The 138,505-nt window shown below is 51.7% G+C and overlaps 8 protein-coding genes and 1 long non-coding RNA gene across 11 annotated transcripts in view; 5 read left to right on the forward strand and 4 right to left on the reverse strand.

The window, feature by feature from the left end:
* The window catches only part of KCNC4 (potassium voltage-gated channel subfamily C member 4), a 24,361-nt gene extending 17,421 nt beyond the window's left edge, over positions 1–6,940 (forward strand). Inside the window, exon 5 of the mRNA XM_074850344.1 lies at positions 5,745–6,940. Coding sequence (XP_074706445.1) covers positions 5,745–5,806 — 62 coding nt within the window. The 3' untranslated portion in view covers positions 5,807–6,940. The remainder of the gene's footprint in view (positions 1–5,744) is intronic.
* Positions 6,941–33,536: 26,596 nt separating this feature from the next.
* On the forward strand, positions 33,537–36,727 carry RBM15 (RNA binding motif protein 15). Its single transcript, XM_074850017.1, has one exon. The coding sequence runs from the start codon at positions 33,566–33,568 to the stop codon at positions 36,443–36,445; it is 2,880 nt and encodes a 959-aa protein (XP_074706118.1). The 5' UTR covers positions 33,537–33,565; the 3' UTR covers positions 36,446–36,727.
* Positions 36,728–42,161: 5,434 nt separating this feature from the next.
* LOC141934515 (uncharacterized) lies at positions 42,162–50,980 on the forward strand. The gene is made up of 3 exons (XR_012626356.1): positions 42,162–42,586; positions 48,733–48,836; positions 50,647–50,980. It is a non-coding gene; the product is annotated as an uncharacterized LOC141934515 (long non-coding RNA).
* A 124-nt stretch (positions 50,981–51,104) lies between these two features.
* SLC16A4 (solute carrier family 16 member 4) lies at positions 51,105–64,532 on the reverse strand. Its single transcript, XM_074850018.1, is given in 12 exon segments — positions 51,105–51,314; positions 51,316–51,455; positions 55,559–55,652; positions 56,935–57,146; positions 58,438–58,986; positions 59,509–59,670; positions 60,147–60,290; positions 60,853–60,985; positions 62,538–62,644; positions 63,162–63,448; positions 64,294–64,378; positions 64,502–64,532. Coding segments are annotated over 10 exon segments (1,596 nt in total). The 5' UTR covers positions 63,178–63,448; positions 64,294–64,378; positions 64,502–64,532; the 3' UTR covers positions 51,105–51,275.
* Positions 64,533–65,248: 716 nt separating this feature from the next.
* LAMTOR5 (late endosomal/lysosomal adaptor, MAPK and MTOR activator 5) lies at positions 65,249–67,044 on the reverse strand. Its single transcript, XM_074850119.1, has 4 exons — positions 66,957–67,044; positions 66,733–66,794; positions 66,135–66,252; positions 65,249–65,614 (listed from the first exon to the last, which is right to left on the reverse strand). Exons 1-4 carry the CDS (start codon positions 66,989–66,991, stop codon positions 65,554–65,556), a joined length of 276 nt encoding a protein of 91 aa, XP_074706220.1. The 5' UTR covers positions 66,992–67,044; the 3' UTR covers positions 65,249–65,553.
* Positions 67,045–70,593: 3,549 nt separating this feature from the next.
* PROK1 (prokineticin 1) lies at positions 70,594–73,783 on the forward strand. The gene is made up of 3 exons (XM_074850162.1): positions 70,594–70,665; positions 72,626–72,751; positions 73,664–73,783. Exons 1-3 carry the CDS (start codon positions 70,594–70,596, stop codon positions 73,781–73,783), a joined length of 318 nt encoding a protein of 105 aa, XP_074706263.1.
* Positions 73,784–77,495: 3,712 nt separating this feature from the next.
* On the forward strand, positions 77,496–81,280 carry LOC141934586 (embryonic pepsinogen-like). Its single transcript, XM_074850161.1, has 9 exons — positions 77,496–77,551; positions 77,888–78,050; positions 78,361–78,478; positions 78,968–79,086; positions 79,194–79,393; positions 79,830–79,943; positions 80,443–80,587; positions 80,849–80,947; positions 81,143–81,280. Exons 1-9 carry the CDS (start codon positions 77,496–77,498, stop codon positions 81,278–81,280), a joined length of 1,152 nt encoding a protein of 383 aa, XP_074706262.1.
* Positions 81,281–85,955: 4,675 nt separating this feature from the next.
* KCNA10 (potassium voltage-gated channel subfamily A member 10) lies at positions 85,956–96,923 on the reverse strand. 2 transcript variants are annotated; one of them, XM_074850038.1, is made up of 2 exons: positions 96,786–96,923; positions 85,956–87,770 (listed from the first exon to the last, which is right to left on the reverse strand). In XM_074850038.1, exon 2 carries the CDS (start codon positions 87,695–87,697, stop codon positions 86,147–86,149), a length of 1,551 nt encoding a protein of 516 aa, XP_074706139.1. In that variant the 5' UTR covers positions 87,698–87,770; positions 96,786–96,923; the 3' UTR covers positions 85,956–86,146. The 2 variants fall into 2 exon arrangements, with proteins under 2 accessions (XP_074706139.1, XP_074706140.1); XM_074850039.1 differs by lacking the exon at positions 96,786–96,923 and adding an exon at positions 91,393–91,451.
* A 27,507-nt stretch (positions 96,924–124,430) lies between these two features.
* On the reverse strand, positions 124,431–134,212 carry KCNA2 (potassium voltage-gated channel subfamily A member 2). 2 transcript variants are annotated; one of them, XM_074850338.1, is made up of 3 exons: positions 134,066–134,212; positions 132,851–133,238; positions 124,431–132,054 (listed from the first exon to the last, which is right to left on the reverse strand). In XM_074850338.1, the coding sequence occupies exon 3, from the start codon at positions 131,971–131,973 to the stop codon at positions 130,474–130,476; it is 1,500 nt and encodes a 499-aa protein (XP_074706439.1). In that variant the 5' UTR covers positions 131,974–132,054; positions 132,851–133,238; positions 134,066–134,212; the 3' UTR covers positions 124,431–130,473. The 2 variants fall into 2 exon arrangements, with proteins under 2 accessions (XP_074706439.1, XP_074706440.1); XM_074850339.1 differs by lacking the exon at positions 134,066–134,212 and having other exon boundaries at positions 132,851–133,368.
* Between the last annotated feature and the right edge of the window lie 4,293 nt (positions 134,213–138,505).

Consider the following 138,505-nt stretch of genomic DNA (forward strand, 5'->3'; position numbering starts at 1 on the left):
AAAATGATGCCTAAATGGGTGGGGGGATGAATCCTCATTTGAGATGGATGCAGGGTGGTGGGGCAGAGCATCCCCATGGGGAGCTGGGTTTGAACTGGGTCCTCCCGCATCCTTGGGAGGACAAGGTTGGAGTGTCAAACTCCCTGACGCTCTGCTGGTTTTTGCTCGCATGTATTAATTTTGGGGATGATTTTGAATGATCTCAGGTGTCTTCCTGAACTGGAACAAAACCTTCGGTCCCATAACTTCTGGCTTGTTTCTAGCCCTGGCTCTGCCTCCCTGGAGGCGTCTGGGTCTTGGGTGGCTGGAAAGGGCTGGTTTGGTGGGTGCAGTCCAGGTCTCGACTCTCATCCCAGTGCTCTCTCGGCCTCTTTCCTTTGAGCAAGTCCAGCTCAGTGGGGCTGGAGCCTGGGGACTCTCAGCTGGAGGAGGGGGAGCAGAGCTTAGCCTTGGGTATGTTTAAATAAAAAAAAGCCCCAAGAGCTTTTTGGGGGTCAGGCCCTTCCCCTCCATCACAGCCAAACCAGACCAGGTGCTCAGGGGATGATGCAGAGTGAGGACCCCCCTTGGTGCAAGGCTGGTTCCTGCACCCCGAAGGAACCGGGCTGGATTTTGGCAGATCCCACAGTCAGGACCCTCCTGCTCCTTCCCAGGCTCCCTGTGCCTCAGTTTCCCTCTGTGTAGAGAAGGGTTAATGCTGAGAGCCTCCTGCAGTAAAACTCCTTTCTGCCCCGGTGGAAGAGATGCTATGCAAGGAAGAAGCATTAAATGCTCCATCCAACTTATTTTTTTACCTCCCCACTGAGCTGAAGGAGCTGCCAGAAGGAGCCCAGTCACCACATCTCTAAAACAACCCCCCTCCAAGTCCTCCATGGGGCCAACAAGAAGCCCTTGCCTTTTATTTTGCTTTTCTTCTTTCCTTCCTGCCTTCCCCTGCCCCAGCTGTGTGAGCAGAGCAGTGAGAGTCAAAGGGAAGCAGAAAAGAGGGGAAAAAACTTGGTGCCATCAGCACCGGGGCTTGATGGCAGGAGCTGAGCACTGCATAGACCTGGTGCTGGAGCTGGAATTTCTCTGAATTTGAGGAGAAATTAGGATGAGCTGCATCTGTCCTCTGCCCAGGATGTCCTGTAGCGGTTTTCAACCCCCGTGCCACGGCGGTGATTCACTCCTTGCCGGCAGCATGAGTTTGCCGTGTGTAGCTGCACTCCTTGGATTTCTTTAATTAAAGTGTATTCCCACACCAAACGGTCGGAGTAACTCGGCAGGTTCATGAATCACCCCAAAACCCTGTGAGCTGGGTGAAGGGGAGCATACGGCGGCACCATACCAGTGCTTCTCTGGCACATCCTTCCCTTTGGAGCGGGCTCCTCTCGAAGCAGGAGGAGCTGGAATATCCCCAGCCTGTGCGAGAGGGAAGGTCACCCTCCATGATTTCAGTGGTCTCTGAATCATAAATGATTAAACCAAGGTCATGCGCTGACTTTGGGGATGAGCCAGGCATGAAAAACCAGCTCTGCAGCCCTGTCTCTTGCAGAAGAAGCAGATCAAGAGACTCAGACTTTGGGGTTTGAGTCTCTTGAAAGCAGAGGATTAACCCCGGAACAGACGCAGCCACAGGTCCCAAGAGATCCCGTCCTCTCCTTTCCCCCCACCAGGCTCCCAGATCAGCTCATCCAAACACTGGAGCCAGTTGCCTGGTGTGGAAAACCCTTGGTGGACCCCCCAAAAAATCTCATCCCCATCAGAGCAACGAGGGTTGAGTATGAGAGCTGACATGGAGCCGGTAGGATGCAATTTTTAGCAGTGGCGTTATGCAACTCGGGAGAAGGGATGACTAATGTGCAAAAAGCTCCTCTAAAACAACCGAGCCCCGAATGGGAGACGGAGGGATTTCAGTGGGAGGCACCAAACTGTTGAAAAACCCATCGCATCTTCTCCCTCTTCCTCCCCGCCTTCTTCTGAACAAGTGATTTGGGGGATGCAGGAGGGGGAAAACAGCATGTTGTTATTTTTAGGTGGGGTCTGGGTTGGTTTGGGGGGCGAGTTAGCAGGGGTTAATCCCCTGGATAAGATTATAAGAGGAGCTGTAGAGGATCAGAAGAGCAGAGCACTAAATATCTCTCTAGCCCAGGGTTTTATCTCAAACAGTGGCCAAAATTGGCTGCCTAGAGAATAGGATAAGAATAGAGCAAGAATATACGATACTTCCCCCGAATATCCTCCCAGCCGCTTATCTATGTTTAGGGATCTGGCTCGGAGCGCACGTTCCAGCTAAGGCGAAAAGCAGCGGGAGAAAGCAAGGTTGTTTGATTTATTCTTGATGAACTGAATAAATCAATAGGAGTCCGGCTGCCTCTGCCCAAGCCCTAAAAAGGCATTTAAAAAAAAAAAAAAAAATCAACTGGTGTGCAGCGACTGTCAGGGCAGGGAGCTCGCTGCCGGTATCCCAGCCTGGAAAGGAGAGTTTCCTGTGGGATGGGGTGAGCGTGTTGGGTTCCCAGCAGGATGCTGGGATTGAGCAGGAACATATAGATAAAGGACTGTGTGTATCATATATACGTGCCCCTCGCCTATGTAGAGCGTGATGCCCGGCAGCGTGGTACCCAGGGGGCTGTAGGGCCCGGTGCCTCTCGCCCCATCGCAGCTGCAGGTGCACGTGATGCTCGACAGCAGGAATGGGCTCAGAGATGCTGCGCAGCGTCGGGCTGCCCCGATGCTGTTGGGAGTCCTTGCAGCTGCCTGTCGGTGTGTCTGTCTGCTGAGACCGGCAGCACTTTGGGATGGGGATCAAACCCCTGTAACCACCCGCGCCCAGTGCAGAAAGCAGCCGCGCAAGGGGAAAAGCCGAGCAGCCTCATCCTTTGGATGTCAGGGGGGCGGGTTGGGGGCAGTTCCCCCCTCCATCATCCAGCAGCAGCTTCTTCCTTCTCTCTTCATCCTGGGAGACTCAGACTTCAGTGCTGCGTGGAGACTGCGCTGCCATCCCGGGTTGCGTGCAAAGTATTAATTGTTATTGTTGCAACAACTGCTCTGTTTCTCGGGAGATGCCTGAAAGAGCTGAGAAAATAGAAAGGCCTGTCAGGCAGCTGGGCAGGAGGTTAAGATGTCAAGAGAGTAATTGCTCTACCCAGAAGCAGCCTGTTTCTGGCTTCCCCAGCACTGCCAGGAAAAATCCTCAGTGCTTATTTGATGACAATAAAAAAAAAAAAAAATAGCAACCCCATCCCTTGCCCATGCTGACGAGGAACGGGGAGAGCAGAGGCAGATGCAAAATAAGATGCAGTTAAGCTTATAAATAGGTGCCTCCCAGCTCCCAGTCTGTTACTTCATTACCTCCGCCTGGGCAATCGATCCTTACGCTTTTCCCCCATGAAAAGGTAAATGGAGGCTCAGAAAGTATTTTGCAAACTGCTGGGGAGCAGGTCACACTCTTCCTCTGGGGCAAGGAATATGTCCTGTGAAAAAAAATAAATCCTTTGGCTTTGGAGAGGGAGAGGGGAGTCAGCTGGATGGCAGCCCCACGCCGGCACCAGGCTCGGGACCAGCTCTCCGGATTGTGCGGAGGATGCCCAAGGCGAGAGGTGGCTTTGCAGATGTGCAGCCCCCCCCCGGGCAGCATCTCTGGTCCTCAGCAGCACGGGAGATGCAGGTGGACGCTGGTTTTTGCTCCATCGTCATCAAATCCCCCCGTCTTTACCTGGTCCATGGAGATGGGCGTTGCGGGAGATGCAGGTGTTGGTTGGGAGGTGTTTTAAGTCCAACATCTGGGGAGCACGGCGGGGTGCTCTGCCCCGTGGGACACTGCCGGCTCTTCAAACCCCTCCTGCTGCAGTGGTGAAAAGAAAAGGGACCTGCAAAGTGTCCTGGGGTGGCCCGGGGAAGCCTTCGAGGGGTGGCCGGGGGGTTGCGAGGAGCCGTCTCTGCAGGAGTGTTTTGGCTTTTGGTGATTTCTCTTTCAGCACCTCCTGAGCCTCTTGTCTGCAAATAAAGCTTTCAGTGGGGGAAAAAATGAAGGAAAAAAACCAAAAGCAAGTGCACGGGCAGCCCAAAGCAGAGTTAGTGTAGGACCTACCAAACATTGTGCTGGAGCAGCTGGAGGCTGGCAGCCCACGGAGGCAGCGCTTAAGGGTGTTTGGGGAGATGCTTGTAGGGGAAAAGTGGGACTGTGTGAACTCACCATCCCTGGAAATTTGGGGGGGGAGGGTAGCCCTGGCAGCACCACAGCAAACCCTGGGGATTTGGGGGGCTGGGTCACTGCCAGGCTGTGCCAAACCTCTTGCCTTGCCCAAGGAGGGGGTGGCAGAGCATCATCCCACTGTTGTTGGGCAGCAGATCCGCACCCAAGAAGAGGTGGAGGAAGGAGCTACACCTGCAGAGGGGCTGCGAGGGCGAGAGGGGCTGGGACCCGTCGGTGGTGGGGAATCGAGCCGGTAACGATAAGCCGAGACAGGAGGGCAGTTTTCTCGTGGTGGCTTTGTCTGGGGGACAGTGATTAAACACACACAAAAATCTCAGCTGTTGTTATTTATTTTTAGTTGTGCTAATTTTTTCCAAGGCTGGGAAGCTGCTTTCCAAGCAGGTCCCTGGAGGATGCGGGCAGCAGGTCTTGAGCTAGCACACAAAATGGCTTTGAACGGGGAGGAGGAGATCGGAGTTAAAAGCCGAGTCGTGTCCCTGGTAAATCAATCGACCTGACGGGGAATGTTTCTAGCAGGCCACGAGCCCTGCCGAGAGCTTTTAGCTGCTTGCAGGAGTGATTGAACCAGGAGCGGTGATATTTTTCAGCAGCCACTTCGTGCATGGCCAGCGCTGGTCCCCAAATTGCTGCTGGGGGATGATGCTGGGTGCCCCAAACCAGTCCGTCGTGCCAGTTTGGGAGGTTGGGACCTCTCCTGCAAGCCCTGGCATTTAGGGAATTTAATCCCGAGGGCTTTTCTGGGATGCGGGGCTTTGAAAAACCTCCGCGTCTGGGCACTGCTCGCCCAAGCTGTGCAGTGATGCTCTATGGAGGATGAGACCTTTATTTTGGGGAAAATGAGATGCTTTTGGAGCTGCGTGTGGTCTGCAGGGGGAAAGCTGGGTCAGGAGTTGGTGGTGGGTTTTGCAGCAAAATCTGTGGGCGGAAAGGGCATCTCCGTGGCTTATCGGGCGGATCAGGCGCTGTCTCCCTGTCTGACAGCCCCTCGCCTGGAAACCAGGTCCTGGCACATGGGTAGAGGCGGTGGTGTGACTCAGAGCTCCAATCAATGTTCATTAATTCAATGATAATGAATGAGAGGGAGAGAGAGAGAGAGAGAGACAAGAAAAAACACTGCGGGATATTAATGCACCAGGCTTGGCTTTGGGACATCTGGCTTGGGGTTGGCTTGGGAAGTTTTGGTCAGGAGCAGCTTTCTGGGAGGAGAGTGCTGCAGCAGGGATGACTTCTTTCCTCTGCTCTTCATTTTTACTCTCAAAATTGCTCCAACTCCATGTCTGGTTTCTCTCAGAGAATTGTTTCTCAGGTCTCCATCTCTGGGTTCATTCTGAGGCTTTTTAAATTTTTTTTTTCCTGATTTACTGACAGAATAGCAGCGTTTTATCCCTACGGAGAAGGCCGTTTCACTCTGTAGTTACTCTGTTTTCTGCACCCTGCAAACTTTGGGTCCCCTGGAAGCTTAGTCTCTCCCTCTCCTATCTCTCCACCAACAGCCGATGAAAGCGGTATCTAACAGCGTGTTTAATACTTGTGTCTTTAATTGCAGACACCTGCCAAGACGTCCTCTCTTCCAGTTACCCCCAGGGTGAGGTTGTTACCTTCTCCTGAGCCCTGGCTGGATGCAGGCAGCGCCCCGGTGAGGGATGCCTTCCCCGAGGGATGCTCTCCCCGAGGGATGCCTTCCCCGAGGGATGCTCGCCCCAAGGGATGCCTTCTTGGAGGCAGAGGGATGTGTGCCCCGAGGGATGCTTTCCCCAAGGTGGAGGGATGCTGTCCCTGAGGCTAAGGGATGCTTTCCCCAAGGGATGCGTTCCCCAAGGCTCAGGGATGCTCTCCCTGAGGCCAAGGGATGCTCTTCCTAAGGCTGAGCGATGCATTCCCCCAGGGGTGCTCTCCCCACAGCGCAGGGGGGCTCTCCCCGAGGCCAAGGGATGCATTTCCCAAGGGAGATGCTCTCTCCGAGGCCGAGGGATGCTCTCCCCAAAGCAGAGGGATGCTCTCCCCGAGGCTGGGACACGCATTCCCCCCGAGGCCAAGGGATGCTCCCCCAAGGAGCTTTGCTTGCCCACCGCAGCAGCCCAAAGCTCCAGCTCCCAGCTCCGCGGCCGGGGGGGGGGAGTTGGCAGCCGGGTCCCCCCAAGAGAGGTGCCACAGAGCAGCGGGGCCGGGAGGGGATGTCGGGGTGCCAGGGGCGGCCCCGCTCCCCTGCCTGCTGCCAGCCCTGCCGCGTACACGCTGCCTGTCTCCCCAGCGCACCCCTGGGCTGCCCCCCTCCCCTCGCCCATGCTTTCGGATGCACCTCGCCCCTCCGCCTCCGGAGACTCGCCAGCTGCTCACCGAGACATCGCCGCCCGCGGCTCCATCCGTGCTCTGACCCCCTCCATCGTCAAACGGCCGCTGGGAACCCTTCTCCGGGGTTTCGAAGGCTCCATTCGAGGTGCCATGAGCGGGTTGCTGCACCGTCACCCCCCTCTCATGGGCGCTTACCCCGGGGTGCAGACCCTGAGAGGACGGGGGGGCACGAGCGGGTCGGTTTGGGCGCAGGGACGGGGATGGGAAGCAATAGGTGAAGGAGGTGGGGTGGACCCAGCTGGCCTGGAAGGGTCAGTGTCTTTCTAACGCTGTTACATATCTCTGTGATCAAGGCAATACTACTCCCATTTCCGTCTGTCCTGTACGCATGCCTCTACCTGTCCAACCGTACTAGAGTTCGAATAAAGACATGAGCTGAGTCAGCTCCCGTACCCCTCCTGCCTCCGTGTTTCCTTGCTGCCAGCTCCCTGTGTGCCCACAAAGCTCTGTCCCCACCCTGGGTGTCCCTGGCAGCGGGGATGGTGATTTCAGCAGCGACGTTGTCTGGATGTTGTGGCCGAGCTCCTTGGTTTCTCGCACAGCTTGGAGCAGAGCCCACTGGAAAGCCCACGGCAGACTGGCTTCAACGTCCACGCAATATTCATTTGTTGAAGGAAAGGCACTGCAGAGCTGACAAATGCATTGGCTGTGCCTGCTCTGACTACCAACGATGAAATAATCAGCATTATGGCCACGCTGGTGCCATCCTTAGGTTTCAGAGTGAACACCACATTGAGGTGAATGGGTTGGTCCTCCCCGAGCTGTCTGGGCAGCCTGGCCGCAGAGATGAGCAGAAGGCATTGAGCTGATTCATGGGTTTAGGGCTCAATATATCACACCCTTTTGGGGCTGGAGTGCTCCTGGTGTTGCCTTTTGACCGGCTCTGAAGGAGTTTAAAACCCCCTGCACCCCCCAAGGCGCAGCGTGAGCCCCCAGAGAGACGAAGAGACCTGACACGACTCTGATCACTGCTGCAGGGAGTTGGAGGGGCCTCAGCTGACACCTCCAGGATGGAGATTTTGGGGCTCTACCTGTTGTCAACCCGCCCTGGGGCCACGAGGTCTTTTATTTGAGGCTGGCAGCACAGGGAGAGGATGGGATGGTTCAAACCCGGGGGGGGGGCAAACCAAAAAAGCTGCCACAAAACTGAAAAGAAAGCAGTCACAAATGTGAGCAATCACTGGCTGGGGGCCAAAGAGCAATTAAAGCAAGAGCCATCCTCCGAGGCTGGGAGCGAGCTGCTCCGCTTCCCGCTGCGGCTGCAGAGAGCCCTTGCGAGAGCGCCGCCGTGCTGCCGAACATGCCGTGGCCCTTCTCCGACATGGCCGTGGTCACGAATTGCTCATCGGATCGATGCCGAGTGCTTGGGTTGGCTCATCAAGATGCTCCAGTGATGTTGGGCACCTGCGTCCCGCTGGGGTCCTGCTCAGGCAGCGCTTGGGGACCCACGAGTGCTTGGAGCATCTCGGCGGTGTTCAGGACCTGCCAGGCTGCTTAAGGGTGACCTCAAGGGGACTGGGGGACAGCCTGGCTCTTTGGGAGGTGGGTTTAGGGACAGGGTGGTCACGTTGTGGGTGGTAGGTACAAAGCTGCTGGAGATGTCCCCTGGAGTGTCCCCCAGCAGCAGGACAAGGTCCCTGTAGCACATTCTGCACCACATTGGCCATTTACAACCTGTTCCCCACTGATCCCTGTGCAAAAAATCAATCAGGAGGAACAACGTGGTGGCTCAGGGAGCAAGAGCGTCCCCAGGGATCCCCCGGCTCTCCAGGGTGCCCCTCTCCTTCCTCCTCCCTCTTTGGGGCTCAGGGAGAGAGATGAGTCCCTCTACGCCCGACCCTGGGGCTCTAGGATGAGAGTATTATGGCCCCGGCCTAGATTCGGGGCAGGAGGGTGGGTGTGAAGCGTTGTCAAGCCTTCCTGAAGCTGCACGAAGGTGGACGTGAGCCATCAGCCAGGTAAGGTCCTTCACCCCAGGACACCCGGGGGGGTGTTCAAGTGCAGGAGCGGGGTGAAGCCCCCATCCCAAACCCCCAGCTGGTGCAGGGCTTCCTTAGCTCTTGCTCTGGATGCTCCCTCACACGGGGCTGGGGCTGTGCATGAGGCTGCTGGGCATGGCCATGGGCACTCCAACTTCCTGACGGACCACGGAGATGCAGGAGGATTGGGGGGCGCGGGGGGGAGATGGAGATAGGAGAGGCTGAAGCCCTGGGGGGGCAAAACCCTCTTGGGGGAGCACCCAGGACCAGGCATGGAGGACCTTGATTACTGTGTTCAGTTTTGGGCCCCTCGCTCCAAAAAGGCCATTGAATGACTTGAGTGTGTCCAGAGAAGGGCAACGGAGCTGGTGCAGGGTCTGGAGCACAGGTCTGATGGGGAGCGGCTGAGGGAACTGGGGGGGTTTAGTGTGGAGAAGAGGAGGCTGAGGGGAGACCTCATGGCCCTCTGCAACTCCCTGAAAGGAGGGTGCAGAGAGGGGGGAGGAGTCTCTTGAGCCAAGGAACCAGCGCCAGGCCAAGAGGGAATGGCCTCAAGCTGCGCCGGGGAAGGTTTAGACTAGATATTAGGAAGTATTTCTTTACAGAACAGGTTGTTGGGCATTGGAATGGGCTGTCCAGGGAGGTGGTGGAGTCCCCATCCCTGGAGGTGTTCAAGAGGCGGGTTGACCCAGCGCTGAGGGATCTGGTGGAGTTGGGATCTGTCAGTGCTGGGTTAACGGTTCGACTAGATGATCTTCAAGGTCCCTTCCAACCTAGACAATTCTGTGATTCTGTGATTCTGTGAGCAACAGCTCCTGGAGGGAGCAGAAAGCCCAAAGGGGAGCAGGAAGGTCAGTCTATTGATGCTTTGGTTGTCCCCACGAGGAAGTCAAAACATTTTTGGACCCAGGTATCCAGCTCCCCAGCAGGCAGTGGGATGCTCCCAGTGTTCCCCATAACCCCACGGTGGGCGATCCCGGCAGGTGAGTCCGACTCCAGCAGCCCCAGCCCGGGGCTGGTGGGGATTTCGTTAGTGCCACTGCTCATTTGGAGCCGCAAGGCTTGGATTTGGGTGCTTTTGGCACGACTCCCCTCCTGGCCTGTGCTTCTTGGCTCTGCATCCCTCTGGGTATAAATCCAGCACCAGCCAAGTGAGATAAGAGGGATAAGGGATGGGGACAGAGTCTGGCACACCCTGACACCAGCCCTTCTTTTCCCATATAAAAATTACCCTTTCCCCCATCTCCAGGAGCATTTTTGACTCTTTACCATTATTTTTGAAGCCAAGGAAAGGCCAAGTGAGGAGAGAGGCAGACACAGCACCCAGGGACAGGCAGTAGAAAACGAACATGGGGAGAAAGACCCGATATAACGGGGCGGGGGAGGGGGGGGGTAGTGACAGCATCTCTGGCCTCGGGGCTGGGATTAGCCATCGGGTGCACTTAAAGGAATTTTAATCAGCAAAGATGGTGCTGTCAATAAAAACAAGCGAGAGGCTCCGTGGCGTTGCGCCAAGGAGATGAGCGCATGATTTTTAATCTAGGAAAGTAGCTGTCGGGAGGGGAACGGCACAGGGCTGGGCAGCATCTCCCAGGGAACTGCGTACATGCCAGGGATAACCAAGGGGCTGGATCTGAGCTGGGAGAGGGGCTTCCCCCCCCCAGAGCCAGGCCACCCTTTGGGGTGCTGTTGCAGTGGGAGGTGGTGGGGAAAGGGATGGGGGGTCTGGTGATTGCATGGGGATGTTGGGTTCCTCTGCAGCTGGTTTGCTTGGGGATGGTTCTCCCATGCCTCAGTTTCCCCTTTCCTAAGTGAAGATGCTTAATCACCCCTTTAAGACAGGCAGATTTGCTGGGTGGGGGTATAAAAAGAGGGACTGCTTGCAGGGTGCTGGGTGAATGCAGCAAGGGGCTGTGGGACAAACCTGGAGCAAAGCCCAGGGGAAGGGTAGCAGGAGCCGAGCATCCCTGCCGTGAGCAGACACCAGGGCTGAGCCAGCTCCAGGTGAGGATGGGTTTCCAGAGCCTTGTGCTGCATTCCCATCCCGTGGCTGCCGCACTGAGCATCGGTCTGCCCGTCAGGCCCGTCTGAACCAGGCAATTGCTGTAATCTGTAAGGGATTCTGAGCGGGGAGACAGCTCGATGTGAGCAGATCTGCGTGTGCTTCTCAGCCGTCTGGAAGTCGCCGGCTAAACTCAGCCTTACTCTGAGCCCAGAGGGGGAAGAGCTCTCCCCACTGCCCCTGCGCTTCTCTTGCAGGGACCTGAGCAGGGTGACAGCTCTCTGATGGCCACGTAGGCACTGAGATACAGGAAACCCCAAAACACTGGGCCCAGCTCACATCCCCATCAGGTGCACACAAGCCCAGCAGTGGTGCTCGCTCTATTGCCTCTCTTAAACCCCCAGAAGCAGCAGGCACCTTCCCTTGCATTGCCCTGGTTGACTTGGCCCCACACCACACTCATCTCTGGGGCTGTGGTAGGAGGTTGTGGCATCACCTGGGGGTATTTCGGAAGGGGGAGGCTCCCTGGCAGGCAGGTGTAACTCCTCTTTCCTACTGAATACCTGTGGAAAGATGAGGAGGTTGTTTGCCTGCCCTAATCCCAGCTCTTAATAGAGGATACCTGTGCTTGCCACTGCCTGGAGGAGCCTGTGGGCTGCAGGAAGTGGAGCTGGGAGCACTGGAGAGATTATAATCCCACCTCAGAGCAGCCTGGGGGCTGTCCAAGTCTCTGGCAGTTGGCATCACTGATCATGGCCTTGGAGCAGGAGTGATGATAGTAAGAAAAGTGAGCACTTTGTTCCATTTGGGACTGGGGGGACCCTACGAAGCCCCCTCCTCCTGCTGAGCCCTGCTGCAGCACAATGGAGCCCCAACCTCATGGGCTGGGTGAACATCGACATCGGGTGGAAAACCCCCCCCAGAAGCTCTGTGCAATTGCTCTCCAGTTTCCCAGCAGCTTTATTCCCACCATTCCTACTTCTACCAGAGCATCTCCCCAACTCCAAAGCAACTGGAACCAGTTTGCTGCTGGGAAGAAGCGCTCAGAATTTCTCCCAAGTGGCATTTCAGTGCCCAATGAGCTCACCGGGGTCTGTCCCAGCACCTCTGGCATGGCTCTGCCTGGCAAACTGCTGCTGTATGCACAGGGTGCTGAGCCAAAGACGGGGCTGGGGTGGATGAACCCCGCCTCTTCCCACCCACACAGAGATTTACAGCTGCTGAACTCGGCGGTGGTCCACGGCTGCTGCATCTCGGCATGTCCCCTCCTCGTTAGTGATGCTTCAGGCTCTTAGTTTAATAGGGCTGGTGCTGAGGATTTTGGCATGGAGGGCTAAGGACGGTGGTGTTGAATGTGTCCAGTTCCCACTCATTTAATGTGATGAAATCTAATAAATAACTCAAGCCCAGAATGGTGTTTCTTTACCACCGAGGAATGAATGAGACTTGCAGCTCATTTCTGGCTGGGCCATGTGAGCCTTGTGTGGATTTATTTTACCTTTCTGGTTATTCAGAACCAGTGGCTTTAATCCTACTAGTGCTGGAGGAAGCCTCTAGAAACCACAAAAAGTGACATAAAATGTTCTTTTTTTTCCCCATCCCTACTTTGCACTATTGTAACATGTGCTGAGAAAACCAGATAAGCAGGGGAGAGGCTTAGGAGGGGATGCCAGGGATGGCTGAGCCAGCAGCAAGAAACCCTGGAGCAAGGGCTCCTCTCCCCAAAAGCAGCTGCCTGGAAAAATTCACCTGAAATGGTTTTTACTGGGAAACTGACTTTTTCTTCTTTGGGCAGGGGGTGGAATTTTCCACTGCAAAACCTCATTTATCACCCACCCTGAATCCTCTGACTGTGAGCTGGGGATGCCATTTCTCCTGCTTCTCTGGTTCCCAATGGAAGTAAAGGTTTTTAAAGCAGCTTCCTGGGAATGTCGGCTGTTCCCCTGCAGCCGGGACAAAAGCAAATGTGTAAATGCAAAGTTTCCCCAGAAAAATCAACCCCAACTCTCCAGCCAGCTGCTGGGTTGGATGAGCATCCATGCAGCAGTTTGGATGTGGGTTCATCCCCCTGCCCTGTGGTTTTGAAAGCCTTCTAATTAGGAGGCAGTGCTAATTAGGGGTAGGAGGGCTGCAGTGATGGGTGCAGAGGTGTTGCAGGCTGCAAGGTTTTGGGGGGAGCTGGGGGGAGCTGGGAAACTTGGATTTGCTCCCAGCTTGCAGACAGGTCTGCAGCAAGCAGGTTTGTGCCTCAGTTTCCCCATCTGGGTGTTCCTTCCCAGGGAAGGGTGTGCTGCTGAGAGAAAGCCTTTAAAAAAAAAAAAAGGTGTTTGTGTATTCTGCAAAAAGAAGCTCTGGGAGTCAGCTGAGGACAGTCCTGGCTAATTGGAGAGAGGAGAGCACAATCTTATTTGCCTATTACGGTCCCAGTAACGCTGGGCTGACACATGGCTGTGAGCACAGCGAGGGGACTGGCAGCGTAGCCGGCCCTGATGTCCCGCATCCGGGAGGTAACCATTTGCTGGACCTCGGCATCTTTTTCTCAAAGAGATGATATGACTGAGAAAGGAAAGCACTGTGCCAGGTCACGGCTTGTCACTGGGCAGCCAAGTTCACCCCTCCCCAGATTGTCCCCAAACTCCTTGCTGGGGACAGTTGGCTCCTTCCCCCAGCCTGTGTTAGTGCTACGTGTTGAGCTTGGCATGCCAATGAATACACCGCTCCTCCCGGCTGGCTGGGGACACAGAAAAACCTCATTTTCTTGCTTTTACACCTGGAGAAGGGCATCTTGGAGAGGTGAAACAAGCCCCCAGGGACCCGTGTGGCGCACATCTCCACTTGCTCCTTCTCCTCCATCCCTGGAGTGGGGATATGCTCTTCCCCACCGAGCTGGTGCTCCCTATGCCATGACAAGGGCTGAGACCCCACCATTACCTCCCCCACCCCTTTTTTTTTTTTTTTTAGCTGATTCATGAAATTTCTGCTCTGGCAGCGCTGTGTTGCTTTAAGCTGTTTACGCGAGTTCAGGAGGCGACAGCGCGTGGGGTATTTTTAGCTCGCCGGGTAGCGGAGCGGGATTAAAATGCAGTCAGTGTTACAGACGCTGGGGCTGAATCAGTATTCCTGCACAAGCCTCTCCGTGCCAGCGTTTTCCATTGAGTGTCTGAAAAACCCAAGTTTCCATGGAGACCCAGCTCCAGGGCAACCCGTTTTCCTTGCAAAAAAAAAAAAAAAAAAAAAAAAGCAGCAGGTAGGGAGCGGGCGCAAGAGATGGCCAAGCTCTGGCTCCAGAAGGAGAATGGTGACTATAAATCCTGGTGATTTCTCAGGAATGCAGGTGTGGAAGCAGAGATGTGGGCGTTAGGCTGTGAAATGCTGTTAAAAGGTTGCTTGGGTGCAAGCTCAGTTGTTCATCCCATCCCAAACCCCTTTGGTGGGTTTTTTGGGTGATGGGTTTGCTAAGCTGGTGGTGGAGGCTGGCGGGAGGTCTTGGTGTCTTGCTGCAGCGAAAAGGAGTCGATGTGGTGCTGAGGAGAAGGTGGGTTTGGGTTTGCTCTCCTGGAATGGTGGAAGCAGGAATTTGCCCCCCATCTCCAGGAATTAAATGAGTTAAATCAGCAGATCCTCTTACCCATGTGTTCTCTTCTGCCTTGAGGCACTTCTGAAGGGGCTTTGCCAGGGGCAGGTTGTCTCCAGTCCACAGTGGGCATGGAAACACTCTAAGAGGACGTGAGGATGAAGACAATTTCTTAGGATCTCACTGCAGAACCGTCCTGTCTTGGTTTGTCAGTTGGCTAATGTAGACACGTCAGCCACAAGAGTCCTCCATGGAGAAGAAACTGAAACACTGCTGTTCTCTTTCATTTCCTAGCTCTGCAGATCTCCTCTTCCTGCTCTATCTATCTTGAAAATTGGAGGAAAAAAAAAAAATTAGTTCTTGCTAGATATTTATATAATTTCTCCTGCCTGTGCCCAGCACTGTGGTTAGGACTCATCTCAGCTGGTGCAGTGACAATGCTGGGTGGCAAAGCGGGTCAGTGCGCAGAAAACTCAGTGCTCCCGGTTTGGCACTGGAGAAGATTTGACAAGAGAGACCCAGGGCTGGCTGGTCTGCAGCAATGAGATGATCACTGGCTTGTCCTAATAACCGCAAGATGGTTGGTCTGTGAACTCAGTCGGTGGCACCCTTGGAGATATTGTTTTGATGGGGATGTGGACACAGGTTGTATGTTGAACCCCAGGAGCTGGTCTCTGCTCGTAGGGCCCCCAGCAGTGGGGTCCTGCCTTGGCCATGAGTTTTCCAAGCAAGCTCCATCCTTGAACCCACTGAGATCCAAGCTGCAGCCAAGGCATTTCCTCCCAGTTGCTTTCTCTTTACTATGATGGGATTTTTCCATGTCGTGATCCAGCATGTAGAAACCTAGAAAACCCAGCCTGGGACTGCTTGTGGCTGCCCCAGCGGAGGCTGAAGCCAAGTAGTAGAGCACGATGACATGAAGCACAAAGCAAAGGCCAGCTCTTGGAGTGGTCAGCCCCATCGCTGCCTCCTTGCATGGTGCTGCTGGATCTGCAGGGACAGATCCATGGGTGATGTGTAACATGGCACAACTTCTGGGCAGGGTTGGGACAGATCATCTCGGAATCACAGAATCATCTCGGTTGGAAAAGCCCTTGAAGCTCCTCCAGTCCAACCATGAACCTCACCCTGACCGTTCCCAACTCCACCAGATCCCTCAGCGCTGGGTCAACCCGACTCTTCAACCCCTCCAGGGATGGGGACTCCCCCCCTGCCCTGGGCAGCCCATTCCAACACCCAACAACCCCTTCTGCAAAGAAATCCTTCCTAAGAGCCAGTCTGACCCTGCCCTGGCGCAGCTTGAGGCCATTCCCTCTTGTCCTGGCGCTGGTTCCTTGGCTCAAGAGACTCCTCCCCCCTCTCTGCACCCTCCTTTCAGGGAGTTGCAGAGGGCCATGAGGTCTCCCCTCAGCCTCCTCCAGACTAAACAACCCCAGCGGGATGAGCTGCCTCTGGGAGCAGAAGGGCTCCCCAAATCCAGAGATCCTGGTGAGATCCCGTCCTTCAGCAGGATCTGAGGGTAGGTGGGCTTCACAGGGGGATGGAGCGGAGATTTTGCAAGAAGGGCACTGACAGACAAGAGCCACCAAACCTTCAATGCGGTCAAGTACCTCGAGGTCACGTTCTCTGCAATGTGGTTTGGTATTTTGATTTTTCAAACCAGTCAAGAGCAGCCATGGTTGAACAAATCTACTCAGTTTTCAAAGCAGAGTTTGTGCTTTCCCGTCCTTTACCTAGGGAAAAAAATGAAATCCCATCTGAAGAAAAACTTCTTCAGTTTCTCAAAGGTGTTTTCATTAAAAGAGAAATGGATGTTTAAAACCCCAAGTCCTCCAAGCAAAATCCAAGTTGAGAACTTGTACCAAACAAAATTATTTTTACTGCAGCATTTTTCAGTCTGATTGATTAATATTTTTGCCCAAGCAGAATACTTTCTGTGAAAAGGCTTCTTTTGATCTAAAAACTGTTGTCATTGGCTTTTTTTAATTGAAAACCACTTCCACTTTCATTAATAGCTGTTCTCCCATCCCTGGCCTGCACTCAGCATGCCTGAAACAGCTCCTATCCAACGGGTTGTTTTCCAGGATTGGAAACAGCAGACACGATGGGCTTTTATCTATGTTCAGAGCAAATTTAGGCAGACTTGTTCCTATTCAGGCTGCATTCAGAAAATGGTCTGTTTTCCTTGTTCTGGGTAATAAAAGGGGAAAAAAGTAATATTTCAGCCCAGCTCCTTGTTCTTGTGTTGTCTTGGAAACTGTGTCTCCCCATGGAGTCAAGGGGGTGCTACTAGAGGGACTTTGGTGTCTGAGGTTCATGGTTCAGCTCTTGGATCTTGGCTTTGGCCAACGCTTGGCATGGATTAGTAGAGGACTAACACCCAGCACTCGTGATGCTGCTGGGTTTGGGGCCAGGCACTCAGCTGGGATGCAAGATGTGACCCGGCTGGGTACCTGGGTATGGTGTCACACCATGGCTGGAGTGTCCCAGGGAGTCCCCAGTGTCCCTGGGCTTGGGGACCGTGTGCTGAGGCCATACTCTTAACCCTGCCAGATGCTCAGTGGTAACAGGGGCTTTTTTCACATGTGTCCTGGAGGCTGCATGAGGCACATGCAAATGAATTGCCTCTTATCGCTGCCGGCTGCCTGGGCTGCTTCATCATCAGCCTTTTGTTTTTTCCTGAGGTGAGCTAGTCTTCATCTTTGCTTTCTGCTCACAGAAAATTATATTTGTGGAACAGCCTGCAGCAAAGAAAAAAAAACAAACAACAATAAACAAAAACAAAACCCAAACTAAATTGCAGGACTCCAGATATCCATTGACTTTATTTCGGTAACCTGGCTAAATTCTCTGTGGGACCCTGTGGCCCTCCTTTGGGAGAGGATGACTTGTGCAGCTTCTTTCCCAGCACCGATGGGAATCAGGGATGGTTGAGCAGGAGTGGGAAGTGCATGGAGTGGGAAACATCGCCCTGTTTGTGCGTGGAGGTTGCAGGAGGCTTGGCTGGGGGAAGAAGGGAGAAGCCCTAAGAGCAGCTTGCAGTAAGGATGCTCTGGTTGCTTCCAGCTGGAGTAAATACCATCTCCTTCCAGACTGCAAAAAAAAAAAAAAAGGGAAGGTCAACCGTGTCGGAGCAGCTTTGCCAGGCTGCGGTGGCACCTCGCAGGGTCAGCGCCAGCATCCTCCACTTTGAACGTGTTCCCCTTCTCGCTGCAAACCCCGTGGTTCCTCCCTGCGGGACCTCCACACTCCAGCCTCTGCTTTGCATTTATAGCTGCCATTTGCAGCTCTTTTGTTATTTTCTGCTGTTCATTTAAAAAAAGCAGCTGACACCATCTCACTGTTTGTAGAAGGAAACTATTTAGGGACACAACTAGTGGGTTTTGGAAAACTTACCATAACAAGAGAGCTGTGGTTCCTTCCAGCTTTGCATCTGCCCAGCTCCCTGCCAGCCAGCTCTGTTTAACGGGATGCTTTTAATGGGATGTTAACGACTCAAAAAAAAAAAAAAATGAAATACCACAAAGCAATTTCTGAGCAGAATAATTGGGAGTCAGCTGGAGCTGGGGGTTCTTCGTGCTTCCTGAGTGCTTGTCCCTCTTGCTGAAGGGTGTCACATTCCTGTAACTGGCTTAAACCATGTCCTCGGTGCTGACTGGCACATCAAAAGCCAGTGTGAGCTGAGGATCCTGGCAGGGCTGGGTTTTGTGGGGAGAAATGGCCTTTGAAGAGGCTGGGGCTGAACTGAAACAACCCCTCCAGGGCAGCGCTTGGGAAGCGATGAGGGAGAAGCTGGGAGAGGTGCACGTTCTCCTGTCTGGTCTTGGTGGTGGCTGTGATGGTGGGGAAAACGTGTTGGCTCTGCAGCAGAACAAGGGCTCCTGAATCCCAGTAAATGATGGGTATAAATTGGGGGTGAATAGTGAGGACCCCCCCTCAGTGTCCCCCATAGTCTGCTAAAACTCATCAGGAGACACCGTGGGCTAAATGCGCCTGGTCATGGGGCTGCTGCTCTGCTCTCAGGCAGCATCCACTGCCCCTTACTTGCAATTCATGGGGTTTTTTGCTTCTAAATTTAGTCCTTTTGGGGCAGGAGGGGTATGGAGGAGGGTGGATGGGGGAAACGGAGTAGGGGAAGCATTTATCTCTCTGGGTCCATTGTCTAATCAAAGGGAGCCCGACTTTAAAGGCTTCCCGTTCGGTGCGGAGCTGACAGGGAACATGCATCATTAAAAATGTTCAAGTGCTTCTGTTCGCCAGCACCTCTTTGAAATCGCTGGCGACTGCATGGCCTCAGCGTGGCAGGGGGAGCCGTCGGCCACCCCACAGAGCCATGCTGTGCCCTCCCCTCCACGCCAGCCCCTAGGTACAGCAACGGGGACCCGGCTTCTATGAAAAGCAATTTAAATGCAGGAGCTCTCTGGGCTGCAGACATCTCCCCATCCTGAAATGTAGCACATGCGCGAGGAATTGTCTTGTTTGCATGTTCACCCCCTCTCCCCATTTCCCTCTGGAGTTGCACAGATGTTAACCAGAGCCAGTGAGCCATTTGGGGATAAAACAGCCCCCTTTGGTCCTAGGGATGATTTTCTCTCTTATATAAGAAAACAGCTTCGTCCTACAATAGTCATACCCAAAAAACCAAGCTAGCAGGAGGGAGGTGATGCACACATCGGAGCTCAGCTCTCAAAGCTGAGTGGTATATTTGGGTTAAGACCCACTTTTTTACTCTTTGATGGGCAGCGTTTGGGGCAATGTGGGGCCAAGGCACTGCAGAAAGATCTACTGGTGGCTGGGTGGGGAGAAGAGGTGTGGGTATGGTGGATATGGAGGCTGGGAGGGAGCCACGGGGGTGGTGGGTGCTCTCGGCTGCTCAGGGAAGCACACGGAGCCCGTGCTGAGGATGCTGCTCCCAGCAAATCGATGCTAATCCCGTTGTCTCTGCTGCAGAGACGGCACCGCCCCGGCAGGCTGAGGGCGATGGGCTGGGCAGGAGCGAAGGGGGTGCAGGGGAGAGCTGAAGTGCTGGCGTAAATCACGATGGCTCACGTGTCTCTGAGGCACTTCGGTCCCTCATTGTTGCTGGGTGATCCTCGAAGAGGTGCAACGGGGGATCCCGAACTTCCACAGTGGGCAAAGAGCTGCCCGTGCTGTTGAGGGAAGGTCTCCTGCCTCTCATGGTCAGGGTCTGTGCCCAACCTTCTCAAAACCTCACCAGGAGGAAGGAAAAAGAGAGAAGTTTCTTAGTGAGCCCATCACCTTTGCTCCTGGCTCCTCTCCCCATGTTTCCTTGCTGCTTTTACCCTCTGGGTTTCCAGCCTCCAGAACAAAACCATCCCCTCCGCAGCTGCCTCCCACCCTGCCGCCCCAGCAGGCACCCACACCCCGTCCCACCTTGACACCCCATTGCTGACTGCGTTTCCATAGGATCAGGATCTTCCCAAGATGTAGGAAGAAGCATCTTCTGGGCTTCTCCTCCCCAAATTTCTCCTGTGGAGGATGCAGGTGGATGGATTTTGCTTGGCCTGATTGAAATTCGGATCAGGGTGTCCTGGCTGGCTATCAGCCCTGTTAATCACCACCCTGAGCCGCTGCAAAGCAGCTGCTTCATGCTGATACAGCACCGAGCAGCTCCCCAAGACCCCCCGGCATCAGTGGAGCCACGCAATCAGGCTGGCAACAAGGGCAACCCGCTGTGGCTGGGGGGGGTCTAATTAGTCTAATGGGGGAGAAAATTGCTGGGGGGAGATGGGAATGATCGAGCCACATTTGGCATAAGCCCATTGCACCTGAGGCAGGCTCGTGGACACGGGTGAGAGAGGAGCAAATCGCCAGCCATGGGTTCTGCCACCGGTGCACTTTTTAGCCTCGGGCACATCGCTTAACTCCCAGACTCGGCTTTGATATTCCAAATCAAGGCTGCCAGCGTGCTCTGCTGCTTCCAAAAGGTTGCTTTGTCGTTTTTCTTGGATTATGCTTATTTTTGTGGCTAGAAGAGACCATTGTGTTCAGTAACTTTGACTTCCTGCATTAGACAGGCCATAAAATGCTGCGTGGTACTAAGCCTTATTATTAGCGTTTATTACTGCGGAGGGAACAGGCATGGCAAGCGCAGCTCCATGGGTGGGGAGCTTTTTAAAGCAATCACCTACGGCCATGCAACCTGTTATGAAAACTCTCTGCATAACCAGGATGGATTTGTTATGTGCATAGGGGATGTGGGTAATTATAGGAAAATCACCGTCTCTTGACAGATAACAGCCTGCCGTGTTTGTTCTGGAAATGAGGGGGGTCGGCGCAGTTGTTGAAGGTGTTTTCCCCCCCACCTCAGGGTTGTTTTGCTTGTGCAGGCGGGGATGGTGGTGGTTGGCAACCCAAGGTGCTGGGTTTGCTTCTGCGATGCCTGCCCGGACCAGGGCTGGCTGCCTGGCTCTCCTCGTGAGCGCAGGGAGCCGTGCTGGGTTAATTCCTGGGTAGGAAACTAGTGCTGAACGCTTGATCGTACCTTTGCCTGATCATCCTCTGTGTTCACCACCGGGCTCTGCTGATGGTTTCAGCTCAGATCTGCCTCCTCTGCCCCTGCTGACCGGCATGTCCAAGAGGGTGCTGGTGGTTTTTAGCACTGGAAGCTCCAGCCTGGGCAGGACCTTGCTGTGCAAGGGGCTTGATGGGCATAAAATGGGACCTGTGTGGCTAAAGCCTGAGCAGGCTTTGGTTTTGGGTGGAAGACAAGAGCCAGGAGGTGCCCTGAGATGGGGAAACACCTTGAGATATGGAAGAGCTGGAAGTGTGATGAGGTCTTGTGGGGAGGCACAGTCTGGGAGCACAACTTGGATGGGAGTTTAAGAAGGCACCATGATCGCTGGGATGTCCCCAAGGTACAGAATAGGAGGAGGAAGGAATTTAGCTGAGTACAGATTAGGAGCCACAGTCCCTTTGGTCTTTATCCCGCCCTTCTGCTCAGCAGCTTCCCTGCACCCACATTCCACCCCAGCAGGTTTCCCCTTAACTCTGCCCACCTCAGCCCCTCTCTCTCTGTCACTGGCCTCTGCACCTACAGCCCCTGGGACACAGCACCACTGGGTGACTGTGCCACCACCTCTAACTGTGCAAATACCTGTCATCAGTCAACCCAACCCCCAGGGCAAAGATCTCAAGAGCTTCTGTAGACCAAACCGAGTGGCAAAGGAGCTTGGGGGAGTTTCGCATTTTTGCTGCACCTGGATATTTTTTTGCCTCCTTCCAAGTGAAGCTTGGGGAGGAGAAAGGATGACAGGACCTGAGGAGCCTTTGGGGCTGGATCCAGTCCTGCGTTGGGGTGCTGCCATGCCCTGGGCAGCATGGGGACCTTACCTGCTGCTGGGGAAGGGCAGTGCAGGGATGGGGAGAGACGGGAGAACAGGCTGAATTCATCAAGACATTCACAGACTGGCTTCCCTCCCCTCTGATTTTGTTTAAATTAAGCCATCTGCCCACATTAAATGGTAAATTATCTTAGCTGCTGCCTGTCTCCCTGTGGGGACAGTGGCCAGAGGAGTGGGGGGAGAGGGTGAGTGCTGCAGGGCTGCACCCCTGGCCTTGGACCTGGGGAAAACGTGGCTCCTGTGGAGGTGGGTGTCACCTCCCCTTCTGTGTACTGGAGATCAGCCCCAGGCAAACTGGAGCCGGTCACTTGGGAAGATCACAGCCCTGCTCCACTGCCCATGGAGGAGGGTTAGGAACTGGTCTCTAATCCATCTAATCAAGCTGAGCGTGGTGTGACCTTCCTTGGCTCGTGTCCTTGGGAGTCCTTTTCTGGGCAGCAGCGCCTGCTCGAGCGGTAAGAGCTCTCTCCATGATGCTGTGGCTTGGAGGAAGGAAGGGGTGCAGTGTACCAGGACAGGGGGTCTGGAGCCGCCACGGGGAAGGGCAACACGGGGCTGAGGCAGGACCCGGATTAACTCGGGGTGGGCTCTTGCTTGACTTCTGCCTTTGCAAGCAATGCCTGCAAAGAGGGGAGATGTGTGTTGGTCTGGCGGCAGAGGGAGGACCTTATCCACTTCCTGGTCCCTCAGGGATGTGTTCAGAGGTGAAGCCTCCTCTGGGTGAGCACCCGCAGTCAAGGTGGGGGGACCCTCTTGCCTTTGGGCACCATGGAGCCAGTCTCAAACCCTGCTGTGGGTCCCAGGCAGGACCCTCACCATGGGCTGCCAGCCTCTGGCAGTGGATTCTGCTTCACTTGGACCCTTCCACTCCTGCCACGATGGATGTTCTCCTCTGGCAGTGTCACCACTTTAGTAGCACACGCAACTGCCACCTCGCCCTCCATGCAGCACCCAATGCTGTGCCAGCACCCCGAAAATAGCCACTCTCCCTATATGGCTCCGGGGAGGACACGGGCTCTTGGTGCTCATTGCCAGCTCCTCGCTGAGACCTGGCTCTTGTCATTGCTGCAATGAGTTGTGTGGTCTCTATTTGCCTTTGAATGTGTTCCCAGGATTGGGATGAAAGTATTGGGTGAGAAAAAAAGACAGCAGGAGGTAGAGGGGGCATTAGGTACTCCAAAGCACCCTGTTGTCTGGTCACTGGCAAAACCCCAGCCCATGTGCTCGGGCTCCCATGCCGATCTGGGGAAGGGTTGGCATGGGTGCTGGTACTCAAGGGAAGAATCTCCCCGCTCCACAGTGTCCCAGCTGAGTCTGCGTCTCCGTCTCTCTGAGTCTGCTCTTGGAGAGCGTCTCTGGCCCGCTGTGCAACGCAGCCACCAGCTCTGAGCACTCTGGATCTGAAGTGCAGAGGATGACTGCGCTCCCTCAATTAAAACTGACTAAATAGTGAACGAGACTGTTTCTCTGGCTGTTTTTCTCCCTCTGCCTTGCCATCGCTTGGCCTCTTGCATCCCTCTTGCATCTGCACCACTTTAAGTGCAGTGGGAGCCAGGAGCAGGCAGCCTGGGTCTGCTCTGCGCTGCATGCCCGGGTCTGCCTTGCAGCAGCTTGGGGTGTCCTGGACCTGCACCAAGAGCATCTGTGAGCAATTCGTCTTTGCAGAAGCTGCTGGCAGCCAGCCTGGCTGGTCCAAGGGCACGGTCCGGGGCTGTCCCAGCCCCAGCAGGAGTGCCGAGGGCTTTGGCCATCCATGTGATGGTGAGGAAGGTGGTTAGATTGGTGTGTGGGTTGCAGCATTTAAGCTTTCTCGCTTAGTATAATGTTTTCTGAAGCTCTAGGGTCTCCTCTCCAAGTCTCGGTGGTTTCCTGGGGTCAGGTTCCCCCTGTTAGAGGCATTTCAGAGCATCTCGCTCCCCCTGTACTTGGTCTCGGTGTGTCAGGCTGTAGCACATGGGTGCTGCTGAGCTCCTAAGAGAGAAGGATCCCGGATCTGTCCTGTGCTGAAACACAGATGCAGGAGTTGATGGAGCATCTCCAGGACTGATTGTGCAAAAGGACTTTCAAAGGACCTTGGCTGAGAAGTTTTACAGTGAGCCACGCAGTTTCCTCTGTCCTATCTCCCAGCCAGAATTTGGGGAGATTTTTTTTCCAACAAGCAAATATTCACAGCAGCTCCAGCCTGCATTTGCCTGAGGTGTGAGAAACAACCTCAGTGCCAAACCCTGAGCGTGAAGCAGGCGCTCAGGGAGGAGCGGGCTGCACCAGCTCATGCAATTTAGTTTGCTGTGAAAGCACAGAGAGTGTTGGTGGTGGTTATTGCGTCTCAGCGGAGCGATGGTAACCTGATTACCAGCAGCCTCTACCTTGGGGTCATTAAGCACCAAGACAGAGCAACTAGAGTGTCTTAAAGCTTTCTGGAGAGATTTGTAGCAAAACTGAAGCTCTGAGTGTCCTCAGGCGATGTTTGCTCCTGTATCTGTGCTCCTCCACCTGCCCTGTGGGACAGTTTGGAGGAGTCTGAGTTGGAAATCCAGGCTGGACCCTGATGGTTAAATCTCACTTGTGAAATGCTGGGACTGCTCACCCAGGATGGTGAAGGCACAGGTTAAAATCCTGCCCTGGGGCAGAGGGGCTGGAGGAGCTCCATGGGAGGCAGGACCTCTGCAGGGATCCATTCCCTCACTGGGATCCCCATTTTCTGGTTTACTACATGCTCTTGTCTGTATTTCCTGAGGGATTCTGGAGAGTCAGCACTTCGCAAGTGCTGGAGGTGTCTGAGCAGCCGGGGAAGTACCAAAAAAAGCTAAAGGTGGGTTGCAGGTGAGGAAATTTGGGAGGGAAGTCAGGGATGGAAAGCCACAGAGAAGCAGCCAGGAGCATTTTCCCCTTTTCTGCTGGAAGCCAACAGGGAATCCTGCTGCTTCCCACTCAACCCACCCAAAGGAGCCAGACAAAATCCCCACAACCACCAAAGAAATGCCCAAACCAAAGCAGTCAGGATGAGGGGGAGTCTACTTCGGGGGGAGATGGACATTGGTGGGCAGGATGGAGCTTAGTGCTGGGAGTTAATCGCCTGTGAAAAGGAGGGATGGTAAGGGTGAGGGGCAGAGCCTGAAGGGCAAATCACACCTGCAGGGAAGATGAATGAGCCGATGGCCCAAGATGAATGATGGTGGCTTCTCAAGGGCATCAGTGGGAAAAGGATGGGGCAGGAGACTGGTGGACATGAAAGGGTTAACCTAACGAAGAGGTTTCTCATCAGCAGCAAAGACTTGGGTTTTCCACTCATTTGTATTTCTCTCCTGGCAGTGTTTAGGTGCAATAAACCCACATGTGTGTACGCGCGCGCACACACACACATTGCCCTTCCCCTGAGGGCTGCCTTGGAAAATAACCTCTTCCAGCTGCGGGGTCTGTGCGTGGCTCGTGGCCAGGAGGCACCGGGGCCTTATTAGCTCCAGGGATGGGTGATTATCCACAGGTGTCAGATGGGAAAATTGAGATGTAAAGCAGCGAAAGCATTCTATGATTCGATGATGAAATGGCTGGACCCAAGGTGGAAAGTAAATTGGTTTTGGGGCTATGGATGGACCTGCTGTTTTCTTGCAGCAGGCTGAGTGTAGTGGGGATGTGCCTTTGCTTTTGAGCAGGGACTAAAGGTTGGCCCAAAGCATCAGGACCACGAGCAGATCTTGTCCTGACTGCGTAGGTTTAATCTAAGGCTACAGAGGGGCTAAAAGCCCTGTTGGGTGCCTGGGTAGGGCTGCAGAGGGGAATATTTCACCCTGGTTGCTCTTGGCTGGGGATTAGCAGCACCCTGAAGCAGGAGGGGGGATGGACCCCGCCGTGCTCTGCCCGGGGCCAGCCCTGGCTGCTATTCTCGCTCAGCCGTGTCTGCTTTTTTTTTTTGGACTGTTTTTTGTCTTCAGCCAGCCAGGCACCCCATCTCCCAGACAGGAGAGATGAAAATGAGCTCTCGTCCTCTGTGGAGGAGAAGATGAGGGAGAGACACGGAGGAAAAGTGAGGGAAATTAAGCAGAAATAGCTTCAGGGGTCATTTAAAAATATCCCCACGACTCCCTTAAATATATATTTAGCAAGAATTCATAGTCCATGGCTGACAGAGCTCCAGGCACCAAATGTACAGAGTGGTTTTTGATAAAGACCCACGGGATCTAGCACAGCTTAGAGGGGAAGGAGGTCTGTGGGATGGAGATGGGGAGATCCAAGGGCAGGAGCAGGAGGCTGCAGGGTTGCTCTGAGCCACCCTCCTGTGCCCATGAACTGCCCCCACACTGCATAAAGCCTCATGTTGAGCCTTTTGGGTCTCTAAAACAAGGTCCTTTTCCATCAGGGTCTACCAGCAGGCCTAATGCAGGGCTTCTGCTGGTGGGGTAGGGCTGGCAACACAACCCTTGGAGACCCCGTGCGCTCTCACCAGCCTGCGTGTGGCAGGTTCGTGGTGCCACCACCCCGTCCATCGTAGTTTTCCTCCTTTGGGATTAACCTGTGCTGGTTCCTCTGCCTGAGTGACAGCCTGGCTTGGGTTCTTGTCCCCATGAAGGCTGGGAGCAGATGAGGAGGTGTTGGACTGAGCCCAGCCCTTCTGGAGAAGGGAGCTGCTGACGGACCAGCCAGAGGGTTGGAAAGGCGTGGGATTGAATCAGTAATGAAACACCCGCGAGGAGACATGAGTGGCAGGTACAGTCCCGTGGGAGGAAGAGTACGAAGCCACTGTGGGGCTGACGCTCAGCAGGTTTAAAGCACCAGGGTGGCTGGGAGCAGCACTACACCCCTCGCACCAGCTGGCCCATTGGCATTGAGATCCCAAAGTGTTTTCCAGCTCCAAGTGCCTTAAAAGTAAGAAGATCCCCTTGTTCCTAGGAGCAGCCCAGGCTAAAGACCCTGTCCCAGAGCAGCCCTCACTGCCCGGCTCCCAGATCCGCCCCAGGAGCTGCAAGATCAGCCAGAGTCCATGAATTATTCATTGCTCCTTCGTGGTGCACAGGATTCTGTTACACCGTGGAGAAGGGTCTCCTTGAGCAACAAAGTCTTGCCCAGGGCTGTCGGCTTGGAAACCCAAGAGCTAGAGGGAATTCAGCTCGCACGTTCCTTCCTCAGGTCCAGCATTGCTCTGACAGTAAAGTCAGGCGGGTTTTTGACTTTGGGGCCCTGACTGAAGGTTGGTGGGTGTCTCCTTACAGACCTGCGGGCTTTATTGATTGTCTCCTGCCTGAATTCCCACCCCGTCCAGATTGTAACTGTTCCCCTCAAGATGACAAATGGAGCTGCCAGCCTCTGATTTATTTTAATTGCCATTTTTCCCTCCTGCTAGCAACATAAAGACATGATGAAAGCATGCTGGAGTACCCAAGCTGGGAGATGCTGGGCTGGAGGGTGTTTGGTGCTTGGTGGGGGCATTGTCCGTCTCCACCTTCCTGGCACAGAAAAACCCCTCTCTGAAAACCCCCAGTGTGGGGAAACTGAGGCAACAGAGCTGGTTAGGAGGAGGTGGGAATTTGCGCATGGGTGATGGGGAAGAGAAAACAGCATCAGGCTGCCTGTGCATGGCAGGGGGTGGTAGGATTGGAAGGGGGATAGCTAGTTAAAAAAGGCATGTGTATCCGCAGGGCAGAGGGGTTCCAGGTACCTTCTGGGCTCCTTGCCTGCCGATGTGTTTCACCACGACGCCTTTATTGCTTGGGGAGGTGTCGGAAGGAAGATGTTGTGAAGACTTGGTCTTTTCTCCTCTAGGGCTGCAGGCAAAAATGCCCTGACGGGACAGGAGAGGACGTGCTGTTTGGCATGATGCTCCCCGCTCCCACCGCGGCTGGAGCATGTCACAGGGAAGAGCTGTGAGACATGACACACACCACCCTGAAGACTAAAGGGAGGTGGGGGACTTCTGCATTTTTGTGACAGCGTCTGGCACAGCAGGAACAAGGTGCCGATCCTTAGCGGGGTGGAAGAGAGGCGCGAGGTGCCTGGGAGCTGGCCGGCACATGGCGCCATCTCCTTGGTCCCCTCGTGTGAGCGCTGGGCTCCCTGCAGGCTTCTGCCCAGCTTCTCCTTTCCCAGCTGCTTGTGCAAATGGTTGAGAAATGTCTTTTGCTGCAGGCTGTGTCCTTGCTTTCCTCCCCGCTGGGACACGGGGAAAGGGCGCAGGTCTCAGCTGTGGGGAGCAGGGCACTGGTGCCGCCGGCTGGCTTTTCACAGCATCCCTTAGCACTGCCTCTCCCCTCCGGAGCCAGTGCCACTCATCCTGCAAACACGTCACACTCGACGGTGACGTTATAGCTAGTGCAGGGATGGGGGGGGTCTCCCCCCCATATTCCCCCTCTCTCCATATCCAAGGAGAATCCTCCTCCACCAAAGGCACTCAAGAGCCCTGGCTGAGACCAAGCCACATCGTGGGTGTTTGGGTCATTTTGGGGCCCCGTGGTTATGTGAGGTCCCCCTCCTCCAGAGCTGCCACCTGTTTGCCGTCTGCCCAGCAAGACCCAGCTCGTGCGAGGCTGCTGCGGCGCTCGTTCGTCATGTCCCGGCCGTGGCAGCGTGTCACCATGCGGTGACATGGCAATGGCTCGAGCGGAGGCTCCAGTGTTTAAAGGCGCCGGCCTGCCGGGATCGTGGCGGGTCTCGGCTCTGCTCGGTGTGAGCACAGACGGGCCAAGTCCTTCTGGGCTGTGCTGCTCCTCGCTGAGAGGACAGCTTCGTTTTCCTCCTGAGGAGGGAGAGGAACCGAGACACAGCGTGATGATGGACCAGATCGCTGCCTCTCGGTGAAAGGGTCTCTGAGCGGAGTGGGATGTAAAACGGGGCTCCTCTGAGCACAGGCAGCGATTGGAAGGCAAAGGCACCAGCTTGCAGGGGGCAGATGGACCGGAGGCAGACATGAGCCAAACCACCTGAAGCCCAGTGGCTTCCCAGGGCGCTGCTTGGCTTCCTCGGGCTGCATCCCCACAGGAGGAACCAGGTGGGCACCCAAAATCAGGCGTCTCCATCCCGTACAGACATCGCTGTCCTGAGCGGGGCCATCCCAGGGAGGGCAGCTGGGGACTGGAAAGGGCAGGAGGCCAAGGGCAAGGAGGGTCCCTGGGTGTACAAATCTTTGTAATTACAGATTCACGTCCGTGCACCAGCTATCCTCAGGACACAGGGCTTTGGTGAAGGATGTGACCCCGCAATGTGATCCTGGATCCCCGATCCTGCCTTAATTCTCTCTGTACTTTGGGGGTTTATTTTTCCCTCTCCATTAATCTCTGAATATTAGGTGGAAAGCGAACAATTACTGTGCTAATGGCTCCATAAATTCCTTCATTACTTATTAAACTCGATCACTCCCCATGCAGCAGAGGAAAAGAGATGAAATGGAGAAGAAAAGGGAGCGGAGGGGGGGTTAGGAGGGGCTGCGCCAGGGCAGAGGGCCCAGCTCCTGCGGCCGGCCCCGGGCAGGGCTGCGGCAGCGGGGCCGGATCAGGCCCCGGTAATTCCTGGGCTGCCGTTGCCCTCTGCCGGCAGCGGGACAGGCAGGGGCTGCCTGCTCTGCCCGCCGGGCAGGAGGGGACAGAACCCCGGGGCTGGGGGGGTCCCCGGGGGGCAGGAGGCTGGGGAGCACCGGGGTGTCTGGGGCTGCTCGTTGTGAGGATGCTCCGAGGAGGTTGACGGGCAGGATGGGGCGCAGGGACCCCCCCCTGCTTGCAAAAGCTGTCCCCAAACCCGCAGGGACGGTGCTGAGCAGAGCTGAACCAGGGCAGGTTGAGGAGCCTGGCTTTAGGCTGCGCTTAACCTGAGGAGAGGCCCAGGGCAGGTTGAGGAGTCTCGAACCACAGCCCATCTTCAGGCCGCCGGCGAGCGCCGGACACCGTTTTCCCGGTTGCAGGAAGAAATCCGCTCTCTCCCGGCTTTCCTCGAGGTGCTGGGAGCTGCCTTGCGGTTTGCTGCCAAACCTCACCGGCATCCCACAGGGTGGATGTTCTCCAGTTTGGTTTGTTTGTTTTGTTTTTTTTTTTTTTTTCTGCTGGCGAAGGCGAGGTCTGGGTCGCTGCGGAGATCGTCGCAAGGATTGCAGCGACGGTTCGAGGGAAGCTTTCACCTCCTCTCCGGGTCAGAGTCCACGACAGCTCACTTCTGGGCTGGCAGCTCTGCTCCCGGGAGGGCTCTTGTGGCCTCGCCTAAGTGAAGCTAATGTATTTCGACGTCTCTAATGGCCAGCTGGGATCCAAGCGCATCTCCAGGAAGAAAGGCAGCTCGTCTGAATGCAAAACTGCAAACAAGCAAACGCCTCCCCAGCCGAGATGCTCGCAAGTCTTCTGCCTGTGTCGATCAGCAGGGCTCAGAGCGGGGGCTTTGGGATCCTGCCAGGGAGCCTTCTTCGCTTCTCCTCCTCCATCAGGCTGACCTGTTCCTCTGCAGTCATCTCCAGCCAGGTTTTGAAAGGAAGAGGCGCAGTTAAAGTCCTAGAGAATGGGTTTTGCAGGAAAACGGCAAGTTTCTATGGTTCTGCAACACCCAAATATCGTCTGGGATGAGCCCAGCTCCGCAGAGGGACCTGGATGCCCAACTCCCATGGACACCAAATGTAATTAGACATTTCTATCTAGGCCAGGGGCTCAAGGGCCATCTGGCACCTTAATTATTCATACACATATATAAGCACAGACAGAGCGCTCTTTATCTAGCCTGGGCCTGGGGGGAGATTCCTGCTTACGCCGGGTCGTTTCTCATGGCCTGACACAGCGTGCTCTGCTCCGGGGCTGGTTTCAGGTGCTGCGTTGCCTTTTCCTGGTGCCAAAACCAGCTCCAAAACGCACCAGCGCCGCTGAACTGGGCACTGCAGAGATCCACGTCGATGGTGGCTGACGCAGAGATGGAAAAATCCAGGAGGAGAAGAGTTCCCCCTTGGAAGGAGCGGGTCAGGAGGACTGAAATCAGATTAAATGTCTGTCAGGAGGGCCTGTCCCTGTGGTGATGTGGCCCAGCGCTCCCCCAAGGTGTCTTTTACGCTGTGACTCATCAGCTGAGGAATTTCAATTTCTGTCTTTCTCTCCCAACCCGAGGCACCACGAGGAAGCGGTTAGGACCTTGGCAGATAGAAGTCTCTATCACTAGCTGTTTAAAGTGATGCATTTCCTCTCAAGCCAGTGGAGCTGTGCCAGGTTTTACCAGATGTAACCTCAAAGATGAAGCTGAAATATGGTAAAATAGGTTTTTCCCCACAGTTTCATCTTACCCAGCTGAGGAGTGATTCCTCAGCTCCTCTGCGATGCTCTGACAGACACCATGGGACAGGCAGGAGGGGAGCTGGCGGGGAGGGGTTCTGCATGGGATGTGGGTACATCTGATCCAGACTGAAATGATGGGTTTTTTTAAATTGTAAACTGGGATATTCTGGTCCCCAAAGCATGCCGTGGGCTGGGCCTCCTTCCTCGGTCATTTCCCTCCCAGCCTCCAGAAACCTTTCTAGCAACCCTGGCCTTGGAAGCAAGGAATTTCTGTAAAATGGTAACACCTTGACAAAACAGCATTTTTTTCTAGGGGGAAACAATAACGCCTGAGCTTTATCCTTTAGTTGTGTCTCCCCAGGAAAGCGGCTCGACCTGGACAAGAGCAGCGGTTGCGATAAGCCTGTCTGACAGACTCCATGTCTCGCTCAGCCGAGGCTCCTCTGCGCCGGTGATGCCGCCCCTCCCGCACATACCTTTGTATCACTTCATCTGGATGATCCACATCCACCTAATTGTATCTGTCTTCCATATACTTTATGATAATTATATCCACATGAGCCAAGCTCCCATATCATTGCAGGTCTGTCTCCGATACGCCTGTTGGGTTAACTCAGTGTTGTTGCATAGGAGGATCTCATTTTCAGAAGCTCAACATATATTTCAACCACAATTTCTATCACTCCTAGGTCTATATTTAGACATCAGCTATTTACCCACCACTGAAAACCCACCCACAATTTCAGGAGCCTCTGTGTACCATCTCTGTCAGAAGATGATATGACAGGGAGAAACGCGGTCTAATGGACCGCTATTAAAAAATCTGATTCAATTCTCCCTCGGTTGGATTAAGACGTTTCTGGGGACCGATCCTATTTCCATGGGGTGACACAGAGATGCGAGGACATTTCACTCAGAGGCCCAGCGAGGGAACATTGTGCTTTCTGCTCTCCTTATTTTCAAACCACTTAGGCTGTGATTATAAAACATGGCTCAGGGGGGCCGTAGCATCGCTGGGTTAGAGGAAGTTCTTCCTACTGCAGTGTGGTTGCAGGTTTTTGTTTTTTTTTTTTCTCCTCAGGTACTGCTGGATTTCAATGTTTTCATGGCAGCCAAGAAGAACGAAGGGATAATTCTCCAGCATAACCCTGAGGGTGTGAAATTACGGTTTGGGGAGGGTGATTTATGGGATAGTAGGATGCAGGGGCAGCACTTCCATCAGGGACAGCAGCTTTCTCACCCTTTGAACCTTTTTTTTTTTTCCCTTCTACACTACGCACAGGCAGAGTAGGGAGGAAAGAGGAGCAAAGTAGGACAGGGGCCCATGTGGCAGCGCTCGGGGGAGTGGGATCCTCACAAGATACACAGATTAGAGCTGCTTTTGTTCGATGAGGACTGGGTTTCCCTGTTCTGGAGGTCGCTGCAGCTCCAAACCTCAGAGGAAGGCCCAAAATAAAGCTCTTTCCTAACCACCTCAACCTTCAGCTCCCAAAAGGTAACACTGGCAAAAGTGAAAATGTATCAGCGTAACTAACGTTTTCTATGAAGCTTTAAACAGGGAATACTGCCCGGGGTTTGATTGCCTCGAGCGAGGCAGTAACAGGGCGAGGTGTGACCGTGACCTGCGGTCAGTCCCCTCCTCCCTGCCGCTCCTCCTCAGGCTCCAGCACCCAGGAGGGGAGGGCCGGGTCCCGGGGCTGAGCCCGGTGCTGGCGGCCCAGAGGCCTGCGGGGCTCTGGTGTGTATTTCCCGGGGTGGACACGGAGAGGGCACCAGGCACAGGGCGGAACAGGCACTGACTGCAGGCCGAGCTTTCGCTCCCTGCTCGAACGCTCTCTCCTTTCCCCCTCCGGTGAAGTTGAGCCCCAGCCCGCCCCGCTGGCGCTTATCCCCCGGCCGTTCGCGCGTCCCTGCGGGCTGAGGAGACGGGCGTAGACCACGCACCCGCCCACGCCCCCTCCCCGCCGCAGCCCGGCGCGCTCTGAGCCCTCAGCCGCGGCCGCACGGCAAACTCCGCCGGGGAACCGCCCTCTTCCCCTTTGCGACCAATCAGAGTCAGAGAAAGCGTGACTGATCGCCACTGTAGCCTATCTGCAAGCTACCTGACTGCACTCAATCAGATGCCTGGGGAGATTTTTCTCGCCCAATGATAAACGAAGAGTGGAGCTTGGGTAGCAGCCCGCGCTTCTTCGGGAGCGGCGTAGACTTCAGCCAATCAGAGCAGCGCAGGGAAGGTTACCCCTGACCAATGAGGAAAGGGGGCGGGGAAAGAGGGGCTCGCGAGAATTTGAGAGGGACGATGGGAACCCGCGTCTAAGCTAGCGGGCCAATGGGAAAGGGCAGGGCGGGGCCGCAGCAGGACCATTATAACTGGCAGGTAAGAGAGCCAATCAGAAGAAGGAGGTACGTTCGGCCCAATGGTCAATGAGCAGGGGAAGTCCTCCCAGCGTTGAACTGCTACGATTGACAGGGATGCCCCCAATCAGAAGGCCGCGCCCTTTCTAACCGTCCAATGACCGAGCGAGGCGGGGAGGAGTGTGGCGAGGGGAGGCTCTTCCCGCCCCCTCCTCGCTGGCGCTCGAGGCCGGCCGGTGGAAGGACAGCCTGCTGAGCCAATTGAAAACGGCAAAGAGGGGGAGTGGGCGGGCCTTCCGCCCGGCGGGGGCGAGGGGGTGGGGGCGCCTCGCTCGGCGGCCAACGAGGGCGTCGGGCCGGCGCCGAGCGCCCAATGGGCGCTGAGGGGGCGGGGCTCGCTGCCGCCGCGGCTTCCAAGATGGCGGCGGGTGCGTGAGCGCGGCGGTCAGTCAGTCGGTGAGGCCGCCGGCGGGAGCAGGGCCGGGGGCGGGTGGGGGCCCCGCCGCCCGCCGCCATGAAGGGCAAGGAGCGCTCGCCGGCCAAAGCCAAGCGTTCGCGGGGCGGCGGGGGCGGCGAGGACTCGGCGTCGTCCTCATCGTCGGCGCGGGGCGAGCGGAGCAGCAAGAAGCCGAGCGGCTCCGGCGGCTCCAACGGCAGCGGCGGGAAAGCGGCGGCAGCGGCGGCCTCCACCGAGAGCAACAGCGGGAGCAGCCGGCGCGGCCCCCACCCGGAGAAGGCCGGCCGCGCCGGCAGCCGCGAGTACGAGGCCGGGGCGGCGGCGGCGGGCGGCGGGGGCAGCCGGCACGGCTACGGCGGCGGCAGCGGCAAAACCGCGGAGGCGTCGCGGAGCAGCAGCAGCCGCGGCGGCGGGGGTGAGTCCCGGGCGCCGGCAGCGGCCCCGTCCTCCTCCTCCTCCGAGTCGGGCGGCGGCGGGGAGTACAAGACGCTGAAGATCAGCGAGCTGGGCTCGGCGCTGAGCGACGAGGCGGTGGAGGACGGGCTCTTCCACGAGTTCAAGCGCTTCGGCGACGTGAGCGTCAAAATCAGCCGCCTCCCGCCCGGTACCGGCGCCGCCGACGAGCGCGTGGCCTTTGTCAACTTCCGCCGGCCCGAGGACGCCCGCGCCGCCAAGCACGCCCGCGGCCGCCTCGTGCTCTACGACCGCCCGCTGAAAATTGAGGCCGTCTACGTCGGAGGCGGTGGAGGGAGCAGCCGGCGACGCAGCAGCCGTTCCCCGGCGCTGCTGGACAAGGAGTCTCCCTACGGCACGGCAGCCGTCGGGGTGGCGGCCGCGGCGGCAGCGGCTGTGCGGCACCCTCCGGCTGGGGCGACGCAACGGGCCTTGTCACCCGCTGGGAGCGGCGGGGCCCTGGGTTATCGAGACTACCGGCTGCAGCAGCTCGCCCTGGGCCGCTTGCCGCCTCCGCCCCCTCTGCCCAGGGAGTTGGAGAGGGAGAGGGACTACGGGGGTTTCTACGAAGCGCGAGTGCGGCCGGCCTACGGGCTGGAGCGGGTGGCTGGTGTGGCAGCTGCCGGGGGCTTTCGTGGAGGAGGAGGGGGTGCTGGAGCTGCCGGTGAGGAGGAGATCAGCCCGGAGGATGACCAGAGGGCCAACCGCACGTTGTTCCTGGGCAACCTGGACATCACCGTGAGCGAGTCAGATCTACGCCGAGCTTTTGACCGTTTTGGGGTCATTACTGAGGTGGACATCAAAAGGCCGGGGCGCGGGCAGACCAGCACGTATGGTTTTCTTAAATTTGAAAATCTGGACATGGCGCACCGGGCCAAGTTGGCCATGTCAGGAAAGGTGCTTCTGCGCAACCCCATCAAGATTGGGTATGGTAAAGCCACTCCAACTACCAGGCTCTGGGTGGGTGGCCTTGGGCCCTGGGTGCCCCTCGCTGCCCTGGCCAGGGAGTTTGATCGGTTTGGCACCATTCGCACTATCGATTACCGCAAAGGTGATTCGTGGGCCTATATCCAGTATGAGAGCTTGGACGCGGCGCAGGCAGCATGCACCCACATGCGTGGTTTTCCCTTGGGTGGGCCCGATCGCCGGCTCCGCGTAGACTTTGCTGACACTGAGCATCGGTACCAGCAGCCCTACCTGCAGCCTCTGCCCTTGCCACCCCCTGCTCATTATGAGCTCGTGGCGGAGGCGGCTGCTTTTGGGGCTCACCGGGGAGCCCCACCTGATCCTCTTCGGGGGGCCCGGGACAGGACGCCACCGTTACTTTATAGAGACCGCGACAGAGACCTTTATCCTGAGACAGAGTGGGTGCCCCCCCCACCCCCTGTTCGGGACAGGAGTAATCGGGCAGCTGCCTATGACCCACTGGAAAGCCTCGAGCGACGCCGGGACGGCTGGTCCTTGGAGCGGGACCGAGGGGAGAGGGAATTGGGCAGTAGTAGTAGGGATCAGCCTAGGAAACGGAGACTGGCAGAGGACGGAGGCCGGCACTTGGACCGCTCTCCAGACAGCGAGCGCTCTTCTTCCTCCCGTAAGCGTCACTGTTTAGCCACAACCTCTCCACCGGACCGCAGCCCCGAGCTCCTTGGAGGGAGGGAGCGTTACAGCAGTGACCCCGAGCGCTCATCCTCCCGCTTGCTCCTGTTGGAGCGGCCCTCGCCTGTACGGGAATCGCGCCGGGGCAGCCTGGAGCGGGGTCAGAACGAAAAACGCGACCGCAAGAATTCCGCCGAACGGGAGCGGAAACATCGCGCTTCCACGGCAGCCGCTGCGCAGGAGTGCAAAAGTCCAGCCAAAAAGGATGAGCGCGCTGTGGAAGGAGGCGGCGGAGGCTCCCGCCTCAAACCTCCTCCTCAGAAACAGCAGCAGGATGGAGTGTCACAGGCCGGGGGAGCCCCCAAGCTGTGCTTGGCTTGGCAGGGGATGCTTCTGCTGAAGAACAGCAACTTCCCGTCCAATATGCATCTGCTTCAGGGGGACCTCGGTGTTGCCAGCAGTCTCCTCGTGGAGGGAGCGACTGGTGGGAAAGTAGCTCAGCTCAAGATCACCCAACGTCTTCGTCTGGACCAGCCCAAGCTAGATGAGGTCAATCGTCGCATCAAAGTGGCGGGTCCCAATGGCTACGCCATCCTTTTGGCTGTGCCTGGCGCATCAGACAACCGCTCCGCAGCCGGAGCTAGCGAGGCCGCCACCACCTCCACCCAGAGGCCACTCAGGAATCTGGTGTCCTATCTAAAGCAAAAGCAGGCTGCTGGGGTGATCAGCCTCCCTGTGGGGGGTAACAAAGACAAGGAGAACAGCGGGGTCCTGCACGCCTTTCCACCCTGTGATTTCTCCCAGCAGTTCCTGGACTCCACGGCCAAGGCGCTGGCCAAATCAGAGGACGACTATCTGGTCATGATCATTGTCCGTGGGGCGTCCTAAGGCCCTCGTGTCCTCTGTACCCACCCCTGCCTACTCCTCCACACAGCCCCTCCAGCGTGTGCCAGGTGCTATGGGATACAGCCTTAGCCAGCCCTGTTATTATTTTAAATTAGATCTTTGTTTGTAGGTGACTTTCCCTGCCCGTTTTTCTGTTACTACATTTTTCTATAAAGTTAGAAGCCAGAAAGGTTGGTTAGCCATTAGTGTGAATAGGATATTTTGAGATTTCCCTATCAGTGGGAATAGCAGGGAGGCTAGGCCTGCTTTGATTTACGAAAAAAAAAAAAAGAGAAAAAAAACTGGGGGGGTGGGGGGGGAGGGAAGAGCAAACTCCCGTCTTCTTAATTTCGATTCGTGTCCTTTTTTCATTTCATGTATTTTAAAGCAAGTTTAATAGCTCATCCTCGATAGAGTTACAAACCGAAAAGACCAGATTTAAAGCACTCAGTAGTTTAAATGGAAAACCACATACCTACTAGCGGACTGGTGTCAGCTCATTTTTTGAGTCCTTGAAATTCTGTGATGGCCTCAGGCCAGCGGCCCTTTGGCACGCCTGGTCCCTTTCCTCAGGAGCCTGAACGGTTTCCCTTTGAGTTGCATGGCTCAAGGTTGATGTCTTTCAGGTGACCAGCACCTGCTCTCGGGTACACTGCAGAACATTTAATTCCTTTATTGGGTGTCTGATAATTTCATCCAGCCCCTCAAAATGCATGCACTGAAAGTATGCTTTTTTTAACAGGTGTATTTCTCCTATTTCTCTGAGTTCTGTTGTATCCCATATATGCACTTTGGGTTTGTAGCAGTGACAATGTTTGGTATAATAGCTGAGGACTTTGTTACAAACCATGAATGTCTTGTGCTTACTCTGGTATGCAAGAAACAAGGAGGTGCTTTAAGAATAACTTCAGTTATATTGTGGTTTTTTGTTTTTACTGCCTTTTTTCAAAGAGTTGCAGGTACAGTGGGGTCTGGTTCCACAGTGCAAACTCTGAGCAAGTGTGCTTCTCTCCAGAGATGGTTTTAATTCTGTGATAATTTAATTACATAAAAGTTCTCATTAACATTTTACCTCTTTGTTAATAGCAAGGAACTGCTGTCTGCTAGGGACTTTTCAGGTACAGTACAGTGGGCATTACATGAGGTTTATCATTTTATAGGCATCTGGAGTAAAGTGTTTTTAGCATCTTGGAGAAGTAGTAAAAGTACTCCGAGATGCTGAGGTATGAGCTCTTGTTCCTGTGATTCTAGGAGGACACAGTTTGCTTTTTTGCAAAGAACTTAGTTCATTTTCTCTCGTGTTTTTTTCCCCACTCATTGGGCACTTTTCTCCAGCTGTCTTGGCCACCTTGCTAATACAGGCATTTAGGAGGAAAGAAGGGATCTAAATCCCTGTTGTTTTGTTTAACAACCGAAAGGATGTTGCAGCTAGCTTCTAAACTGAAGTGTAAATCTGACTGTCTCTATTTACAGGCCCCAAAATTGTAATCTTGCACTTAAACCCAGAATGTAGTCTTGCACTTAGCCATGTTTTCAGAGACTTAGGCAATGTAAAAGCGATGCTGCTTCACTCGGTCAGTCCTCCGATGTAATCCTTGGGCAACTGATAGTGGGACAAGTTGATTTCTATTTCAGCTTGCGTGACGCAAAAATCAAGTTCAAAATGCAGAATAGTAGATGAAGGAGGAAATGTCTTGAATGTATTTTATGGGCGCAACAGTTCTGAAGTGTGACTGTGGTTGCGTGAGATTCACTGTCACAAAAATACGAATTTCTGTAATACCACTTTATGGACCCACTCGTCAGAGAGTGCTTTGTTTTAATCAAAATCAAAGTGGGCTTTGATTTCCTTTATCCGACTGGTATGAACAGACGTAGTATCCCAGGCATCGTGGTGAACTGAGAGCTTGAATGTGGCAGCATATCTTGAAAATGGATTTTGGTTTTGTAGCTACTTTTCTTTCTAAATGGAAACGTACAAGCCTCATTTAATGCTCTTAAATGTTTGAGGGTACAATCCAGGACTTCTGGGTTGTCGTCCTTCAACGTGAATGTAATAGATGGCAGAATTCAGCTGTTCATCTTACTATTAACAATGAGAATTTTTCAGAATGACACCGATAACGCAAATAACTATGTTTTAGATGATCCAGCATATTTACCACTTATTGCAAAGAATGTCTGTTTTAATTCTAGCAGGTGTCTGTTGTGTGTCAGCAGGTAACCAACACTGCTGCTAACTGACTTGAAGTGCTGCTTGCATCTAGAGTGAATTTTCTCATTGCACCTGACATGAGTCACTTGCAAGTGCGGAGTTTTAAAGGAAAGAAACTTGAACCGCTGGGAATTCAAATCTGCTCAAAACCAAAAAAAAAAAAAAGAGAAGCACTAACATTGTTTGTGTTCAACACTTAAACTTGCTGAGAACAGTGTTTGTTATGCTGATATGCAGTAGGCACCTGTTAAAACCCATGAAACTTGGGGTCAACATGGCTTGTCAAAGCAAATTCAGCGTGGAAACCCTTTTGGAAAGAGCATTCTAGGTGCAATTCCCTTTTTCCTTGTAAAATAGCAGTGGTGATACCTGCCACAGGCTTGTAGGAGTCAAAATTGTGCTGCGCTGGAGGGTAACAAGGAACAGGCGAGGCTGCATTTGACTCCAGGTTTTCTGGTTCCTTATTTAATGGAGTACCTGCTTCTTTAAATCTGGTTTATTTGTGGTTGCTGCTCTGTTGTGTAAGCAAGGATTTTAACACCCTTTGCGGGTTCTTAATGTCAAAACATAGCTGACTGGCAACATTTTTTTTGCCAGCACTTAAGTTCACGTGCTGCCATCAAGGCTGGTACAGCTTGGTTGGCTGTGCTGTTCTCTTAGGCTCTGAAGTGTGCACCATTGGAGTAACTGTCCACTAAAAGTTGTCTTGGCCAGGGCTGAACATGAGTCGAAGTCCGTGTGTAATACCACTTCTGTATAGAGCAAAACAGATGTAGCAGACTTGAGGGCTCTCGTTGTGTTTGGCATTCCGTTGCTCGAGCGAGAGCTCCGTATTTCTTCTAACGTTGTGTGCAGCTCCTACTCCTGTATTTCATTAGTTTGTTGAATTAGCACGGTGAAAGGATGTCCTTTTCCTGAATCATTTCATGGTTGTGCTTTATGCTTTGGGGAAAGAACCTCAAATGACTCATACTTTTGTTGTAACATTTTAGTTTTTTTTTTTTTTTAATTGGAAACTTTGTGCAACTTCCTTGGCTGCCGGCCAGTGGCTTTGTTTGCTCCCGTCTAGGGTACGGTCTGCTGTTCACTGGTGCGAACACTGAGGTTACCCTCAACTCCAGAGGTTTCAGGCTCCTGGTTACAAATACCAACACATCCTTGTAAGCATGGTAGAGAGAGACGGGCGTTACGTTTTTTTCTTTTTTTTTCCCACAAGGATGTTAAAAGATTGAAATGTTTCGGTGACAACTTGCTCAGCCCCTGTGGAGGGCGGAGAAGAAAGTTTTAGATTGCTTGCATTGCTTGGGGAACCATCTGGTTGATGGTAACTGAGGTGAAAGGCCTTAAGTGTTAATGGCGAGGAGGAGTGAATCAAAATTGTGAAGACAGGTTCAAAAACTCTGAGGACTCAGGGAAAAATGGCTTGGAAAATTGTAGTTCCTGGCTTTACGAAAAACAGTGTTGCGGGCAGTGCTCCTGGGGAGTCTGCTGAATGCCTGTTGAACAGAAACGAGAGTGGAAGAAATTATTGCCTTGTGACTATAGAGCTTTTGGGTTTCTTTCCCCTTTGTCTCCCCCTTTATTACTTTCTGCAGATAGCACTGAAGGACAGATATTCCAATGATTCGTAAACTGAATGATGAGATGATTTTTTTGTGTTAGGCTTAAAGCAGACCGTATGGTTCAGAGAATGGTTAATTGAATATTCAACTTCATGCAGTTTTGATTGTGTGAAAATGATGAATGAGAAATATTACTTGAATAGAAACAATTATAAATTATATTAGCTGTGTCTTTGATTTGACCTTTTCTTTAATATTGGAGTTGTCTGCTGTTAGAATTATGCAGCAAAGTGAGAACAAAAGAGAAACATGTAACACTACATTTCATACTTTTGTTGATAAGTTGCCTTCAGGAAATAGTACTTGAGGAAAGTCAACCGAATTATCAATAATTCGATTGGTTTTTCTCATGGTTAATTATTTTGATGTGTCCCATTAACTGTTACTGAAAGCTGAATACAGTACTGTAAGCCTAGTTTAACCTTGGTCCAAAAAGAAGCCCTGCACTACTTGTTATGCATCTATACATAGAAGGTGACTTCATTTCAAGGTTTCGTGCCCGTGGGTGATATTGGTGCTTTTTGAAGTCCAGGTAGAATATTCAGAAAGGCCTTGTAGCTCTATATGTTCATCTGTATAATATAGGGAGGGGAAAAAAAAAAAAATCTGTTGTATACATTTGTATTGAAATAACATTTTCTTTCCTCCTGCAAGCAAAGCTGGTGGACTGCAGAAGACAACCGCATGGGATACCAAGCTCTAATGGACCTTTGGGAAGAGAAGCTGTGGCTTATGTGGAATTTACATGGGCCTCTTGATGGAAGAAAGCTTATCTGTTTAGTATTTGTGCATTTTACTAAAATGGCAGCTTTAAAAAAAAAAAAAAGTTGTGTATCTGCTATTGTGATGCCAATGCCCGTGTTTTAAGTGGAAAAAAAAAAATGACCTCTTTGCTTTGTGCTGTGTACACAAGATTGCTGGAAAAGTAAAGGAATACCCTTTTTATGGCTCACACAGCTTAAAAGTAGCTGTCACTCAAACATGCGCTCACAGTTGAGCTGATTTTGTTTCATTCTAAATAAATTGTTTCTTTTGAGGAAAATGGTTTTTCTGCCTGGAAGTGAATTGACGACAAACGTTTGACCCCTTTGTTTGCAGCGGAGGGGTTACTTGCTGCTGCTGCTCAATGTTTGATCTGATAGTTGTGGGTCTTGAGCAAGAAGCAGGGAGAACCGACACTTTCGCGTTGACCAGCCTGTTGTACCAAATCTGAAGAAATCTAGTTGATTGTCTTGCTGTGGCACCCCCTTTGTTTGCAGTGAAAAAGGGGGTCACTTGCTGCTTTACTCCTCACCTTGACGAGGAAGCGGTGCTGATGCTGGCATGCAAGAAGCAGGGAAGCACCACCCTGCGTCTCAGAACGGTGTACAAGTCTGGGGCTTCGCTGGTTTGAAGAGCTGGAGTTCCTGAATTTTAAGTTTCTGATTTATTTTGTTCACCCAACTCGTTTGGCTTTAGTTTTGATTATTTTTTTTTTTAATTTTGAAGAAAAAGTTTGAAATTGCTTTGAATCTTGCACGTAAACCTTTGCACCAAATTGCCAAAAGAAAAAGAGAAATGAGCCCTTAAAGGTGTTTAAATGCTGTTAATAAAGCCTTTCCTGACATACGTGAGGCGCTCCTCCATCTCCAGGGGCTTTTCAGCAGTTATGCAGTGATGGGTTTAGTGCTGAATGGATGAAGAGTTCCTGAGAGCTAGAGTCGGTAATTTAAAACCTTTGCGTTGGTGTCTCAGTGCCTTATTTTGACCGGTTTTGAAGCAAATGGTTCCACACGCCTCGGATGTGCATGCACCCTGATCGCGTCCCAGGTACGACTGCATGTTTGCTTGCAGTCGCCTCACTGTGTAGTACAGATGGTGAGAGGAAAAAATGGAGGCGGCCTGAAAATGTTGTGTGCTGTAGTTGCTGCGTTCTCCTGTATTGGGGGCTCCTGAGCTGTGGAAGGCTGTTCCAGTGCAGGAGTACAACTCCATGTTTGCTGCAGGAGACTTCGGGGCACATTTGACAACCGCAGACATCAAGAGGAAGCTAACACTGCTGCATCGTTGGCTTCAGAAACCTCTCGTGTTATGCTTGCCGGTCTGTTAGAATTAATGTGACATGCAGATGAAGACACCTTGAAATGCCAGCTTGCCCTGATTGCCTTGACATACTTTAACCTCCTGTGGATAACGAACCTAGTGCTCTCCTGCAGCCATGCAGGATCATTGCTAGGCTGCAGGTGCCTTTCAACCAAAGGATGCCATGGTTGTGCTCTGCAAGGTGTCTGTTCCTGGGGCAAAGAGCTGTGTAAATCCCTAAAACAGGTAAGGGGGTTTAAGAGGTTGAACTGAATTGTAATGTAAAAGAAGATGGTTTTGTTGTTCGCCTTTTTTTTTCTTGATTCTCCAGTCTACTAACTTTTACTAACGTGTTTGCTTCGGTCGACGTGCTGCTCCCATCCGCTCTGGGGATGGGAACAAAGGAGGAAACTCTTCGATGTAACTTCTGTGTTTGCTTTGGGGGCTCCTGTTAATGAACATGAAGTTTCTCTGCCTACCTGGGGGAAGATGCCGCGCGGGTAAAACGACGAGTTTCCCGCTTGGCAAGCTAGAGCTGTTATTTTGACTTCATGAACTGCTTGAATTAACACTGCTTTAACCCAGAATAGTATTTATGATTTGTGTATGTTGATATGGAAAGCCAAGCCGATGATTAGGCAGAGATATCTATGTGTTTATGGGATGCTGGTGTAAGCATTTAAATTAAGCTGTTGATTGTAAATGGGGGCAATTGTAGATATTGCTGGTAATGAGGGGAGGGGAGGCTCGTGGGATGCCTTTTCTTCTCGAAGTTGGTGTTTGTAGTGAAAATCAATATTTTTTGCAATGTATTTCATGTTCTGTTGAGATATGACTTCTGAATCTGGTGTAATTTGAAGTGTTGTACAAAAGGTTTGGGGCTGTCAGTAATAACGGGAAGCATGTTTCAACCTCTTTGGGTGGTTGATGCCAACAGGAGCTGAGTGATCCCTTAGTGTAACGCAAATAAAGGAGGTGGTTTTGACAAGCTGGCTAGCCGCTCGGGTAACCGGGCGTGTGTTTCCCAGCTTGGGTGCTCTCCCACTTTTTGGGTATGCTTTGACTTGTGTTATGGCAAACGGGGCCGTTGGTGGCTGTTCCAGAAGAGGTCTGCCTCTCTGACTCAGATTTCACTGTGTATTTAACAAAGAGGTTGTTCCTTCTCTCCTTTACATTACGTATTTATTCCAGAGACTTGGAGGTATCGTGGGATGTGGTGTGGGATGATTCTCCTATGGTTGCTTTGTAATAGCGAGTTGTTTTTCATGTGCTGGGTCTGTCCCTCTGCCTTCTGAATTGGTTAAAGGGATGCTTCAGCTGCCAGGTAAAGCCAGGCTTTTGTTAAAACTATTCTCTTGGAAGGGTTAAGTGCTCCATATGCATCATATTAATTTGGCTAATGAGACTTCTGGGGAAAGTGGATATATAAAGAGAACCATTTAATTAACTGCGCTGCAGTAGAAAGTGATGCAAGTGGATTAGACAGGGAACCACTTATTTGAATTCACACGTTTTTTTAGAATTGTGCTTTTACCAGCCGCAGATGAATTAATAAGTAAGTTTAAACCATCAGATGGCCCAGATTCTGCTCTTTGCTAATAACAAGCTTATGTTTGCCTTGTGCTGCTAGTTTACTATGAAATGGCAAATGCTCTTTGAGGATACACTCTTGCTGTGTGTCCTGGTTTCTGGTGCAAGCCGATCGGGCAAGGTGTCTGCAGAAAGGCCATGGAGAGGAGTGGAAAGTCTCTTGGGCTGATGGTTTTGTGATTCCTATTGTGTTTCCTTCAGTTATTGTCTAGTAGCTGCGCGCCTGAGTTTAATTATAGCTGGCTTGAGAACTGGGTGAAGTAAACTCTTTAAGGCAGAGTAAGCTGCTGAAGGACTCGGTCAGCTGCACTTGGTGTGATGGGTTACTCGGGGCTGATTAACAAGAGCCTGCTAGTGTTCGTCCTGTTTGTTCATGTGTCGATGGAGTAGAGATGCTTCTAGCAGGAGCAGAGAATGTGTACGTGGCGGCACAAAGGTCTGTTTTGTCAGTCCTTTGAATCCTGCTCCAGGGATGTAGTAATAAATGTGGTTGAAAAATCAAGGTGTGAATGCTGGCAGACATGCTGGGTTGCTGTGGGTTAACAAGTTGCCACCTCCCAGCCCAGCTCCCGTGCCCATGCTTTTGGGTTTGAGCTCATGTTTGTTGTCCCAGGATCAGGATGGGTTGTGTGTGCCTGTGGTCGGCTTCCACAGATGAGTGGATGAGCCGTAGGTTAATTGTGGGTATTTCATCTACTTATCACCCTGCCTTGACCTTCACACTTAGTTCTGCAATCGGAGCTGAAGATTGGTCTGTAGATTTTTAGCTGTCTTCAGTATTTCCTGTCCCCAGATCCAGTGATAGGTCAGGCTGACTTTTAGCAACGCGTACAACTTAATCCTGCGTCCTGCCCCAAACTGGCAGTTTTCCCTGTGATTTCTGCCACTTGTAGCAAGTGAACACTTAGATCCTTCAGTCTGTATCTCCTTTCATATGCAAGTGCTGCGTTTCAAGCCTGTAAAATTAGACATTCTAGGTATGCCTTGAGGACACTCGTAGGGTGTAGAAGGATTTCAAGTTGAGGGAAGCCAGCGAGGTCTCACGAGGGTGGTTGTTAAGCTCCTGTTGTCATTCGAGGGGAGTTGTCCTGAGGACCATGGTGGTGTTTGCATCCCACTTGGCCAAGGGATTGCCCTTGGTCGTTGCCTGCCGCGTCGGCAGACCAGCCTTGGGTGCTTCAGCTCTGAACCCAGCGCCGTTGCCAGCCTGGGTGGAGGTTTGGTGCAGGATGAACTCTTGAACCACCCGAGCTGCTGTCGTTGAGGCTTGCGGGGAGGGCATGGCGAGGAAAGGGGACGTCATTGTTCCTCATGCTGTTCCTCACGCTGCTGCTCTTGGGTGGATGAACACAAGACTTCATGTTTCACATCTGCCAGCACAGCTTTCTCCTCTTGCACTAAAGCATACTGGCATAGACTTATTCCTGGCTGTCAGATACCTGTTAACAAACGCCTTTGCTTTTCCTCATTGCACGCAGACTTGCGTCCCAGCAGCAGGTTGAGGCTGGGAGAGCCCGGTCCTGGATAGCCCAGCCCTGTGACCACCCTTCCCTCGGCCAGTGTGGCCATAGCTCCTTTCCCTTCTTGACTGAAGGCTGGAGGGGTTGGAGATCAATTTATTGGCATTATGTTAGTCACCTCTCCCGAGCCAGGGTGCAATCCTTGCCCTATCTTGCCCACGTGAGAAATATCTGTAAGGGGAAAGTTTTGCAAAGCTCAGTGGTGACTTAGAGGCAAAGTCTGTATCGCTTTGGAAATAGAGACTTTGACCCGTGAATTACTTCTGAAATTGTCTGTGGCCATGAGCAAGCGCTTCCATCTCCTTTGCTGTTACTGCAGGCTTGAAAGCTTTTCCATGAGGATCTCTTGGCTAAAGCTAAAACTTCTGGGTTAACATCTGGTTTAATGTTTTTTCATTAGGGTAGCTGACAAATTCCCATCAACCTCAATGAAAATTGTTATGCTACCTTTAAAGGTGCTTTTTTAATTAAAAAAAAAACCAAACCCAAACCCAAGCACAACAACTCCCCACCTCCTGTGGAGGCTTTCATCTCCTTGGAAGTGAAACTTTTTAATTCAGGCTTTGCTGAATTTCAGCCTAATAATGTTCTGCATTGCAAACGCAGCTGATCTGAGAGACCCAGCTGCGGGATGTGTTCCAGGCAGAGAGGGGAAACAAGCACCAAAAAAAAAAAAAAAAAAGTCAAGCGTTCCTGTTATCAGCGTGTGTAAGGGCAAGTAAACAGTCGAAACCGCACACAGTATCTGCCAAACAAGCGGGTGAAGGAAGAACAGCCTTGTTTCCTGTTGCTGGAAGGCCGTGTTGTCATATCCTTACCCAGCTATTTTAAATCGCTTTGTGTTTTCTTCCTGAGGCTTAAGGTAAAAGCAGAAACCTCAGGAGGGTTGGTAGCTGGAGCACCTCATTTGGGGTGTGTTGTGTACCTCTGCCCAAAACCCAACCCTGTGCCTGCCGCAGCCGTGAAAAAGCTTCTTGTTCTCTTTTAAAATTTGAATTAATGTAGATTTCCCCCCCCCCCCCGCACCCCCGTGGTTAATGAGTGTCCTGCAAAACTGGTGTTTCTCGCAGTATTGCCGTAGGCGACAAGTCTTGCTGGTTTTGTGCGTAAAGCAGCCAAGGTGCCAAGAAAGGGTCAACGTGAGATCCCAAAACTTCTTGCCCCTCACCTGGTCTCAGGCCTCCGAGTGGCTGCGTGATTCCTGGTCGGCTCTCTGAGCTCATGCAGAGCTCGTGCATGTCGGAGAAACGACTGAAATGATTCCAGCCCAGCCCTTGGAGGGGATTTTATTGCAAAATAAAGATCATAGTTTATTATGTGATAAATGTCAGGATCAACTTTCTCTGTATTTAATGCCTAGGTTTATCTGTTGTCGTCATCTGAGAGGAGTGGTAGGAAAGTCCCAGCTTTGGTTGTTACTAGATTTTTTTTTTTTTTTTTTGACAGGAGAAGCTGACCATGGAAAGCGTGAGGCAGGGAGAGAGGTTTATTTTGTGTACTGAGGAATGGCTAAATCCGTGCTATAAAATCTCTACCCTGACTTTCAGTGACCCAGAGCAGGTTTTCACAAATACAAGTCAAGGAAGGGGAACCTGCAGCTGATAGCAAGGGCCCTCAGAGGTGTACGATGACCATGTAAAATAATAATATAAAATAATTCCAGTGTGAGTTAAGGACTTATGCAGCGTGCTGCTTGATGTGATCTCCGATTGCGCTGAGTTCTGTAGGTTTGATAGACCCAAGCTGAGTTTTAGCAGCTTTTTATCCTGGCTTATGTAAAATCAGTGGAAGCAGGTGTTAAGATCCAGCAGGTGCCCACCCTGTAAATCAGTCCCTGGCACGGGCGCTGGGAGCGGGTCCCAACGGGTGACGGAGGATGACTGGGCTCTTCTGGGAGGGCTGAGGTGGCAGCAAAGTCCCAGTGCTCTTGTGTTACTGCTGGCTCTGCTTTTGGTGAGAGCTCTAGCTCCCAGAGCTGCCTTGCAGGATTATACCTGGGAATAAATCACTGAATAACGACAGAAAAACATTTTTCCTCCCTCTAACTCCCGGGAAGGATGGTAGCCTTGCAGCCAAGTTGTTTGGATTAAACAAACCCAGGAGTAACTAATCCTTACCTGCAGCAACGTGTGCTGCAATGTCTTGTTGGAGAAACCAATTCCATGTTTTCTTCTTGTTTTCTTAATCTCGAGGTGCTAAAATTAATCAGGATTCAGAGTAACAGTCCCCTGTCCATCAGTACTCAGAAAACTTTTTATCTAAATGAAGTTGTTTCGTTTTTGTTTTTTTTTTTTTTTTTCCAAAGTCACATGGGGTGTTGTGACAGGTTTCTGTTGGGATACAGTGAAAATTGGAGGCTGTTTTCTTGGGCTTCTTGTAAAAAGCCTTTTGTCACCCGGATGCTTTGCCAGCGAGCTCTGGTAGCCTGCATGTCACAGGATCTTTTGGAGAGACCTTTAGCGTTCGCTTTCTCTGCACCATCTTCCTGGCATGAGTTTTAGAAGGTTTTTAAACCAATGAATCTTTGTTAAAATGCTTCCAAATCAGGTTTCTCATCAGGATACAAGTTGCGTGCAGCTTCCCATAGCACGTTACCCCAGGCATCACACGTGCAAAAGATGAATTTGGGACAGGAAATGTTACACCAAGTGACTCAAGACAGAGTGCCGAGGTTGTCATTAGTTTTACAAGGGTTATTTTATTCACTGCAAGTTAAATTATTTTCTTGGAAAGATCTCTAGGAGGTTGTTAGCAATTTCTTTCCAATACAAAGTGCAGAGTTGATGCTTGAGGGCTACACGTGGGCTGGAAAGCACAAGGGAATCCCATCCTCTGCTGTGGGGCCACTGCTTTCCCAGGACTGGGAGGGCACTGCATTTAAGCAAAGCATTTTTCACGCTGAAGATCATTATTAAGCCGTTGCTGCTTGTTTTCTCTACCCTGTATTCTGCGGTTGAGTAAGGGAGCAGGCACGACGGGGATTTGCTAGTCAGCCTAAGAGATTACAGCCCTTAAACTCATTTGTGTCCCAGCAAACCCTGCTCTTGCATTTATCCAAACAACATGTGATGCTCTTTACTATGCAAAACTGGCTTTATGAAGTTATTTGCAAGATGACTTCAATGGGATGGAAAAATCTTCCTCCGGGCAGATGTTCCCATCGTCATTGCTGTTTGTTTCTCTTAATGCATGTGTTGTGTGTATTTTGCAAGTAAATAAATGGCTTTAGTCTTTAGAGCTGCGAGGAGAACTAAAACATCTGTTCTGTGCTTGCCTTCTCAGCAAAAGGTGTGAGAGCAGAGCAGCGTGTCTGACCACCAGATGTTATCCTGAGCCTGCTTGGTTGCAAAGGCTTGAAGACTCTTCTCCCAGCTCCCAGCCTGATGGTAGGACTGTGCAGGGCAGCTGGGAAGAGTTTCTCATTATGTGGACTGGTTTCTTCAACCTCTTTTCATGGATAAGAGGTGATTAGGGCTAGAGAAAGGTACTTTGCCTGTGCAGAATTATTTTTCGGGCCGATAAAGACTGTTGGTGCCCATCTGTGGGGTAAGTTGCTGCGGTAAATGGAAGCTACTGAGCTCTTTGCTCCTTTGCAGAAGGAAACAGAGGGTACAAGCACTTGGGAGACCCATTTTTCTAAATAAGGATAAGGAATTGATGGCATATATTTGTCAGATGGAGAGGACAGGGGAGGACTCTCCTCCTTAAAAACCTGGAGCTTTTAAAGGGAGCCCATTTGTTGGAGCAGATGGGATGGGAGGTGTGGACACCGCATCCCACTGCAAGTTGTTTCTTGGTGGCAAAAGAGGTGAAAATGTAGCAGGGCTTACGTTGAAAGGAGGACGGTGTTGAGCAGAGTGGCTTTATTTACGGGGAGAGGAAGAGATTAGAGCATGGGGATAGGCGCTATAAATTGCGTAGAGTGAGAGCAGCGTGGTGAGGATGTGGTGTGTTGTCTCTTCTTTGTCCCCGTGTTGCTTTGGTTGCTGGGTCTCTGTTAATAGCGAAAAGCACTACTGAGCTCAAGTACGTGTTAGGGAGATGCAGAATAAGGGGGCTTTTTTTAAGCTTTTGGATTGGAAAACCTGAAGCCATAGTTTCTATTACAGCAGCAAAGCAATGCTGCTGGTAGTCGTTAATTTGTTCAGTAGGAGAGCGACGAAGGGTAAGGTTTCAAGAGGTGAAAACTCAAATTTACAAATGAAAGCTTCATCCCTGCTATGGAAGGTCTCAGCTGTAGGCTTAGTGCAGGACTGGCTTCAGCCAAATTACACGGTCCCACTTGCCCCTCTTAAACTCCCAGTGCCTTAAATGCTTTTAAATAGTCATCCTTAAACCCTGGTTGCTCAGAAAACAACCCACTGGAGATCCTCTGGTGGATATTAACTGGTACACCTGAATCATGTCCTGTGTTTGAGGCAGTGGTTAAGGTGTAAAAGGACAATTTCTGAAGCGCTTGTTGCCTGCAGATTCCTGCAAGGGTTAGGAGAAGCTGTGAATCAACATATGAAAAATTAACTACTTAGTAGCACTGATATTTCCCATCTACTGCAAATTCAAGGCTAAATATTTGCCGCATTTAAGCACGCTGAGTTTCTTTGGCGTCGTGTAGTTGTGTAACTGCTGAATTTGCCCCATTATCTGCGAGGGAGCTTTCTTGCCTGTGGCGATGTTTTAGCTCCTTAATACCATTGTAATGTCCTGTAGCTTTTTATTAAATATAGACCACTTACCTCTGTGCTTGAAATAACCCGTTTGACAGCTTAAAGGAGTGTTTCTATAGGGGAAACAACTCTCTTGTTGGTTTAATATTAAAAAAAAAGGGGGGGGGGGAAGGTTAATGCCAGTGGTTGGGATGGTTGCATGTAAAACCCTTATGATATCCCAGATACACGTAATAATTTCAAATATCTGATGATAATGCAAAAAATTGCAACCTCACTACCAGAAAGAAAGTCAAAGCAGCTGTCTTACATCTTGCCCATCCAAATTAAATCTATAGGATGCTGGTTGAATATAGACTCAACAGTGCTGCCTGGCTCTGGGAGGTGCCTTCATGGGTTTGCTGAAGCCCAGGGAGTCACTGGATGATTGGGAGGGTGGGGAGAAGGGGAGAGGAGTCAGAGAGATGGGTATGATCTTTTAAGTTTGCTGTATTGTGGTACTGCTTTTAATTAGAATTGGTTTTGCTTCCAGGTCCTCTGTGCTGTGACAAATAACACCGTGCCTGGGAGAGCGAGTGGCCACGGGGCAGCATCCTTCTCGCAGAAAAAGAGTTTTTTGTGGAACGGCTGTTCTGTGTATCCTCATGGAAGTTTAATCCTTCTCTCTCTGTACCATCTCTGTCCTTGCTCCCCGGGGCTAATTATTCGTATCTGAATAGAATAAGCTAAAATCTCCTGCTGTGCTTTGGCACTTTTGAGGTCCTTGGCTGCCTCATCCCAAGAGGTGAGTCAGCTTTGTGCTCTGGCGGTGGCTAGGAAGGCTGGAGGGGCGGCTCTGCGGCTCTGAGACCGAGCTGTCGGGCTGAACGCAGCGGGGTTAAATCTGAGGTACAGAAAGACACGGCTCAGGAGCGATGTCAACGTGAGGCCTGTGTCTATTTGGGCCGTGGGTCTTATTTTTTCCCATCAAATAATGCTTTGCACTACGTATTTCTCAGATGGCTTTAATCACACATGCAGGGGAAATATCTAGATGTACAAACTGTGAATCTGTCATCTAAAAATCCCTCGTTTCATTTTTGCTGCTGTTCATATTTCTCGGTACAGAAGGTCTGTGCTGGCGACCGCTTTCCCATCGTGGATGCAATCAAAGACCATCCTTTAAAATTTCCACTGTAGAATGGCTTCAGCCAAGGCTGGGGCCGGTGTTCAGGTTGGCTTTTTTTAGCTTCCATTTCTGGGCCGAGGGCTCGAAGAAGAAAGAAATAGGTGAGATGAGAGCACAGGCTCCAGCAAAGAGGAAAGAGCAGACATATGTCTGGGTGTAGTCATACAGCCACCCTGCAGGAGAAAAGATTGTTATTAAAGCTGTTGGATTTTTCTCACTGAAAAAATCATTTTGGGAGGTGGGCGGGAAGCAAAGGATGTGTGTTCTCATTTAAGAATTCCTCAGATATTTTCTTTAAATTATCTTAACTCTTCATATGCCTGCGGCTGTGCAGCATTTACATGGACAGTTAGGACTATTGCTGTTGGTATAACAGGCAAACTTGCAGGTCATTCTTCCCAGAGCTAACTTTTCCTGATCCTTGTAGTGGACGTGGGGTTTAATTTCATTGAATTTAATCCCTGACTTTTTTTCCTGCTTAAGTAAGTGGGCCAAAAGTAGCTCCTGCAGCAGATGGAAGATCCCACTGGACTAATGAGATGACCGGCATGTGCTGGTGTTTGCAACATCTGGGCTGCAAACTCCAGATCCTCCAGCCTTGCCTTCTTGTGAGCAGACCCAATTTAATACAACCTGTCCAATATGAGAGACCCCAGGCCAGGAGCTTGAAGTGAACTTGCTTAAAAGTAGCTTTGCGAGCACTTAAAAGGAAAACATAAATTCCATAAAGGCTCGGGAATCTGCGAGGAGACAGGTCGTCTTTTAAAATGACCCTGAAGTGTTTTGTTTAATTATGGCATGTGATCTGGTGTCTAGGCACTCATTTTAAAGGTGGCTAAGTCCTCTGTTTGAATCTAAAATATACAAAGTGACGGGAGTTGCTGCTGCATGTAATTAAAACCGTAATATACTCCCAAATCTGGCATGGGATGGTTGGGTGTCCGAGGTGGGTGAGCAGCTGAGCCAGATCTGCTGCTGGTGTAAAATGCAATTCCTCCGGTGACATCCGTGGACTTGAGTGATTTACACAAACGGCAGATCTGGCCCAAATCTGGGGTTCTTAAAACCAGTTCTGGTTAGGAAGGGAAATAATATAATCCCCAGAGAGGTCGGTTTGAGCTGCTCAGAAGCATTGCTGTCACTGTTATCTGAGTGCCGTGGCTCTGAGCAGGGAAGGAAACAGTGCTGGTAAAATTTGGGGATCTGTGACAAACCAGAGGTGCTGACATTTTCCCTACTGTAGATTTACACAGCTGCAGGAAGGTTTTGTGAAACAGAGGAAAGACTGCAGGCTGCTTTGCTCTACCCCGGTTTCAGTTTCTGTTGGCTTGTGCCTTTCTCAGGAGGAGTTTCAGCTCTGGGATTTTTCTCAGGGATATCGTGTGAGCCACGGCACGGGCGAAGACGGAGCTTGCTGTCGGAAATGAGGATCCCGTGGTGATGGACTTGGTGATGTGTGTGGCTCTCCCGTGACCCCGGTGTTTTTGTGGAGTGGTTTGTTCTCGAAGGTGGGATCTGGTTTTGCTGTTTGAAAGTTTCTGGGATTTGGACAGGAGAAGGGATGCTAATGTAGTCGTTTGTAAGACGCACAGGACGGAGTGCTCCAGTTGAGCTCTGATTTATTGCAATTATTTTTTAAATATCCTTCAGGATATTTTTTAATTTTTCTGGGGGTTTTTTGGCACTGCAAGACCGGCATTGCCTCCTTGCCGGCAGCACAGTGATCACCCCAGCCTTTTAAAACACATATAGCATCTGTGCCCCTGCTCCCCATCCAGGAAAAAATTTTTCCTGCTGCAGAAAGCTAAATTAGAAGCTCAGTGTGCAAACTTCAGCAAAGCAGCAGTTTTGTAAGCAGTGCAGGTAAATCCCTGGCACTTAAGTGGCCCAGACTAAACATCCATGGCACATGCTCATGCTGCAGGCTGTGGTCAGGCTGTTTAAATTGTGCTGCTGATCTGTAATCAGAAGTTTTGTTTATTCCTGATGCCTGAAGTAGCAATGCCTAGTGTGAAGATGCAGGTAAAACTTAGATGAGAGCACGTGCCAGCACAGCTTTCAGATGACTCCATCCTCTCTCCTTTCACTACCTAAATTTGCTGAGGCTGGTGTTTGTGTGCTGGTTGCTGGAATCTCTTTTCTAATTTTGGATTACGTGGTTTGATTTATTTCTTTTGCAGTTTGAGTTACTGACTTGTACTGCTTAGGGAAATAAAATCTACTCTTCTCCCCTTAGCTTGCTTGCAGCTTGCCAAAATAATGTTTGTTCTGTCTTGTTCTGTTTTGGGTTTTTTTTCAGCGTGGCAGAAGCACCCAGCAGTGCTGGCAGTTGAGGAGCTGTGAAGGAGCCTTCAAACTTTTCACCCCGGGCTTTCAGTCGGGCTGTCTGCCTCTGGATTTAGGGGCTTTTAGTTAAACAGATTTGCAGGTAAGTCACCTTTTCATTGCGTTGTGATCAGGCTTTGTTCTAGTATGCAAAATAAACATTTTTAACCTTTGCAGTTCTCATTATGCTTTGGGCTTCACTGTGTAAAAATACTTGAGTTTTATAAAATTGTAATTCTAAAGTCAAGGTTTTAAGGTGGTCAGGAACACTAAACCCCAGAGTCTCACGTAGCCTTTAAATCCTGTTCTGTATTCTGCAAAGAGCAAGTGCTTTTGGACACTTAGAGTTAACTGAATATGACCAGGAGCTACGGATTTTCACACTTAATACAGCTATATTGGAAGAGAAAATGGCAGAATTTATCTTGGATCACAAATCTAGATCCTGAACTCTGAATTGTTTCCCCCTCGCTCTGCCTACAGTGAGACGGATCAGTGAGAGTTTTGCTTCTTGGCTTTATTTGGCCTTTACTTATCCCAGCAGTATTAAGAAGACTGATTTCTGTGGAAGGCTTTTTGCAGGAAACCTGCTTGCTTTACAAAATCCAGAAGTGTTCAGATGGGGAGTGGTTGGCACTTTCAGAAAGCAAAAGGCTTCCAATTAGTGAAAATATATTGGAAGTGGATGGAAGTGTAACTGCTATCTTAGCACGTATGATGCATGGATAAGAGATAGCCAAGTTATTTAGCTCTTTTCATCCTGTATGTTACTGTGTCGGGGAATTTACTGCGATGCTTGTACAGGAATTGCTTTCTGGTGGACATACATCTTGTATCAGCCGAAGAGATCTTGTCCAATGTAGGCTATGTATCACCGTGACAGTGTAAAGCATGCTGTCAATGAAATGCTTTAGTTGCTTGAAATTGCATCCATATACAGAGTTTTACCAACCTAGAAATATTGATTAGGGAAATCAATTTTTTCACATACTCGCAGCACAGCAGCATTGCTGAAACTTTGCATGGAGCTGATACCTACAGAATCCTTGGCAGCTTCGAGCAAAGGGCCTCTGCAGGCATGGGGCAGCTGATAATGGAGGGCAGGAAGCAATAAATGAAGATCAAGTTGCCAGGTTTTATTCAGGATATGTTTGCTCGGTGAGTGACGGGACATTGTTCACGCTGATATTTGACCTTGCAGCTTTTTCTAGTTTGTTTGCCTCATGAGGACCTAGGAAGAGCTCAGATCCTGTTTCCAGCTATGAGATATGGCTACAGGGTCATCAGGGAAAGGAAGAGCTTTGTCCTGGCCAAGATGTTTGGAGGAGAACAAGTCCCTTGCTCGTAAGCAGAGACTGGAGACTCACTTCTAAGCACTTGAAATCTGCCAGATACTCAAAAGTGCCTTGGTTTGCTGGCAGAGGGAGTAGAGGAAAGGCTTTTCATCCTCCTTATCTTTGGGCCCAGGAACTCTTGTGGCTGAGCTGTGTAATCTTCTTCAAAACAAGAGATTACTGAGACTTCTCCTTATGTTTCCGTGCCTCTTCTTGGTGGGACTGCTGCTGAGCTTTACCTTCCTCTCCTTGTCTCCCCTCCGGTCCCCCTGTCCCAAGTTCAGTGTTATAATGCTCTGTTGAGGGTAAAATCCACAGTAATGTGGTAGTTGCTCTTCTGCTGTGGTCAGGGTTAAAATGTGCACGTGGGCTTTAGCCTCCTTTTATCCATGCAGCTATTTTCCAAAGTGCTAGTTGGGTTTTGCAAATTCACGAGCAAAATATTGGCTGTGTATAAAGATAAATTTCTGAAATATAGTTGTGGGTTTTTTTTTTTTTCCTCCACTTGGACAGAAAAACCATCCTTGGATGCATATGGGTTAGGAGAGTGAAGCAGCAGCATGTTTTATCACGGGATGTCTGCAGTGGGTATATATTATCCATAAGATAAGAGTTACCTGCTAGAGGAGGTCCGCCGATGGCTGCTATCCCAGCAAAGAAGGCAGCAAACCCCAAGTAGCTGTGGAGTTTTTCCACACCCACTAGATCCACCTGTTTGTAAAACAAAATGGATAATTATTGACTGAGTTCATGTGAATGCGCAAGCACAAGATGTTTCTTTTCTTTTTTTTTTTTTTTCTGGGGAGTTTCCTCTTCAGCTGCAGTTTTGAAAGGACTTTGCACCTCTAGGTCTGATCCAGCCTGGAATCCGCTCGCCTCCTTAAGGCCAGCACGGAAATTACTGGGATGCAAGATGCTTTTCTGCCTTCCAGCTGCTTGGGCATCTCCCAAAACTAAACGCTGCTAAGACTTTGAGGAGGCCACACCTCGATTACTGTGTTCAGTTTTGGGCCCCTCACTCCAAAAAGGCCATTGAATGACTCGAGCGTGTCCAGAGAAGGGCAACGGAGCTGGTGCAGGGTCTGGAGCACAGGTCTGATGGGGAGCGGCTGAGGGAACTGGGGGGGTTTAGTGTGGAGAAGAGGAGGCTGAGGGGAGACCTCCTGGCCCTCTGCAACTCCCTGAAAGGAGGGTGCAGAGAGGGGGGAGGAGTCTCCTGAACCAAGGAACAAGCGCCAGGACAAGAGGGAATGGCCTCAAGCTGCGCCAGGGCAGGGTCAGACTGGCTCTTAGGAAGGATTTCTTTGCAGAAGGGGCTGTTGGGCGTTGGAATGGGCTGCCCAGGGCAGGGGGGGAGTCCCCATCCCTGGAGGGGTTGAAGAGTCGGGTTGAGCCAGCGCTGAGGGATCTGGTGGAGTTGGGAACGGTCAGGGTGAGGTTCATGGTTGGGCTGGAGGAGCTTCAAGGGCTTTTCCAACCCAGACGATTCTGTGATTCTGTGTTTTAAACTCTGAATTCCTTCCCAGAAAGAAATGCCAGATTCTAACGATGCCTCCCTGTCCGGATCCTGCCGTAACTGGTCTGTGTGTTACGGATAATTCTGGGACTGGGAGCAGATATACACAACCCTCCGTCGTAGCCTTAGTGAGGTGGGGACCAGGATGAATCCATTCGCTTCCTTTGAGCTGGAGCAATCTCCTTCAGAAAGAAGGATGTGGAAGGCAATTAGCAGGGCAAGATCATTAAAAATCTACAATAAATTCCCAGTGCTTCTGTTGCATTGGGGCTGTGGATACCAGTAGGTGGGTTGGAGAGGAGATTTGGGGCTCTCCAGTGGCTCGGACTGGGAAGGCTGGAGGGGAGACCCGCTCATCAGGTCTGCAACAACCCAGGGTAATTCAGCTTTATGAAAGGATTTTTGGATAATTTTAGAAAGCTGTTGGAAATGCCAAATACTACATTTTTTTTTTTTTTAATGAAATATCCTACTCACCAGCACAGGGAGGACCAGAGCCATGAACCCACCACAGAAAATGGCGAAGGCCACTGCGTAGGTCATGAGTAACGGGAAGGTGGTGGCCAGAGGACAGAGCAGGTTAGTGATGCCGCCGAGGACAAGGTAAGCCACGTGGTAGTGATACTTCTTGGTCCAGTTCTGGTCGGCGACCCAGCCCGAGAGCAGCTGGCTGACTGTCTCCGTGATGCCTGGGGAGAAGAAGAGGTCACGGAAGCCTCAAAGCTGACTTTTAATTTTTTTTTTTTTTTTGCTATTTTGCACTGCGTTGCTCTGAAACGCGTCTCAATTCCACCTGCTGCTCACTGTAAAAACATGATCACAAAGGGCTGAAATGCCGGGAAGTTACAGGAAGGCATTTTTAAGCTGTTGTAAAATTCATGCTTTTTTTTTTTTTTTCCCTTTACCTTGGTGCCTGCTATTGCCAAGTGCCTGTGGGTGCACCAAAGTGGTCTTTAAAAATTCAATTAAGGGCTGTGCACTTGGCAGAAGACTCTGAAATGCCCTTCAGTAAAAATTGGAAAGATAAGCTTGTTGTTTGATCTTTTTTTTCAAGATAGAGAAAAAGCAGCATATTAAGAAATATGCTTATGAGATTTTAATTTTTATAAAGAAACAAAGAAGGACAGAAGCCCAGCATTTTTGAAAGGCTCAGCAAACTTTCGATACTCAGTTTTTACATTTCTCAATATGTTCTTATGAACTAAAGATCAGAGGAGTGCTCAGTGTCAGCTAGTAGCTTGCTGACCACTGTGTCCCTCCTACTCTTAATTCAAAATGTCAGATTAATTGCTGTGCTCTCCTTCTGGATGCCTTGACAGCGTACATGATTTCTAAATATTATACAGCAGTGTAGAAGTAAAATTTATTTTTGTACAATAAAATATTTTATGATGACTGAGGTTGGAGCTGCTTTCTTAACCCAATGCGACTTTAGCGTTAATCTCTGCTTATAATCAGGCATGTTCTTGTTTTTTGGAAGGGTTGTGGGTTGGTTTTTGCCCCCCTGGATGTGAATGTGCCAAATCCAAATGGCTAGATCCAAGTTAATGTGGGTTTTTTTTAAATTTTTCTCTCTCTGCACACATTCCTGGGTCAAACTGGAGGTCTTTGAATGCTGAGTGACTCTGGATTTCTGTGGCTTGTGGGTTTAAGCAAAGCAGGGATCGTGGTGGGAAGGCTTTAGGAGGACAGATAGCACCTATGTAATTGGAAACTTCTGTTTGTTTGGTGCAGCGAGGATGGGGGATCATCTAGCTTAGGTTGAGAGAACCACCCACCATGTGAGAGCGACTTTGTACATGTACAGAAGGCAACGCTATATATACAGAAGGGGGTTAAGGGCTGTGAGCTAAACCTCTTCCATGAAGATTTATTCTAGGACATATTTGGGACTATTTCTTGGCAAGATTTATGTTGCTTTTCTTTCCTATTTTGGTATCATTGTAATTATAAATGGGTTTAAAAGATTCTTTTGCCTACCAGCCACTGAAATGAGGTAAGAGGCATCCATGCTGCTTATGCCCAGCGTCCTGGCTCGTGCTACCAGGTGGAAGATGGGCACGAAGTAGGCCAAGTGGCTGAACAAAAAAGACCACGTGAAAATGCAGAAGACGGGATCCTTTAGTGGGGAGAAGTCGAGGAGAGGCTGTGAATTTTCTTTTTCGGTCGGTGGAAGGGATTTGTAGCTTCTCTTGGCCTCGGTGGCTGTTTCTGGTGAGCAGCTGTCCATGGGGGGTTTCTCAAGCCTTTCCCAAGCAGGTGTATTTTCTGCCCCGGAGACATCTCTGCCATGGGACATCGTGAGTCCCTCCATGGTGGGAAGGTCCTGTGCACTGCGACGCTGTATTTCCCTGTGAGTGGTTTCATCTAAGCATCCCTCGAGGGCTTCTGAATCCTCCTTTGCTGTTAAAGCCCCACGGTTTTGATTTTTAGCAGAGGAGCGCTGAGGTGGCTGGGTGCTGACGGGTCGCAGCAGCATGCTGGAAGGCACGAGGTTTAGCATGATGCCTCCAAAAATCAGGAGAGTACCTGAGGGAAGTCAGAAGATGCTTTTTTTTTTTTTTTTCTTGGCGTGGGAAGGGAAGAGCAGTAAGAAATGATCTTTCTAGAACAGGGTGTAGTTTGCACTGAACATGGAGAAAGCTTTGTCATAAGGAGGAGTTATCTTATTATTCCCATTTTTCTAGCTGGAAGGCCCTTTTGCTGTGATGCAGGCAACAAATCCAGAGCTACCTCTGGGATTTGGGAGTTTGTTTTGTTTTCCCTCATTACAAGTCATTGATGAACCTTCAGGATGGCCTGATACAGTGCAGTAAAAGTCAGGATTTTCAGTTTTGGTTTCTGAGATCTCTGTTTTGTCTCTGACTTAACTTTAATGACTGATTAAGTGCTTAATCGTTAGCAAGATGTCCCCAAACTCTCCTAGAAGAGGCAGAGTTGTTCCTCGGTGCATCCAGTTTTAATTTTTAAAAAGAGCCTCTTATCCTGCCCAGATATGCTCAAATGCCCTCTTAAAGCTGCTGAATTTGAATAAACGGGCGATGTGCTCACCTTGCCAGCCATATGAATCGATCAGAAGTTGAGTGAACGGCGCTATTAGAAATGTCAGCCCCATCCCGGAGCGGGCGATGGCGTTGGAGAAAGCCAGCCGTGTCCTGCAGCGCTTGGCCGTCATCACCGCGGCCGCCTGGTAAAGGCAAGCGAACCCCACACCTGCAGGAAGGGAGAGAAATTAAGATGTCGGTGTCCAAGGAGTGACTGTTTCATATTGTGAGCTTTAGGAATTCAGAGTCATGCCACCCCAAACTCGCTGTCCCCATAGTGGAGCTGCTCTGCAGGTTTGTGGGCTGAAAGCGGGGGGACTTCTGCTGGTGCAGTCAGTGGAGAGCAAGATGCGTGGTATTTAATATCTGGGGGTTTTGGGGCTGTGCACTTTTAGTAAGGGATGTTAAAAGGCCAAGATTCATGTTGGGTCCAGAAAAAAAGCAAAGTTAGTTGGAACTAGCATGTTGAAATTGGTATGTTACGCTCCTGAGCATGAAGCTTTGGGGTTTCACACATCATCTCATAGAAAGGAGCTGGGGATGCTTTAGTATTAAAGGATCTGCCTGGTTTAATGTTAAAGGAGCTGCTTTTACTCGTGGTGCACAGGAAAATCTCTGCCCGACTGAGAGCTGCAGGCTGCTCACCCAGAAGAAGTCCCATGGAGACGCAGAGGAAGGGGACGCTGGTGGCCTGGGTGCTGAGCAGGCAGCCCCCTCCGACCAGGCCAGCCCCGATGATGGAGGTCGGCCGCTCGCCCAGCCTCCTGCAGACCACGGCCACGAGCGGGGCTGGAAGGGAAAGGAGGGAGAAATCCCAGGCTGAAGATGACAAATGCTGCTTTGCAGGGCTCGGGCACTTGTACTGGGGTCGTTGCATCTGGTGCCCTGGGGAGTGGTCCATGTGCCACCTTGGGAGGGAGGGGGTGACAAGAAATTCGGGATGGGTGATTATTGAGGAGAGCGGCCAAGAGACTTTGCCTCGTACCCTGGGAGCTCAGGGGACAAGGCAGGGGAAGGAGTCAAAGCCCAAACTTTCAGATGTCCTGAGCCTGCTTCCTAAAGTGGCTGTGAATTATTCAGCAGCTGGCTTGCTCGGATGCAATAATATTGGTGTTAGGGATGAGACTTTGCTCTGAATGTATGTAAGAAACCTGCTACAGCGACGTGTTGTGACACACACGATCCCCTTGGACTACGTTCCTGCTAAGACGCGTGTGGGTAGCAGCCGTGTCCAGCCTGCAGCAGTCTGGGATGGAAATGGGATCTGCAGAGCATCCTCGGTGCCCCTCATAGCAAAGCAAGTGGCCTTGAGGTTGAAGTGCTGCCCCAATCCCTACGGATGCCAGCTCACCTCCTAAGAAGCGCAGGGAGGACATGATGGAGCCGATCCAGCTGACTTGCTCAGAGGAGCCCCCCACCTCCTCTTGAAAAGCCACAAAGAAAATCCCAAATGTCTTGAGCATCCCCATCACGAGTACGTTGACCTGAATTGGAAGCAGATGGAGGTGAGATGCCACAGGGGTCAGGCGGGAGGAAAAGCTTTGCCTTGTGCTTTCCTTGAATGAATAATTTGTTGTGTTGTGGGAGAAACAAACTGGGACACATTAACTGGTGGTGTGTGCGTTGGGGGAATATCAGCAGGGTGGACTGGTGGTGGCCACACTGCAGTTTCATCTTAGCAGACCCTCCTGGAGCACAGGTCTGATGGGGAGCGGCTGAGGGAACTGGGGGGGTTTAGTCTGGAGAAGAGGAGGCTGAGGGGAGACCTCATGGCCCTCTCCAATTCCCTGAAAGAAGGGTGCAGAGAGGGGGGATGAGTCTCTTGAGCCAAGGACCCAGCGCCAGGACAAGAGGGAATGGCCTTAAGCTGCGCCAGGGCAGGGTCAGACTGGCTCTTAGGAAGGATTTCTTTGCAGAAGGGGTTGTTGGGCGTTGGAATGGGCTGCCCAGGGCAGGGGGGGAGTCCCCATCCCTGGAGGGGTTGAAGAGTCGGGTTGAGCCAGCGCTGAGGGATCTGGTGGAGTTGGGAACGGTCAGGGGGAGGTTCATGGTTGGGCTGGAGGAGCTTCAAGGGCTTTTCCAACCGAGAGGATTCTGGGATTCAAAAATAAAACCTTCTGTGCAAACTGGCTTTTCCAAAGGAAATGAACAAAATAATACTAGAACCTGACTTTTGTAGGGTTTTTTTGCTCTGTAAGTTATTTTTTAATACTAAAAAATAATCTACATGGGTCTCAGCACTACTGAAGATCACTAGGAGTTGACGAGGTGTTGAGCAGAGCAGGGATGGACATTAGCTGGTGCAGTTTCCCAGGCTTGCCCTGCCATGGGGGCAAAGGACAGTTTGTGTCCTTAATTTTAACTTCCTCTCTCCTCCCTGGTAGTGGGTGGTTAATGATTGGCAGCGAGTTACTTTGGATGGAGGGGAAGAAGGGAAAGCTTTCCTGCGCTTCCCAGCTTTCCTAGCTGGGGGATGGCGTTGTCTTCATCACTGATGGGAAGGTGGTGTGTGGTATTAAAGCCTGTAGCATGGAGAATTGGTGCCTTTAAGTGGTGTGGAGGTGCCTGGTCCTCCTGAGGGAGAGTAACCGAGCGTGTGTGTGCTGCCTGCACCCTGTGCTGCTCCTGCAGTCGGTCCCAGGTGACCCATCTCAGCTCCAATCCTGTGCTGCCCCGAGATGGGATCTCACCTTTACCAAAGGTACAAGACACCCCTTTGGGGTTTGACATCCCAGTGGTGGTGTGTATGAGTAGGGAAAAGTCATCTTATCATTGCAAGCTGACTGTTGGCCCTGGACTGCAGGTTGGGCACCCTCATTTACATCACTGCAATGTTTTTGGGTGGCATTTCCAGGGGAAGGTTTGTGTCTCTGCTCAGCCCCCAGTGAAATGGGTGATGGCACTTGGCACGACTGATTAGTGCCCTTAGCTCGGTGGGATCAGCCTGCCCTGTCCTCTGCTCTGTGTGAGTGAGACTCGAGACTTTCTCTCCGCCCCAGCTCCAGCAGGGTTCAGTTGAATTTGTTCTCTGCTTACCAGGAAGAAGTGAAACACCACTCCCCATGCCCACCCTCTGTCCGCAGTTTCGGTGCCTGGGCTCTTCCCAGCTGCCAGAGCCTCCGTCTCTTCCTCCTTCCTTTCCCCTGGAAATGAGAATTTCAGGATATATTAACACCTTTCTGTTTCAATTAAACTGTTCCAGTGAAGGCATCAGCTGCCTTTGAACCCTTAACTCCTTGGCTGTTAATGAGGTAGGCACCAGTATTTTGCATTCAGCTGGCAAAAGCTTTTGAGAGGGGGTGAAGCTTTTACCAACCTTTTTGCCAACAGATGTTCAGTTAACTGCCTGTCCCTGTAAAACAGTTTAATACCCTTTCTCTTTCCCACCAAATTACTGTAACCCCTTCAGCTTTAAGGGATGTTAAGTGACAAGCACCATACTGCTGCTTTAGAGCAGATAGTTTGGTTGGTTTGTGCCAGAAGTCGGGGGGTCACTGTCTATCTCTATCCATCGCTGTGCTCTCTTACACCATCCTTCTCTGCTTATCTCCCTCCCATCCTCTTGCCCGTCCTGTGCCTCTGCCAGTGACAGGATCCTGCCCAGGGGAGCAGCTGGACCCTAGACCAGTCGGGGCTGATGAACCTGAAACTTTTCCTTACCGCCTTGCTGCTGCATGCTGGAAAATCCTCCACAAAACAGTCGATTGTAAAGAGGAATCGTCTCTTCATTTGCTCCAGAGACTAAATCCCCCCTTCCTGACTTGGCACCCTGAAGTCTGGTCCTTCATTCGCCTCCGGTGAGGACGATGAGCCCCGAAGCGGGACATGGAGCCCGTCCTCCTCCTCCTCCCCGGAGGCAGAGCCCGGCTTGTGGGGCCCCAAGGCCAGGAGTCCCTCCCCTTCCCCAGCCGGGAGCAGGAAAACCTGGGGCTTTCGGAGCAGAAATCCTGTTGGGAGGAAAGAAGCGGGGAAGCCTGCAAGGGTTATAGCTCCAAGCAAAGCCCTGGGTCTTGCCAGACATTGAGTGGAGCGGTAGGTGGCATTGGGGGACTGAAGCCAAGCCTGGGGTTGCTGGCGGCTGCCCGGGAGCAGAGCCCTGCCTGCCCTGCCTCTGCTGCACGGCCCTTGGCCCAGGAAACTGCGTCATTTAGGAGGGGATGGTCTGGGAAGCTTGAGGTTTTCCAGCTAAGATGGTCGGCAGCTGGAGCGGAGCAGCTGTGCCGCCGCAGCCCGTGAGCGGAGCTGGTAGTCAAGCGGGATTTGTGTTGGCTCCATGCCTCTATTGTAAATATGCACAAACTCCTGGGTAAATACAGCCCTCACGCTTCCTCCCCCCGTTTTGGCTGACCTGTCACCCCAATCAGCGTTCCTGAGGTCAGATAAAATTGTAGGATCGTGATACCAATCTCTGCTCCCCTCCCTTGGCAGAGAAGGCAATGCTGTGTCTTACTGCAGGGGTCCAGGCTATACAGAGCCTATGGAGGAGCTTTCCCTAGAGCAGGACTTCTAATGAGTGCATTAAGCTTTTATTTAAGTGGAATGGTTTTTGCAGTGAGCATGGTTTAAGGGCTTGAAGGACAGGGGGGCTCGGCAGGTGGGGTGCTGGCGGCAGCAGCAGCATCTGGTGCAGCATCTGCACTCGGAGCTGTCGGATGTCTGGGAGGAACCGCTCTGCTCGAGCTGCTCCCAGCTCCGTGGGCTGTCAGGGAGAGGGGAGAAGAGGGACCCTTCAAGACCACCGCAGAGCTTGGACACACCAACTCCTGCTGCTGTGGCCAGAATTAACACTGACCTCGGCACTGACCACGCAGGGGAGGCTCCTCCTGACCGCCTGTTTCAGCAACGACTGCGAACATCGCTGATAAATGGGGCTGCTCCTAGGAGTAAAGTCAAAGCAGCGTGAACGTCGTCTTATCTCTGACCCAGCCCAATTTTTTAGCTCATGCTTGGCTTTGAAGCTTCCCTGACAGCTGCAGGCCAGCTCCTTTTTCCTCCCTTACACATAAGAAGCGTTTGAATGTAGCGGTTTTTCAAGGGGAGAGCCTTGTCACAGGATTTCAACTGCTCGAATCTGTAAGAGGGAGAGAGATCTGGATTTGTGAAGATGTTGTCAACATCCATTTCCAGCTTGCGCAGGAATCGGGCAGCCAGGGCAGGCAGGGCCAGCACGGATAGGTTTGACCTTCACTCCAAGGCAGAGTAAGCAAGTAACTCCCGCACAGAACGTTTAACTAGAGGAGGTTAAACATTTCCTAAGAGAAATTCCTCAAAAGTGTTTGAACCTTTACTACTGGAGGAACCTCCGTTAATTCAAGTCTTCGTGCACTATTCCTCTTCTCGAGAGAAACGCTCATGAAGGGAGAGGGAGAAGTTACAGAATCCCAGAATCATCTCAGTTGGAAAAGCCCTTGAAGCTCCTCCAGCCCCACCATGAACCTCCCCCTGACCGTTCCCAACTCCACCAGATCCCTCAGCGCTGGCTCAACCCGACTCTTCAACCCCTCCAGGGATGGGGACTCCCCCCCTGCCCTGGGCAGCCCATTCCAACGCCCAACAACCCCTTCTGCAAAGAAATCCTTCCTAAGAGCCAGTCTGACCCTGCCCTGGCGCAGCTTGAGGCCATTCCCTCTTGTCCTGGTGCTGGTTCCTTGGCTCAAGAGACTCATCCCAAAGTTACGTGGCTTGGCTTTGCAAACAAGGCAAAGCAATGGGGACAGTTTTCACAGCTGGAGCAAACAGAAGCAAAGTCATGTTTTTGCAGGTAATTTATTGACTTCTCCAACAAATAAGGCCACGCACACACATACACCTTGTAGTATCTGATCATTACACGAGCTTGGTGAGTGACCCACGTTTCATCCTCAGCAGTACAAGTGCTAAAATGTGAGTTGGAGACCCCGAGAGCTGCACAGGAGCTGTTAAGTGGAGAGGGAGAGCCTTCAGCCCAGGTTTGGTACTACAAGCACGTTCCGCGCTGGAGCAGCAGAGTGGTTGTCCAGTGAGGAGGAGCTGGGCCGGAGGCGGAGTGGAGCGCTGCGCAGGTTCCTGAGGGTCAGGACGCCAGCTTGTGCACTGCTACAGTGATGCTGTCGTGCTTCTGGATCATGATATTCCTAGAGGAAAAGTGCTGAGGCAGGTGAGAAGCCAGCTCTGGCGAGGAGGAGCTGACGAGGGTGGGAAACTGGATGGGGGGATCGTTCAGTGGCTGCAGCAACCCCCAGCTCTGCGCTAGACCTGTTGGTCCCTGAGTCTCTTCTGCCCACTCCCATGGAGAGTGCTGGAGAAGTCTGACTGGCTACAGCACAGGTTTCGTTATCCGCAGGGATCCCCAAGGTGGAAGAGGTATAGAGCTGCAGTAACCACCCCACCCCCCCCACCCCCCCCCCCACCCCCCCCACCCCGAAAGGTTTCCTACTGCTTTTACACTTCCTGCTTCTTGAGCTGCCATTAATCACATGCTCATGGCAGCAACTACCTTCCCCCCATGGCTTCGGAGGTGGGGCTTCTCCCCATCTGCCAGTTTAGCTCAAGATGAGGAGAGTGGCTCTAGGGATCTGACTCTAGGGAGGGTCCCAGTGCTGGGGGGAAAAGCAAATGTGGTAAAAAGTGGCATCCCCCAGGCTGGAAACTCACCCGCTGTCCGACTCCAGGCACACCACGGGCGTGTCGGTCGGGTCGGAGGTGAGCTTGGCTGCCTGCTGGGCCAGGACCGAGATGACGCCAGCGTGTTCATCCGAGAGGGTTCCTCGGCCTGCGAGAGGGGGGAGACGTTGGCTAAAGCCACACGTTAGTGTGAGGCAGCCTCCCCCTGGGGCCGAGGGGGGCTGGTCCCCTCTGCCTCCCCTGGGGGCTGACACAGTGTCTCCCCAAATTGTTGCTCTCAAACCACCGAAAAGCCTGAATTTAAGTGGCAGGAAGAGCTGGGTTTCCTGAAGTGCGTGGGGAAGGGTGGGGGGGGGGAAGCTGGGTACCTGCTGCAGGTGGGTGCTGGCGGGGGGCCCTTGGGGCCACCCAAAGGTGTGGAGGAAGGCTAGAATAGGGCAGGGCCCGGTGTCCTCGAAGTGTGGGGGGGTGCGGCCCCGTGCAGGACAAGGCCCGGTGCCCCCCAAACGGGGGAGGGCTCCAGCAGGGCAGGGCCTGGTGCCCCCCAACCCCCAGGAGTCCTTAGCGGGACCGGGCAGGGCCGGGAGCCCCCCCCGCGCCCCGTCCCCGGCGGTGCTCGGTTACTTACAGCCCAGGTTGAGCCCCTGCGAGTCGGTGCAGAGGACGCCCACCACGGCCGGGCTCTTCATGCTGCGGGGGGGGGAGAAACAGCGGCGGTCAGCGCCGGGGCGGCCCCGCACCCCCGCGCCGGGCCTCGGGCCGGCCTAGGCCCAACTCACCCCCCACCCCGCGGCCCCGCTGAGGCACGGCCAGCCCCGTCCCCGTCCCCCGTGTGTCCCCCCCAGCCCGTACGTGTCCTCCAGGTGCTGCTCCAGCGTCCCCTCCATGCCGCCGGGCCCTTCACCCCCCCCACTTCCGCCCTCCCCGGCCGCTCCTGGCAGCGGCGTCACCCACGTGACCCGCGCAGACGGCGGCTCCGCGGGGCCAAAAGGTCTCGCTCGCTGCGCGAAGGCACCGGCCCAGCCCCGTTGCGGGTGTCCCGGGGCACAGCCCGAACAGCTCCCACCCTCCGCCCGCCCCTGGGAGCCGCCCGGGGCTCCGGGCGCTGAAGGAGCCGCTGCAGGCTCTGACCTGCACCGTGCCCTCATGTCATGGAATCCCAGAATCACTCAGGTTGGAAAAGCCCCTCGGGATCATCGAGTCCAACCCTCAGCCCGACTCTACAAAGTTCTCCCCTACCCCACATCCCCCCACAGCTCATCCAAACGGCCCTTAAACACACCCAGGGATGGGGACTCCACCCCCTCCCTGGGCAGCCTATTCCACTCTCTGACCACTCTTGCTGGGAAACATTTGTTCCTCATGTCCAGTCTGAACCTCCCCTGTTGCAGTTTAAAGCCGTTCCCTCTTGTTCTGTCACTAATTCCCTGGGAGAAGAGACCAGCACCAACCTCTCTACAATGTCACAGAATCACAGAATCCTCAAGGTTGGAAAAGCCCTTGAAGCTCCTCCAGCCCAACCATGAACCTCACCCTGACCGTTCCCAACTCCACCAGATCCCTCAGCGCTGGCTCAACCCGACTCTTCAACCCCTCCAGGGATGGGGACTCCCCCCCTGCCCTGGGCAGCCCATTCCAACGCCCAACAGCCCCTTCTGCAAAGAAATCCTTCCTAAGAGCCAGTCTGACCCTGCCCTGGCGCAGCTTGAGGCCATTCCCTCTTGGCCTGGCGCTGGTTCCTTGGCTCAGGAGACTCATCCCCCCTCTCTGCACCCTCCTTTCAGGGAGTTGCAGAGGGCCATGAGGTCTCCCCTCAGCCTCCTCTTCTCCAGACTAAACCCCCCCAGTTCCCTCAGCCGCTCCCCATCAGACCTGTGCTCCAGACCCTGCACCAGCTCCGTTGCCTTCTTTGGACATTTGGGGGGGTTACCTGCACCCCTGCAAATCCAGGCCCTGCACCTCCTTGCCCCCCAAAACAGCCCTCTCTGGGCACAGAGGTACAGTTGAGGTTCTTGGGTTTTGGTTGGTTTTTTTTTTTTTCCATCCCTTTTCTCCACCTTTATACTCCTGAGCATGGTTTATTTGTTGCACCTCCCTCCACGTTGCACCGCTCAGGTTTCGCACGGCAAAATGAAATCCAAGTGGTGTTTGAACGGCGGTGCCCCTGCACACCCACCCCGGCCAGAGCATCTTCTCACAGCTGGGCCACAGCAGGGGATGCGGGTTGGGGGACACAGAGATGTGGGGACACAGGGACAGGGACTGGAGCCCAATAGTTACAGCAAGAAGGGCCACACTGGATGGTTGCATACAGTGCCGGAGGGGTCAGGACCCCCATCCAGTTCCCATGGGGCAGAGAGGTGTTAAAAGCGATGCTCAGCCCAGCTTTCCTGCAAGGAGCCCCCCCAAAAACAAGCCCCGCTGACAGCGGAGAGTGGGAGGTAATATATGGTGGGTGCATCGCAAAGCTCGGTGATGCTAATAAGGTGCTGGCTGAAGCCGTTCCTGACTGCGCCTGGCAATAGATCTTGGCTTGTCAGGTCGGAAAATTAAAATGTTATTGATGGGGAAAGTGAAGTGCAACAGCATTTTTTATTTTTTATTTTATTTTTCTTTCTCCTTGGTTGAGCTGGGAGCTCTCTCAGACAGCACTGAGAGCCCTAATGCTGACTGCCCAGGGGCTCCCCGCTGCATCCCACCCCAATGGGATGGCTTGGATTTATATTGCCTTTTTTTTTTTTGTCTTTCCCCCCCTCCCGCTAGGAAGCAACGCAGGACAAAAATACAGATATACCCTATGGAGGCGGGGGGCTGCATCCTCCCTGTCCTGTCGGCACCTTCACAAGGAAACCTTCCTGAAACGACTGCTCCCGAGCCATTCCCGGCTGCAAGACTTCTGGAAGGAGGAATTTTTGGAAGAGTTGGGATTAATTAATTGAAGCCCAGGTGGAGGAGACTTTAGTGAAGCAGTAGAACAGCTGCCACATCAAAAGAAGTGCTGGTCTCTGGGCAGGGAAATGCCGGGGCTATTTTTAACTAATTAAATAGACGATTTAGCTCCGGACTGATAGTCTTCAAAAGAAATTCAACAGAAAAGCCTGATTAAACCACGTGGCTCCAATCAAACCCATATTTCAAATCCCAGCCCATCACCTCGGGCCATGTTTCTCCCCCAGGGCCGAGCACCCTTCCCTGCTTTTGGTCCCTAATTTGCCCTCATGGACCAGGTCTGACAGGGAGCAGCCCCAAAATCAGGCTCAGGGATGTTTATTCCTCAATGGGAAAAGCCAGAAGGGGCGAAATTCATAGTGGTGGGGGCCCTGATTTCACGGGGATGGTATCTAGCGATCCAGGGCTGAAAAAATTCTGCCTTTTATTTATATTTTTGGGAAAATGGAGTTTTATTTCCCGCCCTCGTTGTGCAAAGGATCTTAGCCACGGACTTTGCTTGCACAGCCCCGGCCAGCGCGGCTGTGGGTACTGGGAGCTCGGTCTGGGGAGTCCCAGCTGAATCCAGGCTGGACCACGGGAGCCCAGGACCACGCATTGACCATGGAAGGGTGTTTAAATTTTTAATTATTTTTATTTTTGTTATTGCTGGATTCCCAGAGGGGCTGCCTGGGATGAGGCGGTGGCAGATGAATGGCCCCAGCTCTGCGGGGACATCGCACTGCAGAGGCTGCAGAGATTTCTTGCTCCTCTCTCACCTGATGGATGTGACTCTGGGGGCTGGTGGGTGTTTTCATTGAGGCCCCCCATCCCTGAGCACATTGGGATGTTGTCCCTTCCATCCTCCCAGGATATACAAATTAAAAAAGAAGCTGATAATTCCAGCTTTTCCTGCCTTTTTAACCACTTTAGCAATCCCTGGTCTTATTCCCTTGTGCTCCCAGGAGATGCGCCAAATGCAATTTGAGGTATGGGGATATACTTCAAACCATAAATCAACTTAATTACACATTATATTCAGATTCAAACATACCTTCATTACTGAAAAAGATATTATTCCCTCTCCACCTTCTTTTATTCTCACAAATAAATGCAGCCAAGTCTATTTCTACAAGATATTTATCACAGAGCCACATTATTAAGCATTGTGCTCTTAGGAGACAAGAAGCAGCAGGCTAACTTTATTCTTGTGTTTTCTTTTAGCTAAATAATCACAAATTCTTAATTCAGTTCTTAAGTACATCCGTCAGGGATAAATATGGATATAGAGGTGTACTTGGAAAATCTAGCTGTGTTGGCTTAGCTGAAAAATAACCCTGGGTCGTGTGTGCGGGTGGGAGAGGTGAGGCTTTTTCTCCCTTCCTCAGTAGTTTATTAATATTTCTTTTATACCATTAGAGATTCAGGTCTCATCTGCTTATTCTGAGATCATCAGGGGGAAAAAAAAAAAGCCCACGGTGGCGGAGCTGGAAGGGGTTATATAGGGTGGGAGGCGCGGGGCTGCTGCAGACCTCGGGGAGACGGCTCCTGCCCCAGCACCATGGGCCAGCTCCTGCAAACCCTCTGCTTGCTCCTGCTCGTCACCTCCTGCCCCTGCGCCGTCATCACCGGGGTAAGTGCCAGTCCCATCCCCAACCTGGGAGATTTAATTATTTTTTTTATTATTTTGGGAAATAAGGCAGGAAGCGGTGCCTTTTGCTGTTTGCTTTGGGGTTTTTCCCCCGAATTATTACTTGTTTTTCTGGTGTGGATGCTGCTCTTTCTGCTGCTCTTCTCAGCACCGTGTCAGACCTGGCACACAGAGATTTTAGGAAGTTTTCCAGGAGGGAAAAGAGAATATATCTTTATGGGCATCCCCCAGAGCATGTTTCCACCTGGCACAAGGGCTTGAACACCCCAGATTGTCTTTCTCCCTCCCAAACTAAGAGAAATTATTAAAAGAGAAGGGAAATGTCAGGATGCAAGGGAGAGGTATGATGCTTTTGGGGCTCAGCATGTCCGAGAGGTCGGTGCTGCTGAGCAAGAGCTGCACCAAGGGTGATGCTAAAAGCAAGAGGAGAAGTGAGTTTGGGGACAGAACCCAGGATTTTGTGGTGCTTCAGGAGTCCAGATGCTGGTTTCAGCAAAGCCAGGCTTGGCTGAACCTCCTCCTTTGTCCCCTGGCAGCAAAAATTCTTCTGGTTAAAACCAAGACGACAGGTTTGCATCCCATCTGATTCTTTGCCTCCTGGCTTTTCCCAACCCATAGGAATTTTGTGGATGCCTTCAGCTGGCTCTTGGCTCCTCTTTTCCCAGACACCCCTTATAGTCAGACCTATTTCTTTCAAGCCTGTGATTTTTTTTGGCTGAATCTCCCCAACCCCTACATACATCCAGAGCTGCAAAGCTAGGTCGGGGGGAGTCACCTCCAACCAGGGCCAAATAGACCCAGCAGCTTTTGAAATTGTTCCCAGGGCTTAAATAACTCATTTTGAATAAGCAGAGAAAACAGGTTGGATGTGCAGCTCCCTGGTTGCCTGCACCCCACATCAGGCCCCCCAGAGTTTGCAGGTGAGGGTCCATCATTGCTGGGATCTGATTTTTAACAGTATTTGGGTATTACAAGGTGCTTTGGATGCTCGAAGAGGATCAGGTTTCCTTCAGGAAAGGGAAGACTCTGCAAAATCCCCTTATTGCCCCCCTGTGAGAGAGCTGCACCCCAGAATTATGCTCTATCCATTGCCCTTGTATTTTTTTCCCCAATTGCAATTTCCACACCTCTTCATCTGTACGAGCAACAGGCTCGTGGCTGGGAACTCCTGGGAGAGACGTTCCCCAGGGAGGGGGGGACCCCGGGGGAGTTGGGTGAGACCCATCAGCTACCAACCCGACCTCAGGAAAATGGGTCAGAGAAGGGGTCAGGGGTGCAGTGAGCTGCTCTAGTGATGGCAACACAGCCTGGGGGCAAAATGGGACCTGCTTGGTGCTCGAGGTGCCCCCCTCCACCTCTTCTCACCATCCTCGTGGGCTTCCAGGTGTGGTGCTGAGCTGGTGCAGCAGTTTCCCCATCCTGGGGGGGAGAGGTGACTGTTTTCCATTTTACATCTGCCTTGGGTGGGAGAGGTCGAGTTGCTGGCATTACTCTGCTCCCTACTGACAACATAAAAAAAGCACTGGGCATTTGCGTTATTTAACAAGTTTTACAGGCTCAGACGGGCGATGTGCATGCAGGCCGGAGGAGCCGGACAGTGACTTTATCCCCCAGTGCTGCTGCTCTGACTTAGCACTGATGCTGCTTTTAAGTTGGGCAGCTGAAAACTTTTCCTGTCCCTCCCATCACTGCATGCACGAGGGATTTCCCCCTTCAACCCCAGCACCTCTAATCCAACCCGTGCCCTGCCCCAAAACCTCCCTATCTTAACCCAAACTGGGAGAGCTAGGAACAACAAACCCCTCTCCCTTCAATCCCCATTAAGGGGTCACACCCAGCAGCTTGGTGCAGGCTGATTTCTCCCCTGACCCCCCACCCCAGAAGAGGGGTCCTGATGTTTTCCTGGCCGGTCGCACTAACCCACCATTGTCCCTCTCCCCAGGCCTGCGAGCGGGACCCGCAGTGTGGCAGCGGGACCTGCTGTGCCATCAGCCTCTGGCTGCGGGGGCTGCGGATGTGCACCCCCCTGGGGCAGGAGGGGGACGAGTGCCACCCCTTCAGTCACAAGGTACTGGTGTGGGGGTGCCCGGTGGGGCTGGGAGGGGGGACAAGGACCAGGCAAAGGGCATCGAGCTCCTCGCATAGGAGAAAAGCTCCATTACAGCCTTGGGGTGGAGAAGGGGGTTGGTGTTGGGGGCTGGGATGTCCCCAACATTGGACAGTTTTAAAATTCATCTGGACAGGGCGCTGGCCCATCTTGTCTAGACCATGCTTGTCCCAAAAAAGGTTGGACTAGATGATCCTTGAGGTCCCTTCCAACCATAATTCTGTGATTTGGGATGAGGCTTCAGGCAGCAGCGTGGTGGTCCCTGAGCAGTTGTGCTGCAGCTGGTTTCAGCCTCTAAAGTATTTTGAACAACCCCCTGCCTGTCTGCGCCACCCTAAATCCTTGGGATGCCCCACGGCTGCTGCAGATGTCAACTCGGGGCTGGGACTGAGCCGCCTGGTCCACTCATTTAAAAGAAAAGCGCACAGCGTGCTGCTCTAAATTGAGCCATAAATGCTCTGCCAAGCGAGGAGAAGCCGAGTTAATGCCGCAGAGCCACCCAGCGCCGTGATTTCTGGCCGATAAGAAACCCCAGCGCACTGGGATTAGCCCAAAGTGCAACACTGCTGCAATTCCTCCTCCGCGAGGATTTAACAGCAGCATCCCAGCCTCGGGGGGAGCATCCCACTCCATGCTCCCATATTGATTTTGCACGTTGGGAGCAAGATTTAATGATGTTGTGCCTTCTGCTGGCACAAGGAAGGAGTGAAGGGCTTCAGAGGGATCAAAAATTAATTTCAGGCATATCCCCATTAAACCTCTGAGAAGAGCCAGAGATTTTCTCAGGGCCTTGATCCCATCTGATAATTTTTTGGTTGCAGCAGAGCCCTGATGCCCTCATTTCTTCTGCATCTCTCCCGTGTCTCTCCGCAGGTCCCCTTCTTTGGGAAGCGCCAGCACCACACCTGCCCGTGTTTGCCCAACCTCATATGCTCCAGGTTCCTCGACGGCCGCTACCGCTGCTCCATCAACTTCAAGAACATTGATTTTTAGGGTTGTGCTTCTGGCTCTCCATCCGTGAGCCCCCAGCACCCATTTCTTGCCCTCTCCCATGGCTGCTGGGTGCCCGCATAGCACCAGGCAACCTTAAAAGTGCTTTTCCAGGGTAGACAGTGTTGTTATAAGCTATATATGTTATATAGGGAAACTGAGGCATGGTCAGGCCAAGCTGCTCCAACATGTGGCTTAGCAAAGCTCTGCCCCAACCTGGAGCAGGACCCAACTCCAGCATCCTCTGCAGAGGAGTGGATTGAAGGACAGTGTGTGTGGCAAATGCCTGTGGCCTCAAAAATCCCTTTCACAAGATGTTGTCTGCATGTAATGGATGCTGTCAGCTAGCTTTCACCTCCCTCCTCTATTTTATACAGTAAGAATCAAGGGTGATGCAATGTGGGATGAGTGACAGTAGATGCCAAGCACCCAGCAGCCAAGAGCTTCCTCCTGTGTTTTTTATCCTGGCACATCATAAAATTTGGGATGTGAAGCTGAGCAGCATCATTTCATCTGCCAAAGTGTCTGCAGGGCTGAGCCCAGTGACGAAAGTGGTGGTGGAGACCTGACTTTAATTCTTTTTACACTTTTCACTAGGAAAGACAAGAATCAGAGGCGCAGAAACTTCCTTTTGCTGGGAGTTTCAGCAGTTTCCCTGCAATTCCTATTGGATAAACCATTTCTGTAATGATTAATTCCCATCGTGATATTGCCCAGTTGTGTCTTATCAGCCTAGTTTTTCCTGGAAGCAGCTCTTCAAGCTGGTGATGAATGGTCTAATCTAGTCGGCAATTAAAAGAAATCGGTATCAAGTATCTTCCCCAAAGTTCAAGCAATGCAATGTGTTCAGCAGAGGCTGAAGCAGGGCTGGCTGGAGCTGTGTCGTGTCAGATGTGGGTCTTTGGGACGCAGAAAAATGTTTTCCAGCTTCAGCATCTGCCTGAGGTTCAGGCACCGTATGAGGTTTGGGAGCCTCTCTTTATGTCAGTTGAATCTGAGAGGAGAATGGGATATTAAAGTTAATTAAATGTGCCAAAAGTTTTCTCAGACACGTGCTTTCAGTTCCCCTCTTAAAAACATATTGTGGAAAAGTCATGTATCACCCGAGCGTCCCTTCTGCTTCCTACAGCAACCCCCAGCAGTAATAAATAAAACGAAATAAAAAAAAGAAATAAAAAACAATAATCAGCATTTACAGCAAAAAAACCCCCAAACAATTGGTTTCCTTTCAAGCAGATGCAGTGCTTAAACACAAAGCTTATTGTTGAGCTGCTCCTGGACAGCCCTTGGGGTTCAGTGCTGGGAGCTGTGGCACCCTCCTTTGCTCCGGGGCCTCCCTCTTTGGTAGGTTTTGGTGGGTTTTCATGGGTTTTGGTGGGGTTTTTTGGGTGTTGGTGCTATAGCAGCAACTGTTTCTGTTTCTGAAGACCCCAGAGGACGCTAAATATATGGCTGTGGCAGATGCTGTTTTACGATGGAGAGTAAAGAAATTGGGATTTGGTGTTTGATGCTGGGTGAAAGCTCTCGCCGGGGATGTGTCCCTGCATGGTTTTACCTGCAGTTTAGCAAAAAATCACTTTAAGCTGCTTTCAAAGTGTATTTAGGGGAGCAAAACCCAGCAAATTTTTTTTTTTTTTTTTCCCTAGAGGTGGAAACCTCCATGCAGGGGAAAAAGCACAATCAACAAAGCAAAAGCTCACGTCCTCCCGCAGGGACGGGGGGAAAAGTCAACACAACCTCGTCATCAGGAGCACGAGGGGCTGTTTGCTTCCCGGGAGCTGCTTTTCCCCACGGCGCGGTGCCAAGTGCCCCTCTCGTCCTCCTGCACGTGCGTTTCCCCACTCGCTGTTTAATGTTCTGGCTCCAAGGTGAATCGTGCCCAGCTGCACAAGCCAGCGCGGGCTGGGACCCGGCCAGGACACGGCCGGGGTGTCCCAGACCCGGCACCACATCCCGGAGATGCTCCTGGGTCTGACCAGTCAACACCTGAAACAATTGCGTGTGTGGTTACCAAACAGCATCGTGCAATTCCCCCTCTAAAACACACATCAAACCTGTCCCCACTTTTACACCAAGTATAAATTATTGCTCCCACCCTACATTTCTCTCTACAGAAACTTGCAGTGACCCCCATCTTGAACAGGGACAGCAGCCTTTGAGAAGCTGCTTATCTACTGGCAGGGTTAACTGGACTTTGTGAGCTTTATATATTTTTATTATATATAAATATAATATATATAAAATATTTAAATATATAAATGTCATATTTATTTTTATTATTTTTATTATTTTGTTATACCACGCATCTTATATATCATATATACTATACTAAGATTATAACAATAACATCATTACTATTCTATATTTGTTGTATATTATTATATATTAGCTATTTTTATATTTATATTAATGTATATATATTAATGTATTGGGGTTTTTAAAAATTTCTTTATTTATTTTTTGTTTGGACAGAGGTTTTTGGTCCCACCAGGTTTCTGCCCTTCATCCCGATGGCTTTAAACTCATGTCTGAGGCCAAACTGGGATTGCACCTCGTTGCCTTTTTGGCCTCCATAGCCCCATCCCAGCCCCTTCCCACCCCTGTACAAATTAACCAGAGAATTTCAGCCGGTTCCCTTCCCTCTGCTGAAAAAATCATTATTAATTTCTGCTTTACTCCATGACAAGATCCAGCCCCACCACAGAAACCCGCTTTCCCCCCACAGCGGAGGGGACCGTCCCAGCAGCGCGGGGATGGAGTGGCTCTGCCCACAGCATCCCAAGTGGCAACACTGCTAGGAAATTCAAACAATAAAGACCAAAAAAAAGGGTTTGTTGGCTTTTCCACACAGTCATCAGAGAAACCCAATATCCTGCAGAGACACCAGCAGCTGCCACCAAGTTTTGGGGATCTGGAGGGGGTGTAGGGGCTTGGGCCATGGTGCTCCAATAAAACCAGCACTGAGCAGATACCAGGATCCTTATCCTGCATCGCTCAGCGTCACCTCCGACAGCCGCCTCCTTCCCGCTCTCTTTGCATCCTGCGAAAGGCGAGCTGGTGCCTGGAGCCATTATCACTGCGGGCACTCGTTAGGAGTTTTAATCTGGTTTTAATTGTCCCTATATCACTGGGCAAACCACGCTGCGAGGGGTCAGCATGCTGCAGGGTCACCTTTCCGCAGCCTGTTTGCACCCCACTGTACTAATTGGTTTTTGCTGATAACAGCGGGCACCAGAGTGTCAAAACGTGCGTACACCCCACGCACGCACCTCCCCGGGGTGTACACACATATCAGCACCCTGTGGGGCCCCCTTCCCCATCCCAACTGGGGAGAGACACCCATAAATGGAGGCTGGGGGGGTCCCACTGCTGCTCGCAATGGCTTTGGATGCCGAAATGAAAAGTCACAATGTTGCCCCCACGCAGGCAGTGCCTGGTTGTGGTGAAGGATTTGGGGTGCTGAAGGACGGAGCGTTTGGAGGGGGGATACAGATATCATGGTCAGCATGGTGTGAGCGTGCCCCCACCTTGCCACGTGACGCGTTGAATTTAGCTGATGTTTGCCGTGTCCTTCAGTGCCTGGGTGTCACTGCCTTGGCCGGGTGCCCACCGGAGGGGATGGGGCAGCAGCGGTCCTGGTGGCTCTTGGTACCACAGGTGGGGTGCGCAGGGGCTATATAAACCTCCAGGTGTTTGCCCTGGTAGCCCCAGCACAATGCGGTTCCTCGTGCTCCTCTGCGCTGCCTCTGCCCTCTCCCAGGGCATCACCAAGTAAGTCGCCGCAGCATCGCTCTCGCAGGCCACCCGAGTCAAATTGAAGGGGGAAAATGAGCATTCAGAGCCTTTTAATGGGTTTGAGAAGTGGAGCTAAGGTCTGGGAAAGCTGCTGCAGGGGTGCAGAGGAGGTGTGAGGGGGTGCCTGGAGGGGATCTGGTTTCTGGAGGTGCTTTGGGGTTTTGCAGAAATCCCCGACTCAGTGTTTTGGGGGAGTCCACTGGGCTTCTGCTGTTGGATCAGCACAAATATTGAAGGTGTTAAACGCTGCTTGCAGGAGCTGCAGGCAGCAAAATCCTATCTAACTTATTTTTTCCTTGGTGCTTGTGTCAGATTGCGCTTGGAAAGGGGGAAGAAGCTGAGACAGGTCCTCAGGGAGAAGGGTTTGCTGCACCACTTCTTCCAGCATCACCACTATGACATTGGCACCAAATTCCCACATGCTTTTCCCAACGGGACCAAAGTGGCCACCGAGCCCCTGCTGAACACCCTTGACGTGAGTATTGGCTTTGATTCCCAGCGGCACAGCCCTGGGGTGGTTTGTGGGATGCCCATCCCCATGTCTGTGCTGTGCATGGGCCAAACCCAAATCCTTTTACCCCAAAGCCTTCAGCTCACATCCTTTGCCCCTTCTTGCCCGTGCTGGTGGCCCTGGACAGAGCCAGGACACTGAAATGTGCCCCCAGCAGCTCTGCGAGAAGCAAGGTGTCTCCATCAAGAAGGGCACCATGAAGGTTGCAAGCCTGGGGAAGCTCCAGGTTTGGTTTCATGCCTTAAAAGCAACCCTTGGTCCTGCTGCCCCACAGATGGAGTACTATGGGGCCATCTCCATCGGCACCCCGCCACAGGACTTCACCGTGGTCTTCGACACCGGTTCCTCCAACCTCTGGGTTCCCTCCGTCTCCTGCGCCAGCCTGGCTTGCCGTAAGTAGGGGCAGGCAGGGGTCCCCATTTGGCACAGCTGGGTCCAGCAGCGCATCCTGGGCTTATAACTGCACAATTGAGCCCGAAAAATGAGGTGACATTGCCGTTGCCAGGGGACCAGGGGACATCTAGCCAGTGCAATGAGCAGACCCAATGGTGCTGGGTCCATAGCATCTGTGAAATGCACTGGCGAGATGAGTATTTGGGGTGTAGGAACTACTCAGTGCTGTACTCCACAGGGTGATGTGCTTAGTGCTCAGTGCCTCAGTTTCGCCATCTGTCCAAAGGGGGTGATGGGATTTCCTGCAGATCCCTGGTTGCTGGAGGAGGGGCAGGGACAGAAAATGCTCACAGCTAAATTGTTCCTGAAAGCAGGATAATAAATGGCAGGTCTAAACAGCAATTCAGCAGGGTTCCTCCTCCCACGCTTCCCTCACAGCTTAGCCTTGCTGAAAGTCTTCGTTTCTGATTTTCCCACTTACCTTCTAGAAAACCATCAGATGTTTAACCCATCGCAGTCCTCCACCTACAAAAGAACAGGGCAGAACTTGTCTATTCATTATGGCACCGGCGCCATGGAGGGCACCGTGGGCTCCGACACCGTCATTGTGAGTGTCACGGTGGCATTTCCAGTGGAGGTTCTTTGTGCCTTCTCCACCTGATTGACATCGATATTGCAGTGATCCATATCTTACATCATCCTCCCTGTTCCTAGCTTGCATCTCTGGTGGACATCAACCAGCAATTTGGCTTGAGCACCACCGAGCCCGGCCAATTTTTTGTCCATGTCAAATTTGATGGGATCCTGGGCTTGGGCTACCCAAATCTGGCTGCTGATGGGATCACACCGGTGTTTGATAATTTGGTGAATGAGAGCTTGCTGGAGGAGAACCTCTTCTCGGTCTACCTGTCCCGGTAAGCCATGTGGGTCTCAAGGGCTGGGGAAGGCAGCAGATGAAGCTCATGCAGATCATTGCATTTGCTGGTGGCTCCAGCTCCTCTGCTGTCACTGCTGCCATCCAGCTGTTGTCACTGTGTCCTGAGATGCAAAGACTGGGGGGCTCATAGCAGATGGCCACCAGACTCACTGGGGAGCTTATGACTTGCGGGGAAACCTCTGTAGTTTCCAGCCACGTGCTCCCTTTTTCCCTTTTTCTGGGTCCAAAGGCCCTGGCACACACTGCTGTTGTACCACTGCCTCACTCCTCTCTAACGAGGAGGGGAGCAGGTGTGACCGTGGCATTGCAAGCGGCATCTCACCCCATGGGACATGCAGCCCTGCTGGTTTAAGCTACCTGCACCGAAGCCAGGTGGCAAACCCTCCACTCTCTTTCTTTTTTGCATCATCCAGTGAGACAACAGGGAGTGTAGTCATCTTTGGGGGCATTGATGAGTCTTATTTCACCGGCTCCATCAACTGGATCTCTGTCTCTTACCAAGGTTACTGGCAGATCTCCATGGACAGGTAACAAAACAGCTCTGCTGTTCCTTTCTAACCATTGTTTCTAAAGAGACCTTGGACCCTTCAACATTGAAGGTTTTCCACTGGCATCTAACACCCCACAGCTGTGGGATGCAGAAGGTTAAGGGACTGATATCCACAGTACTTTGGTAACTGTCACCTAAAATGGGGATGCTTTGTGCCTGGGACACAGCCCAGTTCTTCTCTGCACAAAGCCTGTGCTCCTGGGGACGTGTCTGGTGATGAGTAGAGCAAAATTATGGTCTAAAAACTACTTTGTTGGGCTTGGTTGGGTCCCAACAGCTGGGCTGTGTTCAGTGCTTCAGTGCCCATGTGTGCAATAGGAGCTGTGATACCAGCTGGCATTGCAAACTCCAAGAAGCAAAAGGCTCAAGGGCAACACTTTGGGTTACACAGCTTTAACTCTTATAAAAGAAGTTCAAAAACATCACTAAAATCCAGCTGGTTATTTAATGGCCCCATGCTTTGTCTGTCCCCCCAGCATCATTGTGAACAACCAGGAGATCGCATGCCGTGGTGGCTGCCAAGCGGTAGTTGACACCGGCACTTCCCTCGTGGCTGGGCCACCCTGTGACATTAGTAACATCCAGAGCACGGTTGGGGCCAGGCAGGAGACGTACGGAGAGGTAAGAGCACCCATGGCTTGCTCTGCTTGCCCTGGAGGCAGCCTGGTACTGCCGAGCCCAGCGCCAAACCTGCTGCCACACACAGCGAAACCACATCTCTGCTCATGGCAAACCAGCCCTGCTCCTCTGATATCTCCAACACAGATCACCATGAGACACTCCTAGTCTCTAGTTTATACTGGTGAAATCAAATCACTTCACTCCTCGCCCTGTAAACATGTTGTTTCCCACCTAAAAGCCTCTTTCTGCTGCTCTCTGCAGTATAACGTGAACTGCAGCTCCATTTCTGCCATGCCTGACGTCATCTTTGTCATCGATGGGGCTCAGTATCCTGTGTCCGCCTCGGCTTACACCGAACAGGTAAGGGGGAGCCAGGCGGTCCTGGTTTCAGGAGCCTCGCTCAAGGTCCTTCTACTTTCTTCAGTGGCTCTGGTCACTTTGGCTTCTCCCATTCCCATGGGAGATGGGGGATGGATGACCATGGGCCTCCAGAGCAATGCAAGAGAAGATACTAACCCACATTTCCCCCATTTGCCTTTTCTTGGTCAAATGCAGAACAGCCAAGGCACTTGCATCAGCAGCTTCCAGAACACCTCTGGGAACCTCTGGATCTTGGGAGATGTCTTCATCAGAGTGTACTATAGCATCTTTGACCGGGCCAACAACCGCGTTGGACTGGCCAAGGCTATTTAGATCCATCACGATGGCAGCGGTGCTGTGGTTTCATCACACAATCAGACCACAACCGTGTTTTTTGGTGTAGCAAGAGATCCCCAAGGAATCTCTCGCTTACACACAAATAAAATGTTGATGGTTCAGAGTCAGTGGCTGCATATTTTTGTGTGATAAAATGACAGGAATTAGGAAGGAGCTGTCATACACTTGATGTTTTGTGGTGTCTAAGCAGCATTTGGTCCCCATAGTCTTAACTATGGCCTTTGGGAGGTGTGGTCATAGCCTGCAGTGACTGAGGGGTGGGCCCCTAGGAAGTGAAGACTGGCTCTTTTATTGGGGCTGCATCAAGTGAATGAATATGGAAAACCCAAATTTCCATCCAGGGAGGATGATCTCACCATCCCAGACACAGCCTGTCTCAGAGCAGATCCCTGCAGACCCACAGTCATGTCCCACCAGTTGCTGACCGGGTAGTTCCCCATCCCTGAGCTCAAGGTTTGTCCCTGAGTCCCCTACATAGTGTCTGATAACACAAAGACATCTCAGGGCAGTGACTGCCCCAGGAGGTTGTGGCTTGGCTGGAGATTTCCCTTGGAGCACCCAAGAGAACAGGGCAGGAGATGTCTCTCACCCAGTGCGTGCTTTCCCATCATGAGGCTTTTACAGAAGCACATCCACAGCTGCGCATGTGTAGAGGTAATGTCTTATTTCAGCTTCCATAGTTTAGAACAATACAGTTACACTTAGTTGTTTCCCCATAAAGAATCTCAATTAAGCACCCAATAACAACCAGTCTGTGCTATGAGGTGGTCACCAAGAGCCTGGAAACACCAGCTAGTCCTCAGTTAAGGTCTTTACTACTGTGCAACCCCCACCCCACCCCCCAAAAAAAATCTAATCTATTTTATGATCATTTTCCCTCACAATAGTCAGGACATTCCTTCACTAATTTTGTTGCATTCCTTTAAAGTAGCAGTTCCCATTTTTGAAAAGGAAATTACCTCCATTCATATAAAGTCCTATTAAAAATGGAGGCTGCCTCTTTTCTCCCGAGCAGCTGCAGTGAAAACGTTCAGCAGGCGGCCGGGAGAGAGATCCAAGAGTCCCTGCTGCTTCTTCATGTCTGCTGTGCTGAGGGATAAGGGGTTATTTGCATTATTCATTGATAAATGAGGCTCCATCACTGGTGGGGCCCAGAGTTTGCTTACCCGATGGGAACAGGGATGTGGAGGGGGAGATCCAGGTGACTGGGGTTGGGAATTAATTTTTGTCTCCTCTCACTGTGCACATGTTGCTCTCTCTTTGAGCCAGCTAGAAAGGCCTATATGATGTGGGATAGTGGAAATGTGATTTATGTCCCTCCAGCTCCCTGAGCTCACACAGACCTGGGTCAGTCAGCCCCAGCCTAAGCACAAGAGGGACCCAAGCCCGGATTTTGGGCAGATGGGACTTTAACTTGGCTCCATCACAGAAATTTTCTCATTGTTATGAGCAACAAGAAATGAGCCCGATGCAGTGGGAACCACGGCTGAGAGGAGCAGCAACCCATGGACCAGCCCCTGCCAGGATGGACAAGACCCAGCAGGAGCACCCAGGGGCTGTAGCTGAGCTCTCCCTGAGTGGGATGGCAGAGGGAAGCTGTGTTCTTGTCCCAGACAGGGCCAACAGCCCAAATCCTGTGCCAGGAGGCAGCTCCTACACCCTCCTGGCACGGCTATTCTGCACCAGTGCCGAGAGTCCCTGGCAAACACCACCCTGCAGTGGGCTTCCTCCATGAGAGCATCCCCCATGGCCAAAGCATCCCTTCCCACATCTGCGTTCACACATGCAATAAAGAAATAAATGAGCTAAAAGCTTCCAAGCATGAATTAGAGAGGGGGAAGCACATCAGGACGGTCTACGTCGAGGGAAATGTCTATCCTGGAGTGCCATCTCGTGGCTGTGGTGCCAAAACTGTACTCCTGTGCATCGGGGAAGTCCAGAAATATCTGCGTGGTGGCCAAAGGATGCTCCAGGGCTTGCTTGGAAATCTCAGCTCAAAGGAGGAGGGAGACGATTCTAGCTGATAAATATTTCACATGTGGCCAGAGGTTCTAACTTCCTCCAGGGATAAAAGGCAGCCAGAACATCCTTCTGATAAAGCAAAGAGGTTCCTTGTCATCTTTTTAGCTTTTTCTGTGGCAGTACAAAATTTCAAGTGGGAATGCAGCCTGTGTGCTAGAGGGCATGACAGATTGGCTCAGTAGGGCTTGACTGAAGAATAGTAGAGTTAATAAGAGCCTTTTATGGGTTTCATTGAGCTGTGAGCTCCGGGCCTGTATTTGGGAAGGTACTAAGCTGCAAATTGTGTGGGAAAATGGGTTTTTGGGCAGGTGTTCATCAAGCACCAGCTGAGTGTTGACACTGGGTACCCATAGCCTGGTTTTCCTCCTCTTCACTTTAGGATAAAGCAGGCTAAAGTGTCTGGAGAAGTTTAATGCCTCTGACCCCTTCCTCATAGCATAAATCAGAGATTCCCCTCAGACCTGGCCTCCCACAACACATGGTGTAAGCCAAAGTGCTGGGGAAATCCCTGCAGAGTTTGTCCTCAGCTCACAGATCTGGAGATCTATAATGTCCCGTGTCTCAACCCCCACACATGATTCCCAACTGGGGACCAGATCCCGTGGAGCAGCACACAACCAACAACAAAAGGTTCAGTCCAAATAAACAATATTTTCTGCATGCCAGACTTTGAAGCATCTATTTTTTTATTTGAGAATAAAGTTTACAAGTTAATAAGAATCACGTTGTTCATCCTTCTTTCCATCTATCCATCTATCCATCCATCCATCCATCCATCTATCCATCTATCCCTCCTTCCCTCCCTCCCTCCCTGCCTCCCTCCCTGCCTCCCTCCCTCCCTCCCAGCACCGTTTTGGTCCGTGTTTGCTAAGGGAGCAGGAGCAGTGAAGATGTGATCATAGCAAGAAGGCTGAATATTTCCCAACCGAAGCCTTTCCACCAGGGTTTCTCATGGTGACTTCTCAAGGAATAAACACCAAAAGTGCTTCAACTTTGACAGGCTGAGAGTGAAGTTTGAGGACGAGCACGCTAAAAAATGAAAGAATGTGAAAAGTTTAGGCTTTCTAGAGGAAAAAGAGAAAGAACCTGCTATGAAATAAAAATAGCTGCTGGAGAGAATTGAGGGATGAATGGAGAGGAGCTGGGGATGTCTCAGGGTGCTGCTCTCCAGCTGTGTCCAGCTGTGCTGTCCCCACAGATGATGAGAACTTGAACACGGTGGGAAGATTAAATGGCTCTCACAGCTCCTCCTCCTGTCCGGGATGACAGGCTGGGGGATTTCAAGGGATGGGATGAGGAAGATGATGGTGGAGGGATGGGACAAAACCAGGGAGAGCAAGCAAAAAGGGGGATTTGTCCCAGATGGAAAAATCCATCCCGAGGGAACTGTGCTGGTCATGTCCCAGATCCATCTCCCTGGGGTGTGAAAGACCTCACTGCAAAAAGACAGTCCATAAAAAGACCCCCAAACCAAAATAACAACTTCCCCAGACCAGGGTTGCAGAATTTTTGCCATGGGGAAAATCCAGACAAGCCCAAACTCACATTTTCCATCAGACTAGGAGTTTAAAAAAAAAATAAAATCCATCTTTCACTGCTCCTTCTGAATGAAATTGCAAACCAGCGATGCTGGCACGTTGCGTAATGATCGTGTCGAACCTTTAGGAGATGAGACATCAAGTATAACAGATGTGGGATATAAAAGCGGATGTGTAGACACTGCATGAGAAACTGTGATTTTAATGTAGGCAGAAACATCAAAAAAAGCCAAGTGAAACAGTGAAGTCGGAACAAAATGTTTTTGTGGGAAGAAAACCTGCTAGCATTAGAGAGAACGGCAAAATGATCAGTTGCTGGCTTCTCCCATCAGAAGTGCCAGTGGAAATTTGCATGTTTTAGAAAACCAGAAGTGCCTTTTTACAGTGCAAAGCCGAGCTGATGGGAAACATCAGCCCTTGTTACTCTGTGCCCCATTTGCAGTAACATACGGGACAATAAAAGCTACAAGGTCATGGTGGCTCATCCCCAAGGGCATTTGTACACCAGATAACCCCTGAGTTGAGCATTTGTTGCTGGAGAAATCCCCTTCCCTCTCTCAGAGCACAGTTTTCCATCAGAAACCCCAGCAGGTGTTGAGCCATGGTGCCCTGGAGCTTTTTTGGAGATTGTGTCACCGTGACCGGTCACCATCCCTCTCCTCCTAATCCCCTCACCTAGTGGCTTGGTCCCAACCATCACTGCCCACCCTGCTGTGCCAACCAAATTATTTAGGCAGGTCAACCAGGGAGCTCATCCTGTTAGAAATATAACTTTTAAATTTTTTGCCAGCTTATTTTTCAGCCAGAGCAGTCCCAGATCCGGGAATTGGTCAGGCCCCAGATCCTGAGTGGTGGGTGGGGAGGAACTATATAAATGGATTAAGAAAAGCAGGGAGCTGGACCCATCTTCATCCCTGGACAGCTGGGTACCACTGAGCAAGGCATTTCACATCATTTTGCCCTTTTTTCCCCTCCAGCAAATGGGGGAAATCTTTGTATATGGGGAATTCCACTCTGACGCCACGGAGAGAGAAGCTAAATGTCAAGCAGATGAGCATCAAATAATAAAAACCAGACTGATGGGCCAGGAAGAGAGATAAGAAAGATGGTATTTATTTGAATAGCCACAGGAAATCAGAGATTCAAAAATGTCTTGGAAAAAAAAAAAAAAAAGCAGCAGCACATTTGGTTTAAAAAAAAATAAATCACAGCGCGCAGATGTTTTATACCTTATCCAGCCAATCCCACCTGACAGTGCCCAGTCCCATCATGGCCTTGACCATCATTTTTTGGCCTTCTCTCGAGGGTAACCCCCATTGGTCTTATTGAGCGACTCCATGCTGCCATTTCCCGTCACCACGCTGGTGAGGAGTCGTTCCACCTCCCCAGGCAGAATTTGCTTCTCTTCATTCTCTGTCTCCCTGTGGTAGAAATAGTTGAAGTTCGAGACGATGACGGGGACGGGCAGCGCAATGGTCAATACCCCTGCAATGGCGCACAGAGTCCCCACGATCTTCCCACCCAGGGTGGTGGGACACATGTCTCCATAGCCAACGGTCGTCATCGTGACCACAGCCCACCAGAAGCCATCGGGGATGCTGGAGAAATGGGATTGTGGCTCATCCACTTCTGCAAAGTAGACGGCGCTGGAGAAGAGGATGACGCCGATGAAGAGGAAGAAGATGAGCAAGCCCAGCTCCCGCATGCTGGCCTTCAGGGTCTGCCCCAGGATCTGCAGCCCCTTGGAGTGCCGGGAAAGCTTGAAGATGCGGAAGACCCTGACCAGCCGGATGATCCGCAGGATGGCCAAAGACATGTTCTGCTGCCCGTTGAGTTCGCTCTGCTGGATCAGCTCAGTGGTGAGTGTCACGAAGTAGGGGATGATGGACACAATGTCGATAATGTTCATGATGTTCCTGAAGAACTCGGTCTTGCTGGGGCACACAATGAACCGGACAAATAGCTCGAAGGAGAACCAGATGATGCAGGCAGTCTCTATGACGAAGAAAGGGTCTGTGAAGGTACTGTGGGCCAGCAAGGTGTCTGTCAGATTCTTAGAAAGCTCCTGGGTGGACTGAAACTCCCTTTCCTCCCTGAACTCTGGCAAGGTCTCCATGCAGAAGATGATGATGGAGATGACAATGACTAGGACAGAGACCAACGCTACACCCCTGGCTGCACTGGAGCTTTCAGGGTACTCGAAGAGCAGCCAGAATTGCCTGTGAAAGTCATTGGTTGGTAAGAGGGTCTCAGGGTCCTTGATGAACCCTTCATCCTCCCTGAACTGGTCCATGGCTTCATCACCCAGCTCGTAGAAGGTGATTTCATCAGCAAAGACGTCGATGGGGACATTGGCTGGGCGCCGTATTTTCCCACCGGACTGGTAATAGTACAGGATCCCATCAAAACTGGGCCTGTTCCTATCAAAGAAATATTCATTCCTCATGGAGTCAAAGTACCGCATCCTCTTTTCCGGGTCTCCAAGCAAGGTCTCAGGGAACTGGTTGAGGGTCTTGAGCCGCGTCTCAAACCTCAGTCCAGCGATGTTGATGATGACTCGCTGGTCCCCCTCATCCATGCCCACCCTCTCCCCCACCAGGTGCTCACTGAACTCGGCAGAGAACCTGGAGAAAATGGTCTCATTGTTGGCATTCTCACTGTTGATAAGGATTCTCAAGTTGGAGAGGAGGTTGGCGCAGCTGGGATGGCCTTTCCGCGACTGGCCAGCCGGGCTGAGGTCATTTGAATAACAGGGATCCTCCACGATCTGATCAGCGTTGTCAAAACTGACTAGTGCCACCTCCATCTCCTTCCAACTGGACACGTCCATCATACACTAATCAGATTAGCAGCATAAATCCCCGGTCGGATGCCGGCAGCTTGAGTCTTTCCCACGCTATGAGGATCTGCAAGTGAACGGACAGGGGGACAGAGCTGAATTGTGCATATGTATTGTTTGGCTCGACTGAAAAGAGTAGAACAAACCCGAGGTCAGAAAACCCTATATTTTTTTAATGGAAACATTCATTTCATTGACTGGCAAAAGCCTCATATTTCCAGCAAGTTGTTCATCTCCAGATCCTGCAAGCCCTTTTGGCATGGCTTCATTATAATTGTTAAACTTCCCAACACCATTTACAGCACCCAAGGATAAAAGGTCAGGCAGTAGTAGAGGATGGGGGTGAACCCAGGTGTCCCACCCAGCCTTTCCCCAGTAATCCCATCCCTGCAGAACAAGGGGTCATTTCAGACATTTTCAGGTGCAGGTCCAGAGTTTGGAGCAGGGTTTGGAGGTATTAAACATGGGTGTCCTGTTTAGCAGCAGCGCTTTCTCCAGCTGGGAGAGGCATTGGGTCAAACCCCAGGAGGTCCTGGGCACATTGCAGCTGGGTCAACCGGAAAGCAATTCCCAGATTAGGGGCCACACTGGGATTTGGGGAGTGCAGTCCATGAGGAAAGCAGGTCAAGAGGAGAAGGACATGTCCACCAGCCTTGGAGGCCCCTTTGCTCTGCATGAAGAGGGGTACCCCTTGTCTTGATCTAGACTTTGGGGTGGGCAGTGGGTGAGGTGATGTCCTCCAGAGCTCTCCTAGGCCTCCTTCATGGTAGACCTGATATTCCCAGCCACAGGAAGAAGATGAGGACTAAACAGTCAGGTCACTTGGAGAGCATCTTTTGGATAGATTTTTTCCTAGACTGGCTCTGTCAGGCACTCGGCAACGGACACAATGTCCCCAAAATACTCCTGGGTGCACATCTCCCCGACACGCCGCTGCTGTTGTACTGAACTCGGAGGCAAAGTCAAAGAGGAGTCCAGGGACCAGTCCAAGTTATGGAGCTGGGAAATAACCAGTCCTGCCTCAGGGAGAAGCATGAACAGAATTTAGAGGTTAATGGGAAATTGTTCTAGGTAGATTTGCCCAAAAATGCAATTTCCAAGTAAATTCAACCCCCTGATTTATTTTCCCTTCAGCTCGTTCCCCCACAAATATGTTTTCCAGACATAAGAAACCACAGAGGGACACACAGAGCTGCTCCACGTGACCACTAATCACCAAGGGCACGCTGGCTTTCTTACCCAGCAAAGTTCAGAGAGAGGGAGCGAAAAAACGCAAATGCCCTCGACTGCCAAGAATAGCAAAGCAATTTAGGCCACGTCTGCACAGAGCAGCAGCGGCACTGGGGCTGGTCCTGCGATGAGGACGCTCTCCACCACAGGCTTTGTTTCCTGCAACCAGGTGCTGCAAAGGGACCATCCTGTCCATGGGGACCAAGCTGCACCTCAACCCCCCTATTTAACTGAAGTCATTTGGGGCTCTGAAGTTTTTCCGTCCCCTTTCCCCAGAAGCGGACTCATCCGTCCGTGCTGATGCACTGCTGGTGAAGTTGGGTTGGACAAGCTAGAAACCCAAACTTGTTGCAGAAGTAGACGTTAACATCACAGCTTGCTACAAATCCTCCCTCTTTGCTCTCAGCATTACAACCCTGAAAGAAAACTTCATAGAGGAGCCAACATCCATATCCCAGACGAGGGCTCAACCTTGCTCTTTCCTCAGCAGAGTCATGAGATTTGGGATTTGTGGACAAATCCCAGAATTTATCATAAGCTACTTAAAGATCATGTTTCTTTGCTTAAAAAAAAAGCCATGGAGCATGGTTGTTCTTAGGCGTCCATCTCTATAAAGCTGCTTCTGGCTGGTTTCATGCCGATTTTCCCACCTGGGGACATTTAGAGAGGAATATTCGGCGCAATGGGGCAGAAGTGATGCCTGGAGGAAGCAACAGCAGCACGATTTCGCACCCAAAGCAACCTGCTGCAAAGCTGAAAAGCCCCAGTGACTCTAAACCCAAGTCCTCAGCCCCAGTGACGGACACGTGTCCTGCTCAGGCATGTCCGAGGCACAGCGGCTCTCCGCGGGGATGGATTCAGCTCAGGCTGGACGTTTCGGTGGCTTTGTTGTAAAGCTGTTGTGGGCAGGGTGAGATGTAGCATTGGAGCAATGGGGGGTGCAGAAAGTGCAACACAACCTCTGTGGGGAGACAACAACTGAGAGCTGCAGATAATCCACGCTTCAGTGCCCATGTAGCATCAGGACGGAGGCAAAGGGCTACTGCGATAAGCCCAGCCTAAACAAAGCTGGTTTGAATCTTTTGGAGGAAAAACAAGCACTAAAGAAAAAAGGAAAAGCAGCACATATCTTTCCCCTCTTGTGTATTCTTATTTTTTTCTTAATATAACTGCCAAAGATGAATTTTAAATCAGAAAAAAAAAAAAAGAAAATCAGTTTGAATCAGGAGAGTGGGAGCGTTGTGCTCAGCTGGATGGGTGAGCTGAACCACTCCACCACACCTCCGTCCCGGTGGGAGAGCCCAGAGGGGACCACGTGCCCAGGAGCTTCTCTTGACCATGGAGCAAAGTTAAAGCAGCTAAAGCTGACTGTGAAATTACATCCTAAGTCAGCGCCGTGAGATGATCTTGGTATTTTAAGTATTAAGCGTGCTTAACTCTTAATACTGCACACTGGCACTGCAGCCAAGAAAATTCCCCAGTCCTTGCTTGGTAGGAGAGCTTCAACCCAAGACCTTCTGTCACAGAAGAAATCACGGTATCTTGAAATCTGGCTTTGCTCCACAGTCTCCACACACATTGAACTGAGCACCCCCCCCCCCCCCCCCCAGCATCATCCCTCATGGGGAAACTGAGGCACAGAGCTATGAAGGGACAATTTGCATGTCATGGTCACGGTTGAGAGTGGACAGTTGTGCTCATCCTCCCCACTGGGACATGGAAAGGTGCATTTTAGCTCCGCTTCAAGCCCTTGGGGCAGATGCCCAAGGGACGCAGGACTCTGACTTCCCTTTTCTTGCCTTCAGAGCCCCAAAATGTGCTGATGTCTGCGTCTCCCTGTCACCGGAGGTAGGTGCCCCACCTGTCCCCACGCCCCCAGACCACCCCATCTGTCTCATTTTGAAGTTAAACTAAAATGAATGGCACTGCCCGAAGCCACAAAACATCCTCCCACAGCTTTGCAACTCACGCTCCCGGCTCCAGTGGAGGCTTGAACTAGAAAGTTGCCTCATTTTTTCCTCCTAAATCACCTAACATCTGCTTCTCAGAATCTGATTAACTAATAACCTTCAGCTGAAATCCCTGGCTGGGGAAAATAATAAAAAAAAAAAACAACCGAGGGAGAGAGACAGCGAAAGAGAAAGGTCATTTTGAGGGAGTTTGTGTTTTGCCCATCGCATCCCAGTAAACCAGGGCCGTGGTTTCCACCAGCCCCTCTGCAACCATCGAAACTTCCCTGTCTGCAATTCCCTTCTGCTTTCCACCCATCATTCTTCCATCCCCAGCGACCCCTTGCACTCCTGGGTCAAACAACGGCCGTTTCTGAGGTTTTTTCCAGAAGATCAGAGATGCTGAGCCTCTCTCCCCCTCCATCCCCTCCCCATCACCCATGTACTGGGATGAGAAAGGAGGCGATTCCTCCCGTAGCCCCCCCCACGCCATCACCTACAGGGACTTACCCGCACAGGGCATGGAAGTGCCAACGCTCTCTGCATCTGGGAAGAGAGTTATTAAACACACATAGGGATGTGTAGGGAAAGCGGAGATAAAAAAAAAAGTCCAGCCATACCCTTGAAAGGTCCCTTTGGGATAACGCAGGCAATGTCATTTAAAAGGCTCTTCTCTATTTGATTCACTGTATAATTGGCAGCCCAGCACGCCGGGGACAGGCTTTGACAGGCACAGCGGCAGGATCCAGTGCGGTTCGGAGCCTCGGCACTGCCATTGCCCTGGGGGCCCTAAAAAGAGTCGGGGGTCCATTGGGAAAGGGGGCTGGTGAGGCGCAGAGAACACCCTGTCCCCATTCCCCGCTCGCCTGGGAAAAGGGGACCTGGCCACCCCCTTCCCGCTGGTCGGCGGGCGAGACGGGGGGGACGTGTCCTTCTGGCGGATGCCACCTTTAATCCCCAATAATGCTCTGGATGGTGCAGCGGGGACAAGTCTTGTCTGTGACGTGGCGAGGTCTGAGCTGGTCCCCAGGAGGGAGGCGGAGAGGGCGGACAGGGACCCGCACGCCAGTGGCACCGGGAGAGAGATTTACAGCAGGCGATAGGGCTCTTTTTATTATTAATATGTAATAAAGATATTAAAAAGAGGAGGGGAAGGGAAAGCCCAAGGGTTGGAGCATCCCCCATTGCCCACCTACCTCTTGCCTGTGGCTGTGGGTACAGCGGGCTCCTTTCCAGGAGGGGATGGCCACGGTGCCACCGCCACGTGGGACATCTCCGTGTCCCCCCCCGGGGTGGCTGGGACCAGAGGCAGCAGCAGGTACAGCCCGCATAGCCCCGCGGAGGGCATCGGTGGGGGGCGAGGGAGAGAGGGGATGTGCCCCTTCCTCACGCCTGGCTGCCGGCTGGCCTCTGGCTCGGACCCCAGCACGGCTGGGCTTATAACCTCTGGTAATAAATAAATAAAAGCCCTGGGTGGGACTGGGCAGGTTGGCACGATTCACTGAAATGACTGGGATTTTTTTTTTTTTTTTTCTCTTTCCCTGTTTTTCTTTTCTTCTTTTCTGGAGCTTGCTATGCTCACAGGCATCCTCACTTTGGGTGCTCCAGGGTGGTTCCATCCCTCCTGGGTGGCCTCCCACAGGGCTGGGTCCCACCTTTACCTTCACCCAAGTGACCTTCCCACACTCCTTTTCCTCTTCTTCCATCTCCACTCAGGCGTCCACATTTGGGGAAAGCAGAGGAGGGGGTGACACATTTCTGCCCACGTGCTTCAGCCTGAATTTCCTCCACAGTGACACTCCTTTGCTCTTGAGGGATCTGGTCACCTCAATTTCCTTCCCTCCAGCATCCTTTTCTGTCCTCTGAGCTATTTCTCCCCCCATGACGTTAATGAGCACATTAAACCACCCCATCCCAGAGGAGAGTCCAGGACCTGCCAGCTTGGAGCATCTTATCTCTGGCCATCTGCGATGGAAACGGGACACAACATTATCCAGAGCTTTGACCAGGCCCTTCAGGGTTGGGTTATTTTATATACCCCCTTCTGCACCCCTATGGACTACAGTGCTTATGTTTGCCCACCCCTGGTGAGGTAGCTGGAGATCTACTAACAAAAAGGTGTTAAATCAATATTCCTGGCACCTAAATTCAGCCTCAGCCTGTGCCCATCTCCCCTCCAAATCCAGCTTTGGGATGGTTTGGACCACGGGGTGATGGCGTTTGTTGGCAAAACTTGACCTCTTTTGGGGCTTTTTTCCCCAAAAATCTCTCTGGCATTAACCAGGGTCACATCCTGCACCCGGGCAAAGAACATCTGTGACCAAGGGAAATATGGAGTGTGAAAACCTTCCAGAGGAGCCAATGATTTGGCTCGTGCTGGGGGTGAGAAGTCAGCTCGAGCAAAAATCTGTGGTTATTAGGAATATCCCTGAAGTCAAAGCAGGGCTATGGTCCAGGGGAGACGGGCACGGGGGGAGATGCCCAGAATAACATCATTGCCTCCAAGAAACAGGACAGTTACCCAACTCACTCATCTCTGGAGATTTCGGCTACACCCTGGACACCCTCAGGAAAGTTCTGCCTTTGCATTCAACCAAGGTGACTTCAAACACCCTTTTGTCCCTGAGGATTTAAACACCCCCCAAGCCGGGCTGCCCCAGGCACTCCTCCTGCACTACTTTCCCTCTAATCCTCTGCTCCACGCTCCCAGCATTGCTGGCTCCGCTGGGATTTATCCCACGGACAAATTTGGCCCCTGAGGGTGTCCAGCATCTGGGATGGTCAGGCACCCAGTAAGCACTGGTACGGGATCGCTGCCCAGCAGCTCTGCACGCACAGCTCTGCCGCTGGAAGGGAGATAAAACCCATCCCGCAGCCTGTCCCGCTGCAAAGAGAGATTAGCTGGTAAAAGAGGGTTTTTTTGCAGCAGGTCTCTGAATTACTGCTTGGACCCGTGTTTACACAGGAAGCTTCATTTTCCCTGTGGGAAAGAGGACTGACCAGCTCATCACACCCATTTCCCCTGTGATCTGACATGGGATGAACTGGACCAGGGTGGGAACAAGGAGGAGAAGACAGGAGGGGTCCTGCACTCCTGAGTAATGAAGCAATGGCACTTAATTTGATTTTTTCCTAATTCTCAAGCAAAACGATGCCCGCAGAGACTTCTGCAAAGCAGAGCGTCTGCTGGGCTCTGCTCTGCACCAGGCATGTGCTTCTGTCCACAGAGCAATTTACTGCAGTAATGAGCCCCTGCTAATTTTCCTCTTTCTTAGCAGAACTAATTAGCTGGGGTTCAGCACTACTATTTCAGCTACACGGCTCTTGGATGGAGCAGGATTGGCTCCACAGCACCCCTGCGGCCGCTTGAGATATTGGGGTGAATATTTCTTATTTCTCAGCCCTGCATGAAGTGCCCCTCAATTAGAAACACACACCCCCCCCCCACCCCCACCCCCCGCATCAGGGACAGCTGGATTTTGGCAGGGGGGGAATGCGATATGCAAAAGCACAACCCAAGCCCTCAATTTAGGCCTGGGTTTATGGACCAACTCTGGCCAGACAGGCTGCCCTGGCACAGAGGCTAATGAAAAGAGGGATGGTGATAATTAAAGGGGTATTTGAGCTCTGATTCAGGCATGGAGAATCCTTGGAGGTTTAGTGAGGTGGATGGGGCATCTACCACTGCTGGGAGTGGGGCAGGAACCATCCCCCCACTGGAAATAAAACAGGAGCTTTTGGGTTTGCTGCCAGGAAAGATCCTGCAAAAGTTTGTGGCTCATCCCCCTCCTTGTGAGAGACATTTGCAAAACGACCTCTTTAAATTCAAGGTGTGCAGCTGTGAGGGAATAAGCAGGAGGAGAGATGCTGGTAGTTTATGAATGATAAAAAAGTAGGAAAGAATATTTCAAACCTTTGGGGGGATGGTAGGGGTCTGGCAAAAGCTGCCTCTGTTTTCAATCCTCAGTGCGGGAACAGCAGAGAAATGGAAAAGGGGCCAAAATATGCTGAAATAACAGTGGCTCAGGGCGAGCCCAGGGTTCCTCCTGCCCCACAGCACCAAAGGAGCCCTGTGCTCAGGAGCAGCCTGGTCTGAGACCCCTACACAAGACCTTTACTTTTAAAAGGAGAGGTTAGAGTGTGTCTTAGGCAAGGGGGGCCAGGATAAGCCCCAACATTTAAATCCACAAATCACACCAGCAAAGAAATGATCATCCTGAACCAGCGGCCACCGACTCCTATGGGCTACTTCTGTCTCTGTGCCTCAGTTTCCCCAGAGCTGCTGATGTGCTCCACGGCCAAGCAGGAGCCCTGCAGGAAAAGATGCACAGGAGGAAGATCCCAAACTGGATTCCTGGGGAGGGGTCCCTTGCTGCTGACCCCTGCGGCAGGCAGAGAAGCATGCCCAGCCAGACCCCTTTAATCCTCCCCAGTTTGCATACCTCACTTCCACGCATATTTTTTTATATATATATATAAAAAAAAATCAGATTAACAGAGAGCACAGTACACGCCATGAGACAGATGAAACCTCTCTGATACCCAGCCATAGAGTCCAAAATTAATCAGCTACGGATTAACCAGGTCAGGATGTAATTTAATAACAAGCAAGGGTGAGTTGCTACTAGGAGGGAGCCAACATGGTCCCACACCCGGTGCCCCATAAAAGCTGCCACAGCCCAACACAGGTAGCAGGAAAAGCCAGATGGGGTGAAATGAGCTCTGCGGTGATGCAGGCTGCTTGCCGAAGGGAGCTGGTGGTAGCCTGGGTCCGGGCCAGGCTTTGCTGCAGCTGAGCCCTCCTTGTCTTCCTGGTGCTCTGAGTCAGGGTTTTATCTTGATTCAGGAAAAGATTTAAATGGATTTTTGACTATGGGGATGCTGAATGGGCTTTTTGGAGGCTGGTGGTCTGCTCTCTGCTGGGACTTACGAAGCAATTGCAACTGCAAAGTGTGTAACATGCTTTAGGAAGCAGCTGGGGGATGGACAGACACAAAGCACTTGTAAAGGGCAAGTAAGTGCGGGTGCATGGAGTGACCCCTTTCCCCTCGAGCATCCCGGCTCCATCAGGGCGCCTGGAAGGGAACGGGGGGGGGAGGCAGCCATCCTCCCTGCTCTCACCCTCCTGCTTACCGTGGCTGTAACGTGATAAAGACAATTCGATTTTGAATCGATGGGAAACTTTCCCAGTCTGTCCAAAAGTGCTGGGACAGAGGCAGAGCCCCCCCTGACCCAACATCCAGAGCTCAGCACTGTAACCTCAGTTACAAATAAATGACCTTGTCCCCCCACCAGAATCCGCACTGGCAGCAAACCCTGCTAAGAGGTTGTCAGCCAGAGTCAAAAATGGATATATGTTATAAATGGAAAGCAATAGAAAGCCACTAACTGGGTCAGACAGATACCTGCATTGATCCCGATTTTTGCAATAACGGCAGCTAAAAAGAGCCAGTGGCAGGGTTTGGGGTCCCGGTGTCACTCGGGGCTCGCAGCATCGTGTGCTGAGCCAGAGCCGCTGCAGAGATCAGGGCAGCTCTCCCAAGCACATCACGGCAGCCCGTGACCCCATGGTCCTGTCCAGGTGAGGACATTATAATTTGGACCCAGCAGCAAAAAGTAATTAAGACTTAAAGTGATTGAGGTGATGCCAGTGGGACCCTCCAGCTCCTGGTAAAGCCGTGGTTATTTGCAGCATGTCCCCAGCGATCGGGAGCGCTTCACCCTCCCTTTTCCTCCAAGAACAAACTAAACTTCTCCCCTGGTCACCACCACCCCAAAAATACCCAACAGAAAAGGAGTGCAGCACCCGACTGCCCCAAACCCACCCGCCAAACCCTCCTCTCCTCCACCCCCAACTTCAGCCCACCGCGAAGGCTGCGGCAAAGAAGGAGGGAACAACAAACCCGGCTTTTGCATCATCCTCATCCTCCTCCAGCGCACAGGGCGCCTGGTCCCCCTGTCTCCATCCTCCTCCTCCTCCTTCAGCTCCGCTGGCTGGGGGCTGCCCGGCGGTGCTGCCCCTTCGCCTCTCGCGGGCGCATGGCCACGGCAGCGCGGGGATGCTTGTACCTCTCCTGTGCTGGGCGGAAAGGTGATGCCAGTAGCCACGTGAGCCCGGTGGGACTCCTTGCCCTCATTCTCCTTGTGCCTGAAATGGGTTTTCCTTCCCTCGCTGGGTCCTGCCCAGCAGCAGCAGCGGCACCCAGGACCCCAACCCACCACTTTTGTGCCTGTAAATGTGTGAACAATCTTTGCTTTCCAAGTGAGGGTGAGGAAGAAGCAGCCCGGAGCAGAAGAAGAGAAGGTGAAGCTCAGACATGGCCCTTTCTGTCCCCTCCATGCAGAGCTACTCACTGGGACGCTCTGCCACATGCAGCTGGGACACTGCTGGTTTCACAGGGACCCTGTTCATTTGCACCCACTTGAAAGGAGAGAGAAGCTGGAAAAACAGGACCCTCCATTGCTCCTGCTGTCAGCACCGCTGCACATTGAGGTACCAGCTGGGTGGAGGCATCCAGGGCTCCTCTGGCCATGGGTCCCTTTGGCCGGGCAGTTCCTTGGCTGCTGCCAACATCTGGGCTTGACTGAGCAAAGTTGTGGGAAAATCCGCTGTTCCTGGGAGCCTGTGATTGACATTACAAGAACTCCCAAACTGCCAAAGCTTCAGAAGCAGAAACTGCCTGCCTGGGTGTTTTTTCCATCCTGTTTTTATAGGGCCAGGGGTGCCTGTTCCTCTGCGAACCTCTGCAGGGGGGTCACACCTTGCCTGTACAACAACGGGTCCTGGCTGTAGCCTGGACACAGCCAGGAGCAGCCGCAGCCAGGCGCAGAGCAGAGGTTGCTGGATTCGGCCATAACCCCTCAGTTAGTCCAAAGAGCCATCAGGGCTGTGAGCATCACCTACTGCCTTCAGTGAAGGCATCTGAGCTGCCGTTTCAAGCCCCTGCCCGCTTTGCTGGCAGGATTTGATGAAACTGCAGCTATTTCCCTTTCCATTTCATTCCCTGGTCCCTGCAGAGAGCATTGCCTTCCTTCCCTGCCCCAAAACTTCACAAGCAAAGGCAAAAATGAGAGCATCACACTGGAAAGGGACCCAGCAGACAGGAATGGAGTGAGTACCACGCAGGGCACTTCCCAGCTGACCTCCAAAAGCCATCCCCAGCCCTCGCCTGCATCCTGAATCCTCCTGCCAGCAGCTCAGGATGCTGAGCCTTTCCCTCAAGCTTTATTCCATCTTGTGTAATTGGGGCAGGTTTCCACGCTGTGCTGTTGAATTGGGAAAGGAAAATATTGTGATCAGCCTGTGCTGAGCCCTTTCAGCAGCATCCCATCAGCGGGGTGTGCAAAGTTGGGGTCTCCCAGAGGTGCTGCTCAAAAAAACAAAACAAAACAAAACAAACAACCCAAGGAAATAAAAAGAAATAAAACCAACCATCTTTTCACATCCTGGAAAATCAGTCCTGGAAAATCTCCCCCTAGCTGTGGGGAAAAGGAGATCTCAAAGCTCAGGGAAAGGGAAAAAAATGCCCCTTGGGCTCATCTTCCCCTGACAGGCTCCTCTGTGTAAAGTTGGAGCCAATTTTGTCTTAGAGCAAGTTCCAAACCTCCTTCCTGTGACCTTTGGAAATGGATATGGCTGAGCCCCACAGGAGCCGAGCCCAGAGGGGTGTACGGCCGTCCTGGGCTACGGGTACAGGATGGGGTGCTCTGGTCCCCCCTCTGTGCCCAGGGCAGCACTTAAGTGACCACAGCAAAGTCATGGTTTTCCCAACTGCATGCCATGAGCTGAATTTCATCTTGGGATGCAATGGGAAATCATTCACCGGGGCACAGATCTCATCTGTAAAAGCTGCACTTTTAAGCCACTTCAGGGTTAGGGGAGATGCAAAGGGAACAGCTTAGCTGAGGGAGACAAATTGTGTTGCTCTGGGAATCAGCAATACAGCCATTTTTCCCCCATTAAAAATTAGGCTTTATTTGGTTGAGGCTTTGCTTGTACGGAAATTTCTGTGATCGCTACACAGATTGCCTCCCCCTGAGACCATGAAACCCATCACACTTCAAACATGAAACAACTCTTATGGAGTAACTCTGGGGTGATGTTTGCTTGATCCTGAACTCAATACTAACCAAGGAAAGTCACTTTGGCCCCTTCTGATCCTTTTGCCCAATCTTCTATGGGGTTTTTCATTAGTGCTTGGAGGATGGAAACATTGGTTAGTGCGAGAGCCGCAGTGAGCATTGAGGCAGTGCCAGGACCAGCTTCGTCTGTGCTCCTGTACTGACCCACAAGACCAGGGAAGACAACCTAAACTGGACTCTCTGAAAATCATATGTTATTCTTCATCACTAAATGCAAGCTGTACCGAATCCACAGGAACTAAAAGCAGTTTTGACCCAATATTCCCATTAACCCTCCCCACACCCTTCTCTGCGTCACCAGAATAAGCGCTGCGCAGCTTTGTGCAGTGGGGATTCCCATGCTCAGTCTGCTGGGATCACCTAAAATATCCCTTTAATTTCCAGGCAAGACCAAGCCAACCTAAAAAGCAAGATCCCATTAACTCTAATTACTGCAGCCTGAATCTGATGTCGTCCTCTTCTGCACCACATCCCCTCCCCGTTTAATTCATCCCGACGGAAAGGATGCTCCTGCCGCTGTTTCAGGTTTTAAGTGACTACTTGGCAGCCATAGATTTCAGCCTGTCAGAAATACTGATGAATTATTTCACCCCATGTCCTTATGGTTTAATTTGAGCAGGCTGAAGGCAACTAATATTTTCCTCGCGTGTGTTTCAATGTTTTCAGCGTTTCTTGCATATGCTCCAATAAAGCAGATTGCAACGGCTGATGATTTTCTAATGGAAGACTTGCAAAGCATTCAAACCCATTAAAAAGATCACAGCCAACAGTAACTACTTTATTTAAGTCTTGGAAGAGAAACAAAGGCTGTAAACGCTCAAAGCACAGAGCGTATCTGTCTGGGTTCAGGCACGCACCCAAGAGCATCCAAAAATCCTGTATCAGCACAACTTGGTATAAAACCACAAGCCAAGCACCATTTTAGCTGGAGATAAATGGAAATCTTTTCAACCAGGTGATTCTTCTACATGCTAGTGGTAATAAATTAAAATAAAAGGAGTGGGTTAATATAGGTGGGAACTTTCCATGGGTGTTGGGCTCAGTTACATTTCCATTATGTCATCGATGCTGTACAGACTTTTACAAGCCCAGTAAATAAAATTAAAACCAGTCACTCACCTGCAGCTTCCTTCAGCCAGCCTAAATTACAGCCCCTCCTCAAGCAATAAGTGTTTCTTGGGTGGTTAAGGATGTGGCCGGTGCCTGCGCATCTCTGACACGCAGGTAAGGATTAGAAAGAGTTTGTCTCAGGAAAGACTCAGATTCGGAAATCCTATACCCTCGTGAAACCCTACCTTGTCTTGCTGTCCTTGGCTTTAAAGGAAACATGGGGAAGAAACGCAGTGCTGAAAGCTGGGCTGTGGCACATCTTCACACACGGCAACAACTGCCCCGAACAAACCCAAACTCTTCAGCAACCAGCCCCAAGGGAAGGGATGTACCCCCAAGAGCTCAGCTCCTGAGCTGACACACCCCCCCAAGTCATAGCTTCATTACTTGGGAGCAGATCTGTCCCCATCACTGCTCCATGGGCAACGTACACATGGGGACAGGGATTCCCCTTGACATTAAGAGCTGCCCACCTGGCAGCAACACCTGTGTTAAGAAGCAACATTCACATTTTAGGACTAAAAGGCACCAAAGAGTCCATCTTACCTGCCCAGATGTGGGCTGTAGTCCAGTCTCTTGGTCCCATCAAGGCACATTGCTGTCTCAATGGGATCTGCACGACTTTGGGTCCTGGCCTCACCACTCTTCCCTGTTCAATGCCTAAGGGACACAAGGCCAATACTTTGGGGACCGTTTGACTTGTGGCCCCTCCATGTCCCAGGGAGGCCCTGGAAGCCTTTCAAGGGGTTTTCCAGGAGACACTGAGCATCCCACGCTGTGAGCAAACTCAAAAAGTGGCTTTGCATTCAGCTCTGAGCAGCAGCATCAGGCAACGTCAGGGAAAAGGTGACATACCCCGAGGTCACAGAAGGGTCTTCCCATTAGCAAAGACCCTTCTCATTCCCTGAGCCACCAAGAACCCGCTGTAGGAGACTTTGGCTGCTCTGGGTCCTTCCAAGCCTATGGTATGGTGTCATGGTCATCTTTATCCCAAGAATACATGGGATGGGTTAAGCCCATCTATCTTCTGGGAATGCACATGCTGGAGGCTGCAGGGTAACCATGAGTTTGTTGAGCAAGATTGATGGATCTTCTCCACCTCTCCTTGTTACATTGAGCTGATCCGCATCTTGGTATCAGGTATCACATCCAATCCTGCAGCAATCATGGACAGCAGGTGGTGGAAGGAAAGGTCCATGGCTTGCCCAAGTCATCAGCTTGGCCATTCTGCTTTAACCCAACTCACAAGAAAGCCCCCAAGATTTACCTCATCCTGTAAGCACCACCCAAAGCCATGCATGCCCGGTATCCCTAGGAGTTGGTACTGCATCATGGGTATTTCCCAGAGGTTACTGTTACACTGCAGTAACGGGGAATCTCATTAATTACTCTTTCAGCTGAATCGTGGTAACGAATGCACAGGACATATCAAGAATCATGTTAGCATGGCAAGTGGCACAGGAACACCCAGAAAGGGTGATGCTCCACAGAAAGGCCTGAAGTTGTTACAAGGACGTCAGGAGACTTGATACAAAAGGCCGACTTATTAATAGCTAATGGGCAAATAAATTATGTACCCACTTGGGTGGATTGTGTTTCTCCCTCCTCATGGCACTCAGCCGTCTCCATCACCTCCTTTCTCTGTCCCACTTGGTTCTTTCTTCTCCTTTATTTTCCTGCTTTGCAGGACTTAACGTGTGTTTGCTCATCACCGAAAGCTTCGAAGCTGTAGCTCTGAATCCAGTCTCTCCCCAGGGTCTTGGCTGCCCACATCCATCCAGAGCAGGACAGGGGACCACTGGCCACCCTGATCCCTCTCCGAGGAGGGTTGGACACATCCCCCATCACACCAGGGCTGCTCCCAGAGACGGCCTCAATGTCCTGGAAATGCCAAACCTGACAGAGAAGCTCCAGGCATCAAAACAAAAGCTTCTCACTGTGGCTTTCTCCAGGCCACTTTGCAGGATGTGACCTGCCCTACCTGCCATCTGCCTGGGCCCAGCAGGAGCAGCCCGAGCTGCCGGTGGCGCAGGCAGCCAAGCGCCAGCAGCTCCACGCCAGCCATGCTCCAGCGGGTGCCTGACAGGCAGAGAGGGCAGGGGAAGGCTGAGCGATGGCATGGAGGGGGAGAAAAAGGGGGGTTCCTCCATGAACTTGGGATTTGGGGTCCTCAGCACCACAAAAACCCCAGAGCAGGAGAAGGGAAAGCTGAGACTAAGTAAAAGGAGGTTTGGGGATCTCCCTGTTTCCTGCATGACTTAGCCGCTGCCCCCAGCTCTGTGAAGCCCAGGGAGGGCACGGATCTGCCTTGCCAGTGCATCCCCAGCCAGGATAATGCAGCAGAGGGTTTGAGCAGCTGCTTGCGTTGCAGGCAGGCGGGGACTGCCACCTGCTCCTACTTCAACAGGAGCAGCAATTTCCCCTCTCACCTTCCCGAGCCCCATTTCCCATCTGGTTTGCAGGCAGCACTCTGGTATCTGCCTGACACTGCAGCCAGTGTGGTGCTTCCCATCAGATGCTCCCTCCCTGAGCTCTGACTGCTGTTCGTGAGCCCTTGCAGCACTTTTAGAGGAAGCCAAAATCTGCTGGACTGTGTGTTTTGTTAAACACCTTGGAGCCCACCACACCGCCCCTGAGCTTCGGGGCTGGCTCCTCTCAGCAGGAGGAGCACAGAAAATAAGGGATGCTCATACAGATTCACCCTCCACTATTGCTTTGAGTTGGGGATCTCAGGCAGGTCTGCGGTACAACCCCATCCCCAGGACACAGAGAAGGTGAAGAGCACTTAGGGCAGAGCCAGGAGCAGCATCCCAGTCCCTGGACCAGCTCTTTAACTGGAGGACAACGGCCCCACCATTGCTGTCCCTGTGCCCCGAGGCCCCCTTTCCTCAGCACTCCCCCCTTCTCTAATCTTTCATTATCACTTTCTCTGCCCACTCTGATTTCATCGGGCCATGCTATGCTATCCCTCGTGCCTGGGCGGTGTTGGGCAATCTGATCCTCACCCCCTCGCCAGGCTGTCTATAAACACTGTCACTAATCACCCTGGACCCCATGCTGACCCTGATGACGTTCCACCCTGCCCAACTCAATGCTGCCCCATCAACAGGCAGGCTCCTGTTCCATGCCTGTCACCTTCTCGGCAGGTTTGTATAACCCTAACCCACGTCACGGCAGCTCCTGGTCACTGAAATCAGGCTATTCTGTATCAGTAATAAGAAACTCTCACCACCTCTGACCAGCGCACGTATCTGCTCACACTGTCGCTTCCTCCCTGGGGAGAGCAGCATCCCCAGCATCCATGATGGCGTCAAAGCATCCATCCTTATTTAAACCCCACAACAGCCTCCTCCACGAAGGGGCCATTGTTTTTCCATTTTCTATCAGCCAAAGGATAAGGAATCATAGAACAGTTGGGGTTGGAAGGGACCTTTAAAGCTCATCTAGTCCAAACCCCCCGCCATGAGCAGGGACTAATCAGGTTGCTCAAAGCCCCGTCCAACCTGGCCCTGAATGTTTCCAGTGAGGGGGCATCTACCACCTCTCTGGGCAATCTGTGCCAGTGTCTCACCACCCTCATCACAAAAAATTTCTTCCTTATATCTAGTCTGAATCTCCCCTCTTTTACTTGAAAACCATAACCCCGTGTCCTATCACAACAGGCCCTACTAAGAAGCCTGTTGCCATCTTTCTTATAAGCCCCCTCTAAGTATTGAAAGGCCCCTATAAGGTCTCCCCGGAGCCTTTTCTCCAGGCTGAACAACCCCAACTCTCTCAGCCTGTCCTCACAGGAGAGGTGTCCCTTCTCTCTGATCATTTCCACGGCTTCCTCTGGACCCGCTCCAGCAGGTCCATGTCTTTCCTGTGCTGGGGACCCCAGAGCTGGATGTGGGACTCCAGGTGGGGTCTCACAGAGCAGAGGGGAAGAATCACCTCCCTCAAATCAGCAGCAAAGGGAGGAGGAGACGTGCTCGTCCACCTTGTCTCTGCTGCTGGACCGGTTCAGGGATGTAGATGTGCCTACGTCACATTTTGGGGTGAGCAGTGACGCAAAGGAGAAGGAGATGGTTTCTTTTCAGACAATCAGGGAAGAAAAGAGACACAGATGGAAAATTAAAGGCTGCAGCAGGAAAGAGAGAGTAGTAATACCCCTCCTTTGGTGGCCCTGCAAACCAGGGAAGGAAAGATAGAAGAGCAAGAGGGAAAGTCTGAAATTAGGACCTCGCTGGGTCCTTTCTTCTCCCTGCACATGATGGGGACAGCCAGGAGGAAGGTGAGGAGATGGCTCTGGTGCCCTGGTTGAGAACTGTCAATGTCAGGTTAATGCTTGGACTAGGTGATCTTCAAGGTCTTTTCCAACCTAGATGATTCTGTGATTCTGTAACCAGCTTCACTGGGGCCATGGCAGAGGGGAAGGCTCCCTCCTATGACGTGCAGGAGACAAGCATAAGGCAACATCCATCCCAAGCAGGTTTTCTGCTTTACAGAGTCATAAGGCCAAGCATGGCTTTACATCATTGTCTCAAAACTCTGCCCAAGGGGAGGTTATATATGGGGAAACAGGCACAGAGCACACAGGAGGGCTGAGCTGCCAAAACAGCCTTTTGCAACGGGTGAGGAGGGTGCAGGTCTGCTCCCTTCACTCCTTCAACGCACGGGCAGCAGCTCTGCCTGTTCAGGTTACTCCATCTGAGTCTCCAAACCAAGTCCTTGCAGCAGCTAAAGCCTGGTAACATCAGAAGTGCTTGCTGGTGTCTCCAAAGCAGCTGTTTCTGTCTGCTCTGTCGTTGCTGGGCCTTGCTGGCCAAGGGTGGCTCTGAAAAAGTGACCAAGAAAATTAAAGTTACTGTCAGTAATCTTAAATTCACCTCGCAGGGGAATTTATGCCCCTCCCAGAGAAGCTTTAGTGGACCGTAAACCAAAAATGATCAAAATATCTTGTAGCAGGAATTAAATCCAACAGTGCCCCTGTCTGGGGGATGAAAATATAGCAGTTTAATGCAATGCTGTATTTTTACAGCATGCCACATTTAAATAGATCTCATCAGGATGGGGGGCAACCCACTGTAGCACCCCATGGTCTCCAGGACCTGATGGCTGCATCCAGATCCCCCTCCCTTGCTCCCCAGAGCCAGGGTTGTGCTGCTGCTGAAGTTGGGCCCCCAAGTCCCCATCCTCTGCAGTGGAGAGGGATGGCACATGGCAAATTTAACCAAAAAAATAAAGGTCCTGCAGGTCTTGGCAAGCAGCTGCAATACAACAGTGCAAAAGGCTGCGATGTAACAGCTCCAGCCAGAAGAGGACAGTGGTGCATATGCTTTATTTAGGGATGAGCTACCTATGGGCACACACCCACCAAGAGGGATTTTAAGGGCTCTAGTTCCCCTCTTCACTGTTAAAAATACACCCAGCAGGATATGACAGGCATCAAGGCTACTCCCAGTGATGAAAACCCATCCAACCGCGGGTACAAATGAAGCCATTACACTAAGATGCTTAATGGGACATTGGCTGCATCAGGTCTCAGCTCTGACAGCCTCTGCTGGGGGGAGCAGGGATGCATTGCAATGAAGGCTGAGCCTGGGGACAAAAAGAATTGGTCTTTTTGGGGAAAACTTCCAGCTCAAATGAAAATGGAACTTACCGGGCTGATTAGAAAGGTGTAGAGGAAGCTGCTTCAGCTGGTGTCTAGGGAAGGAGATGAAGTGTGTGCATGTACATATATATATATATATTTCTCTACCTGCATACATATGCAGACACAAAAGAGAATGCAAACACATAAATATCAACATGCATATAGATATAACGACACAGGAACAAGTATTCAAGCTGTTTCCCGTATCTCAACACATCCTCCTAACGCCAAGATGCTGTTATCTGACCCCAAAGGTGACCACAGAGGGGCTGGCACAGGCTGCCGGGGTAATTTCATGCTTATAATTAAAAAGTTGAGTATTTGGGGTGAAAGCAAAGCTGGAAAGCTGGCAGGCCCCACTCATGCACCAGGCTCCTGCTGATGTTCTGTGCTCCAGGGAGGAAGGCAAGGGTGGAAATACAGGGAGGGACCCTTCTGCTAACAAAAGCCACTGGATTTGGGGATCTAGGATCAAAATGTCACCGGGATTGAGGCACCAGCTCTTAGGAGCTGCAATAAGAGGGTGATTCACAGCTGTTTCATATTCTGGACCTCAAGTCTGTATATATTCCTCTAAAAATCATTCACCTCTGGGATGAAAAGCCAGGTTTGTGCCATAACAAGGATTTTCTCAGCCCCACTCCCCTAGGGCAGGGGGGAGAGGGGACTCTTGGTGATGGGTACCAATGTTTTTATCAGCCAGGATGCTGCAGGCACTGGAAAGGTCCCATTTCCCCTCTCCCAGCCCCTTCACCTTGCTCACCTGCTGCAAACCCCTCATTTTTCTGCTGGTTTAGAGCTCAAACAGGCTCATGCCAGAGTTGGGGAACACGCAGGTACTTTTCTTGGTGGGAACAAAGTGTTAGGTCGTGGAACTTCACTCCTGTGATGGAGGCAGAGGTGCTGGATTCAAAGGGCAAAGATATGGCTCAGGAACAGTCTTGGTGGAGATGGGGCTTTCCAGCATTCTCCCTAAATGCTTTTTTCTTCCCCCAAGCTCAGTTCTTGCAATCCACAACCCAGTTTCCAGAGAACCCCCAAAGCTTGGCAAATCAATGCGATGGCCTGTCACATCCCTCTCTGTCAGTCCCCTCCACTTCCATGCACAACCCAGAAGAAGGGATGGGAAAAGACCTGACAGGCAGGAGCCCCTTTGCCCTCCTTCCTTCATCCTCTCCCTTCTTCATCCCCAATGCGATGTTTAAAAACCTGTCTCAGTGCAGTGATGCTCCTGGAAGTTAAGGGGGTACAAGTACCCTCTGCAAAATTTACCCTTTTTGGGGTAAAAAAGGGAAAAAACAACCCACTCAGCACCTTCCTATAGTCCCTTGGGCAGGAACAAGTTACACTTAGACACTCCTAAGCGTGGACACATTCATCAGGAGCTCTTATACACCGATATATTCATCAGCCTAATGGCCTTTGCCTTCCTGGGGAAAATGCTAAAAATAAGCATTTGAAAAAAAAATGAGGTGCTTGCTCCTAACTCCAGGTGGCTCCTGGGGGGGCTGGTTTCTCATTGCTGCCCCAAAAAGGTCCCCTCCATCCCCCCAACCCTTCTTTTGCTCCTTGCCAGCTCAGCACCACACCCCCACTTTGACAGCACATACCCTTGAAACAAGTCAGCAAAATTCACTGGTGTAAAACAAAACCCACAGCAACTCACCTCTCCTCATCCTCTCCATTAACAAACCCTCCTCCCCCTCCCCGGATCCCGCAGGGGAGGACAATGCAGACAGGAGCTGCCAGAAAGCTGTCACAACATCCCCAGTGCTGCTGCATGTGAAATACAGATCCGCACCCTCAGACAGTCACATCTTGCGTTTGATTTCTGTCTAATGATCTAAACACAGCCTCTCTAAGCTCTGCCTAGCCTTGTTCACCTACTTTAACCCAAGAGCAGCATATATCTGGCTGTCCCAGTAAGACCAGCACCCTCAGGGATGGTCCCAGACTGGTTTGGTTTTGCCAAAGGTCCTTTTCTAAGCTCAGGCAGGTGGAGCTGCTCACCAGATTATCAGCCTCATTCCTCAGGTGCCCAGCTGGCCCATAGTTTTGGAAGGCTGCAGCTCCCCTGATGATGCTAATGAGCAGGTTTTCCTGTTGGTCAGGACCAGAGGTGCCGGTTGAGCTCAAAATGTGGGTGAAAATCTAGGAATTGGGCAGGGAATAGGAAGGAAAAGGATCTTGGTGGTGATCAGCACCCAGTTTGAGCCCAGCTCCAGAACTGGTCGCAGCATCCTCCCTCCCCATTGCCCGCTGCTTTGGTAGGAGGGTGAAAAGCAGCTATGAAGGTGCTGGACCATGCCTGACGGTTGGCCCGTCTTCCCAGCCCCACAAATCACGTTCAGGGACAAAGTCATGTGGAGCCAGGCCGGGCTCTGCAGCACAGTCCCCAAGGCACATGTCCCTGGAGATGTGACATGGGAAAGGCCTGGAGATACTGTCCCCATCCCTGTCCTCCATGGGCAGCTGGTGTTGATCGCTACTGGAGGATCCTGGGGTAGACGAACCTCTGTTTGCACCCATAAAACTGCAAGAAGTGCTGCACCCCTCAGAGAGCTGAACCATGGGGGGCCTCCAGAAGCAGTTCCCAAGTGGGAAATAGTTCTCTGGATTGTCCCCTCTCCAGCACTGGCTTTCTTTGCTGGGATTAGGGAGAAACATTCCTTTTCATCCTAACATTACCTGTCCCATGGGCAACCCGTGATGCTGCTCAACCCTGTGACCTCCCACTGTCCCCCCTCCCAGCTCTGAGGTGCTTCTTGGAAAACTTTTAAACAAAATATTAACGTTATCCCCCAGCAATTTGCTGCAGAGCACTGAAAGCCAAAGGACAGGCTGAAATTTGAGTAGCCAGATGTTGGCTTTTGAGGGGAGGGGGGGGTTGCATTGAGGAAGCCCCTTAAAGGGACTTTAGAGGGAACTGGGGGGGTTTAGTCTGGAGAAGAGGAGGCTGAGGGGAGACCTCATGGCCCTCTGCAACTCCCTGACAGGAGGGTGCAGAGAGGGGGGAGGAGTCTCTTGAGCCAAGGAACCAGCGCCAGGCCAAGAGGGAATGGCCTCAAGCTGCGCCAGGGCAGGGTCAGACTGGCTCTTAGGAAGGATTTCTTTGCAGAAGGGGTTGTTGGGCGTTGGAATGGGCTGCCCAGGGCAGGGGGGGAGTCCCCATCCCTGGAGGGGTTGAAGAGTCGGGTTGACCCAGCGCTGAGGGATCTGGTGGAGTTGGGAACTGTCAGTGTTAGGCTGATGGTTGGACTGGATGATCTTCAAGGTCTTTTCCAACCGAGATGATTCTGTGATTCTGTGAAAATCCCACATCAAACTGGAGCTGCCCCTGATTTGGACACAGGGACAGCGACAGCTCAGTCAGCTGCCTGGGCACCCCAAATCCTCGCTGGTGATGAGAAGGACAAAACAAGAAATACCATTTTTTGGGGCCAGCAATGACTAATTCTCCTCTGGGAGCAAGGAAATAATTATGGGTCTTTCCCAGGGAAGGGATAGCCCTTAATTATGAGGCTGGCCAAACCCTTGGTGTAACCTTCTGAATTTCTCTCCTCCTCAGATGAGCTCCTCGTACCTCATTTCTCCATCTGAACAATCCCTCTCTCCCACCCCACTGGCATGACACAGCCCTCCCTGGGATATCTCCATGGGATTAATTACACAGAATCATTTAACACATTTTTTATCATGGCTGAATAACCTCTTAGGGAAGCCCCAGTGATAGTACGTGCCTGCTCACCCACAAACAAGGAAACGGAACTTTTCCCATCTGCAAAAACCCAGAACATCGTCCCTTTGCAGGCTGATGATGCCGAGTCTCTAACCGTGCGTGCGACTGCAGCTGCTTCATAAGATCACCCAGGTTTTGGGGTGCAGGCATCCAAATGCTCCCTTCTCCAGCCTTTAATTTTCCCCTGTGGGGGTATGCAAAGAAATACCCTCCAAGGAAAAGCTCCAAAATCCCATATTGCCATCAGTTACAAACTTAATCCCTCAGAGCTTTGTGTGGTGGCTGTTTTGGGCATGGGGAAACTGAGGCACAGAGGGATTGTTCTGTGGGTGCAGGGTTCAGTGAGGATCTGGGAGCTGAGCCCGGGGCCAAAAGGGTGCAAATCTCCCACTGACTGCAGCTGTGGATTTAAGGGGCCAAATCCCCAGCTGGGGTAACATGGGCTATGCCCAGCAAGTCAGGCTGGCCCTCATGTCAGAGATGACTTAGAAGGGGAGTTTTGGGGCTGAATAATGGGTAAGTGCCCTTTAGGAAAAGCCTCCGGTGCTTGGCATGGGCCAAGCTGGCAGCAGAGACTGCTCTGCCACCCTGGCAGCCCCACAGGGCCCGATCCTGCTCCAAGCTGTGTCACGAGCTGCCTTTTGGCTGCCTGCTCCCCTCTCGCTGCTCCACAAAGGATTTGCAGCCTCCACGGGGAGGCAGGAGCTATAAATCCCCATTTTAATTTTGCTCTCGCCGGGGATGGCAAAGGCAACAGAGCTGCAAATCAAACAGCCTCACTCCACGCCTCCCGCTGCAGGCAAAGAAAATGCAACAGCCTGGAAAGCCGGAGAGGGCCAAATCCTGCTGCAGTGGGAATCAAGGGGCAGGGATGTCCTGCTCGTTGCAAACCACCACCATGCCGCAGTGGGCACGGTGAGGCCGGGGCTGCCTTCCCTCCTTCTGCACAGGGCATTTAGCAGGGCAGGGGCAGACTTTGCCACCGAAGGCAAGATGCTCCTGGGTTCTTCTGTATGGCTGTACTGGTGAGACTGGTCCAGCAACAGGCTCAGGTTTATCCGGATGAAAACAAGATGCCACCTGCTTGAGAACAAGCCCTAATCCCAGGGAGAGGAAACAGAGGGTTGTGGGGTTTTTTTTCCCAATGTGTTTCTCCCCCACTCCTCCCCTCCAAAAACTGACTCCGATTTACGTCACCTGCTCCCCTTTAGATCCGAAATGGTGCCAAAATCCATCTGCAGGCTGGTGGGAGTCAATCCTTATGGGGAGAAGCTGCCAGGGACAGAAAGGCAAAGAGGATTTTCCATCCCCCTTTTGCAGTTGAGGTTTTAAACACTTATTTTTGCCTCGAGGGTGTGATTGAAGTCCTTGAGTCCCCAGAAAAAGTGTCTTGCAGGGGGATGTGTTATACTTTCTGAGAGCCTCCTTGGGGTAAATTGCTCAGGGGTGAGCAGGAGCATGGAGGGATTTGCAACAAATTCCCCAATCACTGGAAACCACTTGTGTGAGCAGTGTTACCTGTGGGAAATTGTTCCCTTTCGAGCTGTGCAGGCTGGGCTAAAAGACGACCCAGTGCCAGGGATGCCCGAAGTGGCAATGGGATGCAAACCCTTTTGAAATCACCCCCTTGCCCAGGCTCAGGGATTCACAGGACTGGGGACAAGCCTGGAGCCAGGGCTTACACCCATGCACAGGGTCGTGCGAGTGCCGCAGCATCTCCCGCACCCCGAGAGCCCCGGCGCATCGGCAGGTACCAACGCGTCCTCCCCGTGCGCCAGCCCTGTGCCACTCAGCAAGACATGCAAGGAGGAATAAATACATCTTGCATCAGTGCCAGGTTCGTCTCGTCATGCCCCACACATGCCTGCTCGGTTTCGCCCCAGCCACCCCGAGACCCTCCCTCCCTCCCCACTTTCTCGACCACCTTCTTGACCACTTTGCCCAGCCCGAAGCAGCCCATCCCTCCTCCGGAGGAATCCTCCCTGCTAGATACAACAGCCCTTGCCAAGATAAAAGTGAAGTTGTGAATAATTCATGTTTCAATCTTTTTTACCACCGTCTGCTGTAAATATTTAAATAGCACCAAGATGTCTAGAGCTGAACTTGGGGAGGGGGAACCTGAGCAGAGCCTTTGGCTTGGGCGGCAGGCCCGTGGAGGGGGGCAAGGTGGGGACGGTGCATGGGGAGGGTGGCAGATGCTATGGGGACAGGATGGGACATTTCTTTGGCTGTGTGTACGCTGGGGCAGGGACAAGGGAGCCCCAGGGAAAAAAAACTGATTTATATCTCAGTAAGGAGCAAATGTCCAAGCCTTTCTGCCCTTCTGAAAAAAGGGCAGTTCAGAAAGCAATGTATTTCCACCATAGGAAGGAGGTGAACATTTTATTGAAAGAAGTATCCAAATGGCACGGTTCAACTTTCAGCACTCTCCTCCTCCCTCCTCCGCTGCCTTCCCCTGGCTCAAAACCTCAGTTGAATTTCACCCGAATTTATGATTGCCAAAAACACGATCAGCAAATCCCCTCTGCTCCAGTCTGCAGCTCCCTGTGCTCTTCTCTCCACCTGAAAAACAAAAAAACAATGTCTGACATTAAAATAACATGTGGCCCCATGCTGACTCCCACCTCCCGGTGCAGCATCTAGCCCAGACACAAGGGGCAGCTGCTGGGGATATTTACCTAATCCTAATGGATTTGGAACATCTGGGAGCAGGGATTAGGGATCCCCTCCAGACAAACCCCATCCCAACCCTGGTTTTATTTTATTTATATTTGTGGTCCATGGGAGAACAGCATGTCCCTGGGAAGCTGCTGTGTGCCTGAGCGTCTCCTCCTGCTTCAGCATCACTTCGGTGTTTTGCAGCCCTTCCCACAGATAATGGTTCAGAGCAATTATTGCCACCGTGTCTGCAGAGATGTGGTGCTCCTGGGTCCTCTGTGACGTGTCCCTTGCTGGCCACCTTGTCCCCTCCACGCACCGTGAGCCTGTGTCTCCTGAATGCTCTGCTTCGAGTACCCTCTGGGGATGCACTCAGCTGCTGAAACTCTGGGCATTTTCTTCCTGGAGATTTAAGTAGTCTTCAACAGGATTGGGGGTCTTCCAGCTTTGCAAAAGTGGTTTTAAATGAGCTGTGTGCTCTTTGCTCTTGCATTTCTCCCTGCACCAGCCTGTGCATATGAAGCTTGTGGTGCTGCTGGTCCTCCTCCCACCAAGGTTCTGGTTGTAAATCCCTTCATCATCCTCCATTGAAAAGGCAAAAAAAAAACCCAACCAGGAGGGGTTTTGCCACTGGCTCCAGCCCTCTCTCCACGTCCCAGTACGATGTCCCAGTCACCGAGCTGTCAGCCGAGAAGGAGGGACCAGCCAGCACCAGCAGCTCCTGCCTGTGCCACAGCTTAGATCTACAGCTCCATCACCACAGCAGCTTGAGGGCCATCCTTGGACACAAAACAGGTCCAAGGTACACCCCAGAGCCTGACCTTCTTTTACAGACAATTCCTGTGCTGGAAAAAGCTTTAAAAGCTTTTCCACCTCTGGAGGCTCTTTGTGGGGGTTGGTTGATTTTCCTCCCTATAATTAGAGTAAATGAAGAGTTTGGGACACCAAAAAATTTTGCAGTTTGAATATTTGAATGAGTGTTGCTTTTAAGCCAAGCATTTTACTCAGTTTTAACCTTTTAAAAGCCTTTTCCCAATCAACTTAACATCTGAAACAAAAGAGATTTTATTTTCCCAATGGGATGCTTTGAAAATTTCAAATCTTTTTCCTCATCTACATTCCCAAGACAAGATATTAATCAAAACAATATGCTTCCCACAACAACAACAACAACAACAAAAAGCAGTCAGTCAATGAGTCATCATTTTTCTGTGAAAAAAACAAACATTTCCCCAGCTCCCTGCTCAGGAATGGCTCTAATCTCTGCACCAGTCCCTGGGACCAAAGCAGTTGTGGCGGGTCATGGCCAGATGTGGGGGTTTTCTGGGCATAGGTGCAGGCTCAGGTTATCTGGGCAAGGTTTACTCCTTCCTCTGAGGCTGATGGCAAGATCTACAACCTTTTTGGCATTGCAGGCTTTGCCCAGTTGATTTATTCCACCCACCCCCAGAGATTTTGAAGCCTGAAAAGGGGAACGAGAGCGTGCAGAAGAACTAAGCTCCAATGTGCAGATTAGCTGGGGATGGTTTCTCAGCTCTTGGTTGCTCTCCCCACCTCTGGAAATGAAGAGAGAGGGAAATGTCCGTGCACTGGAGATTTTACCAGTCTGTATGGACTGAAGCACCCCATGGTGGGATGTCACCCCCTTTCAGCCCAGGGACCGCACCAAGAGCAGTAGAGCCCACAGGCAGCTCAGATGTCCACTCCATGGGACCTTGGACACTGACTGGGCTCAAACTGTCCCCAAACCCCCAGGGTTGATGGGGGGAGCCCACTGGGCACAGGGACATCAGCTGTTGGGCTTCGTACTGTTGCACAAGAAGTGGGACCAGGATGGAGCCCATTGGGTGCTGGGTGACATTGCTGAGGGTGGCCCAAGTAGCTTCAGAAAAACAGAGAAAGAGAGAGAAAGGGGGCAAAAAAAAGAAAATACCAAGATTAAACCCTTGGCTGATCAATTTTCTGCAGAAGGCTGCTGGAAGGCTGGCGGGTTCGCTCTGTACTGAGTGGTTTATAGATTTCCTCTAAATAGGAGGATGCAGCTGCCAGTGTGCCACATCAAGGAGGACACAAATTTGGCATGAGGGGACAGGGGACAGAGGTGGGGGCTGCTGGCTTGGCCCCTTCCTCCTTTCTCCCCCAGCAAGCACCTTTAGCAGCAGGCAAGGGGTTAACGAGGGGAGACAACCCAGTAAATGCTCCTTCTTACCCAGGATAAAACCACATTGTGCATAACCACGGGCTGTGACTCATTGCAGGGGGACAGGGACCCACAGAACACCAAGCTCTTTGTTTTGAGGGTTTGTGCTAAAGGGACTTGCCCAAGGCCTTGTAGGAGGGAGAAAACAGGCAGAGCATCCTTCCCTGTGATGCACAGGGATGGGCTGGTTTGTGGGCATAATCCTGACTTAATGTACCCCTATCTTGGCCAAGTCCCAGCAGTGAGGACCCCAGAGTGGGTGCAACCACCCTGTTAACAGCTCTTCTTCATCCCACCCCAGGGATCTGCATACATCACATAGCGACCCCATGGGTAAGTGGGTGAGCAAGGATAAAACCAGCTCTATGTCTAAGCAAGGTGGGAAAAGAGGTGAAGGAGAGATTTTTCTGATGCTTAAACACTCCCACCTCATCCCAAGGGGAATTGCACTCTGGTACCATCTAGAAGAGTTTGGAGAAGTTTCCATCTAAGCCAACAAATGGTCGGGGGTGAGAGGCCTGGAGTTGGAGGGAAGTGACTAATCAATCCACTCATCATTTATTTATAAAAAAGGCAGATGCAAGCGTGAGCTGAACCGCTGAAGACAGCAGCCAGCTACAATCATTGCAGGAGGATTTTGGAGGAAAAATGGACAACCAAGGCAATAGCTTTCAGAGGAAGGTCTTATCTGGAGTGTCCGATCAATAGGGAGAAGAACTGTACGAGACTTCTTGTCTCTCTCAAGGCCACTGAAAATCATCCCATCCTTCCCAATGCTTTTATGAAATAAGCAGTAAAGTCACTAAAATGGAGTGGCTTTGCTCCAGGGTGGAAATATCACCAGGACATGCTGAGAAGGACGTTCTTCACTCCCAAGACACTTGGGTTCAGCCTGATCTCCTTGTGAATGCCTCGTCAGGTCCCTTGCAGTGTATTTTGCTCCTCTGTTGGGCATGGAAATCCGTGTAGACGGATCTGGTGGAGAGGACACATCTGCTTGGCTTGGGAATGTGTAGCCATGAGGCAGTTCCCATGGGCATAGCCAATATGAAGAGAGCAAGAAATAGAGGATACCCTTAGAAATAATACCTTGTAGCTCCTACTTAGGAGTCTGCATGGAAACACATGCAAAATATTCACCTCCAGGCAGAGTCTGGGGTCTCCCATGGGACCCAAAGCAATGAGTCTCCCCGTTCCCATGGGACTTGTGCACCTACATCCTCACAATCACCCTCCCTGCTGCAAAATTTCACCCTTAATGAAGCCAGGGAAGGAGGACCAAGATCTCTAGGTATTTTAAGGTCCATTAACTGGCAATATAAGGCCTGAGCCTTATCAGGCACAAAATTGGAGTAAATCCAGGGACATGTGCAGGGTCAGGGCACCAGAGTGGTGGCAGAGGAATGCTGGGCCTCTGGCAGCACTAGAAACCAAAGGCACTCTGAGCTGTGCAGTTGGGGCTGAGCCAGTTCAGTAGCACAGAAAATACAGCGATGCGCTGCCACAAAGCCCTGTTGACCCTTGCATTGCCATGGGACCTTGGTGCTCCTTTGGCTTCCTCTTGCAGCACCAGAAACCACTGCTATGAGCAGTGATGACTTGAGGATATGAGAGGATGACTCGTACTTGGTGTGGGGAAAGACAGCACCTACGGGAACCTGGAGCCCCGTTGACTCAGCTTCTCATCTCTCACACATATGGAGGCATCCGCAGGAGAACTTCATGGGGTCTTGCTGTCAAGAGTACCATTATTGTCAGCAGAGTGAAAGAGGACCCCCTCCACGTGAATCATCTGGCTTAATTTAGATATCTGTCTTCAGGCCAGAAGAGCTCAGATGGACCATAGATGCTCACTGTTGGTGCAAGGGATGCCGCTCAGCAGAGCCACATGAGGAGCCTACAGTCCTCTACTGCCCCCAAAACCCCTTCACCATGCCATCGCCAGGGCTCGTGGCACCCGCGGCATTGTGCTGGCTGGCCATCCAACCCGTCTTCACTTGGCAAGAGCTTGCCTCGGGAAACCATCCGGCCAAGGCGTGAGTGGGCATCGTGCCACTGCAGCAGACGGCGGGAGCACAGACAGCCGGGAAAGCACATCCCCAGCACGCCAAAGGCACGCGGCCCAGAAAAGAGCATCCAGAGGGGTCTTCTCTCTTCTCTGTAGGCATGAAAGGCACCAGCTGAGAGCATGGGGGACAGGTCCTTATGGCTTCACTGTGAAAATATGGATCCAGGCTTGGAACTGGTGATGGGAAGCAGTTAGAGTCATGCCAACCCCACATCTCAGCACTGCTCTGCTTGGGCACTTATCAAAGTCATCCCATCCCACACAGCTCCGAACTGTTAGGTCTTAGTAAGGGTCTTTCAGGCATCGGTGCCCTGGAAATCTGAGTGGCATCCCTTGTACCAACAGTGGGCAAATACAGTCCATCTGAGCTTGTTTCCCTGGCTCCTTTCCCCATGAATGCAGAAAAATGGATTCGTTTAAGGCATGCCTCTTCTGGCCCCGAGGCAAATGGTTAAATTAAGCTGGATGAATCATGCAGAGGAGTTTCTCTCTGCATGACCCTAGTGGGGCTCCCACCACTAAGACCAAGTGGAGAGGTCCTCCTGGGGATGCCTTCATAGGCATGAGACATCCCCAGGGGACCAGCCTGATGGGGAGCCTGGCTCTAGGGCTCTTTGCTCCCAAAGAGCACTGCCACCGTGATAAATCTTCAGTTCCTGGCCACAGGGTCAGGCCCTGGGGTTGGCACAGGGCGAGAGGGAGGTGGGGAGCAGGACGAGGACAGGGATCGATAGGACAGTCATCTTCCTGCACATCAGCAGCCTCTCAGAATATATTTAATACACTAAAACCATTCCCCCAATTTTCTATTTATAGCAAATGAATGTCTAATCCTTGAGCTGCGATGTTGCAGCTTTGTGCTGAGCCGGCGGTTCTGCTGATGCTGGTGGGGAGGGAGAGAACGAGCTCGCGGGAGCCGCAGAGCGCAGCAGAGCTGAATCGAGCTGCCCCCGAGCCATGCCAGGGAGAAGCCACCTGAGCAAACCCTCTCCCTCCAGCAGAGCATCCCAGTGCCATCCCACCAATCCTGCACAGCACCAAAGCAATGCCTGCACTGTGGTCAAAGGTGCCTTTGCTTCTCTTTCTGGAGCTGTCAGGGGCTGTTTTCTTCCAGTGACGACTCCCACCATGGTCAAGGTGCCACCATCCCATGTGGGAACTGCTTGAGCTAAACCCATGAGATATTTTCCCCTACAGCATCATCACTAAAGCTGAAGTGGACACGGAGGGGAAGGGATCTGAAACCAGTGCTCACTGGGATTTAAGGGATGTATTTGCCTGTCCATGCATAAAGAAATGTGTCCACACACACGTCCCATGGCCATGGACTGGTCTGGGTGCGTACACACTTGGGTACACACCTATCAACCAATGCAGAGGAGATTTTCCAATGCTAAAGGAACCAGAGAGTAAAGGGAACCAAACCCCTGAGTCCCACTTGTGGCAGGGAGCTACATGCAGTGGAGAGCCCCTGGGCTGAGGCCGAGCTCGCTGCAAACCCCCGCAGACAGCCAGCAGCACCCATGTGCCACCTGACATCAAAACTGGGCTCCTTCCAATGGGGGCTGAATGTCAGCAGCACCCAGGAGCGTTTGTGTGCGTTCAGAGTGCACCCAGAGACCCCAAAACTGAAGCACAGGCACAGCCTTTGAGCTGGGCTTTTGCTGTTTTCAAAGCAGTATTTTCCCCAAGCCGGTACATGAGGCCAGCTCACCTTCAGCCGCTCCTCCCTGCCCACAGATGCTGCAGGCAACGTGAAGGCAAGGACGGACCTTCCCCGAGGAGGCTGCTCTGCCCGATGCTGCAAGGATGGAGCTACTGCTGCTTCAGGGACGGTCCCAGGTTGCCTGGAGCCTGAGCTCGCACCCACATCCGCAGGGCTGTGGTGGAGGGCAGCTAATGTTACCTGCCTGGCCCCCAGCCAGAGCGGGGAGGAAGACCAGAGGAGAATTTGTACCGCAGAGCCGTGCCAGGGAGCTCTTGCAATGCCCTTTCTCGCCGTCCTTGCACAGTCTGTGCAGAGTAAACCCCTCTGGGGTGGCAGACCAAAGCCATGGGGGTATCCCTCTCCATGGACCTCGCATCCCTTCCCACCGTGGGAACGCTGCTGCTCACGTAAAAGAGCAAATGTCCAAAAATACTGGGATTTTAGCATCGGTCTGCTGCAGGTGGAATGGGAATGTTGGGGGGGTTGTAAGGGATGGGGTTATTCATGGAGAGGGGTGTCCCCCCGGCTCTGCATTGGTTTGTCAGGACCACATCCCTGGGCTGTGCAACACAGGGAGACTTCTAGAAGCTGAATAATAAATAAAATGCTTTTAGGGTGGCTGGGAGCTGAGCAGAGGAGGCCCTTGCCCTGCAACCAGCATAACTGCAGTAAGAGCTTCTGCATAAGACCATCGCCTGTGCTCCTCCGCTGAAATCGCTGCAGACAGTTGAGACATCTGAATCTTTTCTTTCCTAAAGCACTTTAGAGCTACTAATGAAAAGCACGGTGTAAGAGCCATGTAACATCATCATCAGAAGAATAATAGTTACTACCAATGCCTGCTTCTTGCCAGCCTTATTGGATGCCACAACCTTTTTTTTTTTTTGTGTCTGTCTTCATGAAATTATGCCCTGCTATACCAAATGCTCCGCTGTTTTTTTTCATCCTTAAGAGTTTCAGGGCATTACAGTAACCCAAAACCTTTAAAAACATTTGTGAGTAAAGTGCTTTGGGCTGCCTGGCTAGGAGATGTTATACAAGTGCAGAGCATTCTTCTTTTTTGATGGAGGTCCTTCAGGGTTAAATTCTCCTTCTGCCTTTTAAAGAGTGGAAATAACCAGCATGTGAATGCTCAAGAGCATGGATTGGACTAGTCTGGGAGGGGAAGAAGTTGCAACCATCTGGACCCCCTGTGCAGTCGTTGGAGGGAGGCCAACAGCCAAGGGGAGCCTCATCCCTGCATCCCTCAGAGGTGCCAGTCTCTCTGTTGAGTGTGTTGAGCCCCAGGACACCCCAGCAGACCAGACTGCTTGGGTTTAGACAGATGAAGCTGGAGAAACAGCTTCCATCCCTGCTCCTTTCCCCTGGGCCTGCCCAGCCCTCCCACAGGGATAAAACATGAGGTTTGGAGCAAAGCCCTTCCACTGTGCAGTACTGGCAGGGAGAGCAGCCGCAGCAAAATGGGAAGGCAAGTGCCATGGTCTATCTTCCCTCTGCCCTTTCTACCTGGTTTTAGGCTCCCCAGGACCCATCTCAAAGATCTCACCCAACATCAGGGACATGGGACCAGTCTTCTTCAACTTCTACAGCAGCTAGAGTAGGGTCATGTCCTTTCCAGATGGGATCCAGCTGCCTGTAGACATCTCTTTGGGGATGAGAAGACTTGCACCTAGAACCACCTACCCAGAGACCAGCAAACACCTTCGTTTGCTCAGACACGAGTCACCCAAGCCGTTCCCCACAGCATCCCCAGGGATTGGTGGGACCTCACCATGGCAATGTCATCTCCGAGGTCCTCCCCAGGGATGACTTGGGAGTTTAGTTGGTCCATCCAACTGATCCTTCCGTAAACTCGGACAATATGGGGCTGTATCTGCTGTTGCCTCCTTCTACAACTCAGAAATGTATTCTCCCCAGAGCCAAAGCTGGTAAGCTGCAAGATAAAAATGCTATTTCTGCGCAGGATTTCTGCAGCTGCATCCCAGCATTTGCAGCCACTTTTGAGTTATTAATCCTCAACTACGAAGAACTGTGTTCCTTCGGCAGAGATTTGCCTTTAATTAGCCAAGGATAAAAGGACTGTGGAAGACAACCCCGCGCTTAAGCGGAAAAGGCTACGCTCTCAAACAATGTGCTGGTGGCATTTTTTTTGTAAGGCAGGGAGCAGGTGCCTGGCAGAATAGATTTGTTCTGCTTCTCTTGCTGGCCCCCCACCTTTACCTCTCTGGGTAAAAAACATGTCCTTGGGGCCTGTTCCTGCCTGGTGGCTGCGGAGCGGAGAGGTGATCGCGGGAGGGAGGTTGCGGTGGGTGTGAGGGCAGCGGGTGGACTGTGCCCAGCTGATCTCTGTGCAGATGCGAAGAGCGGGATGGTCTTGGCATCTCCGGCTCCCCAAACCCCAGCACTGCTCTTGCCAGGAGCTGGTTTTGGCTGCATTAAAGCAGCAGCAAAACAAACTCCACAGGTTCTTGCCAGCCCTGTGATTTCTCTGCTAACCCTGATGCTGCAGTGCCTGATCCCTTTGGGTCCCTCTGAACTCAGCAAGTCACCCTTCAAACCAGTAACCTCCCCAGGATTTGTCTGTGGAGCACCATGCAATTCTGGCTTGGATCAATGCTCCCATCTGTGCCCACCCAGGGCAGTGAGCAAGCTTTGCCCCAATGACAGCAAGCCACAGAGAGCAGGAGGGGGTTAAACCTTCTGCTGAGCCTTTGGGAAATCTCCCAGACACCCTGGACCCAGATCCTCCCACCATTTTTAAGGATAAAAAGCTGAGGCAGTCTCACCATGGCTCTTTCTGCATCTCCCCAGCACAGAGAGGCACAGGGCAAGGTGATGTCCAAGCAGGACCTCAGCATGCCGGACCCAGAAAGGCAGCTGGGTGGTTACCTTCCTCGTGAATTCAGGGTAACATTGGAGCAAGGGGCATAAATATTGTGGTAGCTCTAAGTATTTGGGTAGAGCTGGCTTTAGTCCTTGGATCACACCTCGTTATTTTGTCTGCCCTAATGATTTGTAGATCCAGGGCCTCACCAGACTCAATTCCGCATCTGTAAAAGCATACATTTGTTTCTTTAACACACCCAGATACTTCTCTCATTTGCCTAAAGCTCCCCTTCTCCTGCCCTGTGCACTGTGCTGACATGCAGATGAGAGCACTGCTCCCAGGAATAGTTTTTCAACACCCAGCACAAATGCAAAGGAGGGAGGAAGAAGGAGTAAGAGAAAGTGGGAAGGAGAAAGAGGGACCTGGCCTGATTTCCAGAGCTGCAGGATAAATGTGCATCTCAGCGTGAGCTGTGCAAGTGCCGAACCTTTGCCTAGAGGTTACCTAAAGATAGGCTGTGGGGGCCCCACTTCACACCCCCACCCTTGCAAATTCTTTCCACCTAGATGTTTGGTTGAGGCTACTCTGAATCAACAGCACCACAGCAGCGATGGTTTGACTCTGCATCAGCTCCAGCTTCAGCCCCATCACCCCGGGCATCCGCAGAGCATCACCCGGAGAGCGGCAGCATCCTGAGTGTGGGATCATTTTCCCTTCCCCACTCTCAGCATCTTACTTAATGGCCTCTTCGCAGCTCCGGTAGGGGAGGTGCTTTCAGGATCCAAGTGCCCACTTTGCCAAATGGCAGTGGACTCGCTAACAGGCAACCAGGAGGGCTAAAAATTCCCACTTGTCCCTGGGGCACACACGATGGGCTATAATGGGGTTTGAGCATCCTGATCTTTCCAGGACAAGTAGCAGAGGTAGTGCTTTCTTGGCACTTGAATCTTTTCCTTCCTCAGTGTAAATGAGTAGGATTTTGAAGGCCGGAGCCCCTCAGGAGGGAGAGGAGCTTTTGCAAGGGCGTGCAGCATAGTCCTCCCCATGACGAAAAGCATCACTGGTGATGCTAAGCCAGGAGCCCGTAACATTTGACTGCAGAGATAAACCAGGTATGGAAAATGTGGTTTTATATAGACGACTGAGGAATAATTCCAGCAGAGTTAAGGGTTTATATCACGAGGGTGATACGTACTTTGTACCTGGGGATAGAAGAAAGCTGGGGATGAAGCATAGAGCTTACCTGAAAAATGAATACCCACACGCACGTGGGTGAGAGCAAGATAGGAGCATAAAGAACAAATATTAAAAGGGACACTTCACTTTTTAACAGCCCACTCAGCCTTGTGATCTGTCCGTTTCTTACAGCTGGCACTATCCTGTCATGGTGGACCAATGCTCCATATTCTCAGCAAGACCCACAAGCCAGAAGCTGAAGGTACATCCTGCTTCGGGAGTTCTCTTTAATTTATGAGCTCCGGAGCGGATCCGCGAGGGGTTTCATGGGGTTTCGCCTGGCAGAGAGGCAACACTCAGCAAAGAAAGTGGAGGAAAGTAGGTCATTTAGCACAGGCGTAACCAGCCAGGCTGCGCTCAGCGGGGATCAGCCACTCGCCGCAGTCGGGATCACAGGCTGGGAGCTGCCGATCGCGGGGCCAAAGGGCTGCCCAAGCACGGGGAGGGCTCCGTGGTGGATGGTGTAATTCTTCTATCCATCTCCTCATCTCTTTGAACAGTGTAAAAGCACAAGCAGCTCAGCTGGCAGGAGGATTCAACACCCCTGATGGCATCTCCCGCATCCTCCAAGCACGGCCAGGATGGTGCAGCACGCTGATAGACTGGCAATTTAAAATAATTACTGTATCTGCCTTGCAGCCTCCTCCTGCCATCTCTTTGAAGAGCCTGTGCAGAGCAGACTATTCTGCAAACTCCTTGTACCACTTTGTGTCGAGATATTTAGGAACCCACAAGCTAACGGGACACAGATAAGGGAAGGGTTTAGCATCTGCCAAAGCCGGCTGGAGCTTCTTCTGAGCCTGGAAATGGGGCTGAGGAACACAAATTGGCCCAGTTTGGGGATTGCTTCCACTCAGCATTATAGCAAATACTGTGACATTTAGCTCAGGATGCATTGCTCATAAATACTTATGGTAATTTTTGTGCACTCACATGGTTTTCCATACTTAAATATTCAGAACTGGCTGCTCTTAAATACTTCCTCTCCTCCTAACAACATCCATCCACGGGTTGCATTTTCACTGTCCCAATATTGAGCCAAGCTTTGCAATTTGCTGGGTCCTTGGAGACAGCTTAGCAAGCTGTGTTACAGATGGGGAAACTGAGGCACAGAATGGGACATGACGTCCCCTGGGTCATGCAGTGGCCTTACTGGCACAGGTGACACTTGAACCTAAGGACTCTGACTTTGAGCCCACACCAGGGGCTCCTCCACGACCAATATGAGGGGATTTGGGGGTGGCTGTGCTAACACTTGGGTTAGAAGGTGGTGCCACTTCCCAGAGCCGAGCTGGCCCAACCTATGCCATGGGAGAAGGATTTCTTCTTATGTTTTATTCTCCGTGCTGAGAGCACAGAGTACGTGGGCTACCTCGGCTCTACCCTGCAAGAAGGGAAGCTCAGAGCAGCGGTGTTGCCTGTGAAAACCACCGAGCAAGAGCTCAAACCTCAAAACACAAGTACCAAGTGCCCCCAATGCCCTTTGCTGCCCCAAGACACTCATAGGAGAGGAGAAGACAAAACAGCAGGAGAAAATAGTGTTACAGTTGATCCCTGGGGGTGGAACAAACAAACTGTTCCTCTGCAAGAAGATTCGAAGCCATCCTGGAGAGTTCTTCCCCGTTCCCTGCCAGAGGTCCTACTAGGAAACATCTCTGGGACATGAGGTTTGGAACCCCACGGAGGATGTGCTACTAGCACCGTCCCTGCCTCTTTGCTTCTCCCTCTTCCAAGAGAGATCGCCAGCTTAAAAAAATACCCATTGTGTGCCCATGAGATTTCCTGAGAGCAGGTTTATGCCCCAGCACCACCCGTTCCCTGTTACCTTCACAGGTGTGGCTGATATCCAAGTTGGTGGAGTGGAGAATGATGGGGAATGTGGGTTTGACCCCGTCTCCAGCCCCTTCCCCTCCACCTGCATTGCTGCTGGAACTTTTCTGGGGTAAATCCCACGGGGGATCCCGTACACACCACGCAGCGTGTCCATCCTTGCTGGTGCCCAACACCGAGACCCATCAGCTCCTCTCAGGAGGTTTCCCCCTCCAGCAGCCCCTGCAAACCAGCTGATGGTGGAGCACAAACTGATTTTTCCACAGTTCAAGCTGTTTCTTTCTTTTCTCACAGAAGGTTTAGAAGTACAGAAAAAAAATACCCAGACGACCAAAAATATAGTTGCCTGTCTTTTTCTTCCCCACCCTCCACAGAACTGCTATCAAAATAACTCCTCAATAATATACATATTTATTTTCTCTTAATTAGTGCCGATATTTACAAAAATTGTGATACTCTGAAGAATAAATTATATACACTCATGATAAACCAGACAGCAAATGCTCATTTGGAATATGTATGTACACAGATCTGTATACCTATATACAACGGTCAGCCTTATTGACTCGGGTGCCCCTCAGCCCGTAGATCCACCCGACCCCCAGGACACCCCCGCGTCGTCAATAAGAGCAGTAACGTCTATACACACTGTGCAATTCGGATACAGCTGGTGTCTAAATTTTTGTCTAGCAAACGCATGGTTAAATGACTTGAAATTCCCACGAGTCCTCCTTTAACAGTCTATAGGCCTCTCTCCATTCCTGGTCCCATTTCTCCCGTAACCATGGAAACAAAAGGTTCAGCTCCAGCATCCTTAGGATGAGTCCTTCTTGGATTTCCTCTTCCTATTGATTCACTCAAATTAGGCACCGCACGCAGGGTTGATCCAATACCCATTTTTTCCCCTTGTGCTTCGGCGTATGACATTGGAGGACAAGAGCGCAGTCTCAAGCAATGAGGGAGCAAGTGCAAATGGATAATTACAGTCTTATAGGCAGCAGAAGAATTTAAAAAATAAAAATATCAAAAAAACCAAACCCCAAAAGACCAACCCCAAGCTCAGGAGAGCCAGGCAGGGCTGGGGAGGGGATGTGGTCCCCATGAGGGTCCACGTGCGTGGATCTTGTGTGGTTACATGATGTCCAGCAGCTCCTACAAGCCAGACCGTTCCCCCCCTGAGGAAAAACATGGATAAAGAATTTCTCTCTCATCACATACAATTGGGCTGGGGGATCTTTTCCCCAGTGCTGTGCTTTCAGGGCTGATTTACACCACTGGAGGCTGGTCCCTCTCCCCCACGATGGGACGTGGCAGGACCGGAGCACCCATTTCTGAGAAGGGGGGATGAAATTTGGGCAGCCAAATACAGTAACATCATGGGGAGACCAAGGCCACGGGGAGACTGAGGTTCACATGGGGGCTGGGGGAGGGCATTGCTTTGGCCAGAGGCAGGACAGTGGCTGGTGCATGGGGGGGACCTTGTCCTTCCTTGGGGCTCCTGGTGGGGGACAGCAGCTGGTCCCCAACAGGAGGGACCGAGGGATGTGCTGGATGCGGAGGAGGTCAAATGCTGCCAGGGGTATGAGGAGGGAGCCACAGTCTTTTTTTGTGCGCAGAATGAAATTGTTTGGGGTTGACTCCTTTCCTCAGCCCTCAGCCCCTTTAACACTACACTGACCAGCTCCCACTGACAGAAGAAACCCCCGGGACGCCCCCATGGATGTAGACCTTGAGATAAACCCACCCCAGCTCCAAAAGTGGGAGATGCTTCTCACCACCAGCTTAGAAGCCAACATGGTTCAAGGGACTTAAAATCCAGCCATTACAAAAAAAAAAAACACATGAAACCCCCCCACCCAGTGCAGCACAGGGCTTGCATCGCAAACAAATCCCTTCAACTTCTGCTTGGCTTTCCCTGCACAGTCACAGAAATGGTCATGATGGGCCTAAACCAGGGATTTGGGATCGAGAGCAGAGATGCTGCAAAGCTGTCAGTTTGCAGAGGGATGCGTGGAGCCAAAGGCCACCAGCCCCTCGGGATGCTCCCACTTCCAAGGCCAGATCCAGATCTCCTTCTTCACTTGGGCCCGTCCCTAACTGTACTGCAAGCTCTGGAAAAACTACAAGACTTTGGCAGCAATTTCAAGGGCTGACCCAGGAATTATCTGATAACAAAGCAAGACCCTTCCTGAAATACCTCCTCCTCCTCTGTCTTTTTCTCTCCTTCTGTGTATTTATGCACAAATATGCCCATATTTATACACCCACGTGCTACACTCTCATAACGCCAATCTAGAGATCCTTTTGTTCATATAGCTCAGTATTCAAATCTGTAGGACTTCGACACAAAACATTGCTGCAGAGATTAGTTTTCCCAGTAAAACACATTGCCCCGTACAGATAGTTTTTTCCTAGCAGCCCTAATCACTTGGTGGTATCCAGCCAGTATATGAGCCTCACCCCATTGCCCTTAGCAGTGATTTTGGAAGGACTGATGGGTTGCTTGCAGGCTTGGGCATGTGGTTGGGTGTTAGAAGACAACCCGCACTGTAATCACCACTTTCCATCTCTCCAAAACCATGGCGCAAAGGATAAAACTAAAATACAGCTGCTGTCTCCTCTGGGTGCCAACCCAGGAGCACCTCCGCAGACCGGAGAGCTTCAGTCCCCCATCCCACCCCTGGAGAGAGGCAAACATCTCCGCAGGAGGAAGAGATGAACCAGACCACCTACGTTAGGTGACCTGATGGAATCTAACATAGATGGTGGGATCCTCCCCTTCCTCAGTCCCTAATTTAGCATCCTCAATCTGAGCCACTTTGCAGCTCATTTTTGCACCCTTTCAGAGTCAAGGGGAGTTTTGGATGTTCAGCATCTCAGCAGAAACAGGCCCAGAGTCTCTCAAACTACATTCCTCAAGAAAAAAAAAAAAAAAAAGAGAATCACAGTCTCCTCCTGAAAAACTGGTTCAAGATCACATCAGTGAGTCAGAAGCAAAGCTAGAAATAGCACTAGAGCTCCGACCTGCAGGCACAAATCCCATTAAAAGCTATAGGGGAACCATTTCTCTGTGCGGGGGAGAAACCTGGACCCTACTGCAGTATGCAGCCTGATGGATCGCTTCCAGCCACAGCCCCTACAGACATTTTTTGCCCTGAAACAAGCATCCAAGCACTTATCTGGGTGTTTTCCCTGTTTACCAAACATGGTGCCAAGGGCAGCCCAGAGACGCTCTCCCTCCACGGCTCATTTTCCCCAGGAACATCTGCCTGGGTGAATGCAAGGGGTGCAGGATCTGTCCTAAGGAAGGGACCGGCTGTGCTGGCCCCTGCCATGGGGACAGATGCCAGCTCATATTGGAGACAACAGGAGGAATGTGACCTCTTGCTCTCTGGCCCTGTTCATCCCTGCGATGCAGCTCTGAGGTTTCCCAAGGCAGCCAGGACCCCCCAGCTTGGTGAGTGGGTTTGGATGTGCCTGATCCTGCTCATGGATCCGCTCTCCCCTCCTGCCTGGCCTCAGAAAGCCCACAGGGACACTGTGCCAAAAACAACACCTCTCCCCAAAAAACCATGATCTTCCTCCTTATTGAACCACAGTGGCATTCACGCTCCCAAGATGTACCCAGTACTTTGGCAAATGCTTCCCCCAAATCATCTGAAGTCCACAGGCATTAAACAACCAGGCACTTTGCAAAGTCTCGTTGAGTGCCAGCATCATCCCAAAACACCCTGCAGCAGCCTCCCCTCGGCCTCGGTGCCTTCCCACACACCAGGGATGGGATTGCCCAGTGCTAGAGGCACCCATGGGTGGACCGGCAGAATCCCAGTGCATCAGGCAGCTTCCCCATGCAAGCTCACATCCCCATGGACCCACGACGAGCCAGATCGATGGAAGCTGGCCGGCCGCCCTGGGAATCACGCCCGAGTCGGTGGCTCACGCCAGCCCCATCCCATTCAATGGGATGAGCTTCAGAAGCAGAGATTTATTGCTTTCAGTTGCGTTGCTTCTTTTTGCGTGTGTTTAAGATGTTAATGGGCTTCAGGGGCTCCCGTTTCAGAGCTGCAGCAGCAGAGAGAGAGGAGAGGGCTCCTAATATAGCACGATGTAATTAAAGACAGGCTGGGGTCCCATGCTGCATGGTGCTGAGCACCTTTAAGACCCAACGCATTGATGCTGCTGGTCCTCTGCACCAAGCAGAAGCCAGGACTCTCGTGCATTAACCATGGACACTTGGTATTAATTATAGCCAGGCCTGAATTAATCAATCAATAAAATAAAAATGAGGAGTGATTCCACCTGGCCAAGGGGAGTCGCATCAGCACGAGAGATGGATCTGGCCCTAAAGCAGCATTTTGAACCATTGCTGTAGAATACGCTAGCACCGTTTATTTTATTGTTATTAGTATGGTTTTCCTCTCTGAGCTCAGGAAGGGTCTGACTGACCTCCCTCGCATGCTCTGCAACGGGGTTCCCTCCTTGTGCCCACACTTCACCACAGCAGTACAGCACTGACTGTGTCCCAGTTCAGCCCAAATTCACCCCAACTCAACAGGCTGCTAAACCCCATCCCACACCCCAGGGAGGCTTTGCTTGACCACGACCTTGGAAGAGGTTTGCATCCCTCTCCCCTGATGTGGCAGAGGAACGGGGCGCCCATCCCCAGGGATTGTCAGCAATGAGGGGAAAACACAAGGGAATCCAGATGGAGATGGGGAAAGCAGATGAGATCCCCCTGGACTGACAGGTCCCACCTATCCCCAAATAACACCGAGGATGAAGAAGAAGAAGAGACAGCCTCAGGGTCTCACCCCTCCTAAAAACCCTGGACGAAGGCAAAGCAAAGGCTCAGAGGCACCAGCTCGGATCCAGCCCGCCCTCAACATGTGCCCTCTCCATCATAAAGGAATAAACCACCAGCCCTGAGGCTCTACATGGTTGAAAAGAAGTTTTCCAGCCCAAAATGCACCCTGCCCTGGTGATCCCATGGGGACTGAGGGGCAGGTCATCCTGCTCCAGCCCATGTCCCACCATCCTGGTGCTCCCAAGCCAGGAAGCCCCCACTGCCCCAGGTGCTCATGTTTGCTGAGGATTCGGCCCTATAGTCGCTCTCTAAATATCTATATACACACACACGATAATTATATGGGAAACGGCTGAAAATTGCTGAACAAACAAGTCAGGAGAGCCAGTACCTGCTATTCCACCTGCTCCTCGTGCCCTCTCTGATCCACGGTGGTTTCTGCTCATGACACCAAGATTAATGACTAATTACTTGCCCCATAATGAGTGCAGGTGTTTAACTTTCAGCTCACCTTCCCTCGCTTGCGTTAGTCGGCTCTTGTGTCTGGATGCTCGGACACTCAGGCTTTGCCTTGTTATCTATCAAACTGCTGTCAGCACATGCCTTCCCCATCCAGTTTTTAAATATAATGGAGATTTTTCAACTCCCATGAATCTCCTTCGAGCCACTGGAGAATCTATAAACACTATAAACATGAATACTGTATAGTCTACTAAGAAAATATATATTTGTGTGTGTATTAAATATTCAGATTCATGCAACAAATATCCATGCAGCTGTACTGTATTACTGGTTAAATTTCACTGCAGTATAAATATATTATAGGCCACAGCATAGTTGCTCCAGTTTTATATATAGATATTAAAAAAGATGCTTCTTCCAACTCATTTTCAATGTGTCAGTGGAGGTGTCTTTGGTGATCCTGGAAATATTGGTAATGGAAGTGTCATCTAAATAAATAAATAAAATCCAAGCGCTTGATTTATTTACTCGTCCCTCCCGATGCCTAGCATAGAAAATTTAAGACTTAATAAATAATGTGCCGTCATACTAATTATCCCTCCCCTGGGCCTCACACTGGCATACTGCAGTGGCTGAAACTATTGCAGCATGCAGCATTTTCAGTTATGAAACATGAGCCTGGGCGATGCGTTCGCACTTGGCATTCCCGGGGCGGAAACCTGAGCCTTCAAGCAGTTCGGACACACGACTGCATCTTCCCTTCATTAAGCTCTGCCTGACCTTTCCCAGCCGTTCCCCATGCCTGGAAGCTGGCGATCACTCAGCTCCATGAGACAGGGACTGGCATTCGTGGTACCCCAGGATGGCCCGGAGCTGCCCCCTGCATCCCCATCCCATTGCTCGAAATGCCCAACCACTCCATATCTTTGGAAACCCACAAGCCTGGGATGGGAGAAGGGAATCAAAATGGTTTGTTGGTTGGGTTTTTTTTGCACGAACGCTTATTCAGTGTGGAAATCAAAGGTTAAAAGTCACTTACACAGCTATTGCTTCCCATGCAGAACCAAATATACACCGTAGAAAATACTGTATTAACTACAATGCAGAGCAGCACTCAATATCTGCAATTGTTCCACTTCAGCTTTAAATACGTTACTAGATTTTAGCGACTAGACATCGGTTAGCATTTTGGTGATATTCACATAGTTTGTGTTAGCTAGGGTGCAATTGGCTGTCTTCAAGTTCTCCTCCCTAAAATCCTCATTGCTATTGTTTACGCCTTCCTGAATCTCCATATAATCAGACTTACTAATAGTAGAGGCACTTCTGCTTTTCTTTAGGTCAGGGGAAGAGGGGATCTTTGGGCAGCTGGTTACTTGCAAATATTGAGCCTGCTCCTCTCCCTCCGTCTCCCGGTGGTAGAAGTAATTGAAGTTAGACACTATGACGGGCACTGGTAAGGCAATCGTTAATACGCCAGCGATGGCACACAAGGAACCCACTATTTTCCCCCCGATGGTCGTGGGGACCATGTCTCCGTAGCCAACAGTCGTCATGGAAACCACGGCCCACCAGAAGGCATCAGGGATGCTCGGGAACTGGGACTCGCTCTCGTCCGCCTCGGCAAAGTAGACGGCGCTGGAGAAGAGGATGACGCCGATGAAGAGGAAAAATATCAAGAGGCCCAGCTCCCGCATGCTGGCCTTGAGAGTCTGCCCCAGGATCTGTAGCCCCTTGGAGTGTCGGGAGAGTTTGAAGATTCTGAAGACCCGCACCAAGCGGATGACTCGAAGGATGGCCAAGGACATGGCTTGCTGGCCTTGCTGACCGTCCTCCGGCTTCTCAGCCAGCTCTGTCCCTAAAGTGATGAAATAGGGAATGATGGCTACGATGTCTATAATGTTCATGATGTTGGTAAAAAATCCAGCCTTGCTGGGGCAGGCGAAAAACCTCACCAAGAACTCGAAGGAGAACCAGATGATGCAAAGTGTCTCCACAATAAAGAAGGGGTCTGTGAAAGAGGTGGACTGCTGGTACCCCATGCTGCTGTTGGAGTAGGGGGGATGGCTCAGCCCACTGCCGTGCATGTCTTCATTCTCATCCCGAAAAATGGGCAATGTTTCCAGGCAAAAGCTGACGATGGAGATCAAAATCACCATGACAGAGACAATAGCTATAATCCTGGCAGGGCCTGAGCTTTCAGGGTACTCAAAGAGCAACCACACTTGTCTCTGAAACTCGTTCTCAGGCAACGGTCTTTCCTCTTCTTTGATGTAGCCTTCATCCTCCCGAAACATCTCCATCGCTTCTTCCCCCAGTTCATAGAAACGAATCTCTTCCGAGAAGATATCTAAGGGCACATTAACCGGCCTCCGCAACCTCCCACCAGACTGGTAATAGTACAAAATCGCATCGAAGCTGGGTCTGTTCCGATCAAAGAAATACTCATTCCGGAGCGGGTCAAAATACCTCATTCTCTTTTTAGGATCCCCTAGTAAGGTCTCTGGAAACTGGGCTAGTGTCTTGAGCTGTGTCTCAAAGCGCAGACCCGAAATATTAATGACCACCCTCTCGCAGCATTCATGGTCGGTCTCAGGGTTATACGTGTCCTGTGGGTGACCGGGAAGAGCTGCAGCTTCATCTGCAGGATCTCCGGTAGCAACTGTCATATTGGGGTTTAAAAGAAATCCTTATGCTAAACTCTTCCCAGTGCCCGGTGGTGGGATCGGATTCAGGGCAGGGCTACTATCCTGCAGAAGGACAGGTACGTAGGTTTGGAAGTGTCTCATGAAAAGGCGAAGGGATGATATAAAAAAAAAAAAAGAGAGAAAATAAAAAAAAAAGGAAAGAAAATCGTCCCTGCTGAGAAAGAGAGAGATGAAATAAAGTTGGGGGGGAGGAGAGCAGCTCCCTTCACTAGCATGTCTATCCCCTTCCTTGAGGGGGTTAATTTGCCTTCTTTGGGACAGAGTTCAAAAACTCCCGTCTAAACCCATTAGGTGGAAGAGAGAAAACACCTGAGGAAGCGTCACCTATTCAAAACCAGTGTGGAAAAACTGGCATTGGCAAACCAGAACTTTTGTTTGGCTAAAAATAAAAATTCTAATTAAAAAAAAAAAAAAAAAAAAGAAGATGAAAGGGAAGGGAAGAGAAAGGAAGGAAGAAAAATAACCCCATCCAGCCCTAAAGTGGAGAGGGGACCCCGCGGGGTGCCAGGGAGAGGCAGACCAGGCTCAGCTCATTTCCAGGCATGCAGCTAAGGGTTAACATTTAACCGTGCAATCTCAGGCAATCTACCCTCCTAAGGGGCTCCGATTTTAAGTGAGAGACCTTCCCAATCCTCTTGCCCTGGCCATAAAGCTGCGAGGCGACATGCTGCCCTCCCTGCCTGCAGCCAACCGGGCAAGCTTTGCGGCTACCCGAATTTGGAGCCGCCGATGCAAGCTGCCCCGCGGACCACTGCAGTCCCCCTCCTCGACCGCTGGTGTCCCGGCTCCTGTCATTCTCTGCAAACCACCATGGCACACAGAAAACAAATCACATTACCTGGAGAAGCCAAATCTTAGTGTCTCTTAGTAACACCGATTATCTGACCCTGGGGAAATCCTAGAGAGAAATACAGGCTTCCAAGATCCCCATAATTTCCTCTCTCTTCAAAGTTAAAAATAATGGTGAGTCATCGTAGAAAAAGGAGAAGGGACATAAAAGGGGTTAGATTCCCAGATGGTGGAAGTCAGGTCTTGTAATGGTTTGGACTGGAGAGAGAGAGAAAGAGAGACAGAGAGACAGAGAGACAGAGTCTTCTCGGTAGCTGTTGCAGATCTGCACTTCAGGGCAGATGAGCGTCTGTCTGATGCCTTCGGTACGACGGTGAAAAGATGCTAAGCTCAGCAAAACCCGGTGTCCCCAGTGTCCTCGGGAGGTGTGGCATCGCCTGGAAAAAACACCAAGAAGGTAGCAAGCTGCTGGGGGCTTAAAAGGAGCATCTGCAAAGCCCCAGCTCCTCCAGGCACCCCCTTTTTTCCTCCCTGCGAGCTGTTTGCCCGCTGCCTGGCCAACCTGCACTGCAACACGAGAGGAGGGCGAGAGCGCGCTAGCGGCAAGGCGGAAAAAACCAGAGCCCCATCTCCCTCCGCTCTCACTCAACGCCACGGCGTGCAGCGGGGCCGGGCTGCCCGTGGGAGCCGGTGCCAGGCGAAGGGGAGGGGGGGCACGACGCAGCAACACCCCCGGTCGCTGAGGCTCTGCAAAGCCGCGGTGCGTTCCCACCGCCGAGCACCCAGGAGCTGGTGGTACCCACTGGGCGCAGCACCCACGCCATCGCGCCGCGTTCCCGGGTGATTCAGGAGGCTCCGGCTTCAGCCGCGAGACTGAACCCCCCCACCGGTCCCTGTCTGTCCCCCCCAAAGGCCACTTGCCCCCTCAGATGGCTCCAAGGAACCCCGAGCATCGTGGGCCCAACCGTGGGACCCACGCGACCTGCATCCGCCCTCCCCATCCTCCCAGAAGCCAACCCCCCGGCCGACCCACCCCCGTGGGAATTCGACTCCGGGGGGGCAAAATTTCTCATGGGGATGTTGAGGCTCTGCTCCCTGGTCAGTGCCGGGTCATCAGCAGCCCTGCTCCTAACGAGCGCTCATTTAGATCACCCTGCATTGCCTCACACCATGGAGGTGCTCAACCCAGAGAGGTCCAACCAACCTCTCATTTTTTCTTTATTATTTTTTTCCCTCCCAAAGGAAAAAAAAAACCACCTCTAACCTCCCTTCTTCAGCTCCAACTCGACTTGTCTACTTTGAGCCAGGATTACAGAACCGGGTAGGGGAGGCAGGTGGAAAATAACCCCGTGGTCCCGATCTCCTCGGCAAAGATTTCAGCCGTCTCCAGGCCATTTATGCCTGTTGGTTCCTCTCCTCATCACCCGAGGTGCAGATGTTGCCGCAGATCCCTCTTTTCTTGGAAATTTCCCTTTCCTGTGCAACCCTCCTCTCCCTTCTTATGCACTAGAAAAAATAGTACAACCCTGACAAGGCTTGCAGCACTCAACCGCTTTGCTTAACCCTTTTCTGCCAGGCCCAGAGGAGAGGAGGTTGCATTTGTCCCAGTTTTTCTCCTTTTCCTGCATTTTCTCCCCACCGCTCACTCCCCAGCAAGTGGCTCAGGAGTTTGGCTGGGTTTGACCTTCCCTGGCTCCTCTGAGCATCATCCTAAAACACCGCCAACACCATCTTTCCGCTGCTGCAAAAAATATCTGGCAGGCACAAACCCCCATTTCACCAAAAATCAACCAATCTTCAATTTTTTCTAAATACAGTTTTTCTCCTGCCTGTAAACTCCGTCCTTCCCTTTCTCCCTTCCCAAAACACCCCTGGTTTGTTTAACAGTACAGAGTTTTACTTTTTTTTTTTTTTTTTAACATGTTTATTTTTATTTGACATGAGGTCTAAGCTCCTTCCCCCAAGTCCGAATCCAAGCGGTGATGCTTGGTGCTTACCGGACATGGTTACAGCATCATCTAAGTTGACATCACACAGCCCAACACTCAGTTTCTCCTACTTTCTCCCCATCACATGCTTCCTGGCAAACACACATCCCCCCTTCCAAGCATCTTTGGGGTTAATTCATGCAAATTTCAGGGGGAAGGGGGGGGGGGAGCATGGATTTGGTGAAGAAGAAGATTTGCCCAGAGACCCTCAATTTTCTCCCTGCCTGCACAGACCGCTGCAGGCAGGAGCCGTGCCTGTATTTCGGAGGGGTGAGATTTGGGGTTGCACGCCTCGAGGACAAGGTCGTGTTTGCGACTAAAACAGGAATCCCTCCATTTGCACAGTTTATGGCCAGGCTGTATTTAAGCAGGGGAGCAGCGGGAGGGGGGGGTGAGGGGGAAAGGATGCAAGGGGGGGTGGAAGAGAAAAAGGCACCAACTTACAATTGGCTCTGCAGTCAGGCATGCGGCGAATGCACAAGCAGCCGCTCTGCTCTGCGCCGCTGCCGGCACCTCTCACCTACGGCCCCCCAAACTCGTACCCCAGGAGTCAACCTCGGAAGGCAGCAGAGCTTCTCCATGAATATTCATAAGATTAATATGAGCGTCTTCTCCCCCCCCGCCTCCCTCCTCCCAAGCCAGAGACCTAGATTTCAACCACTGGGAAATAATCATATCCCTGGATACGTGATGCTGCTTTACCATGCGGCTCTGATCCATACCATATTCTTGGTAATAGCTTGGATCTGCTCCGGGAGATCTGGGGGGTGGAGAACCACCAGCTCCGAGCAGCTTTGGGGAAGGAGATGGGGCAGGATCGGACTCACAGGGACCACACTGCTCTGCTCTTGGCTGAGCTGAGGATGTAAAACGCAATAATTTTATGTCACTTTGCATTTACAGACATTCCTTTGCATGGAGGCATCTCCCACCCCCAAAGGAAGGACAAGACCAAGCTCTTACAAACTTGGCATGGAAGACCTACGGATCAACCCCTGCCCTGGGACATGAGGGACTGCTCTGCCATTATCCCATGGCCCCAAGGAGAACACCTGGGCAGCAACAAGTCCTGCAAGGCACCCAACAAACTCTGCTCTGGAGGAGGCGATGGAAAATATTTCTGTTCCCATACACAGCGGTCAGATTGGCAAGGAGCTGCCGGTGCTGCCAGCAATTGCCCCAGGAACAACAACCCGAGGTGGGATGGGAGGGCATGGACCACCCTGAATACCCAAGAATGCCCAGCCAGGCAGGGGGATGTGGGGACATGTAGGGCTAAATCACATTATTTTAGCTCCCCGAGGTGCCAGGAGCAGCGGGTGGCACAGAGCCAGAGACTGGGTGCAGCACCAGGGAGTGCAGGGGGGACGCTGTCACCCACTGCTCCTCCCAACACCCCTCCCAATCTTGAAACAAAAAGCCCCAGCCAGATCCCAATATTGAAAATGAATTTCTCACCCTATGACAAAATTGGGAATCCTTCGCTCCCTGCCACAAATGGCCTTTGTACCACGGGTTTTCTTACTGCATGCGTCCAACTGGGCATGAGGCTGCTCTGGATAAGGGGTTTTTAATGTCATCTGCATCATTTTAGCCTTTTCTGAAGGCAGATCTGCCATAGCAGGGTAGGTTGAATTCAGAAAATGCTACACCCGAGGCTAATCCTTATGCAATATGCAGAAACTGAGGCCGGGCAGAGAACAGTTCAAATGAAGCTGAATTTCTAACTCGTTATTCCTGCTGCCGCCTTGCGAAGGTTTTGCAAAACCGGGGGGATTTTTCATATAAACAGCACCAGCTCTTTACAAAGAGCCAAAATCCCATCTCTAGCAAATCAGGGGAATTTCTGTGAATTGAGTGACACTCTCCTGATTTACTATCCTAATTGTGGAGCTATTATTATAGTCTGTGTGTGTGCACTTGCCTCCCTCAGCCACGCTGACAGCTCCAGACGTAACCCAGCCTTTCAGAGAACTAGATGAGCTGATGCACTGCACCCACTTGTCTGTTTTACAGAGATTTAACCAGCCGATGTCTTTGCATCAATATTATCATTAAAAAATAAGTCTCTTCTGGATTATTTCTTTTATCCAAATGGACTTTATAGGTACCCAAACTAGAAACCCTACCCCATCTGTGTGCGTGGCCCTGGGAAAGTCACTTGGCATAAGGATGTCCCAGGGACCCAGCAACCCGGTGTCCAGGACCCATCAGGAAGCAGATGAGCTCCCCTTGCTTTGCCACCTTTCTTCCCAGGGAGGCCCCCAAATGGCTTTTCAGACCCTCTGTTTGTGGGCTTGCAGCCAACCATGCAAACAAAATGCAAAAATGTGCACTTTTTCCCCCATTTCCCCCCCCTGTATCCTGCTGGCAGGGGGTTTGGGAGACGCTCTGTGATGTGGTGCTGGGGGGGGCATGGATGAAGCCCACAGGGCAGGGTGTCCCCCGGAGTGGCCTCATCCAGAACAGCAGAACTCAAGCCCTAGAGTCACAGTGCAAAGCACCACCCATGCCTGGCCTCACGCCACATCACCTGGGACGGGCACCAGTGTTACCATCCTCACTCATCCTGCACAGCCTTGGATGATGGCATCTCCCCGTGGTGTCCCTCCCGGGGACTCCATGCCACCTTCTGCAAAGCCAGAGGGACTTTTGAGAGTTGGAGTGGACACCAGCAGCCATGACAAGAGGAAGAGCCAAGCTGGACTAAGGCTTGACCGTGGTGCCAAGAAGAGTGGGCTTGCACGGGGCAGGGTGTTGAGCCCCCATCTCCACCCGTGCCACGGCTTGTCAGCTGAAATGGGTTGACATAACTGGGCCCTGTGTCATTCAAGGAGCTGTGAAAGCGAGTTCCCAGGGCTGTGAGTCACCCTCCGGGGAAAGCATCCGACCTCCCACTGCTGCCTACGTCAGAGGATCGAGCTCCCGGCCCCCCAGCACCCACGCCTCGGTGCGTGAGCAAGAGGAGGGAATGCCGAGAGATGTCGGTGACCCCGATGCGGTGGCACGGCATCTAAAAATGACGGCAGCCAGGGAACAAAATGACACTGACCTGCGGAGCAGACTTTGCCCTTCCACAGCAGATGCTGCTGGTGAATCCCAAAATATCGTGGTGAGATAGGTCAGAGCATCTCCCCCAACCTGGGGAGGTGGGGGAAGGTTTGGGGCTTTGCCCAGGGTGAGAAAGGAGGAGCAGAGCAAAAAGTGATGCTGGGCTTTGCAGGAGCTGGGCAGGGCTCCTGGTCCATGGGACAATCTCCTGGTCCCTGGGAAGGCACTTCACGGCCAAAGGGAAAACTGCAAATATCGCCTGTCTGCAAAGTTAACATCAAATACATTCTCCCTCTGTATTTCTCCAAGGTGGTTTTCATAATAAAATATCTGATTATTTTAAAAATAGTTCCTTTGAGTACCAGTCTGAATTCTCGTTTGGTCAAGACTGCTGAGTTGCAACATCTTTGCCTCCAAAGATGCTCCACCAGCCTGGACGGCCGGTCTGGAGAGGAGCTGGGCACCATTTGTTGAAAATAAAAGTCATTTAGCTCAAACAAAGCACAGTAAAGAACTTCAGTTCTTGAGGGCTTTGGAGCTCGTCGAAATGATTGTGAATATTTTATGCCAGGCTGCTGCTCACTCCAGGAGAGCTAATGGACCCGCTGCCGGGCTGGCGCAGGGCGAGCATCGGTCCTGGGAGGGTGCCTCCTGCTTGGGCTGCT

The sequence above is a fragment of the Strix aluco genome, chromosome 25 (genome assembly GCF_031877795.1).
Source record: "Strix aluco isolate bStrAlu1 chromosome 25, bStrAlu1.hap1, whole genome shotgun sequence".
Lineage (NCBI taxonomy): Eukaryota > Metazoa > Chordata > Aves > Strigiformes > Strigidae > Strix > Strix aluco.

What these genes read in the sequence shown, in the direction of transcription:
- RBM15 (XM_074850017.1), top strand. Translation starts at nt 33,566, where the DNA reads ATGAAGGGCAAGGAGCGCTCGCCGGCCAAAGCCAAGCGTTCGCGGGGC.
- LAMTOR5 (XM_074850119.1), bottom strand. Translation starts at nt 66,991, where the DNA reads ATGGAGGGGACGCTGGAGCAGCACCTGGAGGACAC. An exon ending in GAGCAGCACCTGGAGGACAC is followed by an intron (nt 66,795 to 66,956) that starts GTACGGGCTGGG and finishes CCCCCCCCGCAG; the next exon opens with CATGAAGAGCCCGGCCGTGG. An exon ending in TGCCTGGAGTCGGACAGCGG is followed by an intron (nt 65,615 to 66,134) that starts GTGAGTTTCCAG and finishes CTTTTCCTCTAG; the next exon opens with GAATATCATGATCCAGAAGC.
- PROK1 (XM_074850162.1), top strand. Translation starts at nt 70,594, where the DNA reads ATGGGCCAGCTCCTGCAAACCCTCTGCTTGCTCCTGCTCGTCACCTCC. An exon ending in CCTGCGCCGTCATCACCGGG is followed by an intron (nt 70,666 to 72,625) that starts GTAAGTGCCAGT and finishes CCCTCTCCCCAG; the next exon opens with GCCTGCGAGCGGGACCCGCA. An exon ending in GCCACCCCTTCAGTCACAAG is followed by an intron (nt 72,752 to 73,663) that starts GTACTGGTGTGG and finishes GTCTCTCCGCAG; the next exon opens with GTCCCCTTCTTTGGGAAGCG.
- LOC141934586 (XM_074850161.1), top strand. Translation starts at nt 77,496, where the DNA reads ATGCGGTTCCTCGTGCTCCTCTGCGCTGCCTCTGCCCTCTCCCAGGGC. An exon ending in CTCTCCCAGGGCATCACCAA is followed by an intron (nt 77,552 to 77,887) that starts GTAAGTCGCCGC and finishes TGCTTGTGTCAG; the next exon opens with ATTGCGCTTGGAAAGGGGGA. An exon ending in TGGGCTCCGACACCGTCATT is followed by an intron (nt 79,087 to 79,193) that starts GTGAGTGTCACG and finishes CCCTGTTCCTAG; the next exon opens with CTTGCATCTCTGGTGGACAT.
- KCNA10 (XM_074850038.1), bottom strand. Translation starts at nt 87,697, where the DNA reads ATGATGGACGTGTCCAGTTGGAAGGAGATGGAGGTGGCACTAGTCAGT.
- KCNA2 (XM_074850338.1), bottom strand. Translation starts at nt 131,973, where the DNA reads ATGACAGTTGCTACCGGAGATCCTGCAGATGAAGCTGCAGCTCTTCCC.